Genomic DNA, 127,455 nt, shown 5'->3' on the forward strand with positions numbered 1-127,455 from the left:
CCCCCTATTTTTTATTTGTTAGTTAAGAACTTATAACTCTAAGGTATATATAGAGAAAAATCACAGAAAAACCTAAAAAGTTTTCCTTCCGAAAAACCGAACAGTCCATGGGGTAGCATAGCAAAATGTTCCATGTTCGTATGTACTAAAAAGGTAGGCTAGGCATCAAGGAGAAACGAAGTTCGCGGGAGCAGCTGGTATTAAATAAAAATGTCCGTTAGCTCAGTACAACTATTTCTCCTCACAGATAATATATAACTATGTAAAATTAAAATGACATTTTACATACTTTACATAACTTTTGCCGCCAGCGTGGTCACAGTTTGTCTGTCACAGGTTATAAAGACATTAAAAATACAAGTGGAGAGTATGGAATTCGTTGATAACTTTTTTCGTTTAGTGTTGCCAACGTATAGAATTTTATTAAATAATGTATAGTATGACTTCACTTTCATAGTAGATTTTAGAGATTCAACTGCGTCATTACTAGTATTACCCGAAGCTACAAGATTCAGTTCTTGGTTTGCTAGGCATAACACTTAACGTTTTAATAATAAACAATATATTTTAATACAAATGACATAATTTCACAAATAGTTTGTTGCCTTTGACTTTATCTTGTATTTAGTCGTTATAACAATTAACCTCGTTGAAGTCAGATTCATTCAGGAATATTCAGGTTCATTAACACTATACTGCAAAGAAAGTATCAATCGCTCTATTACGCGCATGGCGTCGTTGACAGTCTTGAAGAAAATTGCTGGATGTGACGATTATTTGTTGGATTGACAGATGTTTATTTAAAATATGTTAATGTTTCAGAAGAAGGCTGCGGACTGTAAATTGGCAAAGTGCATGAATTTCCCGCTTAATTGATGTTAGAAATTCATCAAAATAGGCACTTCCTCTTTTACTTTAGTGTTACTTATTGATCGGTCATATAAAATTAAGACTCGAAGTTTAATTAGTACATATCTGCTTGTTTTTTTTTTGTAATATGTTCCCGGTTAATTTATAGGTCATCTAAGAAAGTTATTAAGTATCCAAGATGCATCGTAATTAATGCATGGAAATAGAGCGTGAAATGAGGCGTACAGACTCAAAAGAAGTTGGTATATAGTGCGCGAACGATATTGCCGTTTGTCAGTCGTATTTGGCGCACTGTAGGAGTAGTCGTATGCTAGCCGACGGCGTTTACTCGTAAACTATCGATAAAAAGACGTATTGTGATGTTACCTAGTATGTAAAAAGTGTTTATATAAACGCGTGATATTATTGTGTTAAATCATGTCCCTTCCGGGTTCATTTTTATTTTCATACTATGTGGAGAGCTTTTTGGTAAGTTTTTAATTAAGCTTTTAAATCTCAGAACATTAAAATTTATTATTTTGTTTTACTATAATTGTGTATTATACGAAAATATAGCATTGCATATTGCATTAAGTCTCATAAGCTCATCGTACCGGCGTGTAAAAACTAAACAACAAGTGGAAACTATAAATTATTCAGACATTTTTCTTGTAAATTATGTCTGTTGATTACATTTTACACTACTATCGCGTGTTTTGGGTTTCTTTATTGCGATTTTTAATTAAAATAGAGATAAAAGCGAAACAAAATATACGAGATAATGTTTCTTGTTAACCCGTTATTAACCAGTTTGTTAGAATGTGGCTGTTATGAAATCTAAATTAGGTAATGAAGGCATAGGGTAACTATTACATACGAAGACAACTTATCAAACAAATCATCCGTAACCCTATTCACGGTTCAGGTGTAGCTTAAAGTTCAGTATTTCCGGTCAACAAATGTTTATTCACGTAAATTGTGTCAAAGTGAAATCTATCGTTTTTTAATGATAAATGCTCAAATATATACATGCTTAAATGTACTAAACATATAGCTGATGTAAAATTAACTTGAAATTTGAGTCAAAAATTTGATTTAACAATATAGTTTTTAGATGTTTCTATGTTCCCATATCAAAAATGTCTGCATTATTGAGTTACTAAAGTCAAGATATTCTTAAGATAAATTAAACGGACATGTTCCACTTCCGTTGGGTCAAAGTTTACCTCATGTCTAGTTTTTTTTATAAAATATCAACAATGTTATCGAGGCAAAACAGGCGAAAATATTTTTGTTATATTGAGTTTATTTATAGATAGTAGCTGTTCGTATAAATTATTTTATAGTGTAGTATTCATTTTATATACATATATAATTATGGTATAGTGTTAGTGGTTTTTTTTTCAATTTTAAAAGTATTATATTTTTCGAGAATGTGGCATTAAAACTTACCTAGAACATAGTACTTAAATTGTATAAAATAGAACTCTACAATAATCATCAAAAATGTATTAAAATTCCAAGTTATTTCTTATGTAGTATAGTTATAGTTATATTATGTTATATATTAGTATCTTATATAGGGCTTTACTACAGCCCGAATTTAGCAACCTGCATCGAGTGAAACACGAAATTTCGAGTTTTATTCGTATTTAATTGCTAGCAAACATTTTACAAACAATTTTATACAGATTCTTCATTAAATGCCAATAAAATAAAACCAATGGCACTACAACCTATTAGGTTAGGCTTCAGATTCGTGTAGTCTTTTTCTAATAGGTAGGTAAGTAATCGACCTTCCGTGCCTAATATACTTTTTGGGTCCAAGGCATGCCGGTTACCTCACGATGTTTTCCTTCACAGTATGAGCGAGTGTTACTTAGACAAGAAGTCCATTGGTGCACAGACTTGGGATGAGAGTCGCACGCTGTAACCACTAGGCTAGCACTGCTCGTTGCCTATAAATGTGAACATTATTTTTTACTGTTAGTTTAGAGGTCGTGTACTAATTACATAAAGCGCGGATGATTATAAAATATGCATCCATAATTAGTGAAGTATTGCATAGTGCGTGCATCTAGCTGTCCGTAACGTTCAATATGCATGTTGGCAATATTAATAATACGAGCCGATTGTTGCGGCTTCGTTTGCGTCAATTTCTTATACATCCCACTCTTAAGTTTTTTTCTAATTTTGTAAGTAAATAAAGCCTACTACTTCTATTACTTAGGGATCGTATGATATCGTTGCAGTTGTTTTTGAGTTTATACGTTAGTAAATATATACTTAATTTGGACTCTTTATAATAGAAGTATAGTCAATTTAACAAATTATAGTCAATAATTCCTTAAACTGAAACATTCTGACGCAATTTCCTCACGACTTTTTGAAGGCATCTTATATGGTTTATTTTTATTTATTGCTAATCTCTCCGACTAATTGGTAACTTCTTGATAGCAGCGCTCGAGTTAATAATAAATATATTCAATGTTTGCGATGATATATTATAGGGTAGATAGGATTCATCGTCATTAGTAGATCAGAAAATGCACTGGATTTTGAACATAGTTCCCGCTAAGTCTCTGATTCTCTCACTTAAAGTAAATTATGGTCAGTATTTCTTAGGCGATTTTTGAAGTTATACTTCTTTAGACGCGTTATGAAAAATTGATGAGAGTGAAATTTTACGATGCGCGCGCACCGTGACACAAAATTATCAGTATGAAGTTGCCCACGGAAGATGCTACGGCATTGTACATAATTTAAAAACAACATTCGAATAATAATAGAATTTATGTTACAATTAATGTAAGAGAATAATAATAAATATTTATTTATTTAATTTTTCAAATGTAAACTGAGCTTTATTGACTATAATGACTCCTTTTCCAGTCTTTGATTATTACATTGTAATTAATTATTTGCATGCAATCAAAAACTATTTTTATTAATGCCAAAGAAGTATAAGCTACGCACTCTTTTTTTAATATGAATAGCTTTTTTAATGTATCGTTTACAAATGAAATAATCCGATTCTTAAGATATTATCATTGATCTCGACGATATTACCTGCTAGAGACATGTTGATCTATTAATTATCTATGATACAGTATAAAAATCTGTCTGCAAGGTGTAAATTTTAACAACATTATTTAATATTTTATAAATCTGCCACAAATATATTGTACTACTTTTTATAGTATATATAAAACGGTCATTTACTCTAATCCAAGGTTGATTTTTTATTCGAATAATTAACAATTTTATGGTGAACCCTGCTAATGGAAGTCGGTCAGACTAATTTTTAATCGTTTTGCTTTATTTCCGTATATTAATAACATTTATTTTAATTATTTTTCAATTTCATGTTAAATTCGGTTCGATTTCCGGAAATACTATTTGTATTTCCGTTTTATGCACACACATGGTCCTTCTGTGTTTCTTACCTGGTCATCGACAGACTCTCGCTTTAGTTAAGATATACGTTAATCTTCTTTTTACAACCCAAAGGCTCATCAAGGCTTATAATTCCAACAGAACTTACTTTAGATAAGTAATTTAGTTCCGTTAACTAATGCTAATTGCAAATAGTATATGCGTAAACATTCTTTCACCAAGCAAAATCTGGCTATCTCACTTCTTAAATGGCCTCCAATAAAGAAAGCGTTTGGAGTTTTGGCCCAAGTGCGAGTTGTACATGTCGATTTTAGTTCAAATCCCGTTTTCATTACGATGTTTTCCTACGTTGTATAGCAGGTGTTAATTGCGCACATAGAAAAATCCATTGATGCTCAGCCGGTTTGAACGGCTATGGCTGAAAATTTTACGCAGTTGTCACTGGGCAATGTATATGTAGACGAGGGTGTAAAGACGTTGGAATTTAAACTAGTAATAATGTCACTTTGACTCAAATAATTTCGTTTCATACAAAATCTAATAAATACAGGCGTCTGGGGTGCTTCATTCATTTAAATTGTAAAAAAATGTATCAACTAAAAATTAATTACCCATAACAACCTTAATAATTTGCTACAATATTTTTAATTACATATAATATAAATGTAAATTCAGAGTACTAATTAATAAAACAGAAGAACGTTTAATACAACAAAGTAGCCTGATTATATTATAAATTATTGTTATGTTACTTGCGGTGTCTTGGCACCGAAAGGTGCGGTTAATTTTTATAAACAATAATTGGACAGTGAATTGTTTATTCGTGTAAAGACAAAACAACACGCGCAAAAAATAAAATTGTTTAAATCTACTAGGGTTGACAATAAGGAAATACAATGATCTTCAATGACAAAGTGCGTGCATATAATTAAACAAATATTTTTGTATATAAATCCACTTTCAATTAATTATTGAAAAAATTTGAAATCTCCTTTCACAAATTGACTGTTGTGAAAGGAGATTGTTCTTGTCGTTGAGTTCTTGACATACGTTATTTTTTTAATTGAATAATGTATTGCTGAATAGTATTAAGCCACATAATCCACCAATGGGCTATAGTTGAACAGTAGAGAAATATATAAAATTCAGTTATAATCTACTATATAAAAATAAGTCGGGTTTTCCTTCCTGACGCTATAACTCCAGAACGCACGAACCGATTTCCACGGTTTTGCATTCGTTGGAATGGTCTCGGGCTCCGTGAGGGTTATAGCAAAGAAAATTCAGGAAAAATTTCAACAGAAAAGCGGGATCACCAAACGAAATGTTACATAAAACGAAGCCATCTGGTGGCGAAACGGAGTTCGCCGAGTTTGCTAGTATTATCTAAATAAAGCTACATTAATTTAAGAAATTTTGCTAACGCTTTATCTGTAGGTGTAGAATAATTAAAAGTAACAACCCTACCAGAACTTTATATTCGCCACAAGGATTTTAACGTCGTTAAAAAATAGTTATTACCGTATCAGATAATGCATTTACTTGTATCAAGTCATAACAATTATACATGCTTGCTGGTTGTTTACAAAAGAGTTTAAAAATTATTGGACTTTATTGGAGTTTACTCCTTAAGAAACGATTTGAGTTATAAGGCCCGGTACGGAAATTTTATGAGGAGTAAAATCAAGTGTAACACGAAAAGTTGAGGCGTTATGTGTAACACGAAAAGTTGAGGCGTTATGTAGAAAGAGACAAATGGATTGAACGTGTAAAAGAATAAGATGGAATACATTACACAGACTTTTCTATTTTAAATTCACGTTTTGACAGCCACGTTACAACATTGTCAGTGTTGACAGGTGTAAAAAATAAAAGTAGATTGTCTAGCGTGCCATAGAGTTTTGTCAATAGTAATGGTCAGTGAAATTAAAACTAAAAAGATTGTTCCTTCTTATTCTTCTCTTACTATAAAGATAACTTTGGTCACAGAAAGAAAATCCTATTTGGGCATAGATGATGTAGGTACGTTTTATTACTACTACAAACATTTATATTATAAAAACATATATTCTTACCACCTTTAGTATGAAAATATGGTCGACAGCCACAGAACATTATCGCCATTTTATCGTTCGTAAGGAGTAAACTCCAATCGTGCGTCGTAGCTGACACACACACACTTTTTTTTTTCTTGCCACCCATTCATGCGTATATTCATTATTCATATTATAGTAAATAGGTTGCAAAAAGGCGCTCTACCGCATTCTTGTAAAAATAGGACGTTCTAGGAATAATCCCGATAGAAAGAAGTTGCGGTCATCATTTAGTGTAACATATTTGTAACATGAGGTGATATTGAATAAACAAGTTTTGTATATCAAATAACACCTATTATCATATTTTATTGCATTCATACAACTTATTGCCGGTTAATGAATAAGCGTACTCATCAACTATGTAAAAATACATTTCGTTTTAACGAGACTCATTTGATACATAATATTCACAAAGTTTTTAGCTAAATACGCAATTGAATCAAGAAAAAGGTCAAAATAGGAAATTAAATTAAACATACATCAATACGTATACGTGAAACAAGCTTTAAAGGAAAAATTATCTTTTAAAAAAATATTGCACGAGTTCTTTAGTGCATAATTGATTCATTTAAGATCTTCATTTTCGTTAATGTTGTAGGACACTTATTATAATAATATCGTCAGGTTGAATAAACATTTCAAATGCCAGCTGTAAATAACAATATATAAAATGCATTATTTAATATGTGAAGTAATGTCTAATTCAAAATGTCAATGCAGATTAGTTTAGCGATAATATAGATGCTGCCGATTAACTTAGTCATATCACAGACTATACATTGTGTACAGCAAAAACAAGTGATTGACGCAGTGCGGGTTTCAGGGGACAAGATAACATTTTTGGTTGGGACTTTAGGGTAGCCGACACGATTTTATAAGCATTATCGTTCATTACAAATGTTAAAGCTTTTATCAGCGTCATAGATCGCTTTAATACCTAATTTTATCTTTACAACAAAAGACTATCTAGGGGAGTGGGTGGAGTTATTGTTACCTCAAACACTTTCTTTGCATTTTTTTGTGTGTCTTATCCTATCGTAGTACGTTCTGCGTCTAGGACAAAAGTATATCTTCGGGCTAATCTTTGTAAATAGGTAATTACGCGTTAATTAAACGCACGACAGTGGTAATATGTAAATATTATCTTCGTAAACATGATATTGTTTACAATAGGTGCACAATGCATCTCAAGTTCAATGATAAATATAGTCGGAAACTAGAGTATTATTTCCTAAGATTGTCATAACAGTGGCGCTACAAATTACATCCCTTTATAAGATGGCTTCGGATTTCCCCATCTGTTTCTTTGATAATGTTTTTTTATAGGAAAGAAGGAGATAATTCTACAAGTTAATAGCATACATATAAAGAAAATTCCCTCGTGCACAACCAGGATGCGAACACATGATCTCAAAGTGGAGAATCGCACGTTTAAGTAGCTAGTACTGCTCTTATTTCAAACTTAGATTGATTACGTAACATGCAACCTTTGTCTAATTAAAGGATACAGTTCTGTAAGGCATTGATTGCGGACGGAATTTACAATTAGTTACATAAACCAAGGTTTAGAATTAGTGGCGATTCGAGCGAGAGATTTTACGATCATGATGTACGATGCTTTAGTTCTCTATCAGTCGCTTTATTATGTGCATATGTATGTATATATAATATAAACGGTACGTATACCATAGAATAGATAATATCGGATAAATGTGGCACCACAAGTATCACTAGCGTGATTAAATCATCAATGATTTTACATATATGTGTTTGAAATAAATAGAAAGGTCAGGACACTGGTTCTATAGAATTCGATTAAAGGCTCTTTCGACTATTTCGTGATTACACTCAACATTTAATGAAATAGATACTAATTAATTATCGCTAAATTTACATAAATGATCTTTTAATTGAAATATTGACGGAAATAAATACAACTTCAGTTCTCTTTTTCCGTGTTATATGTTATTTTATTAGTCAAATAAAAATAAAAAGATTAAGAGTAATTTCGAAATGCTCTTTAGGTAGCCGCGGCATATCAAAATACAACTTGCAACAAGGTTAAGACCGCAACCGTTTATTACATTACCACGTTATTATAAAAAAACAATTTTCATACAAAATTCTGCATCTAGGATCGAAATTCCAGATTTGATTTTAAGTTTTTTTTATTTATTTTATTCCATATCATTATTCTATCTTTACACTTATTATTAATTCGATAAAACGACACAATATTTATACCCACACCGATTAACCTAGATAAAAAAGGATTGTGTGGTTTTATTAAACCACGGTAAAAGTGAAACTTTTCTTCAAATTATAGACATTTATTATAGACATTTAACTAAATAATTTTGGAATAATATTCCATTAAGGATATAAAAATCGCTTTATCAATCCTAATTCCTAATTTTATACTTGGAAAATTGGAATTTATCATTGGGAAATAATAAAAGTCTCCAACTAATATTTTTATTGAACTCTGTGTCTTAGAGAGTACGACATACATAATACTTAACAATTATTTAGATTATATACACATTTAATAACAATTATTTAGATTATATACGCATATTAATAACAATTATTTAGATTATATACACATATTAAATAATAGTCTGTACACTACACGGTCAGCTCACTCATATAGGAACTTGATATAGATCGAAAGTAGACTTCTTTCGAGTCAGTAGGAAAAGCGGAGAACTATACTGTAACATTCGTTTCAGTTTATTATTCTTGTATAGTTTATATTTCACACAATGTCATAGTAGAACTAACCTGGCCCACGATTTTGAAACATCAAAACTTTCCCAGAACTTACTGTTTTTACAATATAAATTAATACACGGATCGCTGAACATAATTAGTGTCTCGAAGTTAGGTTCGACAGGATAATCTCGTATAAGACGAAGGTAGGATTAGAGTCGACATTTGGTCACGGCATATACTTAATTGACCCAAAAGCATATTATAATAATGCATATAGTATATGGAGACTATTATATTTGGGTTTATTTATATATTCAAACGAGAATTGAACGTATGGAATTATTTGAATGACACGTTAGACGTTTATATTATATGCATTGTAAAAATATTTTCAATACTTACGTCATTATTTCTTTTAAATTAGGGGGTTGCCTAAATATACCATTACCATGTTAATTAAAAAAAAAAACAGTTGCGCTACAACCTCTTTAGGTCTTGGTCTCAGATTTCTGAATCTGTTTCATGATCATTTTTAAATCTAATAGGCAAGTAGGTGTTCAGCCTGCAGTGCCTGACACACGCCGTCGACTTTTTGGGTCTAAGACATGTCGGTTTCCTTACGATGTTTTCCTTCACCGTTCGAGCAAATTTTAAATGCGCACATAGAAAGAAAGTTCCATTGGTGCACAGCCGGGGATCGAACCTACGACCTCAGGTATGACAGTCGCACGCTGAAGCCACTTTTTAATTTCCGATCGACTAACATAAGATACGCGACCACAAATTACACCTTTTCATTAAAGCGCTTAATAACTTTATACGATATATGAATTATGGCAATTTCCTTAATGTTAACAATGAATGATTTTGCAGACGTACGATTTAACAAACTGTCAAATTGACCACCCATTCGATCGTCACAAATTTGCCAGGTGCGATGAAGGTTTACAAGGTTCTCAGAATTAGCTAATTTTATGCATTTTTAACGGAATTTTAACATCTGCCTTATATCGGATCAAATCACATAACGTTGTTATTCAAAATTCACTTTTCGAATATTTGATTATCTCGGGGTGACCTTATTTTTATCGAAGCAATAAGGCTTTCAATATATTATAATTTCAATTCCTTTTCTGAGAAAGACTACAATAATTTTGTACATAGCTGTAGAATAGCTTTATTAGCAGACCGCCTAGGGTGTTGAGAATAAATGTTTTTGGAACCTTATTATTGGTAAATTTGATGTAATTGTAACGTGATATAACATGTGATAACTTATGTTGGCCTAGTAATTTCACCGTTAGGGCCTCATAGCCTAGCGGTCTTAGTATGTGGCAGCTAGGTGAGGGGTATCGGGTTCGATTCCCGGTTAGAGTGCAAGTTTTTATTTAATTTAAATTGGTTCTCGGCCTTTGGGTTGTGCGGTACCGGGCGAGTGCTTAAACCGTACATGGAGGCCACGGTCGAATTTCTAAGGCAAGCAGTGAATATACTATCTAAGAAGTGTAGGTTTAGAATGTATGTATCTATGCGTTCTAGGCCGAGGATGGAATTACAAATGGTCAGTAATTCAACATTCCTTTTTCCCTTGGGTAGAATGGCGGACACCGAGGGCGTGTGAAGGGTTGAGGTATTTTTAGTGTGTGGGGTCTCGCAACCCCTTTGAATAGCAGAGGGATTTGAGTGTAGACCCACAGTCCCCGCGTCAAGCTCGAAATCCTTGGCGCGGGCCTGCGTAAGCGCATTTTCACCTCTCATTTAAAAAAAGTAATTTCACCGTGCGACTCTCATCCTTGAGGCCGTAGGTTTGATCTCGACTGTGCACCAATGGGCTTTCTGTCTAAGCGCATCTAACACTCGCTCGTACGGTCAAGGAAAACATCGTGAGTAAACCGGCAGTCATAAATCTAAAACTTGACGACATGTGTCAGACAGAAGGCTGATCACCTACTTGTTTATGAAATAAAAATGATCAAGGAAACGGATGCAATCTGAGGGCAAGACCTTTATAGGGCTGTAGCCACTGGTTTATTATTATTAATATGTGGTATTTTGAATCATCATATTAACAAATAGAATATAATTAACTTTTTATAATGGGTCTATTTTTACCGTCTCCGCTTAGAAAACAGATGCAGCTAAAACGAAACAATTGTGTACAAACAAAAGTGAGTATCACTTAGAAAGAAACATTCAAATCAATATATTAAACATTATAATTTCGCACAAAGAAAAAATGGTAATACAATACCGTACAATTGCACAGATTTGTAAGTGTAGTCAAAACAATGTTGGTTCATTAACGACAGTACTAGTATCGAGCATTTAAGTTAGTTATTCGATAACATTCTTAAATTGCTTAGCATGGAGCTTAGAATGGTTGCGTCTAGTAAGGGTCAGTACGATAATGTCAATTTTTGACAGCGCAATCGCAATTTCCATACAATTTATGTAGTTTACTACGTGCTTCCGGTTAGCTGGCGAACAATTGCGTTATCGAGCTGTCGATACCAAGCAAAATCATGCCACGTTCAGCACATTTTTTGTAATATCAGGGAAAATGTATTGGAATAATTAAAAAAAATATTACTTACTATGCTCAGTGTTTTTGATGAAATGCTGCTTTTTCTATTCAGGGGTAAAACAGAACTAAAATCTTGAAAGCGTCAATATTTTTTTCCTAATTTATGACCAGGCAGACCTTTTATAAACAAACGTTAAAAGGGTCCATAAATATGTGTGTGTTTAATTGCGTCATGTTTTTTTTTCTATACACGTGGGCTTAGAGTTACTGTGGTAGAGTTAAAACAACCCCATTTGTATGATAATTGATTGCCGAACCGGTCGTAAGCCTTCATAATATAGAATTTTGTAGCGTCTACGCCGTATTTACCTTGAACCTACGTCAAGGACACAACTTTGTTATTCGTTGGCGTATTGATACATTAGTGTGTATTAACATAATTGTGCTGTCTGCTCATCAAGGTTTGAAGGCGACTCATGAATATTTAAGTCAACTCAAATGTAACAGCTAATTTAAATTACAGGTCACTATTAAAGCTTTTGTTAAGACATATTTCATGTAGCGTTTCAATAATTTGAAATTTCTGATTAAAAAGGCTTTTATGATTTTCATATGATAACTAGCTGACCTGGCGAACGTCGTTTTGCCATGTATATCATTTAAAATAAAAAATAGGGGTTTATCGTAGATGGGTGAAAATTAGGGGTTGTATGTATTTTTTAATGCTGTATTATAAAAAAAAATCTTAAAATTAAAAAAAAAATTGGGGTGGACTACCCTTAACATTTAGGGGGATGAAAAATAGATGTTATCCGATTCTCAGAGATACCCAATATGCACACAAAATTTATGAGAATCGGTCAAGCCGTTTCGGAGGAGTTTAACTACAAACACCGCGACACGAGAATATTCAATATTAGATTATAATATTTTGCGAATTTTCAATTCCACTAGATTTTAGGACAGTTAACTAAAAATACTTTACGTGGTTTATTTTTAAATAGATTTATGTTGTTGCCCTAATTAAAATGATATTGGTAAAATTTGATGATTACTATATACGTATATTGTGGAGCTTGCACAGTGCTTACAAACTTTAAGGAAGAAACTACTTTTAGCAAGCTTTTGCTCTGTCTATCATTTAATTTTTCTCATGTTTTGTATTTTTGTGATGTTAATATAATGTTTATTAAAACGTTACTTTCTTTCATAACATATATAATAAGACGAAATTAAGTTTTGTAGTCACTCCTACTATCTAAGGTGTTAATTAAACACATTCAATATAAACATATAATATATCTGTCCAAATAAATGTTAATTATATCTCAGACTAACATTCTAGAAAACCTTTTAAGTGAACACAAATTAACCAACAAACCTAGGAGTTCAGGCACCTCTTGTTCGAATTCTTCGCGATTTTAACGGATTGAACACAGCTTATCCGGAGCTGGATATATTCGGTAGTGGGCTGATCGGTTTTAGAGAAAGCATTGTGGGGTGCCTTTCTCGAAAGTAAATTCGCTGTTTTGCTGATGATTTTTCTTTTTTTTCTGCTTTAGGTGCCAACACATTTCTATATTTTTTATTTTATTGTATTGTGTGCTTGTATTATCTTGTATATTATGTTTTAAATGTATTTTTAATTTATATTTATATTTTTTTTTGCTGCGATAATATTTTAATGAAATATTTAATCATATAGACACATAAAACTAATAATAAAATAATATACATTGAAATAAATAACTAAACTTAACATAAACTAAAATATATCATTAAAAGAAGTCCCTTTAGGCAAGGTTCCGAAGATACTGGCAGCGTTCCTCCTTTGAATTGCTAGACTAATTCTTTGTCCGAGGTAGCTGCCAGATCTTCGGTCTCCTGTGATGTCGATTAACCTTTTTGAAATTTCTTAAAAAAAAAAAAAAAAAATAATTTAATTTATTAAATTTCTATTTTTTTTGTGAAACTTATGATTACTTTAATTGTCACACATTTTAGATGTAAGATTTTGTAAAATAATTAGTAGATTTAGTACTGTGTGTGATGTCGTAAGCTTAATAACTAAATAAATAAACAAATTACGTTAAAATCAAACGCAAATCGGCATATCCGTAAATAAAACACCGCCATATAAATTGGAGCATCATTTTATTTGAATTGGCGCGTCTGAAGGTTAACCGAACGTATAGTGTTATAGTGACACATATCTGTGGCCGACCGGGCGGCCTTCGGGCTCCAGGACGCAGGGCGTAAGGACCGTCTGAAGCAAAAAGTCGCCCCATGACTCGAGACATGTCCACGACGCGCGGATGCTTTTTTATTTTCAATGGGAAATTGTGATTTCAAGGCAGACTTCGAATACTTTTTAAAGTATTGCGGCTAATTTGGACAGTAAGGCTTATAAATGTCACCGTTTTTAATATTATAATAATGATGATGTAAGAAAAACGTCTAAAAATATATAGGAGAATGTTATAAAGAAACATTGCTAAGTAGACATAGTTACTATATAGTAGGTACGGTAAAAGTACTCAGGTACAGAAATACCGATTTTTTTCTGGTTTTGGGCAGTTTACTAATTTCTAGGTCTCTTGTATAATTGATTAAAATAAACAGTATGATAATATATATGTATATTATTTATACCCAAAATGTGTTGTTCTAAATTGATAGACAATAATAATAAAGAAATAAAAACTAAATTGACCAACGTGCAATGGCCTATTTGCAATGTCAGTGCTAACTCGATAGTCCGAATGTATTGCAATCAATCATATCGATGAACTTCATGAACCGACCTCGTTAGGGCGGAAGATCTTTACCTTACTGTCATTAGACATTATCAAAATGGTTTACGGAAATGATAATATGCTAATGGCAGACAGAACCGAAAACAACATTTTAATAAATAAATGTATTTTTTTCTTTAAGTTGAGCTTGCTGTGTTTTCGATAACCTATCGCTAAAATAACATCGAACCCAGACAGAAGAATGCGAAAGATCCTGGCAATGTTGCCGTTAAAGTCCCGAGTTGTTTTAGCGGGTTTTGCTTTGAAAAAAGTTATATGTATCAACGCGTCTTAGCATTAAACTAAAGTTTCGGGTTGTTTTAGCGAGTTTTGCTTTGAAAAAAGTTATATGTATCAACGCGTCTTAGCATTAAACTAAAGTTTCGGGTTGTTTTAGCGAGTTTTGCTTTGAAAAAAGTTATATGTATCAACGCGTCTTAGCATTAAACTAAAGTTTCGGGTTGTTTTAGCGGGTTTTGCTTTGAAAAAAGTTATATATATCAACGCGTCTTAGCATTAAACTAAAGTTTCGGGTTGTTTTAGCGGGTTTTGCTTTGAAAAAAGTTATATATATCAACGCGTCTTAGCATTAAACTAAAGTTTCGGGTTGTTTTAGCGAGTTTTGCTTTGAAAAAAGTTATATGTATCAACGCGTCTTAGCATTAAACTAAAGTTTCGGGTTGTTTTAGCGGGTTTTGCTTTGAAACAAGTTATATGTATCAACGCGTCTTAGCATTAAACTAAAGTTTCGGGTTGTTTTAGCGGGTTTTGCTTTGAAACAAGTTATATGTATCAACGCGTCTTAGCATTAAACTAAAGTTTCGGGTTGTTTTAGCGGGTTTTGCTTTGAAAAAAGTTATATGTATCAACGCGTCTTAGCATTAAACTAAAGTTTCGGGTTGTTTTAGCGAGTTTTGCTTTGAAAAAAGTTATATGTATCAACGCGTCTTAGCATTAAACTAAAGTTTCGGGTTGTTTTAGCGAGTTTTGCTTTGAAAAAAGTTATATGTATCAACGCGTCTTAGCATTAAACTAAAGTTTCGGGTTGTTTTAGCGGGTTTTGCTTTGAAAAAAGTTATATATATCAACGCGTCTTAGCATTAAACTAAAGTTTCGGGTTGTTTTAGCGGGTTTTGCTTTGAAAAAAGTTATATATATCAACGCGTCTTAGCATTAAACTAAAGTTTCGGGTTGTTTTAGCGAGTTTTGCTTTGAAAAAAGTTATATGTATCAACGCGTCTTAGCATTAAACTAAAGTTTCGGGTTGTTTTAGCGGGTTTTGCTTTGAAACAAGTTATATGTATCAACGCGTCTTAGCATTAAACTAAAGTTTCGGGTTGTTTTAGCAGGTTTTGCTTTGAAACAAGTTATATGTATCAACGCGTCTTAGCATTAAACTAAAGTTTCGGGTTGTTTTAGCGGGTTTTGCTTTGAAAAAAGTTATACGTATCAACGCGTCTTATAAACTAAAGTTTCGGGTTGTTTACGGAAAATAATTATTATATTTTACTTTTACTTACTTTTTTAATGTTACTCGAACCGTCAAAACGTGTTCACGATTAATATTTTAAAACATGATATTAAAATATATTTGATATACTCTAATTACAGAAGGTAAACTTCATAAAATAAACACTTCAATTTATATATTTTTCGCAATTCGAAACATGTAAATAATAATGTGTACTGTAGGTGTTTAACAAACAACACACCCAATTAATGCATCGTAATCTTTTTACTGTGTATTTACGATAGAAGGAATGCGCAATTAAAGTTTTCTTTCAGAAACTGTACGAATTATAAGGTCATTTACGATGTTTTCCTTCACAGAGACTGCTAAATGCGTACATAGTCGAATCTACGACCTTTCTGACGATGTGTGTCTGAAAATTATTAATTAATGTGCAATGAAGTGTTAATAATTACATAAAAAGAGCGTGAGCGCGTTCAGCCACGCTCCTTTCACGGTAAGCTTGGTAAATAATCAAGAAGTTTCTTACGGTTACATAAAGAGCGTTTTTATTTTGATAATAAAGCATAATTACAATGATATGCGCAACTAAACGGTGTTCATTTACCTACATTCAGCTCAATTTCAATTATATCTGCAGTTTCTGTTCAAATATTCATTCATACCAATGGAGTTATTACCATTCAATAAATTTATTTGTTAATTATTTTACCACTTGAAGCTGCATGTTGAGTTTATTCAACGCAAATTGGACAAGTTTGCGACATCAGTTAGAAAGACTCATTAGAGTTCATACCTAATGGAATTGACGATACTTCAGAGAATGTCAACTATAAAATTTAAGAAAATCGGTTTTAAGTCCTTCGACTTTGACATTTTTAAGCTTAACCGGTGATGTGATTTCGGTGACTTATGAAATGATAACATATGCTAAGTCTCAGATTTATCGTACAACGTTACCACAGTTGGCAAGTCTGTTTCATTTTTAATTGAATTCTTTGCCAATGTCTGGCAAGAATCATGTGTTATCTGAAATGAATAAACTAAATTAATAGTCTGTATTAGGTTTGTAATTACTAATTAATACTGCATTTTCCACATTTATATATTTATTTTATTGGTATTTTTCTGATAGGTTTCTGTGATACAAGCCGATATTTCTGGACATGACAGTTTTTACTACCGGTAAACAGCAATGACAAGAATTAACCTATAAACATTGTATAAAAACATAAAACTTTCTAAAATAATTTTCGGCACGGCGCTCTGGAATGCAGTTCAAAATAATAAATAGCAGGAAGGACCTGTTTGGTTTCGGATTACAAACTTAGTTTTTATCTAAATAAAATAAACAGACATCATAAAATTTTACGAGTTTCTTGACCTAGACTTCATCAAACTTCCAAAAGATAAAATTTATTACAGATAATCTTGGACTTTTACCATATAAATTCAATTTGTATTTAAAATTCCATTTTAACCTTGATTCCTTTTAAATATTGTGAAAAAGTTACTTATGGATAGTTATTTTTATAGTTATCCTTTACTTTATGTGTAGTACTCTCGTAAATCAAAGATGTTTTTCTTGTTTCATAAAACCTATGGGAGCCAATTTTAAGTTAAACAGAATAAAGAATAGGAAGTAAACACCTTCACATACAATAAAATATAAGGAATATAAAAACATTTACATTATAATAACATCAGCTGTAACTTTAAATATAACCTTAACTAAATAACGCTAATGTACATCTATATACGTATAGCTCAAACGCCCTAAGGTGGGGTTCAATTTGACCTTGAGCTGAGATACTTGTTTTACGATTGCGATCTGACCTTCACAACCCCAGTTTTTGGGGATAGGGGAGACTGAAGGGAAGGCTAAAGTCCCGATTTGCTAAGTACCTATTCTCTATAATATAATGAGTTTGAAATGATAACTGGAGATCTTTAATATTTTTTTAAATTATGCAGTGGACAAAAATGATTTTGGTTTGTTGATTGTGCTATACAGTTTTTTTATTTATATTTTGAGTGACGGCAAGATAAGTATAGCGTTTTTATTTAGGCAATATATAGGCGAATAAATAATATTTAAACACAATGTTACATGATAACATTTAACTTGGAAATTTTAGCCTGATTATACTGGACCTTATATATTGATGATAGCAAATTTTTAAAGAAACTAATATTAACAGTTGAACAATAGCTTATTTTATATATATGTTACATTTTGTCCCCATATGACATTGTGTTTGAAAAAATGTTGATTTTCGATATCTAGTAATCTCGAGTCACTTCTCTTTGATAAGTGCTCGATGCTTAACTGTGTGTGCTTTTGATAAATATTCTGTTTGCTTAGAGACTTTTGAATTTAATATTTAGTCTGATTAAAATTTCCGTTGCAGAGTGATATAAAATAGCCTATTTGTTTGGCATAATTTGAGCATTGTAATAAATGTATTAACATTTATGTCAATTGTCAATAGTTGTCTATGATAGGAATAATTCTTATCGTTGTCTTAAGATTCATTATACGTTTATATAAACTATTTAATGATGTCAAAATTTCTATATAATATCCCGATAAAACAATTGACAGTCACGCGGCGTACTGTTGATAATTATATTTTCCTGAGCTCCGGGTTATCGTTATTTAATTGTATTTATTTTTAACACGCGGAATCTTGAACGCGATTTTCAAGGGCAAGGACTAAAATATCTATATGCGTACATGCGTGTCTTATCTGTCGATAATATTTATTGATAAATTTATAAATTAGTTTTTCTTTTTAATATTTGAAATTCTTTTGAATTGTGTTAGTATATTTTGTAGTTAGGACATTATTCACGTATGTTGTAGTAGTAATCATCAGAACATCATACTAATGTATACCATTTACCTATGTCGTTTATTATTAAATTTCCTTTAGGAGTGAAATAGCATAGTACCCTATATACAATTCCTTCCTAGGTACACATACATCAACTTATACTTCCCGATAGTAACATTATAAAAGAACAAAGTTATACGTATACTAAATACATAGCTGAAGTCGTATTAATAAGTAGTATATAATTACTATAATAAACAAGCGGTAGAATTTAAAAACAAGATAGTCTGTAAAAAGCAATAAAAGAAATTCCGCAAGAGATTGTTAAGATTCAGGGTCAGTTTAAAGAAATCGATTTTATAAATTATATCCAAATCGAATTGCAGACGACTAAAAAAACAAGCGAGTTATGGCTAGACTCTTGTAGATTGAATAGAAGCGCATAATATGAACTTTTCAACGGTGGTCTGATATTGCATTCAGCGATTGCGATAAAAAGTTGTGAATCAAGCTTCTTGAGTGTACTTTAGCTTTTATAACTTGAGGGAAAGAAAGACTTGTTCAATTGTTGTATTTATACGGCGTTGAAATCGTTTTATTGTTAGTCAAAGCAACTAGGACTTTGTATTTCATATGTTCAATACAATAATGCGTTTAGGATGCTCTTGGGACTGCCTCGTTTCTGCAGTGCTTCGGAGATGATCGCCCAAGCCCGTACAAATGATGTCTGGGCTATCATTTGAATTAAAACAAGATCTCTGTTGAGCCGGGTACGAGGCTGTCGGAACAGCATCTTGAAGACTGTGGCAGATAACCTGTCTTCGCCTATCATGAAGCATTTTGTGCGTACACTTGTCGGTTCAGATCGACTAGTGTAGGTATGCATAGAATGTTTCATGGGTTTTTATGTTTTTATGTTTAGCTTTTTAATAATAATATACTAGCACTAGTCCGTAAGTTTATACTAACATAATGATGGTTATCTGAACAAATAAATAAATAATAATAATAGATGCAATTCAGTAAATTAGAAACATAGGTTTGCTACTGGTTACTTCCATATGTTTAACAGATAACATATACAATACAAATGTGTTCCTTGTTTCTAGTTAGTTTTAAACATAGGTTAATCCGCGTTTACCTAGCATACTTTGAAATGTAAATACGAAGATTATGAAAATAACCAAATTATTTTCTTAAACGGAAATCTAAATGCCCTCAAGAGATGATCTCATTTTAAAACATTTTTTATTTGTTGTTTTACATATTTAAGCGTTATCTAGATTTTAGAAATGAAACAAAACCGGTTTTCTCAAATAAGCTACATGTCGTGAGAATAAAAACGGAAAAAAATTATACCTTTTAGAGGATAAAACAAACAATTTCATTGATCAATAAAAATTACCGGTTTTTTGAATCTGTAGGAAATTTCGTTCCCGTTAATATCGATTGAATGTTGTACTGAAAATCAATTGTTGGTCCCGTAAGGCAATAAAGCTCCAGCCGATAGCTTGTTATGTATTTAGTGTTGCCATTTTAACAGTAAAAAAACGTAATGGCGATAAAAAATACTCTTATAAAACAAAAACATGCGATTTTTTCATATTTATTTTATCCACTTTTCTCCTGTTGCTTTGTAATATGTGTAGATTTAAATAATATAATGTGCTGTAGCGTAGCGTTTAAGTTTTCAGGAAAATTTGACAAAAAATGTTTTTAATATTTTCCATAAAATTAATTCGATTTTAGATTCAAAAATCATTAATATGATTATGAACAAAAAAACCCTCCGTTATTGATGCATTAGTTCTGCTCTACGTTTCTAGAGTTCTCTCATCACGAATCTAAAGAAATAATTATTAGATGGAATAAAATAATAATCACATTGTATCCAAAAATATTCCATGTTATCATATATCCAATCGAGGTTCCCATTGGATTTCTTCACGTTTCGGAATGCGGGTCTTAGATGCATGCTACTGAGAGTAGGAACTGCAAGCGTCATATTACGTAACTCAGTTACGAAAGTCAAGATCGCTGCGTCAACTTAGCGTCAGGTCGTCGACACTATTCGGCTTTGCGACCGTGAGCAATAAATTCTTGAACTTGTTCGGTGCATGGTTCATTCATAAAACAAATGCACCAACAGTTACCATGTTTTGTTTTTAAAAAAAACATCGATACATGCGAAAAGGTACATCGAATAAGCTTTTATACTACTAAAGATCCGTAATATGCTGTATATGTCACCGTAAAATTGTAAATACCGTTAGATTGTAATCTATCTCGCGAGATTATAAACTGTCGAAAGATTGTGAACCTCAACGAACTGCTTACAATTTAACGTATTATTATTCAGTAGTTATATGAAATTGTTGGAAAGTAAAATTAATCTGTAATTGACCAAAGAAGTTTGAATGATAACTAAGTTAGTGTAGTACAATCTACCGAATAATAAAACGTTAAATTGTAAGCAGTAAGCTGAGGTTCACAATCTTTCGACAGTTTATAATCTCGCGAGATAGATTACAATCTAACGGTGTTTACAATTTTACGTCAACATATATATCCAGAACTTTATCCGTCTCTGAGTTGGTATGGGTATGGGTTAAACATTGTTTAGGATTGGAAGGAAACACAAGGATCACTTATTAAACAGAAAAGAAATCTTTCCCTATATTAAAGAAGAGAACTGGCAGTAAATGTAAAATTAGAAGCATTTAATATATATTTCATTTGTGTCGTTCAAAGTGTACATTGTGTTACCTATATGAATATATATAATAGATAGTAAACTCCAGTGGGGCCCACACATAGAGACTCTTTCGAATAGGCTGAGCTCTGCAGCATATGCAGTAAAGAATATCCGACAATTTACTGATAAAGACACGGCTACTTTTACAGCGTTATGTCGTACGGTATTCTACTGTGGGGTGCTGCTGCAGAGGTTCAATCCATATTTGTGCTGCAGAAGCGGGCTGTTCGGGGTATTTGCTGTGTTTCGCGTATTATATATAATAATATATGTATATATAATACGCGAAAAAGAACTAATTTGAATGTACGACCAACCAGGCTCCAGAAGATAAACCACTCCTTATATGGAAATTGTAATTCGTTTTTACAACAAACTCCAAAGCGAAATTAGACAATAATCACTATACTTAAATGTTCCTAATATTTGGGATTGATTTGCTCCATTTCAAACAATTTGTATGACTCAATACTTGGCGATTAAAAAGAGTGGCGGAAAGTTTCTTGCCAGTTCTTGTAACCCGCTCTACGCCCTTGACTTTCGAACTGGTAGTAAATGTAAATTTACAATTAATTTAACTTTTTTTGACGTTCACAAGTGTACTTGTTTACCTAAATTAATAAAGATATTTTGAGTTTGAGTTTGAATAAATAACTTTGGCTTGATTTGATTTAAGTGTCCTCATTAAGGGGTGCACTCGGCCATAAACACTCATAAATTCTTGCTACACTAAAAACACTATAAAAAATCGAATAAGTTTTGTAGCACAAACTCTTTCTTCTTTGCGAAGTCAAGTTATTTTTTTTTACTCTGTTGTTTATAGAAATTTTGTGTCCTTTTTTCTTAATAGCAATTTTGTACAGGGCTCTCCACGACCGCTGGTGGATTGGTCAGGGGTGCCAACCATCATCCTGGTGGTCTTGGCACTCGTGATGGCAGCTACAGCAATGATGGTACGTCCAGGGGATGCCAAGAGGCCCATTCGGCTTCCAGGGCCACCAGCTCTACCGATTATTGGGACCAGGTGGCTGTTCTGGAGTCGGTATAAGTTAAACAAACTCCACGAGGCATACGAAGGTGAATAAAGATGGAATTTTAATAAAGTTTTTGACTAATTTAGTAGTATAGTGGACTGGTTTGGATTATTATTAAAAACGTTTCTATGTGATACGGATAGATACTAGTACAACTTGTTTTTTATAGTCAAAATAAGCTGTAATCTAACATAATTTATCTACTAAATACTAATGCATAACGCATAAGAATTAATAAGATAATTTAGCAGTAATTCGATTCACGATTCATCTACTTACACTTCAAACTACACTCAGAATTCATGCTGCGTCTTGAGTGTAAAACCATAAACAACTTTCGCATTATCTAGGCTTGATCTAGATAGTTCGATTGCCAAAAATGTAGCTAAAAGAACATAATAGAAAGTAATGTAACGTACATTACATACTTGCGTTATGTATCCCATGCCCCAAGTAGAGGTAACGGGATCACTTTAGGATTTAATAAGGGTCACAACGCACCCTAGCCGCATTCAGAGATTTGCACACAGATATGTTCAGGCGATACGGGCTGGTGTTCGTGGAGATCACGCCAGGGGGCGCCCCTATAGTGTCAATAGCGGAACGGGGTGCCTTGGAGGCAGTATTGAGGACACCGTCTAAGAGACCTTATCGACCTCCCACGGAAATTGTCCAGGTGTACCGCCGCAGCCGTCCCGACAGATACGCGTCAACCGGACTTGTCAATGAGTGAGTATACATGCTTCCGATCACATATTACTGAAGGCTGATAGTTGTTTAAATAACATGCGGCTCATGTTATTCAATGTTCACGCCGAATGCCTTTAGATGGCCTTCGCTGTTATCCGGTATAGTTATTTTTATTTTAACAAAATAAGTTTACCATTACGGGTCAACCCAATGCGGCAACTATTTATATTATATATGTTAACGTAAAATTGTAAACACCGTTAGATTGTAATCTATCTCGCGAGATTGTAAACTGTCGAAGGATTGTGAACCTCAACGAATTGCTTACAATTTAGCGTATTATTATTCGGTAGTTATATGAAATTGTTGGGAAGTAAAATTAATCTGTAATTGACCAAAGAAGTTTGAATGATAACTAAGTTAGTGTAGTACAATCTACCGAATAATAATACGTTAAATTGTCAGCAGTTCGTTGAGGTTCACAATCTTTCGACAGTTTACAATCTCGCGAGATAGATTACAATCTAACGATGTTTACAATTTTACGTTAACATATACAAGAAAATAACACAACATTTACCAGTAAAATATTTACAAAATGCCTAATTATTTCTAACTGTAAAACAGAAGCCCATTAGGGCCATTTTACAATACAGTCAGTAAGTCAAAAATACAAACTCCGCAATAGCTTTGTAACAGTTAAGTGAGAGTTTCACATACCAACTTGATAAGGTTATATCATATTGAAAAAGCCAACGAAATTACCCCAAACGAAGATAATAGCAACAACTACGTAATACTATATAATATTTGACGACTCATTGGTCTAGTGGTTAGTACCCCTGACTGCGAATCCATGGGTCCTGGGTTCGATCCCCGGCTGAGACGAACATCGATGTGATGAGCATTTGGTGTTGTGCTTAGGTCTTGGGTGTTTAAATATGTATTTATATGTCTATCTATAATATGTATGTATATCCGTTGCCTAGTACCCATAATACAAGCTTCACCAGCTAAGCATGGGACTAGGTCAATTGGTGTGAATTGTCTTTTAAAAAAAAAAAACTATATTAAGGCAATTCTTTAAAGTTATTTAACTCTGTATTTTAACACTTTTATAAGAATTTAATAAAAGGAACTTTCCATCTAATGTTTCTTAAAAGCTATTCATTAACACTATATCACCTTTCCACCACCTCAGAAACATATTCGTAACTATTTACCGTATAAGTGTAAAGTGTAGAAAAACCTGGATGCTGTCCGTCGCTTTACTTTGTAAATGTAATTGTATTATTACATTCGTAAATATATTTATATAAAGAGTCATGTTGTGAATGTCCAAAATTTTATTGGGAATCAAGTCTTCGCCCTCCAGCCTTGCGTTTTGTAACTCGCTTTTCGAACTCACACAGCGGTTTTCGAGTGACCGACACATTTGAGAGTGACCGCCGATGCGAAAATCGCTGTGTGAGTTCGAAAAGTGAGTTACAGAATCGCAGAGCTGCCCTGCGATTCTGTTACTCACTTCACGAACTCACACAGCGGTTTTTGCATCGGCGGTCGCTCTCAAATCAGTCGTAGGCAGTCATTTTATGATTTGGCATTCTGATAAACAATAAACTACAAACTCCCACCTTTTCAGAATGCCAAATCATAAAATGACTGCTTCACGACTGATTTGAGAGCGACCGCCGATGCGAAAACCGCTGTGTGAGTTCGTGAAGTGAGTTACAGAATCGCAGGGCTGGTTATGAAATAATTGACAGTCACCTATTTTCCTATAAGTCTTACATGTTACAAATAATCTGACTTTATTTGCTAAAACTAAACATTAAAACATATTTTATAAATTCACAAACGGCTTACTAAATTTAAAAATATATATTTCAAAGAAGACAGTGAATTGCGTTTAATTTTTGCGTAACAAGGGAAGGAAAAATTCATGCATTCCGGTCACGTACTAATGATGGTTCTGACCACTTTTTTTGACAGACCAAACACTTCCTGTCGTTGCACGTTATGGCTTTATTCGTACTTTGAAGGTCATATGTTTATTTGTATAAATAAGAATCCGCATTGGAGCTTTTAAAAATATTAAAGTAAAAGATTTAAATATGAGCTTAAGTGTCTGTTTCACAATGTACGGATAGGTTCTACATAAGTTCCAAATAAGCTATTTATTACTTATTGGTAGAATAAACACTATTGTTGCGTTTCACGACTGTCAGATAGCGCTATTCGTCACATAAAGTCAATCATAAGTTATGAGTCCGATGAATGTCAAATAGCACAATTTATCTCCCAAATAATTTATGTGTTGCATAGCTGTTTGGTACTTTATCCATACATTGTGAAACAGATTCTAAATCTCTTTGATTTGACCTCATACTTCGAAAGACAGCTTCGCTTTTATATCAGTTTAAAGAGTTTTAATTCAATGTTTATAAAGGAGTTCCCAATTTGTTCTTTAAATGCCAATGTAAATATTCTATTTTTTATTAATTTTAACATTTAATAAATGGTATTCTTAATTCGGTTTTTGAATGACTGCGCCAATTTCTAAATTCTTATATATGTCAAGTACCTACTGCACTTATTTATTATATTTCTACAAATATATCAGTGAAATTTAATTAGATTTAGAGGTGATCACACACGTTAAAATGTATGTTATTGTTACTTACATAAGCACGTTAAAAATAACGATAATTTTACTAAAATTTGTTAAAATTGTAGCCCATGTTATAGTTATGAATTCACGTCGAGGTATTGTAATGCTTATGGCGATTAATGTGCTTTACAAAAACGATATTATACACGCAGGAAAACGAAAGAAAAATCTTGATTCATTTGTTCCGAGTACACACTAACAGCAACTTACACTTACTTACAACATTTGTACAAGAATATCAAAAGATTCATCAATATTTTGGTTTAACGGGCGAATCTCAGTTACTACTTTCGAATCGAAGATTATGAAACCGCGGAGATGTTAGTTTTTTTATATCAATATTTGTTTGTTTGGTTTAACGGGCGAATCTCAGTACTTTCGAATCGAAGATTATGCTACGAATGAAACCGCGGAGATGTTAGTTTTTTTATGTTTCCACGTGTATAGTTACGAAGTTCGATAATAGTATGTAAATATTTATTGCTAACAATTTAAATACTTGTCTTGAATAATTTATTTTTTATACTCGCAATTATCGACGATTGATTTAGGATTGATTTGACAGGATGTTACAACAATCTAATACGATCAATTTGTATCTGTACTAATTAAACTAACATTCTGATTTGGAATTTAAATACGATTTGAGACATTTCAAGCATAGCTGTTTCGCTGATCAAGTGTTCCTCGCTGCTTGGGTACATTTTTTAAAGTAGACTACGAATTAAAGTAGACTTTTGTGTGACAAACTAAGCATTAGAGACATACGCTTACCGTACGCAAAAAGCTTTGAATTTTATCATAACATGTCTTACTTGCACCGGTGTGTGAATAAAGTAGGTACACGGCCCTACAATTCTCTAGCCAAGGGTCCCTAATGCAATAAGTAACTAATTCACAGGCAAGGGGACAAATGGCATCACTTACGGCGACATCTGACATCGGATCTGACCAGTCCACAAACCATGCAAAACTTCATTCCACAGTTGAACAATATTTGTGATGACTTCCTAATTCTCTTGAAGAACTGCAGGCGACCTGATGGTACCGTCCTTGGCTTCGATCATCTTACGAATAGAATGGGCTTGGAATGTGAGTAATATAACTATTAGAATTTATTCGTATGTGTGATTTTTACCCTAATTCGATGTTTAACGTTCTAAAAGATTTCGGACATTGGAGTTCGAAATTCAAACAGGTCGAACGAAGTAAACGAATAGAACAGATCAGATTAGATCAGATCTTGTTAATTGGTAAATTAGATATATGTATAACGTGATATAATATGTAATGCAGTATTAGTCTCATCCCTGAGGTTCGAAGGTTCGATCCCCGGCTGTGCACCAATTGGCCTTCTGTCTAAGTGCATTTAACAATCGAGAGTGAACTAGCATATGTTAGACCCAAAAAGTCGATTGCGTGTATCAGGCATACAAGGCTGATCACCTACTTGCTTATAAGAACAATCAAATGAGCACGAGACATACAGAAATCTGAGGCCTAGACCTAAAATATTAATAGCTTATTCTTACAGTCGATATTAAGAAAATTTTTAATAAAAAGAGATTACCGGAAGCAGCATGTTTCTATTCAAATACTGCCTGGATGTAGCTACCCGGGACTTGAACTCGAGACCTCATAATCTGCAGTCGAACCGCCACTAGACCAATGGCTTAGCTTGGTTAACTATCGTAAAGATATATTTTATTTTATCTATATCGTATTGCTAAGTAGATGACGACATGAGTATCAGCTAGTAATATGAATATTTGAAGAAGACAATTTTTGTTTTTGCTTAGTTAAAATATGCAAGAGTGTTTTGAATAAGTAATAAAGTTAATTGCGATGAAATCAGAGAATATATTTTTTCCTGTAGAATCTGAATAGTGTTTATCTATGGATTATTACGAGCAATCTAGTAATTTAGGTCAACCGTACTGGCTTATTACTTACAACTTAATTGACAAGTAGAAACAGGAAGAAATTAATTTATGATTAGACTTGAAGGTATGCTTGATTCATGATCTATCTACTAATTTAAATTATTTTGTGACTGGATAGTATAAATGTAGTACATTTTTGAATAGTAATTCCTTCCTTTAAAAATATTGTTGATCTAAAACAAATTGGCCAAATATTTTCTTTCTTTACGGTACCAATAAGGTATGAGAAATTTTTTAAAACGTGATATCATTAAAGTTCTAGTAAAATACCTATATTGCACGCGCTTATAACAAAGTATTAATAGTGTTAATCAGGTTTTATCAATCACAATAATAACGAATGATGTCATCGAGCATTTTCGCGGGAAAAATATTTTTTTACAATTATTTGGAGTTTCAAACGTCACATTAAAACGAAACTGGATCGAAATACACCATCTGAATTTATGATATTTTATTGTTTATTTCAGCAGTAATGTGATAGTTATAATCTGCTTACGTAATTTGTTAGCCATTTACGGATGTTTTCTTAACATGGAACAAATATTAATATATATAAAACATTAATAATATGCATGCAATGCACTTTTATTTGGTTTAGTATTAGAATTTTAATTAGGCTTTGTGTTAATCTAAAAAAAATGCTTTTAATACATTATTTACTATAAATAATACTAATGGGTTACTTTTTTCAAATAAATATTACCGTAAAAAAGAAATATTTAGTAGCCTTTACTAGAAACGCAAACTTCTACAGACGAGGGAATTAAACTTTGACAGCACCTACTAGATGGCGCTAAGTACTCGCTAAAACGCGATATCACTTTGACGTAGAATTTATACATATAACATTCGAATCAATGGTCTTTCTTTCCAAAACGATTGTTTTTCTTCCTATTTTTGGAAGCCAAGTTTTTGCGAATAGCATTGACTTGGCTTAAAATTTGTATGACTATTAAAAGTGAAATATAAAATAAAATATATTTATTAATTAAATTTAAATAACTTAAAAATTCTAAAATACGAGTTACGAGTTACGACCCACTTTTTAGACTTTATGGCCGATTTACATTATCTTAGTGTTTACTGTTTAGGAGAGTGCTTTAGTACAACTTGAAAGACAAGTTCTTTAGCGTAGCGTTTACATGTTTCAACTAAAGTACTATCCTAAACACTAAGATAATGTAAATCGGCCTTTAGAGTAAAGACTAAAGAGTTAAAGACGTGTGGTATAGTATGAAACTATGATGATGTCTGATTAATGATTGGCATTGGCTGAAGATGGCTCGTAGCCCTACAATTTACATTGTACAATGTACGTTCTAAAAAGGTTGAAGAATACGTAGTATGTTAAGAGTAATATATTATTTATTCCTAGTCCTACTCCCTAATTCATTAACGTTTTACTTTCCTCATGTCTAGTATACTTTTAATAATAACAACTACATACATGCAAAAAAACATTATTTAATAATTTAGGTTTATATCACGTAGCTTATGAAATAAGGGGTACGTGGCTCTATCAATAGACAAAATATATTCCGGCGCGCTGTAAACATTTGTGGAGACTTATTCTACGTCAGCGATTAAGACTCTGTCTAAGAAATGGATTGGCCAAGAAATATGGATTCTCTATTATAATCAATAGAAGAAAGTGTCTGAAGCAAATAACCCCTGATAAATATTGTATATCATGGCCACGACGCTCATCAATTGATTTGACGTTTGAACTTCCGCGGCAAATCTCAAATGCAACTCTGCTATTTTGTACTTATCTATGTGTCATTAAATTATTGTTCAATTTATCTATGAGCCCTACTAAGTAGGAGATTACAGTATGATTGAGTGTTGCGTTGAGTAGGTTAAATTATGTAATATTTGATATAGTTACTAAATATTGCTAATTCAGGATCCTTAAGCTTCTCAAATGTTCCATAGTCAACCGTCATTTTAGCGTTTCGTTATTCAGGTCGAGTTTGACACTTTGAAATGGCGACGATATGTTAGGATGTAACTAGACATAATTTTAATATTTTAAACGGTCGATTTTATTATAATGTGTGATTTTAGAACTGTCACTTTATAATTCTTTATATTCTACGAAAACATATCTATATATATAAAAATGAAACCCGTTTTCCGTTGTCACGACATAACATGAAAACGGCTTGACCGATTTGTCTGATTTTTTTTTTATAATATTCCTTGAAGTACGAGGATGGTTCTTACGGAGAGAAAACTTAAAAAAAATTGAGTGAAAAAGTCTAAAAACCACACTTTTCTATATTCCCATACAAAATATTCGTAATAATACTTAAAAGTCAATTTGAACTTTAATACCATATCATAAAGTTCAAATGTTAGTGAAGGGGTTCCGGGATGGTAAATTTTTATTTTTTGACATAATGTATTTGTTGTCTTATCAACTTTCTTTTTTTTATCTTACTTACTAGACCGGTGTCCCGAATAGCAGAATAAGTATTTTAAAAAAATAAAGAATCGACTGTTAGGCGATGTTCGCCAGGCCAGCTATTTATAAATAAAATTGGATGCGGTATTGTTATTTAATGCTAACTTGAACTATCATTACCGTCACTTTAGTAAAATCTTTTTGTGAAAAGTGAAATGTATAACTTTCAATTCGTTCTTAACCTTAACACCGGACCGTCTGAGACTATGTCCGTCATTCATAAAAACCTAAGTCAGGCATTTAATTTAATTTACTCGTCGTCCCTTTCTGACAAAGTGTGTTTACATTGTGATGAAGAGAGAGATCTGTGCTATAAATAAAACTATATTAGACAGATTTGGGTGTTTTGTAGGGGTTTGACGTTTAAAAAATTACACGTCGGTAAAAACCTGGGACGGGTGAAAGATAAACTATCACGTAAACGGATGTACGCTTCATGATAAGGTCAAGTAAACATTAACAAAACATCCCTAATTTTTTCGTTGAACGATAAACTATTTATCTTAATAGTCTAACTAAATAAGTTTACTGCTCCCGAGATAACGCTTTATGGTTTTCTTTTATATGTATGGCATATCGTTGAAATTTAAAGTTTTACGTAATGACTGCATTATCTATGGTATATTTCGGCATCATAAATTCTTATTAGGTACTAGAAAATATGATAAAAAGTCACGTAATAGTAAAATAAATCTGTTGGGAATATGCTGCGGTTGCCTTTATTAAAATTAATATATTAAAGTACTGTCAAGAAAATAGTGCATAAAACGTAGGGGAAGTTGTCTTCCGGTAATAATGCGATCAATATACGGCTAATAGAGGTCTGGAAGCCAAGACAGCCTTGGCAAGCTTTTCTTTTGCGTCGTTAAATTGCACTTAAGCCGCTATTATTGTCTACGGATCATAGTAAAATAACTATAAATGTGTATGACAAGGAACCTTCGTCGAATAGGAATTCTGAAGTAACGAAATGTAAAAAATTATCTAAAATTTTCCTAAAGAGAATTGATATGACAATTAATCTTCCTAAATTCCTTCAAGTCATAATCAGTTTTCAATGTAGCTTCATATTTTGTAGATAACTATTATGAGTTAGTAGTATTATAATATTAAAAAATAACATCGTACTAAGATTCAGAGTCAAGAATTAGCGTTAAGTCTCGACTCTGAATCCTATCCTTAGCTCCATAGGTTATGTGCAAAACCAAGTCTTTTGATACAAATGTTTTATTTTATAAAGAAACAGTATGTTTAAAGTTGCTACATTAGGAGTGCTATATTAACATTTCATTAGGAAGATTTTATTTACGGGCAACGAAACCCTATTATATCCATGACTAACATTATTGTAATATCAAGGCTAGATTGAAAGATACTGGCGTAATAGATTATATATTTTTGAAACTTTTTGTTCTAGTATGATGATGACTAATGAAAAACCTTCAAAAAGTTCAATGGTACAATTATGATAGAGAATTTTTTGCGGAAAATTCGTGACAACTGACAATGGGTGCGTGAAATATTACGTCGCACTTGCTTTTCAAGCTATAGCTTTAGTACATAGTATATTTTCGACGATGAACATATATTGTTCTCGAACGACTTATGTCAAGGTATTACTAAAGCATTTAACATGAAGTATACAAAATGATTCAAAAAAAAGCAAATGTATAACAAATAGGAAAGCGTTACTTTATTGAAGTGAAAAAAAGGGTTGGAAAAAAATTTAGTGCAACATTTTTTCGTTACGCGTCACATTTTTCCGTTACGCGCCAACTTTTGAAGTGAAACTTCTTTATCGACGTATGGGAGAAATTTTGTAGCAGGTTACGCGCCATGTTGCTTTTTGAAGTCAAACTTCTTTATCGGCGTTGGAAAAAAATTTACACACATTTGTCACATTTTTCGGATACGCGCCATCTTTTTCTTGTCCCTACCACGGTTGATCCGAAGAGATTCGAAGCCATTAGTAACAAAAATATATAATAACGATAACAATGATAGTAATACTAATAATTCTATTACAATTAATGAAATTCTGTAATAATCTTAGTACTACATAGTAGTACAGTAATAAGTTAAAATGAAATAATTGTATTTGTATTCATGTCTATGATAATAAAAGCCTTTTGTTAAACTTTATCTAATTTAACTTTATTTAACCAATTTCTGTTAAGTTGAATATAGTAGATCATTTTTCGAAAAATAAGGTCATAAAGAAGTTTCACTTCTTACGTGTGTACACCTAGTACACGCACACATTTTTTTGTTATTTCAAAGGTCTTATTAATTTAATTTATATATTTTAATATAAGATGCACAAAAAATTCAATTATAGCACAGACTATATTAAAATTTTAATTAGCCGAACAAAACCCATCGGGCGTTGACATAAATAAATTATGTCCACAGACCACCCATTAAAATTGACAACATAATATGCACCGAGATGCCAATAAATTATAACAAATAAAATAAATTTAAAATGCATATGTTTTCGGTAATTCCAACTCGTTTGCATCAGCACTTGTCTTTATTTACGTCATTTGTTAGATAGAATGCCATATTGAATGAAATATTAGTTTAATGATAGTGAATGTAGGTCAGGATTGTGGAGAATAATTGATTGAGTGCCCGCATGTGTAATATTTTGTGCAAGATAAGGTTTACTGGTTTCCTTGATTTCTATTGACAAAGAATTATTGTTATCTTAAGTTTCTATGACAGTTTTTCCTGTACGTGTTATTGTATGTATTAGCTTATTTTGTATCTGTACTTATAAATATAGATAATTTATACATTTCACGATAAAGTCTTGGTTTAATGCATTTTCGGGCTGCATTGAATAAATCGAAAGCTTTTCAAACAAACATAGATTTATCATATCTTTACTCTGGGTTTTAAACAATTTTAAATTATGATCGCTATGGCGGCGAACGTTAAATAATATTACGTTTTGGCAATAATATAAGAGATGTTTCATGCTTGACAGTTTATACTTTTTCGTCATTATTAAGGCCCTATTCCAGCACGAATTGCTGTGTCAGTGTCTCGGGGTGGACTGCGGGGTGCAGTGGAGAGCTGGAGCACTCAATCGCGCCGATATAACAATTAATTATGTAAAACATTAAATTAATATCATTTTATAAAAAAACAATTAAATGGATTTCAATATACATTTTCGTTATAAAATGAATTCAAAGTGTCAATAATTGGCTATGTTTGGATTTTAGATTTATTCCATCTTTCAAAATGAATACGCTCTACTTCAAGAAACGATGACGAAAAATGGAAAGAATCAATGTATTTTTTGGAGATTCGCGACTAGATCGGTCCTTAATTGCGAATCCATTGCGATTGAGTCAAAATTGTATCTAGTAGCTTAAAAAGGAAAATTAAGACGTGAAATATTTGAGAGCAGACAATATTTTAATCGTTTCTTATATGAATTTGCAAAAAAGCTCCAAACTTTTTGTAACGTCCTCGTATAAATTAGACGGCAAGTCTTATTTTAATGAGACATAATAACTGCAACTGATTTATGGGTTTCAAGTAAATATTTTATCTGTAATCTTGAGATTTTAATGGATTTTGTTTTCGCACTTAAAGTGGTCGAACTACTGGATATATACAAAAAAACAATTTTTACACGGCAAAAAGTTATTTCTAATCTGTATTTCTGTTCTGTTTATATGCTATTAAAGTCATTGTATTATATATAAGTAACAAATAGGAAACAAAATCCAAAGCTTAATATATTTTTTAGAGATAATCAAAATTATGTGAAAACATGAATAAGATGGAATCGTATCTTAAATAGGAACACGTTGAATGATAAAAAGCCAATATAGTATTTTGATAACCTCCGTGAACTACCGCCATTCAATAATTTCAACAAGGCTAACTCATTAGTTTTTTCTACAAATAAGAATTTTGTATAGAAAATCCGTGGCTTCTTAGTAACAGATTGAACAGAAATATATGGACTATATATTTCTAATCATACTTTTACACGCAAATTATTGGAGTTCCTACTTCCTACACGGGAGTTTGGTAATCGTTTGCAATGATAAATATATATAATATGTACATTTATCAGATATACTCTGATGACTTAAAATGCTAGAATGTTTTACATTAATACAAAGAAAATTCCTTAATAGACAGAATGTGACAGATTAAATGTTGTGTGATCATAAAACGAACTTGGGTATTTCGAACAAATGAACGCGATGTTTGCGAAACATCTGAGACAAGTTTATAGCCCTTGTAGGTCTTATAGAAATAGGTAAGTAGGTTAAGTTCGAGAATAGTCGATCCTGATAAGACGCAAGGTTCGACTCTATCGAATTAGGGCACTCGATTAGGTCTAGCCTCTAAATTATATCATTAGTGAAATCATATACATTGTTTATGTATATATATGTTATTAATTACACGGCTTTATACATTAAATGTTTGTTGTATATGTTATTAATTACACGACTTTATACATTGTATAAGAGAATTTGTATAAAATACATAGTTTAGATAATGTAGTGAATATTATTATAAAAGCTATTGAAAATGAAATAAACCTATAGCGGACTTTTAGTGTAAATTAAAATTATTTTAGACATTTCGCCTGTTTATCGTACTGCAAGGATTGACCATACAAAAAAAAAGCCAATCAAATCATGTGAGCTGTTAGACTTACCTTTAAATTACATGTCATAAATTCGATTTCAATTAAGATATTGTATTGGGTTTATAAATTACAGTTATAGTAAACCCATGAGGAAGCAACTTGAAACTAGTTCTAGGTAACAGTTAGTTAGACCTTCTGTCCTAGATATTCAGGAAGCAAGGCCTGGGATGTAGTCTTCACCGCTAATATAATTCATAGAATTTTAGTTTATATTTTAACAAATATCAAAGAATACATTTCAATCTACATAGGTAAGTATTTTTAGACTGCAACGGAGTACAAATTAACATTAAACATCGTGGATTAAATACATAAGCTTAGATCGGTATTTGATAAAGAATCAGTTTCAATCAATAAACATATTTGATTAAAAAAACTAGAATAATCTAAAATAAAAATGTGTGCGTGTACTAGGTGTACACACGTAAGATGTGAAACTTCTTTATGACCTTATTTTTCGAAAAATTATCTACTATATGCAACTTTACAGAAATTGGTTAAATAAAGTTAAATTAGATAGAGTTTAACAAAAGGCTTTTATTATCATAGACATGAATACAAATACAATTATTTCATTTTAACTTATTACTGTACTACTATGTAGTACTAAGATTATTACAGAATTTCACTAATTGTAATAGAATTATTAGTATTACTATCATTGTTATCGTTATTATATATTTTTGTTACTATTATTGTATATTATTGTAATGGCTTCGAATCTCTTCGGATCAACCGTGGAAGGGACAAGAAAAAGATGGCGCGTTACCGAAAAATGTGACAAATGTGTGTAATTTTTTTTCCAACGCCGATAAAGAAGTTTGACTTCAAAAAGCAACATGGCGCGTAACCTGCTATAAAATTTCTCCCATACGTCGATAAAGAAGTTTCACTTCAAAAGATGGCGCGTAACGGAAAAATGTGACGCGTAACGAAAAATTTTTACACTAATTTTTTTTCCAACCCCGATAAAGAAGTTTCACTTCAAAAATTTGAAGTATAACGGATTTTTTTTTAATGTAATCAATTTGTCACAGCCGTTTGTGGATTAATGCTGGGTGCAAGATTGGGTTTTCTGGAGCGGTGTATGTCTGGCCGTGCTGCTACTTTGGCGACTGCTGTTAAAGCCCATTTTAGGGCTCAAAGGGATTCGTACTATGGCGCCCCATTATGGAAGTTCGCACCCACTACGTTATACAAGTCATTTGTGAAAAGTGAGGATACTATTCATACGTGAGTACAAATTGTTTTAGATTACTTAAGATATTATTAGGCTTATTAAGAATTAAAATAGAAGTACGTACATAACTGTATGTGTAACTGCATTAATTATTTAATCATTCATAACAGAATAGACCAGTGCAGATAGCCTTTAAAATAAATAAAAAGTGAAAAAAAAATACAGTAGGATGAAACCCATTAGAAAAGCAGGGGAATATGATTAAAATGAAAGGAAAAATAAATTACGGTCGATCTAAGGTCGGGAAGGGTTAGGGGGGTTAGTTTTAAGGGTAAAAAACGGTTTATCTCGATTTCCGGCAAAACTACAAGACCTATCGAAGAAAGTTAAATGGCAAAGTTGTAGGTAATAAAAAGATCTAAAACTTTTGTATTCACACACATTTTTCACATAACCTCAAAATTTATGTGAAAAATTCAAAAAACCAAGTTTTTGGTTTTTAATTTTTATCATTTACAAAAATATTTTTTTTTTAACGAAATTTGGTGAAAACTTACCTTTCTATGTCCTAAATACGCTGTAATTTATTTGATTACAAATATTTATTTGTTCACCTTATTTTGAATTAATATCGAAAAAACACCACCAAAACAAGTTTTGCCGGAAATCGAGATAAACCGTTTTTTACCCTTAAAACTCCCCCCCTACCCCTTCCCGACCTCAGATCGACCGTAATTTATTTTTCCTTTCATTTTGATCATATTCCCCTGCTTTTCTAATGGGTTTCATCCTACTGTAATTTTTTTAAGTTTCAAAAATTATCGGCACTGGTCTAGAACATTTAGTAGGTTTCGATGTTTTGTCGTGGTCATTGAAGCACAGATCAAACACATATCAGCATCTATTTTATCAACATTTTTGTCACAAGTCATTGTATGGCCGCCATGTTACACTCCGCGGGTATTACTTAGTTATAGTCTTATCTAGTTTATATTTAATGTATTATAAAAACTTTATCGTAGCAAGTTATTAATAAGACGCTAAATTAAATGCGTAAACTATAACGCAATTAACGTCCTGATTTTCAAATACATTTTTAACTTCTTAAGGTAAGTATAAGAATACCTACTTAAACCTAAAAAGCAACGCATGTTTAGGGAGCGTTCAAGTATTACGTAACTTATTTTTCCTTTTGTAAAACGTTACTTACATTTGGGTATACTTGGGTACTGAAAAACGTTACGAGTTACATGGGGGGGAGGGGGGGGGTCATTAATCTCCAAAAATTGCGTTACGTAATACTTGAACGCTCCCTTAGACAAAAAATTGGCTTTTAGTATGATGCGAAATGATAAGCTATACTTCGTGCTTTCCTTGGTTATGATAGGATAGTATCAGATCTAATGGAGGAAGCGAAATCACGGTCCCGCGGCGCGGCGCAAGACGACGGCATGCAAGAGATCTTCCTCAAGATATTGGCTAACCCTGAACTAGACATGAGGGACAAAAAAGCCGCAGTCATCGATTTTATCACGGCTGGCATTGAGACAGTGAGTGCAATTGTTACTAGTTTCGTCTAGTCTATGGAGGTCGCGTTTTTACGTAAAAAGGAACAAAGCCTTGTCGTGATCTGAGCTAGGCCAAAATATTGAGGTCAATTTGATTTTTTTTTGCTATATTGTAATAATTGTAATTGATGTTTACTTCCTTTTTATTAATTGAATCTTTTATTATTAAAAATAAAAAGGCAAAAAGTAAATTGAACTTTAAGATTTTAAATCTTGTTTTCAGTTGGCAAACAGTTTAGTATTCCTCCTATATTTATTAAGTGGAAGACCAGACTGGCAACAAAAAATTAGATCCGAGTTGCCATCTTGCGGAGACCTCCGTATCGAACAATTGTCATCAGCGCCATCTATCAAAGCAGCAACAAACGAAGCATTTCGCGTCCTGCCCACTGTACCATTTTTGGCTCGCCTTCTAGAACAACCAATGAATATTGCTGGCCACAATTTTCCCGCTGGTGTAAGTAGCTAACTAAAAAGGGTGCGTGTACTTATGTACGCGCGTAAGTAGTAATTAAATACTATTAAATAATCAAACACTGGAAAAGGAGTCATTATAGTCAATAAAGTTCAGTTTACATTTGAAAATTTTTAATAAATAAATATTTATTATTATTCTCTTACATTAAGGGTCTGTTTCACAATGTACGGAAAAGTTCTACATAAGTTCCAAATTAGCTATTTTATACTTTTGGTAGGATAACACTATTGTTGCATTTCACGACTGTCAGATAGCGCTATTCGTCACATAAAGCCCATCATAAGTTATGAGTCCGATGAATGTCAAATAGCACAGTTTATCTTCCAAATAATTTATGTATTCTATAGTTATTTGGTACTGTATCCATACATTGTGAAACAGACCCTAAGTGTGACATAAATTATCTTATTATTCGAATGTTGTTTTAAAATTATGGCCAATGCCGTATCATCTTCGTGGGCAACTTCATTCTGTTAATTTTGTGTCACGGTGCGTGCGCATCGTAAAATTTCACTCTCATCAATTTTTCATAACGCGCCTAAAGAAGTATAACTTCAAAAATACAGTGTCAACTCCATGTGTCCCGATTTATCGGCAGCGTCGAACTTGGTCGACGTCGGCTTTGGTTGGTTTAGCTTGTCTTCCATAAAATGATGCACTCTACATAGCATTACACCCACCCTCAACAATTAAATACGAAAAAGTACTTTTTATTTTGTCGAAATTAGTTAAAACTGCGGAGCTGTGAACATTGTTTTGTCGCTTTATTGTCCTAGCGAGAAATAAACTCGACTGTCGCTACGCGTCATAGGTACGTAACCGAAATTTCCATGAAATCAGTTCCTTTTTTATCAAATTGCGCACGCTTGCTTGCATTATCACGAAGATGCCTCAGTATCGCAAGATATGAATTAAATAAGTAAAGAAATACAACCTAACTACTGGTACAGTACAAAAATAACAGACAACGCAATAGCGTTTGAATTCTTTTTATGTAATTACTAACACTAGTCTGAAATAAATTTTCTTTTTCTAATACAGATTTTTCTTTCCATTTTACCGCAACTAATTGTAACGTCAAAATAGGCGCAGTCCCTTGAGTGTAGTTATATTATATAGTTTAGTACCAGAAACCACCATTTATAGTAGATAGATACATCGCATCGTACTAAAGTTTTTTATTAAACTAAGCTTCTTAACATCGTTCGTTTTTATTGCGTCAGTATTTATACTTATTTACATTATACTATCTTCACTTCCAGACTTTTGTCTTGGCGCACACGGTGACAGCCTGCAAACGTGAAGAGAACTTCTGGCGTGCCAGTGAGTATCTGCCAGAACGTTGGATAGACGTTCGAGAACCCCATGCTGCATCACTTGTCGCGCCGTTTGGTCGTGGCAAGCGCATGTGTCCGGGAAAGCGATTTGTTGAAATGGAGCTGCATCTTTTGGTTGCCAAGGTACGATTGTTTTCATACAGGCTATTGTTAAAAACGACTAAGTATTTATAAAAGTAGATATCTGATATTGAGTCTTTTTAGTAGAAATATGTTGGACGTGGTAAAAATAATCGCGATATGTTGAAGTAAAGGTATGTTAGGGTTGCCTGGAAGAGATCGCTTACTAGCGATAAGGTCGCCCTTTGAACATTATTTTAAGCTTATTGTGAATGAAAACACTTTTTTACCGGATTGAAGTTATGTATTGTTATAAATTTACAATTATTTTACATAATTTAAATGTGTAAAAGTTATGTTAATAAAAGACAATACTTATTGTTAATATTATTATTTAATTCTTGGGCAAAAAGTGTAAATAAATAAAGAAATGTTGAATGTGAAAGTTTTCGTAATATGGGAGACGCGTCTTATTTGTAATAATTTGTACATTTGTATTTCACAGATAATACAGCAATGGCGTGTGGAATTCGACGGCGAACTTGATGTCCAATTCGATTTTCTTTTATCACCAAAGTCCCCCGTATCCTTACGATTAGTCGAATGGTAGAACATTCCACCACAACTTTACGCTTAAGCTTGAACTGATAGCTTTAAGGATTCCGAATACTAACATGTTAATTAAGGAGTTCCTTTGTTATTTGTGTTGTTGAAAAGGACAGAAAATTTTGCATAACGTTTGAGTAAGGCTGATAGATTTATAAGTATTTTTAATAGCTCATTATCTCCAAACTTAGGTAACTTGGACCAAACGCGATATAATCGAATAAGTTTTGAAACACTTGAAACGCTGACAAACTTTGAAACTATATTAGTTACATAATTAATAGGCTGAAACAGAAACTATATAATTAAGAAAAACTGCTAATAGCTATTGAAGAAATGTTAGCGATATACTCGCATAGTTAGTAAGCATGTTCGCATTAGAACCCTATTAAAATATAACATTACAACATTTAAACATGGGGGCTTAGTCAAGATAACAGTATTTAGAAAGTCGAAAACTAAATTTGTATGAAAATTACAGTTTAATCGTTACTTGACTCTTTGTTTGGCGACAGAGAATCAAGTTCACGATAAGATTTTTGTTCAGGTCACTCGGTGTCGCGTCTCGCTTGCTTGCAAAGTATTAGCTACCTAATTAACACCATAAAATTGCCTAAGTTTGGTAAAGAGCATTTTTGTATTTCTATAATGATAGGTTGTGTAACCGTTATGAAATTTGTATTTTCTGGTCTGTATATTGAGACATGTTACATAGTTCTAACATTCCGATATTAATACCGAACCTGTTTTAAGAATCCTAACAATTGTGAAATTCTGCTTTACCCTATAAATAGATTGAGTAACAGACAATTTGTATATGAGCCAAATATGTATAAGGGCCTAGTAGAAACTGGCGTGCCATCAAAGGTTGCCATGACTAAACTCGAAATAATAGCTAAGCATTATGATTAAAGTAATATTACAGGGTATTGGCACAGTCTGCTCAAATTGTATACTTTTTTATGACTATTCATAATTATTAAATAGTTTAAGAACACATAGGAGTGCTAAACTACATAGCCGCTCTGACTAGCTAACATATAACTAACTATTGAAAGATGGTTCCAACAAAATTTTCGTAATTCGGAAATGTTTTTTAAAATGAGACGCTTAAGGTGATATTCAGAAATCACTTATACCGAGTTCAAACTCAAACTCAAAATATCTTTATTCAAGTGGGTAACCAAGTACACTTTTGAATCGTCAAGTTAAATTAATCGTAAATTTACATTTCCTACCAGTTCGCAAGTCAAGGGCGTAGAGCGGGTAAGAAGAACTGGCAATAAACTTTCCGCCACTCTTTTTAATCGCCAAATATTGTCATACAAATTGTTTGAACTGGAGCAATTCAATCCCAAGGATTAGGATCATTTAAGTAGTCCTCAAATTTATAAAAAGCTTTGTTGATTAATTTTCGTTAAACGCAAGATTCACATCAAATATTTTAAAATTACCTTAAACTCAAATGAAATGGATTGTCAAGTGTTTCGCCTTTGATGGTATAGAAGGCTGATCATCTGCCTTGAAAATGGTAAATGAATGAACCTCTGATACAGTTCAGTCATCCTTAAAGAGTTACGAGACTAGAGACACACGTCCGCATAGATAAACGCATTTCACAGTGGCTATGAAGTATAGCAATACCTGGCTTTGAGACAATAACCATTCAGCGTTTATATGAAAAATAATTTGTAGAGAAAGTCCCGTGGTAAGAGTATTTGTACTATTATTTTGGCGATGTCAGCGAAAGCTTTTTGTCTCAAGGCTCTTCCCTGCACTTAGTATAAGTTCATAACTACACAACGTAGTAAGATATGGCTGTGTTAATATCAAAAATCATATTTATATAGTTAACCATGAATACCTCCGTAGTGAAAACTATATCAACTGCAAAGTTAATGCATTTATTGTAGGAGTTCTATGATTTTAGAACAAACTAAAATTCTAGGGTAGTTATAGTACTCTTGTGGTCTCGAACCGCATTAATATGTTTACTCTACCTACTCAGATTACATTTATGCAGTGTTTCAAATATTAAATTAATGTTAATTTTAATTATTTTTTCTATGAATTTTCAATTTCTTTCTGATCATGTTTTCATTGTTAAATTTGCCATTTTAGACTAAATTGTTTCTTCAGATATGTTGTAATATTCGGCCATAAATACACGACACATTCTTGGTCTAGTGCTATCTAACAAATAACTTCCAAGTTTCCCTCCCCAAAAGTGAAAGAAAGAGTCACATCTACCCAGTTACAATTGTGATAAAATTCACATTTAGTGCTTTGTGTATATTTTTGAATTTTTTTCACAAAAACCCGCCGCACCGTACAGTATATGATTGTTTAATTAATCTTGTATTCTGCAGTTATAGGTATAAGTTATGTTTAAGTTTTGTGCAGCTTTTATGTTAACCACACATTAAAGTGGCCATTTCAATTATTATGTTAATTTTTTTATTGATTTTTACCTCGTGAAAGCTAAGCCTGTTTTATAAACCTATAAGTCTCAATTTGATAATGTATGAAACCTTTATTTTCGAAATGTCAGGAGAGTAATACACTCAAAAGGTTCTTCGGCCTTAGTTTATAAATGGGGTTATTTTTTGTGATTTTGGTTATTTGCATTTTTATAATGTATTGTATGGATTATGAAATAAAAATGTAAGCTTTGTATTGTGTTTCGTTCCTTTCCTCATTATGTATATGTGGAAGAGAAAATAATTAATACCCATAACGTAAGCAATAGATTTTATATAATGATATTCAAAAGTATTATACCTCAATAATATTTGTCTACTGTAGCACAGCTAGTTTTATATTTGAAATTTTAGAAACAATCTTAAGAAAACTATCTATAAATTATAGCAATATTTCAAAATTTATCTATTTGAAAAGAAAATCTTAAATTGATTTTTATATTTTTTCCTAGTGGGAGTGCCATGCTGTTGCCTTCGGGCTTCAGCCAAATGGGCAGGCACGACTGGGGCAGTACCACTGTCTCTCAGAAAACCGGCGTGAAGTGATGCAATAGGTTCGCCCTATTGTACTCGCGTTTCGTGCGGTGAGAGAGACTCCCGGAGCCCATCCCCCCCCCTCTACAAGAAATATGAAGGTGCAGAAAAAAAAAAAAAAAAAAATATTTAGTTTTTGTTTCAAAGCTATTCACAGATTTTTACATCTGTTTTATTACATTACTACGATTACCTAACCGAAACAATTTCACCGGGAATCAAACTACAGTTACTCAGTCATCTTCGTTAAAGAAGGTTTGTTAGCAGTAAGCCATGGCGATAACATTTGTATAGCTTCGTCTTATTTTGGGGATAATAATTATATTTTTTTATTTTCCTGAAATGTCAGTTCGAGCTGTGACAGTTCGCTACAGGGCTGCCAGATGTATGATTTAAATCGTACTTCTACGATTTTTTGTCATTTTTGCTCATGTAAGATCGCTAGACCAAGATCGTACAAAAAATGTACGATTTTTCCGGCAAGTATTATGTTCGGGGAATTTCCCAACAACCTTACGCCTATATCTTTTACTTGAATGAAGACACTTTTTTCATTTAAAGTCTGTATTTGTGTGCATTGTTATAAAACTTATAATTTTTCTCTTGTAAAGACTTCCCACTTTTATGTTGTACGATCTTTTCATTTCAAAATTTACTTGGAATACGATTTGTAGTTGATGTACGATCATACTTTTTTTTCATATGGCAGGCGGCAGCCCTGGTTCGCTATCAGCTGCGGAGTGCGGTTTGTACACAATCATAACCTCTTGTTTATTTAGTAAATCACAGTAGCTGTTATGGTTAGATAACAACTGATAACATTATCAATCACATTTATATAAATGGACGGTTGTAAAATTAAGCTTTTAATTGCCGAATTATTAAAATGAAGTTCTGTGCCAATCTTTCTTTTATGTTTACGGAGGGTTCTACAATAATAGAAAGATATGGTCTGGCGAAGGAAGCTGGTTTTAGGGCTGTTGAAACTGGTTTTCCATTGGGATTTACAATAGAAGAGGTAAAAAGAGCTCAAGAAAACGCAAATATCGAACAAGTTCTCATTAACATTAAGACAGGTTTGTTTATAGATGTTGTGAGTATATTTATAAATAAAAAAAGTTTCATAAGTTAGCCGTTTTATTATAGAATAATAATATGCTATTAAAAACTGATTGATTATTTATTGCTTTATCTTATAGGTATACTTGACTATTCTATACCATCTTTTCTGTGTGTAACCCAAAATTAACGAATAACGAAAATGCGCGACAAAGTAAGCTAAGCTAGGAGATAGATTACAGTACTTACTTTTTTCCGATTATTCTAAAAAAATATTCCAAAGCTCAAATTAACCATGTAAGCAACCCTAAATTATTTTTAAATTGTAAAATAAAGTATCTAACATTCTTACAGGAGATGTAAGCAAAGGTGAACTTGGCGTAACAGCTATTCCAGGAAAAGAAAAGCAATTTAAAGAAAACCTAAAAGAAACAATTAACTATGCTACTGCACTTGGTGCTTCAAAAATACACATAATGGCTGGAAAGTTAAATACTGTAACTGAGGTTAATTGGGTAGTATATGAGAACAATTTAAGGTATGCTGCAGAAGAACTGAGGGAATGCAACAAGCTAGGGGTGATTGAGCCAATCAATCAGCACTCTGTACCTTATTATTTCCTTAGTGACTTTAAACGAGGTATTTATAAGATGAATATAACATAAACATATATGTTACATAAGTATTGTTGTGTGCTATGCTTTATGCCATAAATTACTTCAGAACTATCGGAAACTATTTGGATTTTTTATTTAATTAGGTAACCAACAGCAAACATAAATATATAATCAGAAAGAAATGCCATGGCCTACCCTTTCAGCTTTGTATTATATAGATAGCATTTGGAATATTGTAGAATTATTTTCAATTTATTATAATTAAGCTTATAAAATAGAAAAGTAGTGCAACCTAATTTGTTAAATTTTTATTTACAGCTGTTGATATCATAAAAAGGATTGGAAGTGAGCATTTGAAATTGCAGTTGGATATATTCCATTTGCAACACATTTGTGGTGATTTGTCATATAATATAAAGAATCTCATGCCATATGTTGGACATGTGCAGGTAAATATGATCAGTAGTCTCTGAGTAGGCTGATTTCTTCTGATAAGTATAAAAGTAAGTAAGTTGATGCTATATTTATGTAACATACTTAACTAATATTTTTATAGATAGCACAAGTGCCAAGTCGAAATGAACCAGATACACCAGGAGAAATCAACTATGAGTACATTTTAAAGACTTTGGAGAGTAATGGCTACACTGATTGGATTGGTTTAGAATACAAGCCAGCTGGTAACACAAACGAGGGTTTAAAATGGATAAACAAATATGGTTATAGCCTATAGTGTTATATTTTGTACTGTTGAATAAAATCATTTGTTATTATTGTTGATTATTTTATTATTATTGTTAAGCTGAATGTTTTAATTATTTAAATTAAATTAAAATACGCCCTAGCAGTTTTTCGTACTTACGATCATTGTATCTTTCATCCTCAGGAAAAACAATGGCAATATATTTTATAATAATATTATTGTTGCAATGTTAACCTAGTGGTTATGTATGTGATTGTTATGCATAGCATTAAATTCAATTGTGTTATTTTAAGCTTGCTTGTTCACTACTCACTATCAGTAAAAAGTAACATTAGGTTAATTCCTTTAATAAATACATCCAGATTAATACAATTCAATAACTAAAGAAAATTTATGAATTATGTAAAAAGTAACATTAGGTTAATTCCTTTAATAAATACATCCAGATTAATACAATTCAATAACTAAATAAAATTTATGCATTATGTTTAACCTTCAGAAATTGTTTTACCCAATAATGGCTCTTCACTCCCTCTAGTGATAACCGCTCATCACTTGAGTTTCGTAAAAGCTGAAATAATGTTATGGTCAAGTTAGGATTGGCTCATTGCTTTAATTTTATACAAACTTTAAAAAACTGAAAAAAATAAAGAATGCATTTGAGTTCTCATTAAAAAGGCATTTATAATCTTGTTACATAAATGAGTTTTGATATAGTATAATACATTAAAAACCGTTTACGACGACATCGTTTAGAACAACATACCGGTTATATTGATCAAAATCAAAGGTCCCGGCTGAATTCTATTGTATTAGGTTCTTAATAACAACGTTATCGGCTGTTACGACTATCGCTTTTATGACTAAAAATGAGTAGTCCCTTCTATGTGGTTATTACAGATTTTGACTGTATAATGTATATATAATCATAACTTTTCATTATTTGAATAATAATGATTGTAGAATATATTTGTCTAAACTACAAATGGATAAACTAGCTAAAGTTTAGAAATTTTTCTGTTGGTGAAATAGAAGATGCCTTCTTGCCCTGTTATGTTAAAAAATATTAATACAAATAAATTCACCATGATACTTTTGTGAAGTTTGTACGTTTGACTAGAAGGCACGAAATTCCACCCGTATCACCTCGACGTCCGCCGTTCCACAACTGAGCGTTTTAAGGCAGTTTTTGCCGCGCACAACCACTATGTGGAACCAGCTGCCCACTGAAGTATTTCCGAACCAATTCGACTTAGGGTCCTTCAAGAAAAGAGCGTACCTATTCTTAAAAGGCCGGCAACGCACTCGCGAGCCCTCTGGCATTGAGAGTGTCCATGGGCGGCGGTATCACTTAACATCAGGTGAGCCTCCTGCCCGTTTGCCCCCCGTTCTATAAAAAAAAAAAAAAAAGGCCTTTTTATTTAACTGAACAGGTTTTTCTATAGTGAAATGTAATTAAAATTGATTTATGAAGGTGACAAAGCTAAGAAGTATAGTAATAAATATAATTACCTTACAGATAAGATCCCTTGCACCATCGGGTACATGAGATGGGAACTTTATATCAACAGCCAAAATTTTTGCATATGTCTGATTCTCTTCCTCACTTTCAAATGGTGGTTTCCCAACAAGGAATTCATACAACAGCACTCCAATACACCAATGGTCAACAGATACATTATACACTTGCCGATTGATCATTTCAGGAGGCAAATAATCAAGAGTTCCACACATTGTTTTTCTCCTGTAATTTTTATTAACTGCTTAAGAAAACTCAATGTTATAATGACAAATTTTTAATACATTATTTAACAAAAATATATTTTATTCCAAATAAAATTGAATGGACATCCTCAAATTGATAGATCTGTTTCCTTGAGTGTTAAGTTGGTCATCAGCATGTTATGCCTGAGCTGCACCATTGATCAGGTCAGACATGACAGTCTCTTCAATATTTTACTTAATATAATATGAGCACCTAAAGTAAAACCAAAATCTACTCTAACAATACACTACATAAAAAAACAAAGAAAAAAATTACTTCTCAGATGGAGCGTGGACAGACCAACCAAAGTCTGCTAATTTAAGGTCTCCGCTGTAAGTCACTAATATGTTTTCTGGTTTAATATCTCTGTGAATTACATGGTGTCTGTGACAATAATCGACTGCATCAGCAACCTTAAATACGTTTTTGGGATTCAGTAGTCAGCTAATGTATAAATTTGGACTAGAAAAGCAAGTCTAGTACTTTACACACAATGAAACAATTTAGGCTTTCATGGTAAAAAATTGCAAGTAAATTTCAATTTATCATAAGTTTTATAATAAAGTACTGATAATTTCTTGATTGCAATGTATACCTGATATATATATCGAGCTGCTTTATGTTCTGGGAAACGTCCATTTGGGGCATTTGTAAGGTGTCTGTATAGTTCTCCTCCAGAGGCATATTCAACCACTAGATAAATCCTCCTTTCGTCATGAAACCAAGTCAATAATCGCAGAATATTGGGGTGTCTGAAAAATGTAAAGTGCAGCATCAACAAGCTGTATGATTTAATCAATTTAAATTCACACAGAATGCTATTCTGTATTCTACATTTGATTGTCTTAACAATTTTAACTTGATGCTGTAAAAACTAAAAACCTTAACAATTTTTTATTTTATTTCTTAAAAAAATAATTAATAATTGTGTTATTATGAAATATAAACTTACTTTAAATGGGATTGAATCTCAATTTCTCTTAAAACTTGTTGTTCACATCTTGAGTGCATAATCTGAGATTTGAATAATGTTTTTATTGCAACAAGTAAGCCAGTTTCTTTTTCTCGTGCTGCATATACATGGCCAAATTTACCTTGACCGAGTGCTGATCCTAGTTCAAAATCTTTAGCAGACCATTTGTAGCTAAAAGAATGATAAAAATAACTGTAAATAACACACTTGTAAGTTGTCAAAGAGAAGCAAAAAATACGTTGGAATGAAAACTACTTATAATATAACGTCATCATTCTGGGTGTTTTCGTTATGGATCATGGTCATTAACAGTGTTACGAATGTTTATGAGTTTCTTACGCTTTTCCATAGGCTTTATGGTTTTTAATCCTTGTTTCAAGCTCCTCAACTTCTTTCCTAACGTCTGTCATCCTTTTGATTATTAAGACTGTACCTAATTATAGTTTATGTTTAACAAGATTACCAGTAACTCCAAATAGCAACATGAAAACCGTTGCGACTTTAAAATTTCAAACTTGACAAATTTACAAAGGCGAAACGTCCAGTGTTACCGTCATTCAAAATTAAATGATGTCAAATATAACTTGCGTTCAAGACAGGGCTGCGAGTTGATAAAAGCTCATTATCGTACACCAACTACAAAAAATCGTATGTCAAGGAAATTTTAAAATATAACATAAAAGTGGAAAGTTTTCTTTAAAAATACTGGCTGCCTTTGCCTTGAAGAGTGTAACTTTAAAACTCCACATTCTGAAACCATTTCGACGTCACAAACAGTGCACCTGGCTTTAAATTGGTTTTTACCGGGCCCTAACCAGTCGTTAAATAAATCAAATTTTTCCCAATCGGGACGATACCTCTGTGGTCTGTGTTTCTTCCTCTCTGTTGCAGAAAGCTCTTCTCTTTTGGCTAATTTCTTTTTTGGTGTACCTGGCGTAGGTCGCTCTTCTTCATTTTCACTACGCATTCTTGCTTAAGCGTATTGAAGTAACACAAAATACACTAAAGACATTATGAAGATCAAAAGAGGATATAATCACTTGGAGCTCGAGACTGATGAGAAAAACACGTTTTTGACTATTAAAATACAAGTCTTTACAAGAATATATATAATAAGTTTTGTAATAATGCACTCAAATACAGACTTTTTAATGAAAAAAAGGTCTTTAGGCCTAAAGGGTCTTCATTCAAGTAAAAGATCTAGGCATACGTTAGGTTGTTGGTGAATTCCCCGAACATAATACTTGCCGGTGGAGTACATTCGTTTCTTTACGAAATGTTGCCAGGTACAGAAAAATCGTACATTTTCTGTACGATCTTGGTCTAGCGATCGTACTTGAGTAAAAATTACAAAAAGTCGTAGTCCGAGTACGATTTAAATCGTACAACTGGCAGCCCTGGTTCAAGTAGCGAACTCTATGTACTCAGTGCTGCCACTTTTAAAAAATAACACTATTTTCTATGGTCTACAGTAAATAGCATTGTACTTATGTACAATTACTTTTTTTTATTTTATATTATGGCAATAGTTTTAACTTTATGCCAGTTTCAAGTAAAAGTTTTTAGGGGCCTCATAGCCTAGCGGTCTTATTAAGTGGCAGCTAGGTGAGGGGTACCGGGTTTGATTCCCGGTGCGAGGGCAAGTTTTAATTTAATTTAAATTTGTTCTCGGCCTTTGGGAGGGTTGTGCGGTACCGGGCGAGTGCCTAAACCGTACATGGTCGAATTTCTAAGGCAAAAAGCACGAATTATAAAAATCTTATACTTGACGCTGGCTAATGCACAAACCGTGCCAGAGCCATTAAAAAAAAAAGTAAAAGGTTTGGAAACTACACGCGAGAAAAAAAACAAAGACATGAAAAGGAAATAAAAGGATAAGCTGGTTAAAAACAAAATATGTACACAAAAATAACATTACATCTTAATATTATTATTGATTATGAAAGAAGATAATACATTATAATACAATAAAGGATAAAGAAGCGTATGAAGGCTTAACAGAAGGAAAATATTTACTGGCTTCGACATAAGACATGCAGCTCTGTGCCATTTTAACTTTGATTTCTGTCTGTCTCACAAATTCTGGACATGATTTATCTATCGCTGAATGGGACCCTTCGACTTCACACATTACACAGTACAGAAGATCTTCATCTGACCTGTCACATGATACACCTGCATGTTGACCTCCACAGTTATAACATATTGGAGTCTTAGAACGACATTGAACTTTGGTATGACCATAACGGCAGCATTTATAGCATTGTATCGTAGGATAAATATATATCTCTACTGGAAGAGCATTATAGCACATGAAAATCCTTTTTGGTAAAACTTGCCCATCAAATGTTATTACAACTGTTTCAGAGGGTTTCCAAAAAACCGAGTCATTAATTTTCACCTTGCGATACAAACGTCTTATTTTAAGTATGTTGCCGCAGCCTATAGGTACGGATGCATTTTGTTGAACTTCCTCTACACTACAATCTACAGGGGCCCCGCGAACTAGAACCATTCTTGTTACGCTGAAAGTGGGTATGAAGGCTTTTAACTTTTTCGTTTCCAAAAGATTGCAGTTAAGAAAATTATTGGCGTCTTTATAATCGGAAAAGCTAACTATGCCCCTGTTTCTTTCTATACGCTTTACACTTCCGGGAATAATATTATTAAATTTGTTCTGCTTTAAAAAATTGCCAAATGTTATAGGATGAAGAATGGTCCCGTCGTCAGATGAACTTTGTATACGTTGAACATTTATTAAATAAGGGGAAACATCAGTAGCAACATATTCAGTACGGCCAATCGAACGGGGGCCTGTATTGGTTACTGAAGCTGTGGTGTTGTTTGAATTTTCCATGTAAGATGTTGATGGTTGAGAGGATGTGTTATGTGAATTATTGAAGTTATACTTCTTTAGGCGCGTTATGAAAAATTTGTGAGAGTGAAATTTTACGATGCGCGCGCACCGTGACACAAAATTATCAGTATGCAGTTTTTAAACCAACCGGGCGCCGAGCGTGCGCGAGCGAGATGGGAATAAGACAATCTTTAAGTAAAAAGAAATAGAATATGCGTGAAGTTAGCAGCTATGCCAAGAATTTTGAATGACCATAATGACGGAGGAGGATAAGGAGTTTTAATTATATTTTCAAAGAAATTTAGCTATGCTTTTTCATAAAGACCTATTGTTACTTAGTTAAAAGGTTACATTCATTTTATAACATACGTAGTTATAAAATTGAATGAATAATATAATAAAATAATAAATGATAATTATTATTAATATTAATTAATAATTGAATAATATACTAAATATTAAATATTATTAAATTATTAACGTTAAATATTAATCATTAATTATTTAATATTTTAAAAAAATAAAGAAAGGTAGATGGCGTGAGACAATAATGTCAACCACAGTTGATGTTAATTTTATATTAAATTCTAAATTTGTTACTAGGTGGCGTTTTTATACATTAATCTCATATATTAATAATTATGTTCGATTTAAAGCTCACCAAGAGCCCAGATAACTAGTGAAGTAGTGATTCGACTTTATAGAATCCCTCAATCTGATTTCAAATAAATATAAGTGATCAATCGTTTTGACTGTATTTGACATTGAATAATTTCCAAGTTGTATTGGATATCTAAATAGTTACAATAATCGTGAATGCTTTGATGGATTATTCAGTTCAAAAAGAGAACAGCAGTGCCTGTTTACATAAGTTACAATAGACGTGTTTAATAAACGAATTCATAATCTATCGTCACAACCTTGAAACTGTCTAGTTGTTAAGTCTAGTAACACGCAACTCACACCCTTCCTTATTGGGGTGGGTTATGGTACATCGTAAAGTTTAACATCGATTTTACCGAGTACATAAATAATAAAATACTTTATTATCTTCAATGTTCATTAACACATTCAGCAGTACATAATAGTAGATTAGTTAAAATTTAAGAGCTAACAGACGTACACAGAATAGTTAATGACGATTTAACATTTATTTAATCCAGGTATAGACTATAGACGCATCAGTTCCCAATCTATAAATCTCAGCTAACATGTCACTATGCTTTCAATCTGTCTTTAACTAATCTACTATCAGATCATTTTTGAGTGGGAATAACGTTAACGACATAATCTAAAGCAATGAACATATTTTTAATGACAGCGGAAACCTGTTTAGATTTTTTTTTAATTTCAGAAGTCAAAACCTTAATCAGGAAAAATAAAATGTAGCTCTAGTCCGGATTCACCCTTTGCTCGGTCGAGTGTTGACGAAAGACAACCCTAGACCGCGGTGAGGGCCCTTTTAATTTACACAAAGTACTTGCGTTCTTTTAAAGGGTAGGTGTTAATGCCTACGAGATCTAAAGCAGACGTTTGTAAAGGTAATTAAGGGGAAAATATATGAGATACTTAAATGAAGTGATAGGGGCGTGAGATAGATTTTTTATGTCGGTACGTGGTTAATTGTTTTAATTATAGCCTTTTCCAGTCATTTATGTATATATACTAGGCATGTAGTTAGATCATTTTTGTTTAGTTAGTCAAGATATCATGTCAGGTTTTCGTTTGAACTTCGTTTGGCCTTAATAAGATTTTTTTTCCTTTTTAGTAGTACACAACATATGGAACATTTTCCTATGCTGCGCCATAGAAACTGTTCGCTTTTTCAGAATAAAAGATTAAGTACCTACTAAAAAATTATATATTTTTTAAAATAATTCTCATAAAAACCTAAGAGTTCAAGGAATACATAAAAATACTACTCGGTTTGGCCCGTCTTTGATTTTGCTTAGCAACATAAATATTTATTTATATAGAATTTAGATGATTCGCTTAGGTAGGTATATGTTTTTATATTCCTAAACACAACGTACGTATCGCGATAGCCTTTTGAAATGTAGTAGACATTTCTACATGAAACGAACGATAGAAAATGCTACAATTTTAAGAAAAACGAAAAGTCTATAAACTAGCGCCACTCCCAGTGGATCTCTTTCATGTACAAGGCGCTACGTGTTCAGCGCAACATATTTCCAACCCCCGAAGGCGGGAAATGATGGAAAACGCGCGCACCCGGCTTTCATTCCGTCATAGACCGCGCGGCCGCGCGCCGCTTAATCGATACCACGCTTATTCCATTTTCAAATAATCACATTCTTTCATTATCTATCATTCAAGCGTTTTAAGTGTTGTGTATAGACTATAGACTGAATTTAGTATAAGCTATATGCATATTTGTGACGTAAAATCGCTAAGGCATTAGGTAAGTTGTTAATAACACTATGTATAGGTAATTATCGGCACGTTATGACCCAGTTATTGTTGCCATTCCTTGGTTATGATTGTTTTATGGTTTAGTTAACTATATTAATATTATAGTACAAGTAAAACGATTAAATTTTGAAAATATCGTTAGCGTAAATTATATTTTTTTATTTTATAACTAACACATTGGAGACGTTTTAGCAATTATAAGTTTTGTAAATATATATTACGAGCTTTCTAGAAATTTTAGAACTGATACAGTAAGATACGGCACCCTATGAGACCCCTCTGGTTACCAAATTCACCCTAATGTTATTTTCTGCGCGTAATATAATTCCGGGTCCACGGGAAGATGCTGAGACGTTCATCGATTACATTTTGAAACCTAATAAAGCTGCGTAGTATGTTTAAAATACGACATATGCCCAAACAAGTAAAGTAGTGTATACCTACGCAATTAAGAAGAAGATAGAAAAGGAACTCATTTTCCTAGATAGGTAATCTCTATCAATTCGCCTATATATTTTTATGTATGTTTTCTGATCTAATGTGGAAAATGGTTGTCTTCATTTGATAACATATTTTCTAGATGGTCCCATGATGAATTTGATAATGGATATATGGACAAATGTGGAGTATTTTCAATTACAATACAATGAAATTTCGCTTTTGGAAAGCACAATTTGGGGGGGAAACTATGATTATCTACGCAGTAACGTAGCAAAACTATTTTATACACAAGTTAAAGTTTAAAGCAAGCATATGAACAATCATAACAGACTAGACTAGATTTTATTATTTAATCTGGAATTGCAGTATTTATATATTTTAGTCTATGTAATACAGAAAATTGTCTAATCTCTTATTAAACATATTATAGAGAAACACACGAGTCTAAATTTATATTAAGGCAAAAAACTACGTTCTGGTTAGTTCCATTTTTAAACGTGTGATTTGAATTTTTTAATTAAGGACATTTTTGTTGCTTGAAAATAAGAGCTTAAAGAAAGCGTCTTTGACATAGAAATCTTACTTGTAACAACTATCTTAATAATTATTGGACTTTCTTAACGATTATTTCTATACTGGAAAGTGAGTAGTCTATGCCTAAGTAGGACTCTTATACTTTCTTTATTCTTACTTCGAACGGATGAAGTGCAAAGTGCGCTGTTTTTTTGTTGGAAATTGCAGATGTTATAGGATTATTGACCCTTTATTTTAATATATTACTTATACAAGTAGCATCACAGTCTATTACATTTTAAAATTCATAAAACGAACTAAATCCCATAAGTAATGTTGATATGCAAGTAGAAATCTACACAAACATTTTTCGCCGATTTTATCATTGAGTAGAATATAATAAACACTTCTGATTAACGGAGTCATAGAGATATTTTGTCATAGCTTAGAAGCAAAAACGGTTTTTATGTTTTATTAAGAACGAAAACAGACGAAATTCAAGTATTATCTGTAATAGTTGAATATTAAGCTTTATATATCGCTTACGCTATACTTTCATGATTTCGTCATCACATGTTCGTAAAGTCATGCATAACTGCTGCGGGAAAAGTGGATATGAAAACTTGTGTGAGTTAATTTGTGAGATGAAAGCTGTTTACCAACATTACTCATAGTGAAGTAATATGCCGTCGGTTTCGGTTTCATATTCATTACAGCAAACACAAATAACAAATGTTACGAATTAAAATTGTGTTTTTTTTGTTCTTTAAAATATATTATGTCGTGTGGAGATAATGCTCCAGAGTACAAATACAGATTCTTGTGAGTTCTTCTCGTGCATTTAGCCCTGATATGACAACTGCTTGTAAATGTAAATTTGGTACTTTTCGTTTTTTTATTGACATTCATAAGTACACATTATATTATCTATATGAATATCGATATCGATATTTCTAATCATAAAAACTTGAACGTACCTACTTGAAGTTGATATATAAAGTAAGGATGTTTAATAAGGGTCATGCATTTATTTTGTTTACTTAGTTAATAAAAGTCTGATTGCATATCGATAAAATCTTAAGAGTAGATTATGGCTTCAAAGATATTTGTGATATTCGTGTTATTGTATATATAGTACCTACTAGCTGGCCTGGCGAACATCGTACCGCCTAACAGTCGATTCTTTATTTTTTTTAAATACTTATTCTGCTATTCGGGACACCGGTCTAGCTAGTAAGATAAAAAAAAGAAAGTTGATAATACAACAAATACATTATGTCAAAAAATAAAAATTTTTCTTCCCGGAACCCCTCCACTAATACTTGAACTTTATGATATGGTATTAAAGTTCAAATTGCCTTTAAATATTATTACGAATATTTTGTATGGGATATAGAAAAGTGTTGTTTTTAGACTTTTTCACTCAATTTTTTAATTTTTCTCTCCGTAAGAACCATCTTCGTACTTCAAGGAATATTATAAAAAAAGAATCAGACAAATCGTTCAAGCCGATTTCATGTTATGTCGTGACAACGGAAAACGGGTTTCATTTTTATATATATAGAAGATTATATAGACAGTTATTTATTTTAATTATGATATAATGACACAGTCTTGATTTAATTTGTCACGATGAGTTCGAATTAGGGCTGTGCTCCAATGGATTATTAGTATTTGTTTGTGCGCATCTAGCACTCTCTCGTACGATTAAGAACATCGTGAGGAAACCGGATTGCCTTAGACTTAAAAATTAACAGTGTGTGTCAGGCACAGACAGCTGATTAGATGATTAATATTGTATGATTGTGTGTGATATTGCCAGTAAAAATTATCACGATACCATGCAGAGTCAGATTTAGAAGTTGTAGCGACACTCTTCTTTGGTTAACTATATGACAAAGGAAATTTGTAAAAAGCTTGTACCTATTTGTAAAAACGGTACTATGTAACATAAACGAGAGAAAGTCCAGGAACTATTTCATAGGTTAAAAAGCTTTTATTTTTATCTCTACGAAAAAAGACTCATTAAATTAGCATTACAACGGATTTGTCTACGAATACATAAAAAACTTCGAAAACCATGAATCATAGTCACCATTAAGGCATAAATACAGTTATGGTAGAGACACTTTCACCGTAGGCTCCATAGATCACGCCTCGCGATCATCTGATACCTCTCACAATAAGTACCAATAATAAATAATTGGTAGTAATTGCCGCGAGCGTTTTTTGTTTTAAAATTCTGAAGCAGAATTGAAAGTCATTGTAAAATATTTATATAACCTTTTGTGTTTGTTTTTTTACCAATGTCTCAGTGTGCCAAGCGTTGGCAAGCTTTTTCTCAATAAAAAAAAAAATATATATATATAACCTTTTCGGGATTATGAAATATAAATTTAAAGTAAGAAGAATTTTTGAATGATTTCACAATAAAATATAACTTTTATATGAGTTTGAACGGACGAGTTGTAGTATGTTGCTCTCAAACACTACCAAGAGATAAAAAGGCAATTATATTTATTAAAAAAGGGGGCGTGAACTTATGTACGCGCGTAAGAAGTTATACTTCTTTGGCATTATTAAAAATAGTTTTTGATTGCATGCAAATAATTAATTACAATTAAATAATCAAAGACTGGAAAAGGAGTCATTATAGTCAATAAAGTTCAGTTTACATTTGAAAAATTAAATAAATAAATGTTTATTATTATTCTCTTACATTAAGTGTAACATAAATTCTATTATTATTCGAATGTTGTTTTTAAATTATGTCCAATGCCGTTGCATCTTCCGTGGGCAACTTCATTCTGTTAATTTTGTGTCTCGGTGCGCGCGCATCGTAAAATTTTACTCTCATAAATTTTTCATAACGCGCTTAAAGAAGTATAACTTCAAAAAGTGTTATTACAAATAATTTAATTTAATTAGCAGAAAACAATCTCTAAACAGAAATAAAAGTATTACAAAGCTTTTCCACATCAGCTTTGTTCTTTAATTTTGTCATCTTAATACATATATATAAATTACGTGTCACGTTGTTTGTCCGCTATGGACTCCTAAACTACCGAACCGATATCAATCACATTTGCACACCGTGTAGTTTGATCTAACTTAAAAGATAGGATAGCTTACATCTCAATTTATACCCGCAATATTATTTTATTGCAAATATTTCTTTATTATTTGATACAATTCTAACAGATGGCACTGTGTTAAAAGTACCAACGTTTCACATAAGCTATCTACCTTTCACATAAGTTCTCCTACATTTTCCCTTGAATAGTTTACTACTATGTAATATAACAAAAACCTTAGCCACAGCAACGCTTGGCCGGTCTGCTAGTATGTAATATAGATATCATTGAGTAAAAAGCCTCGGAAGGCATTTACTTATCGGCTGAAACGTTTAGATAACTAGGTCGAAGGGATGAAGGCCAGACAAGCCGCCTATGAAGGTCTTTAAAATCGATAAAGTTCTATAGTATCATTGTGTTTCATTCAACACAGTTACAATTTGATATAGTATGTAGATTTAGAAGTACGAAATTATCGATCATTCTGGTATAAATTTAATCTTAATCTATGAAAGTAAACGATATGCGTATGTCAAAATGTCATTGCTCACTTCGCATATTCCGATAATAAATTAAACCAGCTGACAGAAAACTATCAAAGCTTTTCTGAGATATTTGAGAAAATGTTAAGATCCAACCCCTATCCCCTCTATTAAGAACTCAGGACTAAAGAACCATTTGAAAACTTTAATAGCAATATGAATCTGAATAAGAATTTTGAGACATTTAAAAACCCCTTTTGGGTGCCTTAGGCAGTTGTCCCACCGCCGACGATGAACGTGAAGCGATCTAGAATTACAATCGACTTGGCGAGCAGCGGAAAGCGAGTGTGTATAGTCGAATTTTTAATTAGACAAAGTCAACTGACGTTTACGGTGTTGTCAGTTTTTAATGAAATAAAAATAGTGTTGTGACAAAGTAAAAACCCGTGAATTAATGATCGGTGATGGCACTAGTCGCCGCGCCGCGCTTTGTAATAAGACGTCAAAAAACTGATTGTAGTTACATAGTACTAGTACCTAACGTATATCAGAGCACTTTTATACAATTTTGAAATAGAAATAATATTCTTTTATTGTTTGAAATGATTGACTATTCATACTCATTGTTCATTCATCTGATTGAACAAGAACTAAACGCATCACTATTACTTTAAATATGGCAACATTATTTTACAAAGTGACATTAGCTACTGTCAGTTGGCTTCGTCTTATTAAAAATACGACTATAGTTCCGATTGTTTTGTCGCTGGGCTATAAGCGAGTGTACGAGTGACGGGCGATTACTCGCGCTAGTCGCTACTGCCACTACATTAATGCTATCATTAAATACATCATCAGCGTCGTCTGAACTTGACAACAAAGATAATTTAAATGATTGTTTGATGTTCAAAACAAATAAAAATACGCACTGTAGAGAAATGGCTGCTACCGCTGGTTGTCTCGGCGTGAGTTCTGATCGCTAAAGAGTACCGACAGTTTTTTACGCCGGCTTTTTCTCTCGGCCTACACCCTCTGTCTTCTTCGCCGATGAGTAGGGATGCCTACCTATTCAAATTTAATGACGTGGAATAAGTGATACCTGTATCTTATATTCCATAATAAATATATTTTATTCTTTTTTTTAAAGCGCGAATTATCTTTGATAGCTCTTGGCGCCCAGCGACTACTACTACTAGTGGAGCGAGTCCTCGCCGGCAGTATGAACAGTTATCGATCAACTATAGTCGAATTTTTAATTAGACGATATCAAATGACGTTTACGGTGTTGTCAGTTTTTAATGAAATAAAAATAGTGTTGTGACAAAGTAAAAACCCCTGAATTAATGATCGGTGATGGCACTAGTTGCCGCGCCGCGCTTTGTAATAAGACGTCAAAAAACTGATTGTAGTTACATAGTACTAGTACCTAACTTATATCAGAGCACTTTTATACAATTTTGAAATAGAAATAATATTCTTTTATTGTTTGAAATGATTGACTATTCACACTCATTGTTCATTCATCTGATTGAACAAGAACTGAACGCATCACTATTACTTTAAATATGGCAACATTATTTTACAAAGTGACATTAGCTACTGTCAGTTGGCTTCGTCTAATTAAAAATACGACTATAATTATATATGCATCTCTTTCGTTTACACGGAATGTATACCTATTGTACGTTTCTTGAGCGAGAAAATAGCCGAAAATTTGTCGTTTCCTCGGCGTTGGTGGGACAACTGCCTTAGGCTTCAACGGTGACACGAACTAAAACTCCCGTATATTTTCGATGCACTGTAGCGCAAAATATTAACTGCATATTACCCTTATGAATATGGACTTCTTAAGCCGTCTCCATTTTCAGGAACTCGCTTATAGGTCTGCCTTAAGCTCTATGCAGAAAGCTCTGTCTGAGTATAGGAGAATAATAAGGATGATCCGTTTATGTGCGAACAAATGAAGCCGCAGACTAGAAAGGTCAGATATCCATATATTTATTCAGCATAGTTTCCCGTGGGATCTTTAATAGGGTTGCCATTACTATAAAGAGTGACAGTTAGTTTAGCTTATACTTTTTACTAAGTAAGTAAGTAAGTAACTATTAAAGGTACACTGCCACAAGAACCAAATATTTTTAATTTGTTTTATCCGTTTTAATTATTATTATTATTTATTACTTTGTGAGTTAAGAATAGTTCAAACGAAGAATTTCTGTTTATCATTTTGGCTAGAATTAGTGTTGTTACTTAGCGCTATACAGTTTTAAGCCTGCTGATATTTTATGAATTACCTGTCAAACACAAATTAAATACGTGTATAAGTCTAAGTCTAATCTTCATACGAAAATTTGCTAATATGCATAAAGGGCAGAATTTTTACTGTAACTATATTTTTTTTAATAACAACCATATTGTTTAACTACCTGATTTTAACTTCAAATTTAAATAAAGGATTGAACCAGTATGTCTGACAAATGACATCTTTCAATTTGACAACCCTAGTGTCAGCTCCACTGAAAGAATACATTAATATTGAATACACAATTTTGTCACGTTCATTCGGAAGCCTTCAAGATTTCATGAAATAAGACAGACGATTGTTCTACATTTTACATTTATAACTTGCGATTTTTTAGGGAATTTTGAGGTTTAAGGGCTCTTGCTTGGATAAAGATCTATCGGTGAGCAAATTCAAATGTGGATTTCTTAAAATGGTGATGGGATTTCATTTTATCATTAAGTTTTCTAAGGTCTTAGCTGAATACTTGTTATTTAGTTAATAAGAATATTTCTTTTCAATTTTAATGACACAAATTCCATAATATACCTACTGACGGACTCATAAACTGCATCAAACTTCAGGATTACTTTGAAATGATTTTTTTAATAAACGTATGCAAACTTTTTAGATTAAATTATATAAATATGGAGAGACTGGCCCTTACTCTTAATAAAAAGTAATATTTAAAAATAGAACTGCAGTAAAACAAATGAATACCTATAGCCGGGAAAAGAAACTTTACTCGTATTATCAGATTTGCGTGTTTTTTAAAATTGATTCTTATTATTATTTTTTTCTTTTGACAATTGAATTATTGTTACCAGCAGAATTGTTAGGTTAGCATTTTAACTCATCGAGAGTTTCTGAACCATAATATGGATACTTCGTCCGAACAAGCTGCTCAAATTGTAGCATTGGTGCAGGAGGGCTTGGATCAACGAACGATTGGTAGAAATTTAAATTTAAACCAGTCTACGGTATCTAGAGTATACAGAAGGTTTGTGAGGAGACAGGTTCTTACAAAAGGAGACGTGGTACAGGCAGCACTCAAGCAACCACCGGTCGTGATGACCGATTTGTTGTTACAACTTCCCTGCGCAATTGTTTCCTCACGTCAGTTAACATCGAAACAGAGCTTATTGAAGTGTGTGGACTGTGGAGTAAACGTTAGTGCACGAACAATAAGAAAAAGGTTAAAGTAAGCGGATATCACCCCTTTTAGACCAGCAAATGGTCCAAAGTTGTCTGTAGCTCACAGACAAGGTTGCTTAAGATTTGCGCGTGATCACCTAAATTGGACAGATGAGCAATGGGCCTCCGTATTATTCATAGACGAGTATAGTCCATGTTTATATGGTGCAGGTGGTCGCAGAATAGTCTATCGTCGACGTGGGGAGCTATATACTCAAAGTTGCATTGAGGAGCGTGTTACTTTTGGAGGCGGATCCATAAAGAGTGTCAAATGGACAATTTTGGTTTATCTTCCAGCAAATCCAATGGTTCAATAATTTTATTTAGGTATTCTTTTCTTGGTCTTAAAAGCGCCGTGTCCATCAAAATTGTTGTAATTAAAGCAATTCGCCATCACTCTTTTATGCTATAAAGTTTATTTGGTGGATATTAAATAATGAATTAATTATACTAAAATAAGAGCATCTTTTTGACTGCACAATACTCATGTTCAATTCTCTCACAAATCGACTAAGAAATTACATCCGAGTAAATCTAAAATTAATTTTCTTATAGTAGAGCGCGCAAATGAGGCATGCCTAGTAAATCAATACTGGTCATTTGCTCTAGTTCTAGTAGGTCATGCTTTACAAACAATTAATTTAATATGTAGATATTGATAATTGAATATCCGCAGTATTATGAAAACATTGACTAACTTTAGTTTGGAAATACAACAAGTGCTCTCGGGCTGCGAACAATGAACGTTCTATATAAGATATATATAGTTTAAACATACAGAGTTTTTGTTTTTTTATAAGTCTTTATCTTGCAATCAGTCAGCTAGACTATGAGCAGATGTGTTGAGAGCTGTTAGACGTTGAGAGCAAAATCTCCATCGAGACTGCTCCTCTCTGTCAACCGTGTCTATCAAGACTTAGGATTTGTCGCCTTTTATGCCTATTTATTAAGTCGGGTATGGTTAGTTGCGTGGCAAGCTTATTAGCATTTCTGTATTTTTCTGTATTTCTTACTCCATATCTTGATCTCCTCTTTGACAGTCCTGATTTTGAGGTGCTCATGAATCTCCGATGTTTTATAAACCACGGACAGTTGGAGAAACATACAAGTTTAATCCAAAGTTTTTATTATAGTTATATTACCACATGAAGGCTAAAAAATGAGACTGAATTTCACTTTAAAGTAATATTTATGTTTACGGACAATTATTCATGAATCAAAAACTATACACGTAATTATTATTTGCTCATGCATAACATTTTTATAAATAAATAACTTTCACTTTTAAGTCGTTTACCATTCAAAACAAATTAAAGACTTCTGTTATCTGTATAATGTGAATCAACTATTAAAAATTATTATATGCAACATAACGTAACGTCTAATATTTTCAATTTGAATTTTTGTAAATGTTAATTTTATTTGCAAAGAATTTTGAACACTGATCTAATCCAAAAACAATTAAGTTAATTAATAGTCTTTGTATAATCAGTTAATATCCTAAAACAATTATTCTTATTTTTTATTTACTATATACTTTTACACACAAATCTTCCAAGACTTCTTTACTTACACTGTTAATTTTTATTATTATTACTTTGTCTACTATTATTATTAGTGCATTCTTTTTCTTTTTTAGCGTCTGAGGCGCAAACTAACTGTTGTGTTCACTGGCAGAATCATCAGCGTTGTGTAACACGTCTGCTACACAGCATAATGCTTTGCCAGGGCCAGTTACAACCACAAACCACACACATTACACACTTAAGATGTACCTATTGCTGTATTCGTTATGGTTATGGTTATGTTTAGAGCAGTGTTATTACTTATCCCTGAGGTCGTAGGTTCGATCCCCGGCTGTTCACCAATGGACTTTCTTTCTATGTGCGTAATTAACATTCGCTCGAATGGTGAAGGAAAACATCGTGAGGAAACCGGCTTGTCTTAGACCCAAAAAGTCAACGGCGTGCGTCGAGCATTGAAGGCTGATCACCTACTTGCCTTTTAGATTACCAAATGATCATGAAACAGATACATAAATCTGAGGTCCACACCTAAAAAGGTTGCAGTGCCATTGATTTTTTTATGGTTATGGTTATTATTATTATTTTGTGTGTTTCTGTGTTTCGTTAGTAGTAAATGTTAGTTTGTGTCCAAAGAAGAAAGATTTTTACTAGTAGACATCTATCTACATTATCCCTGTGTATAAAAGGGTATATTTTTTTCCACAATATTAAAAAAAACAATTAAGCAGTCCTTTTGCGTTTTATATTTTGTTGGTCATGCTTTGGTCATACTAAAGCAGAAAGTACATTCTGAAAATGTGGAACTAAACCCTCGCTAACATAGTACTATTATAGGAGTTCATAGAACATTTTAATCTTTACCCTATTTTTCACTTGGTTACAGGTGTCCTTTGTATGGCGTAACGTGTCTGCAAACAGAAAAAACATAGATAAGATGGCGGCGGCACCGGCTTCCTGTATGAACACTGAAAATGGTTGCGTCATGTTTGACTGTCTCGTGCACTTGTGGGAATGGTAAGTAAATTGGGACATAAATTACATATTTAAATCCAAAAATAATCATTTAGACATATTTTACTTCCATATACCGAAATTCTTTTGCTTGTACGATTCATTCATCTTATTGAGCGAGGTTTCTATGTACATACTCGTATCGTCTTATATTTTTATTAAGGCAGTGTACGTCTAGTGGTGGTAGCACATGGTGGTAGCAATCCCTAACTTTCAACTTATTTAGATTTTTGGCGGTCATTTATTAAATATTTTATCGCTATTTATTATATTAAAGTGCGCTAGTATATGTGCCCAAAAGGCGAGATATAGATAATGCGTAATTAATTAGTCTTTACATTTAATGTATTATTTTAATTAGTACTTCAAACTTAGGGGAATTCTTTTTTTTGTTGTCTAGTCTCTAAATAAAAACAAGATTTACAGATACGAAACGAATAAAATGTGCAGATGTTTTACGACAAGCGACTAAATTAGTTTTATTTTTGTTTCTTGAACTAGTAACATTCGTATAACGCTTTAATATAAATGGAATAAACTTCAATCCCCTTTTTATGGGTCAGGGGGCAAACGACCTGGCGTGTCACTTAAGAGGTGCTTACATTAAGAAGTGCCCATGGACAACTACAACGCCAAGAGGCTTACAAGTTGCTGGAGTATCAGAGAATGGTACACTATCTTCTTGAAGGCCTCTAATAATTATTTTGTTAATTAGCATTCAAAGACATTGATACAACTTATACACACTTATTTATATCAAATAATTTGTAAATAATCCAAGTAATAGTGTACCTATACAAAAAGCTGTTAACATTTTTATTTGGAGTTATTCATTTGTTTCCCTTATAGTCTAGTCGACAAGTTGAAAATTGTACAAAATAGAGTTGAATGAAAAAAATAGCATTTCGTTTTTTGCCAATATTTAATGAACTATTAATATTTAAGAAATTTCAAAAAAGATTCTGAAAGAGGAGGAAATTTCCAATAAAAAACTTCGCCACGCGCGCATCCTAAAAATGTCACCCGCAGACCTATTTTCGGCGTTAAATTAAAATTATAAATAATGGAGATAGAGTTCCGGGAGTTAGGACTTGCCATTGACGAAATGCCATTTTTTTTCATCTTTAATTGTTTATTATAACTTTTGCAATTTTTTATGTGCTAATGAAATAAAACACGCTTCTGGCACATTTTTCTAGACGTCATTCCGGATCCAATGAGCTATCGCACATAATTTTAAGAGCAGTATCTCTATTTTGTACCATTTTCAACTTGTCGATTAGATATTAGGGTTTATAATATTGAAATCCTCTAGAAAATGTTGTAAGTACATTAGAAAACCTAGTAAAGCAATAGCTCTATTTATCAACTGGATCAGATATTCAGGCTACGTGAAGCAAGCTGTGGTTATTGTGGTTACAAACTCAAAGCGAAGTAGGCACATTGTAATTCCTGGCTCTTGTTACTGCAGCATTAAGGATGCAGATACTCAACGACGCTTTCAATCAAACAGCTATGCTTTGTTCGACAGGGTTGCTAGATGTAAAGTTGGAAATTCATACAATACTTTTTTTATCATTCAAAACTCTATTCAAACTTTACTAAGAGAACTTCAAGATAAGTTTTAGTCTGTAGTTTCGATTGAGCTGATATTTCAATACATAAATTAATTCAGGACTACTGAAAGACTTAACTAATGTTTCGTTTCATTCAGTATAATATATATGTATAAGTGTTTCGTTACACACACACGCTGTTGCTTTGTCATTTATTATATATTTTGTTCTTATCTATGAATACATTTTGATTTAATTAATAATAATAATTTACTTGCAAGAATATGCTAGTGTAATGTTATGGTGTAACCCTAAAACTCTGAAGTTATATGTCTTAAAAGGTACAATAGAAGTTACAGTTACATTATGGGCCATATCATTATAGCCATTATTACATCATCAAATTAAAATTAACTATAACGTTTCAAGCAAATAATCATTAATATAATAAATAATACATTGAATACATTTGAATCACTTTCAACTTAAATGTACATTCTGTTAACTTTTTATATTTCTATCTCGGTTACTTATTTGAATAGATCAACTAATTAGTACGTAACTATTTTTTTTTAATGATTTATCAGTTTCATTAATTTCTCAAGAGGAAGGGATAAATTTACAACTGTTTTTACAAAACATCCCTAGAATTCGACATACAACTTACCGATGGCAACCCTACTCCCAACTCCCAAGTGAGGTAACATTGCATCGGCGGGAACGATCGCCTACAAAGGGGTATCCAACGTGCGCTGTCTAGTATCATTTAATTTGACACCTGTTCGCTCATCAAAAGAATGAACAAAGTCGTGGGAACTGGGCCTCCGGGTGTCGTTATTTTTATTACGTTAGTTTAATTTACAGAGCACAAGTTTTGTATAATCCAAATTATGTCATGTATACAGCTTACTTTAAATCACCTAATATTTATGACCTAATCGTTCATTTTATACTCAAGTTCGATTAATACTTTTGCTAATCAAACGTCTTTGCAATTTCCAATCTTGCAATACCGTCTTTGCTCGATGTTGCTCGTGCCGATGACAATACATTCTCGTTCACGGATCAGAAAAGTAATTGCTAAATACAGTGCATGACACTTGAGTCTATATTGGTTTTCCAGTGTTTTGGGCTGTAATTCACATATCCTACATTTTATTTCTTGCCCTATCTCTCTTAACCACTAGTTTTTGCCGAACTCTGATCTACTAGTGATCAGCCTCCTGTACCTTACACACGCCGTCGACTTTTTGCGCGCGAATTATGGTGAAATTAAAAAACGAGACTTGCGCGAACTATGATTGCAATAAGTCAAAATCTAATTTTGACTTGGCAAGAATTTGAATGGTTGGATAAATTTCGTGCACGTAGTTTTAGCATAGTGTAAAATAAGTAACCAGTGCTTTTCGATGTGTAGAAGTCGGTTTAAGGTTATTTCTGCGTGTCGAGAATTAGGGTGAAATTTACCTTATATCAAAATCCAATTATGACGTACTGGAGCTAGCGCTAAGTCTGTTAACCTTAAGGCTAAGTGTCAACTATTTTAAATACGTATAAGATTTGACATACGTAAGCTATACTTAGCTCTGCTCTTAATTGTACACTTATAGCAAAGACTTAAAACGATTTTAGAGGACTTTTATGCCGAGAACATTACCATAGAGAAGACGATGGTCTAATTTGATTACATTGGTAAACGTGTAAATACTAAACGAATGAACCACAATAGGTTAAAGCTATATTGGATTACACAAATTTCGTTCTATGGGTTGGATAGTTAACACCTTTTGAGTTTTGACCAAATGCAATTAGAGTGAAACAGTTTATACTTTATAGTAACAACAATATTTTCATAGGTGTCTAAGAAACTTTTTTTGCAAGAAATATGTTCGAGTCGCATTCAATTTTAATAAAATATCGCTATGTCGATACACTGTACCCTTTGCCCCACCTAGAGGATGTAAGACAATAAGTCAAATAAGTCATGTTTGATTCTTGGTAAAAAAATTGTTTATAAATAAAAAATATTGAATCTGACCCAAAAATTACTACTAATTGAAAATTTAAACAGACGTAAAATTATGACCCCCCCCCACCAGCTTTTATAGATCCGGGATTTCAATAGCTAAGTATTATTAATTAATAGGTAGATATAGATTAAGGATTCGCTATCATTTTTTCGCTATTATACAAGAACATGTTGTTACTATGTTACTACTTACTAAGTACAATGTACCTACCCATTCTTATAACAAGACGCAGGCTGCAGGCATTTCCCTCTCTCAACAAAGCATTGTACCTACCTACTTTAAGTTAAACGAGAGATTCCTTGCGTTATCTCAGGGTTATGGCGTATTTTCTCTGCCAAGGAATTCTGAACTATGTATGTAACAACTATGAAGGACTTTGTAAGGAATTGTATACGTTTCTACTTCCTCCTTCACAATTTAATATATAACTGTAAAAAGAGTAAATTCGGATTTCTGAATACTTGGCTTAAATACAATTTATGTCGATATTCATACATGTCTTTGACTGAATAGGCATGTTCCAATTTTAAACATATATAAATTTTAATAGAGATCTAAAAAAAGAATTTATATTGAGTTTTGTGCGTCAAGATTTGGAATCGCATCAACTCGTTTGGTATTTAGGTGACATCATTGTGGTTCAAATAATGTGTTAAGAATTGTAGGCGATATTAGGGCTAAATAAATTCAGTCGAGTTATCAGTTTTAAAGCTTTGTCGTATAATACCGTTATGTTTTGATTAAGCTGGATAGATTTAGAAATTTTTGACACAAACAAATGTTATAATATATGCGTATCAAACGTAGCAACACATTAATGGAACATGGCGGAGATATAACACAGATGTTACTCCAAATTATTATTATTAAATTGTCAACACACTTTAAAACATTTTCTATAGACGAGATAGAATTCCAGCAAAACCGAGATACTTTACGCAAGGCTTTTGAATTTTAGTAAATTCCAGCTCCTGGGATTCAGTTTTAAGTAAAGCCAGACTGGCTCCAAGACAATGGTCGCAATGAGTTTTATTAAAATTCGATGGGAATATTAATACTAACTTCGCGGCAATAGATGGCGTTAATGACAACATTTCAATAGACAAATTATAATATCAAATAGCCTAGCGGTCTTATTAAGTGGCAGCTAGGTGAGGGGTACCGGGTTCGATTCCCGGTTCGAGGGCAAGTTTTAATTTAATTTAAATTTGTTCTCGGCCTTAGGGTTGTGCGGTACCGGGCGAGTGCCTAAACCGTACATGGAGGACATGATCGAATTTCTAAGGCAAAAAGCACGAATGATAAAAATCTCATACTTGACGCTGGCTAATGCACAAACCGTGCCAGAGCCAAAAAAAAAATCAAATATGTATATAGTTATCTGTCAAGTGTCAACTGTCAACTATTGCCGCCAAGCTACTACTGAAAGCACTTTGATTATATCCGTGAAATTTCTTAAGTTTATTGCCCTTCCGAAGTATCTATACGTATGCTTTCGAATATAACGCTATTAGAACGTATGGCCAACGGATGACGAATCGCTCGTGATTGTTTTCTAAGTCATGTCCTACTGATGACAGCTATGGTCATTATTATTCAACGTAGCACGAAGTAAAGAGGTCAACCGTCTTCGATTTCCAGCTCAAACAATTCAGAGCATGCGGTAACATATACTTATTGTTAACGTTCATTATATGTATTTACCTATGTACTGCAGTTTAACGTGTAACGTTAGTTTAATGTAAATAAGAGCAAAGGCAATTAAAGTTGGTAGTATCAAAGATTTATTTAAGGTTTCTTTATTCGTTTTTGGTAAAACTTTGGTGGATATAAGCATAATTGAACATATTGTTTATTTCAAGACAGCAGTGGAATTGTTTAATAAAATACATAACATGATTAGTTCGCGTTAAAGAAATTATTATTTTAAAGTTAAGTTAAAAGTATAGGGGTTTACGCAGACACTTCGTTCGTGTGGTCTCCATATAAGTCTAAACATTAAGAACTTAAAAAAAAAAAAATTACAGATATTTTTTTTTAAATAAACGTATAAAGTATGAATAATAGTTTATTTCATGTAACTTTCGGATTGTTCGTTATGGTCACTGTTTACTTTATCGATTTAGTTAAAAATAATGTACATATGAAACATTAGTATTGTATTCACGGCATTACAATCGTTGTATTCTAGACTGTAATAAGTATGTCGAAAGGAAAACAGCAAATTTTCACTTATTTTGGGAAACAAAGCGTGGTCTGTTGAACGTGATACGCCTAGCTAATTGGTAAAAGTACTTGTGAAACAATGAAAAACAAATAACAAATAGAAATTCACTAAATGACCGATTTAGAACAGAACGATTGTTGTTTTTGTTACCGTCATCTATCCTCTTAATATTATGTAACTAGAAAGTTTTTATATTTTTACTATCGACATATCTGTAAATCTATAGGTAGGTAAGTGTAATCAATAGGATATTATATATCTCTATTTATAAGGAGGATATCAATAAGCAATGATATATTAAAAATATAACTAATAATTATGATAAATAGATGACAAACAATAAATTTTTATTTTATAACATTTTTGAGAGAGCCTCGTCACCATTATTCGTGTGATATAGTTATACCAAAACCTCTCAAAAACTCTTTTTCGTTTGATTAAAGTAAAACAATAAATTATCACGAATAAAAACTTTTTAATAAACGAAAATATCAAGTTATTGAATATATTATTGACTTGTATAGACCTCATGAATCTTTATGAATCATTGATTACAAGTTTTTTAAAGACGATGACCTACGGAAACCGTTAAAAGCCGTCATATTCAAATTAAATTTAAACGTTTTTATTGTAGCCCTTCAAGCACCTATATCTACGTAGAACCTCCGCCTTGAGGCTCTATCTTTTTCACTCCTCAGGAATTCAAATTACCTTTATCGGAACGTATATATACAGGTAAAACCAGTATTATAGTGAAAAGGTGCGGAGCTGTTGTGTGTCTTACATATTTATTGAAAGAGAAGACACTTTCAATTAGCTGCATTATAGACTTACCTCGTGTACTGGTGATGACGTATTTGCTATCTCATCTTAACGTAAATGGTAGTGTATAATGCTATCACTTTTTCTCCTCCCACACTGGTGTCCTACATAGCTGTGTGCGTGTAGCACGTTGGTACGCCACTACTACATCAGTATTCAGTCGACAACGAACGGTCGTTTGCGTTCATGAAGCAATATTTAATTCTGTAAATAATTCTATATTCTAATTTGTCTGTAATTTAATTAAAATCATAACACTCAAAATAATTATAAACGTTAATTAATAAAATTTTATAATAATAATAATTATTGATATTAAATAAAAAAAGTAACAAAAGGTTCGTGTTTTGTGTAAAGTGTATTGTGATTCGGAGGTGTTGCAGGATTACATTGAGGCGATCTAACAGAGGATTTGATGCCAGTGAATAAAGGTACGAGAAACCGGATATTATACTAGAGCTAGACACGACTAGTTTTACACTTAACTATAAGTATACATTTATCATAAAACTCAGAACTTTGGATAATAATAATCATCTATAATTATTCTAAGCTTACGGTTATTATATTTGAGATAATGGAGGCGGTAGATTACCTTAATTTTGCATGCAACACGCAGGGTTGATTGACTTTGGGTGGTAAAATGTTTGGGGGCACGCCACTATGTCGAATAAAGATCAACAGGTGTTTTAAAAACTTGTAGGTGTTTGAGGTGTACATCTGTATTTTCTTAACTAATTAGCATGACTATTAAGATGCAATTGTAAGATTGTATACTGGGTAATACAACCGAAACCCACGCTGTCCCATGTCCAAACGCTGCCGACAGAATCTTGCAAAGACAAACAGGACAAAGTTATATTTATTTTTGTAAATAATGGCTATTTTCCCATAGTTTTATGTAATTCTTGTAAAATACTTGAATAGGAAGGGAAACTAAACACAACTTCATGTTCAATAATTAAAAAAAATCCATAATAATGACTAAATTTTTAAGAATGTTCAACAAGTTATTAGAACACAATTAAAAAGCAATTGGAAATCGTCATTACCGTTGTGACTTTATAGATAATGTTTCCGATGTAGTAATTTTTATAGCGGTCTCTAAATGCGTCGTAATACCTACCCTGAAGTTTCTCAGCTGTATAAGTACAATAAATGTCAATAATCAGGAAAAATATAAGGATTAAATATGGCAAATACACTTTTGACGTCGGTTAAAAGTTTCTTAGATCTTTAGCCTATATAACGGTAAAAGCAAATTTTTTATGCTTCAACAATATTGCTTGATACCTACATAACGCATACTTTTATCCTCTCAGAAGTCTAAGTCAGTACCTTTGATGAAAAAGTCTACCTACAAATCAATAAAATTGTATTATATAATACCAATACGTGAGTCATTAGACTAGCTAAAGATTTAGATCCTGATTTCTCAGTTCCTATACAATGTGTCATCGACATTGCGGAATTTTGTACTCGAAAAACAGGTAGTCGAACTTCGAACCTTTTTGTATGGAATTTTTTGTCTGTGGTGGACGATGAATGACGAAAGCCGCCTCAGGCACTTGTTGCATTGTACCCATGTCTTTTGTTTCCTATTCAGACTTTAATCTTCCTGGAAAGTTTTGTCTATGATTCTAGAGCGGGCAGCTTAGCTTGAGAGACAAGAGATAGATAACACATAAGTAACATGTTTCAAGAGGTAAAGAGGAAATAGGGAACTGGTTTTGTATGAAACCGTTGGATTGGTGTTATAAAGATTATATTACCCTTTGTTTATGTACATACCTGTACGTTTGCTTTGTTAGCAAGTTCTACTTATTTTGTAATCCTATTATTTAAGTTTTTTCGTCGTACAAGTTACAAAATTCGAAATAAGTTTACGTTTGCCTGCGGGTCAAATTAGCATTACGTTTAATCTTTTCAGTAGAAGCAGAATTTACTCAGTTCTTTTTAGACTAATGTACTAAGACTAAGCTACAATCTTTGCAATATTACCTACGATCCAAGACCACGTTCCGTACCATGTAATGTTCGCAATAATAATTGTGCAGTCTTTATGAGTCTCTCGTGTTTATGTCGGTACGGTATAGAAACTAATACTTAATCCTCGTATATTGTTTAGTATATTGTTACTATGTTGGGCTTCATCTAGCCGTAACTGATAAAACCTATAAATACTCCTTAACCCCTTCGGACCTACATTAAATATTGACGATATAAAAATTATTTTTTATGTTTTATTGGCTCATTAGAGAATAAAGAACATATTTTGTTAAAAAAATATAATTTTCCTATTATAGTTTTTTAGAAAATTTTATGTCCACTGAAATGGACGTCAGGTTCTTAGTGTTGTTTCTTAATGATGTGTACCCGGATTTATAGTACTAAATTAATATTAAATTTAGTACAGAACGTTACTAATGTTGTCTTTTACGTGTATTAAATATAATCATTTAAATTAGTTTATAAATAAAGCGTCAGCATAAATAATTTAAACGTGTTTCAAACCGTTATCAAGTTTTTTATTTAGAATGTTACTCTTTTATCTCAATGGATAGGTTATTGAATAAAAAAAAACTATGTATCAAGGAATTTTTTTTGTTACTAACACACTTAACATAAATTTAATCAAGATTTTTGGTGAAAAATACGGAAACAATTTCAGTCACTAGTGAAGCAGAGATGTATCCGCATTTGAGGCAATAAACATGTGTTTTGCCCTTGCATTCTTTTTTACATCTAGTAGCTTCCTTTTTGTATCGTATTCCCATTTTGGCCCCATTTCAACTTTACGTCGTCAAGTTTGTGTAGATGTTGGAATGCTTGTGGGGCTGCTTCTTCCTAAAGATGGACGACCTCTTTTTCTGTTGTTTAGTGGCTGTCCCATTTTTAACAGCGAATCTGCTGCACTGCCGAGTAAATCCAGAATATCTTTCTCAGGTATCTTACAGATGGAACCGTCTGCCTGATATTCCAACCAACTGTTAGATAGTGATAAATCGATGGCATAGAATATCATACGAAGCGTCCATTTTTTCGATCGAATAAAGATACAGTACAGACTTATTAGATGATCTGTTTTATCTACTCCTCTCATGAATTATTATATAATTTTACTAGCTCAGGGCGTGGTACTGGTATATACTACTATAATAATAAAATATCCAAGGACTTTATTCCATCTTCGAGCATCGTCTTGCTCTCCAACACCAACCAAATTGGATGCTAAGATGACACTTTTATTATCCATCCACTTCAGGACCACCACATCTTTCGAACTATTAGTTACCTGGTAAGAAAATCCTAGGTGCTTTTTTGCTCCTTCTTTATCTGGTATAACAGGGGGTTTTCCAAACCTGTTAATCTGATTGTCCCTCCAGCATAAATGTGTCTTTCTCTAAAGTCTTGCAACAAATTGGAAAAGTAATTGTCATAGAATTAATAACTTCCAGGGCTAATTATTCGCTTTGCCAGTGCATTAACATATGAAGCAGAAGCTTGATGCTGATTTCTTCTTCATCTCACAAAGGTTCGTTGGGGAGGACGATATTACTACCTTCACGAGGCGGCCATTTTGAAGTATTCTGTAAAATTTCATCATCACTTTCTTCGTCGATATCAGATAAAGTCCCATTTTCAAGTATGTTGAGCAAATTGTCAACGTCTCCTTGTCGGGATAAGTCAAAACCTGAAAAATAATAACAAAGTAGGTAAAAATAGTATGTTTTATTCAAACTTATCTCAATAAAGGTTTATGCTCAAATTTATCGATCGGAACCTGTTGTCCATTACAATGGACATGGCAATAAGTACAGATTTTACATAGTAAGACACAAAGATTCATAATTATTATCATGTCTGCATGTAAAATAAACACTATTCATTGAGAAAAAAAATAATTCAACTTTATACATAGCAGCTATGTTCAATAAAATTAAACCAAAAATATACTTACGTGCTGGTCGGCTGTCTATGGGTGAGATCTATAGTGCGCACTTGGACTTTGCTCAGACTTTACTTACGAAAAACACTAAGGTTAAACTATGATTTAGTATATTTATAGACATTTTAACGGTGAGATTTAGCTAAGCTCAAGCTAAGACAGAAATTGATGTTTCATTTCATGCAATACCTTCTTTATTATCCTTTAAAAAAGTAAAGAATGGTTTTAGTTAAGTCTGAGCAAAGTCTAAGTGCGCTCTATAGATCTCACCCTATGACTGTTCACTACACTTGATTAGTTATTTCCACTTAACCACATCACATTTCTTAAACGTTGTTTATAATATTAGATTCTAAGTACTTCTCGGATTTCTAGCATTAATTTATAATCGACCTTTGATAAGACCCAACAATACAACGAGTGTTTTATGAGCATGTCCACTCACATGGACGCCAGGACCGAAGGGGTTAATATAATTAAAAGTATACAATGTGTTGATGTAATATAAGCTATAAAGGTCGATTACAGATATACCTACATGTTATGATATTAGTTATAATCCTTTTATGTGTTTCTATTTATGATATTTCTTAAGCGATAAAAAAACCTTTTACATACCTATCCCTAACTAAATCTAATTAAATACACTAATATTAATCTCATTATTTAACAGTATTATTATAGAAATAAATTAATTTTACGATTCAAAATATAGCGAAAACAACTGCCTTCTTTCGTCATTTTCGCCAGCAGTGGCCCCACCACTGACCGTGGTGACCCTTTCCCTATATATAATATTAAATATTTAAATACGACATTTGCGCATCTAATGAAAGTACCCACAAATTTGGCGGGAATTGTAACTCCTTATAAACCGCCTGAGAGAGGTATCCTCTCTTGCTCTTTACATATATTTTAATTCCAATACTCACTATCTAACTTTAATTAAATATGAATAAAGGTATATAACATTGCAACAAATAAATGTTACCACAAGTAATTACAATACTAGTAAACAAAAATGTAACCAAATGTAGGCTCGTTAAGTAGCACACTCACCTGTCGGTTTTTCATCACAAACAGGTTTTTGTACTACGAAATTGTGTTCCACGTACTAGTGATGCAAAGGCAATGTGTTTGACATTTTACTAAAACGTGAAAGGATTTATGGAATGCGAGATCGCTCAGGTATATCTTCTAATAAAATTCTTATTAATGTTCGTTATACTCCTCCGAAACGGCTCGACCGATTCTTATGAAATTTTTATGCATGTTCAGTAAGTCTGAGAATCGGTTACTAGATTAGATAATAGAAAATTTTACAGAAAAACCTAAAAAGTTTTCATTCATAGCAAAATAGGTAGCATAGCAAAATGTTCCATGTTGGTATGTAGCTGGTAGGCTAAGTAAAATCACATTAAGGAGAAACGAAGTACGAAGGGGCAGCAAGTCATATCTAAACATGGAAATATTTCAATGTATTTTATATATATACAGTATTTAGAACATCATTAACCTAAATAGTTATAGTAATAATATTTTTTTTTACTGTAATTAGCGCCTGGGCACTTGAAACCCAAGCCCAAGTGTTTCTACGTTGTGTTGGAAATAAATATAAATTATATGTTTACTATATATGTAGTTCCTATAGACAATCAGTAATCATACTATACTACTACTACTACATCATACATCCATCTTCTCCTAGATAATGTTGAATTAATGGGGACGTACTAAATTCACTTTGAAAAAATGATATCTCATTCATTAGCTGTGCTTGCGATTTACACCCGCGTTGATTCGGTCGCAGTGATATTAGACTTTCTTATTTAATGAACTATTCAAGCGAAAAATACTTTTGGAGATCGAACCCGTTGTGTCTGAGACTAGTGCATAATAAAAGGCTTTTAATTACGAAACGAAATTATTGGTAAGTATTGCCGTATCTGTCATATTCTTAATACTATATTTTACTTTGGGAAATGTGTTGTGCTGTGTTTGTTAACGTAAAATTGTAAAAACCGTTAGATTGTAATTTATCGGTTATCGGTATTCGGTAGATTGTACTACACTAACTTAGTTATCATTCAAACTTCTTTGGTCAATTACAGATTAATTTTACTTCCCAACAATTTCATATAACTACCGAATAATAATACGTTAATTTGTAAGCAGTTCGTTGAGGTTCACAATCTTTCGACAGTTTACAATCTCGCGAGATAGATTACAATCTAACGGTTTTTACAATTTTACGGTGACATGTTTATTGGGATCGGCACACCTGTTCTAGAATTTAGAGCCTATCCTATCTCTAAAGTACAGTTACTCTGTTTACCCTCACAGGTTTGTTTGAAGACAAACATGGGCGTGTTTGTTAAAGTGTGGAACTTTGAGGTCGTCAAAGTAAATTAAATGTTCTATTTTTGAATTAAAATTTTCCCTTTTAGAAGCGGAAAATAGTAAGGGTCTGTTTCACAATGTAAGAATAAGTTCTAAATAAGTTCCAAATTAGCTATTTATTACTTATTGGTAGGATAAACACTATAGTTGCATTTCACGACTGTCAGATAGCGCTATTCGTCACATAAAGTCCATCATAAGTTGAGTCCGATGAAGTGTCCAATAGCACAATTTATCTTCCAAATAATTTATGTGTTGCATAGCTATTTGGTACTTTATCCATACATTGTGAAACAGACCCTAAGACTAGTTTGGAGTACTTAGTAATACTTGACAGATCAAACTATGTACATATACAACCTGGTTTGTTGATTACGTTTGGTAACGTTACAAGTTGTCACGAAAAGTGTAAAAGCGACGTATGTAGTAATTAATTCATAAACATTGCGTACTTATATTTTACCATAATACATTAAGGGTCTGTTTCACAATGTATGGATAAATTACCAATATGCAACACATAGATTATTTGGAAGATAAATTGTGCTATTTGACACTTCATCGGACTCATAACTCAAGATGGATTTTATGTGAGGAATAGCGCTATCTGACAGTCGTGAAACGCAACAATAGTGTTTATCCTACCAATAAGTAATAAATATCTAATTTGGAACTTATGTAGAACTTATCCGTACATTGTGAAACAAACCCTAATTCTAGTATTTTCTCTAGTAAATTTGGCAATAGTAAAAATGATCAAGACTACAAAATGACTGTTTACTTTCATGGCAGTTAAACGGTGGCACAGTGAAAAAAACCTCATTGTTGGAGGAAAAATGTTTTTAAATCATTCACATAGTTAAGGCTTAATAAAGCTGTTGACGTGAAGGATCGTAATTTTGTTGGAGAGATTAAAAATTCCTGTGTAAACGGCGAATTAATGTCTAGCGGAAATTTCTCTATAGGAGAATGAACCCTTAGATAAGAGAATAAAGGTAAAATTTGCATGTACAAAATGCTTCAGAATTTTCGCGCTAATTAAAAATCTTAGTACTGAAAACTGATGTTTTTATAGTAGTCCAATATTGAAATTACAGTTCGAAACTTTTGAATGCTAATCACTTGTAGGATTTTACACTTAAATCATTTTATATTTTTCATACTCTGATGAAATTGGTCTATGCCTATCAGACGCCGGTGATTTTTGTTTTGTCCCAGTTCAAACGATTTTATCTTTTTATCATTTTCATAAACATGAAAAAAACAGGCGCTATAACGCTTTCTAGTCTATGCTTGTCTTTGTTAGTCTGTGGTTGACAGATGCCATCTATGTCCAAGACATGTCAGTTAAAGAGAGTGGGTGTTTAAAGCACATAGAAAGTCCATTGGTGCATAGCCAAGAACGACATCAGAGTATTATAACAGATATAATCTTCTGTATTCCCGTGATCCACTAAGCGTTGTGTCAAGGACGCAATTGCAAGCATCATATAACCTGCAATGCGCCGATTTCTTGGCAACCCAATCCTTGTTTAAAATGTGCGCATTCCGTTGATTACGTAAATGTTGGTCAATTGGATAAATTGATTTGCTAACTAGCTCAATGCGATTAAGATAACCTAAAAAGGTATCTCATTTAATCTAGGTTAAGCATTTTTACGCGTTTATTTGTTATTTCACACTATTATAGCAATTCATAAATTCGACATAGGTTTGGCGGCATATTTAATTAAAGGTTTTTAAGAAGACCCAATTCCCACAATTTTTGTATTAAGTATTTAGGCTCATTAAACAGTCCCAAGGTTCCTCCGTTTTGTATCACAAGTATTTATTTATATGACTCATAAACATTACTAAACTATTAACTATACATCCATAATTTGAATAAAGTAAATAATACGTTTAGATAAAATATTAAACGTCAGTGTAAAGTTTAATTTTACATTTAATATTTTCTGGAACATTTAATAATTAAAGTATATATTAAACAATTTAATTTTTAATTAAAGTTATATAAATTCAAATCTTTTGGCTTCTAACATATCTTAACGTAGGACAAGGGGAAAACGGTCGGTCTCATCTGATGTTAGGTGAATAAACGTGACAAAACAATCTTTAATAATAAAAAAAAAAATGTATGTAGGTAATATCCGAAGTACGGATCTAGGCTAGTTAACTGTGTATTTTGTTAAATTACTTGTGCTTTTGTAAAACAGCTTTTGTTTTTTCTTTAGCGAAGTTCAAAGCCACAATAAAATTCATTTAAGTTTCACTTTCGCACCTATGTCTAAATAATGGAAGAGTATATTATTACTTACACTTACGTACATTGCCGTATGCGTACTTAGCAAAATTCTTTATTATACCCGAAAGAAGCAATGAAGATATGTATATCATCTTTGTTACTGTCGTTCTATACGCTGGACAGTAATGATATTAATTACCATAATTACAGTAGTTTTAGGTGCAAATTATTATATCGTGGGAATGGAAAGTCATTGTAGTATGAAGACTATATTATGTTGCATGCTAATTTAGGAAATGGCATAATAGTATAATTCTTTAGGTTAGTTATTGTGTCAAAAGAATATTTACTTAGCTGACGTAAAGACCAAAATTTAGCGTAGTATGGATTTCCTATTAGACCAGTGCAGATAGCCTTTAAAATAAATAAAAAGTGAAAAAAATTACAGTAGGATGAAACCCATTAGAAAAGGAGGGGAATATGATCAAAATGAAAGGAAAAATAAATTACGGTCGATCTGAGGTCGGGAAGGGTAGGGGGGGGAGTTTTAAGGGTAAAAAACGGTTTATCTCGATTTCCGGCATAACTAAAAGTCCTATCGAAGAAAGTTAAATAGCAAAGTTGTAGGTAATAAAAAGATCTAAAACTTTTGTATTCACACATTTTTCACATAACCTCAAAACTTATGTGAAAAATTCAAAAAACCATGTTTTTGGTTTTTAATTTTTATCTTTAACAAAAATAAATTTTTTTTAACGAAATTTGGTGAAAACTTACCTTTCTATGTCCCAAATACGCTGTAATTTATTTGATTAAAAATATTTATTTGTTCACCTTATTTTGAATTAATATCGAAAAAACACCCTAATTTTCAATCGAAAATTCTGACGTCAAAATTTCAGCTTTTTTCAAAAAGTTGGTGTGCTTTCAGTTCATTGAAATCTCTACTTTCCTATGGTAAAAAAAAATATATATATTACCATAGTAAATCTTCTCAGAAAACGCAAAAAATCGTATGCAGTAACGCCCAGACCCGTCATCCCCTTCCCTACTTCTCTATGAAATACGAAAATTTTAGCCCATCTAAAGGCTAAATTTTTTTTTAGGTCACTCAGGTATATATAAGTTATCTTAAAATAGTAATAAATAGGCATCTGATTATAATTTAAAGAAGATTCATAGAGAAGTAGGGAAGGGGATGACAGGTCTGGGCGTTACTGCATACGATTTTTTGCGTTTTCTGAGAAGATTTACTATGGTAATATATATACATTTTTTTACCATAGGAAAGAAGAGATTTCAATGAACTGAAAGCACACCAACTTTTTGAAAAAAACTGAAATTTTGACGTCAGAATTTTCGATTGAAAATTAGGGTGTTTTTTCGATATTAATTCAAAATAAGGTGAACAAATAAATATTTTTAATCAAATAAATTACAGCGTATTTGGGACATAGAAAGGTAAGTTTTCACCAAATTTCGTTAAAAAAAAATTATTTTTGTTAAAGATAAAAATTAAAAACCAAAAACTTGTTTTTTTGAATTTTTCACATAAATTTTGAGGTTATGTGAAAAATGTGTGAATACAAAAGTTTTAGATCTTTTTATTACCTACAACTTTGCCATTTAACTTTCTTCGATAGGACTTTTAGTTTTGCCGGAAATCGAGATAAACCGTTTTTTACCCTTAAAACTCCCCCCCCTACCCCTTCCCGACCTCAGATCGACCGTAATTTATTTTTCCTTTCATTTTGATCATATTCCCCTCCTTTTCTAATGGGTTTTATCCTACTGTAATTTTTTTTGGTTTCAAAAATTATCGGCACTGGTCTATATGGTGAAATCTTGTAAATAAAAATCTTAATATATATAAATTACGTGTCACGTTGTTTGTCCGCTATGGACTCCTAAACTAACCGATATCAATCAAATTTGCACACCGTGTGTAGTTTGATCCAACTTAAAAGATAGGATAGCTTACATCTCAATTTGGGTATAAATTTTTATTTAAATATTATTTTATTGCAAAATATTTGTTTATTATTAGATTTCTAACAGATGACGCTGTGTTGAAAGTAACAACGTTTCACATAGGCTACAATTTAATGGCATAACCACCGAAAAAGCATGATGGTCCCCATGACTGGTGTTCTCCTACCGTTTCCCTTGAATAGTTTGCTTCTATGTAATAATATAACAATAACCTTAGCCAGAGCAACGCTTGGCCGGTCTGCTAGTAATAATATATGTAATAATAAAAAGCCCGTTTGTTTCCAATCTTTACTAATGTTGATTATACAGTTTAGATTTGTTTTAAACATTATTTTTCTGTTGTAACGATATCCTCACTTCCTACAGTAGGTACCATTGATCGGAACACACTTACTTACGGGTAAAGCCTCCAGCGTTTTCCAAATATCTCTTTCTTAGGGCGCCCTCTTCTCCTTCTTCCCCTTCGTCCCCTTCGTCCTTTCCATTTAGTTTCCACATTTTATCTGTGCATCTTGCTATAATCCCCGTCCATTGCCTAGGGGGTATATATATAGGTATATAGGTATGTAGTTATATAAAAATACTATTTGCAAGTCTTTAAGTCCTTAATCATAAACGATCGGTTTACTTGGTCTTATATCTTATATATATCTTAAATATCTTAAATATCTTATATATCTTATATATCTTATATATCTTATATATCTTATATATATCTTATATATCTTATATATCTTATATATCTTATATATCTTATATATCTTATATATCTTATATATCTTATATATCTTATATATCTTATATATCTTATATATCTTATATATCTTATATATCTTATATATCTTGCATATCTTAAGCAACACTGAGATGTTTTAAAATGACGAATCTATTCATCATTAACTCTTACCATTAAAAAATATGTTAAACAATTCAAAGATACTTCGTCAATATAATTTTATTTTTATATATCTTGCATGTGTGTCATGTTTCAATAAATAAATAAATCATGTATTTTGCACGTAGGCACGAATTCAAATCTGAGAAGATGTAGCAAAAACATCCCTACCCTTTGTGGTAAACGGGATTTTCATTTCCCTAGCTATTGCAACAAGAAAAAACAGCATTCTCGACGGCTTAGTTCCAACATTGAAATTGCGCTTCTCGGAATTGAAGGATGTAATTTCTTTCATTAATTTTTCAATTTGTGAAAAGCAAAACATTGTTTTACCTTTACTGCGGGAACTATTTGGCACCTGCATTGTGCCAAGGCTATTTTTATCGAGTTTACACTTTCAAATATAAGTTTAATCTTTATGACATAAATCTTGGTTTTTGACAGATAATTAAAGGCAGATATTTCGAAAGTGTTTTAAATAGAATGCATGACGCATTCTATATATATTTATACGCAATGGACATAAATAAAAACTGCATTCATACTACTCTCGTAAAACCGTTAATAAGACTTGTTCTATTATAATTTATTATCATTTGTTATAAAGCAAAATCCAAAGACAATTCATAAGCTTTATGCAATACATACCAGTGTGTTCGAGCTCACCACACACATCCTGACTCAAGATAATTTTATCGTCAGTGTAAACTTGCAATCAAATTATCTTTTTAAACAACAAAAACAAAATGTGCCGACTCAAGGTTGTTGGCATGTGTCACAAGTAAAATAAACTTCTTAAATTGCTCCTTTGTTTTAATTTATTCACATTTTATTGCACAATATGATCAGTGTTGCCTTAGTAATTTCAGCGTGCGACTATTATCCCAGGCTGTGCACCAATTTACTGTCTATACGCATTTATCACTCGCTTACGGTTAAGGATACATCATGTAAAGAAACCGGGATGCCTTAGACCCTAAAGGTGCCATCCATAAAGTACGTCACACGAATTTTAGGACTTTTGAACCCCTCCCCCCGTCCTTGTCACAGGTTGTCACATTTTTATAAACCCCCCCCCCCTCTTGATGTAACGTCACACATTGTTTAAATTTATGTATGTATTTAAAAATAATCGTTGTAATAACAACTTTAAACAATTCGCATAAGGTTGATTTTGCAATAATAAATGCTTGTAACTTATAGAAAGAGACAGAAATAGTGTTTCGGGACACTTTCGAGTGTTACTTTTATTCGAGACTGTGCATCTTGGGTTTTTTGTATATCAATGGTTTTAGTATTTAAAATTTTAACATGTGACGTCACAAAAGTATTGACCCCCCCATGCCCCTTGTCACACGATGTCACACTTCGGTGATACCCTCTCTCCCCATTAAAGTGTGACGTACTTTATGGATGGCCCCAAAAGTCAATCGTGTGTCACAGGCTAATCACTTATTTGCCTATTAGAATCTGATCACGTAATACAGAAATCTGAAGCTCCAGGTTAGGTTAGGTTTAAACTGAAAAGATTCTAGATAGATTTTATTGTACAACTAGCAGACCGGCCAAGCGTTGCTGTGGCTAAGGTTTTAGTTATATTACATAGTAGCAAACTATTCAAGGGTAGGAGAACACCAGTCATGGGGACCACCATGTTTTTTGGGTCATGCCATTAAATTGTAGCTTATGTGAAACGTTGGTACTTTCAACACAGCGCCATCTGTTAGAATTGTGACTATCAAATAATAAACAAATATTTTGCAATAAAATAATATTGCGGGTATAAATTGAGATGTAAGCTATCCTATCTTTTAAGTTGGATCAAACAGCACACGGTGTGCAAATTTGATTAAAATCGGTTCGGTAGTTTAGGAGACCATAGCGGACAAACAACGTGACACGTAATTTATATTATATTAAGATATGAAAACGATAAATGTGAAATGTCAGTAGTAATTTTCGTTTGTAGTAGTTTGTAATTACTTAGGCCATGTAGTAATGTTCACTCAGTGCAGTCGGTGAGAGCTGTACGTTGACAATTAGTTTCAGTGGAGCACGCGTGTCGTGAAATTATGATCTAGGCTCTGATACACAGAAAGCCGATTCGTGCCATGCTCGTGGACAATCGGTTCACCGCTTAGCTTATCGTGCGGATTTATCTACGGAGGTCGGAGAATGTCATCGACTTTAATTTCTCACACATACTTTCGTCTTTGTAAATGTGTATTCAGAAACACATTTCTTCGTCTACTGTTTTGACGGAATATAGAGTCAAGTAACTAAATTTAACAGAAGCTTAAAGATTTTAAACTATCTATTAACTAATTTAGTTGATACCAACTCCGGGGAAACAAATACAGATAATACAACTTTTTCTACAGCTGTGATACTTTTTGACATTCAACACCTTTTGTATTCAGTCACCGTGACCACGCACGCTGTAAAGCAAGCGAAACGTCGGTTAAATTTAAAATTATGAAAAATAATTGTAAATACATAACTTCAATCCGGTAAAAAATTGTTTTATTATCAAATGTGTGAAAGTTATGTCAATAAAAGACAATACTATACGTAACATATAATTTATACTTTTTCCTCTTTGAAATGTATCTTCAGAAACACATTCTACTGTTTTGACGGACTTCACAGCGAAGTAAATGTAAAATTCAACATGTTTGTGTTAGCGTACGAAATGTTTGGAGTAGTAGAAAAAAATACCTAGACAAAATAAGTAAATTTAATAATAATATAATTTATCGGAATTAAAATAGATGAACATAAATATCTTCCGCCCGCATCCAGCTTTCTGAAACTACTTTCCGGCCTAATAAATTATTTCATTAGTTCCGATCTTTGCCGACAAATATATCCAAACCAATTGCGGTTGCCGTTAGGGATTTCTAAATATACATAAACCTTCCAATAGATATCAACGATTAACATAGGCTGTTTTATACTTAAAAAACTACAGCCTACTATTATTTTTAAATACAAGATAAACTAAATATGTATATTTAAGTAATGGTGCCACTCGGCAATGAAATTTAATGCAAAATTAGTAACTACTGATAAAGATATTGGGTGGTTACATTCAGCCTTACCTCTGATTGGAAGTATGGTGAATATAATTTTAATGCTTAAGTTAGTTAATTTACTCTAAACGCACCAATTTAAGTTTGGCTTGTTGTACATTAGAATATTCCAAAATGCAAAGAGTTAAAGAATCGTTAATTAACGTGCTAGCGTGCAAAGAACAATCACACATGCGTGAGATTAGGTATCTTGTATAACATTTATTGTTTAAATTATGCAATCAACACAAATTATATGACAACTGACTATTTAAAAGGATTTATTGTTTCACTATTTAAATGAACCACCAGTTTAACTATCACAATTTCAAAAATTCTTAGTTTGATTTGAACTTTTTGTGGCTTTTACATATTTACACACGCATGGATTGAATGTTAAATGTCAAATTTAATATAATATAGTGATATATCGCAAAATAAGCTCACGGTCGGGGCAGGTAGTTCAATATAGCATTGTAAAGAAAACGTTTCAAGAAAAATAATAACTATTTCTTATCGCTACTATTGTGATCATCATTGCATTTAATTGTCAATTAAATTTCAATTCTTATTAGTAACGCGAAACTGAACACAATATAGTGTATAGCGAACACGTCTAAATTACGTGCTTAATCATAATTCTTGCATATCATATTATTACTGAACACTTTATATAATAAATAGGAATGGAAAAAAAACTTTATTTTACGATGATAGACTATTTTTTTTAATTTTAAATTTTAGTTTTGTAATTGTAGAAGTCTACATTGTCATGTTTTTTTTTGTTAATTTACTTTAGCCTTAGTATTTATTTTTCTTTACTAGTTGCCCAGAAGAGATCGCTTGTTAGCGATAAGGCCTCCCGTTGTTTCCTTATAAAAAATAAGTATAAAGTTACATAAAGCGTTTCCAGGGTTATTTTCAGTGGCGCATGCGCCTCTCTGTGAATTCTTAGGTGTTCAGACTAGGAGTCTTTAACCGTTGCAACGTCAACAAAACATAATTACATAAGCCTTGATGATAAAAAAAAGCATTAATATATTGACAATATTATTGAAACACTTGGAAATCTTTATATTATAACTAGTAGACTCGGTCAAGCGTTGCTGTGGCTAAGGTTTTTGTTACAGATGTTAAATAGTATCTTATGTGAAACGTTGGTACTTTCAACACAGCGCGGCGCCATCTGTTAGAATTGTGATTTGTGACTGTCAAATAATAACAGACAAATAATTAGCAATAAATTAAAATTGCGACTATAATTTGAGATTTAAACTATCCTATCTCTCAAGTTGGATCCAACTGCACATGGTGTGCAAATTTGATTGATATCGGTTCGGTAGTTTAGGAGTCCATTGAGGACAAACAATGTGACACGAGATTTATATATATTAAGATATAGATGATGTCATAAACATGTTGAAAATATGCATAAACCTACGCATTGCTCAATATTGAATATTTTATTGTGACTATAAAAAATTATTACTCATAGTATATAATATATGTTACATGTAAATTACAAAGCAGCTTTACATATCTGAAAAGGAATACATTATTCATACTGTTTTTTAAATCCTAAAATTTATGTTAAATGCTTTCGGTGTCCATGTAGAGGCAAAAAAAGGGTGCGTGTACTTATGTACGCGCGTAAGAAGTTATAATTCTTTGGCATTATTAAAAATAGTTTTTGATTGCATGCAAATAATTAATTACAATTAAATAATCAAAGACTGGAAAACGAGTCATTATAGTCAATAAAGTTCAGTTTACATTTGAAACATTTAATAAATAAATATGTATTATTATTCGAATGTGGGCAACTTCATTCTGTTAATTTTGTGTCACGGTGCGCGCGCATCGTAAGTCGTAACTTTTTCATACTTCTTCATCAATTTTTCATAACGCGCCTAAAGAAGTATAACTTCAAAAATAAATTTTACACTGTAAACTTCATCATATAATTATACAAATTTCATTAATACTCCCATTCTCATTATACCAATATGTAAGATATTTCAGATATTACTGAAATTAATACATGGTATGTAGGCTTCGGTAATGAAAGCTATTGTTCACTTTTAATCAGTGTATCCATGCATATTTGCATACCAGGTGCTCGGTATTAATTCAGACTATACATTTTAATGAGTCTACTTCCATTTAATGCAAATTTTACTTATCTTCACGGTACAGTGTACGTTAAGACTCCAACCTCCTTATAAATACTGAAACTATCTACGAAATTATTCTAGACTTTCATCACATAAATATAAGCGCTTTAAAACGGTTTGGTTGTGTCTAGTGTCCTGGCTTTAATTCTGCTTTTAGTTGACAATATCAATATGAAATTGGTAGCAACGTTTAAGTCGGCCATGCTTATGGCTCAAAGGGTTAGAATAAAACGAAACACGTTAGAATGGCGTGTTTCGTTTGACTGTGATTGGTCAGCGATAGAGATTTAAAACTCAAACTCAAACTCAAAATATCTTTATTCATGTAGGTAAAAAAGTACACTTATGAATTGTTAGTAAAAGTTAAATTAATTGTAAATTTACATTTACTACCAGTTCGCAAGTCAAGGGCCGACAATTTAGCACCGACAACCCTCGAATCACATGCGCGATTCGATCATTCTACCGTTTGACAATTGACAATAGTTCCGATTTAAATTCCCGCTTAGGTCTTAGCTATTGTATTGAGCTGTAGTATATTGTTGTTACTATTTCCGCGAGACATATTTCATCAAAAATGTGTATTTTTTTATCCGCTATTACAGTTACTCCGATGTTCTGATGAATCAGTCATTACGGGATTACGGTTTAAGTTTTTTCTTTTTCATAAATCATGAATTTTCTATTTATTGTGTCTGGCCCTATCTGCAAATGAATAAAAACAGATTAAGTTTTTTTATTTTTAAGCAAGGGTGAATATATATATTATATCAATAATGTACTATGACCGTATACTAGTGTTTATGCTTTATAAAATGTACTTGTCAAATCACCGTTATCATACAGAATAATGATATTATTCAATGAAGCGAAAAATGTTAATGTAAACCGAGTACGGTCAAAGAAAATAAAATTTGAAAAGCTTTGAAATTGTTTTAATTGCTATTTTAGTTTCGTTGGTGTTGGTTGCGTGCAAAGTTTAAAAAACGTTGGTATTTTAGAAATATTTTCCTCCTGGCACTATTGTATTATCAGACTGAAAAACATTCAGTTACCAAAATAATGTATACGTATGTATATTATAACAAAATAAATGTCTTTTTTGCTATTTTCCAACATTTTATTGGTTTTGGTATTTCTCAACACTCCGAAAATATTCGATATCAAAGGAAGATAAAATATACTTACATATACTACTAACTAATACTGCAATAGTTGGTGTAAAAACAAAACGCGGCAAATTTTTCCTCTCTCTCACGATTAGTAACGGATATAAAAACCCACAAAACGTTGCATTTTGTCAAGTGCCATGGTCTACTGATTATGTACAGACAGTACTATTACATGGCGAAATCCCTGCACCTTTTATTTATTTATATTTCACACAACTTGTAACTTTAGATTTTATAATTTTTGACATATCATTTAACACTAAGTTTTTAACAATAGATAAAATGATTTAAATGACTATAGTTGACACTGGCAATAGTTTTTGGAATTACCGCATAAGCATCAATTAACGCATATATCATAATTTTACAATCAATTGTTTTGATTAAACAACCAAATAAATAATAATACATTGGTGAAGGTAAACAAACGTCAGCTGTCACTTTAATAACACCTATCAACCTGTGATTACAATTGTTTAAATAATTCTTCTTAAAAAATAAAATAATGAATTTGTTACATTATCTAAAGGTGGGAACTGACCAAAGTTACGAGGTGTAATGTAACACGTTACACAGCGAGCATTCGTGCAGTCAGTACGTCGTGTTACGGGGAAACCAGCAGAAAAAGCGAGCAACGAGCCACTCGTTGCTCGCTTTGAGTGCTCCACCCGCCGGTCGGTTTTTCAGCGAATCCTTTGACTGTTACGCGGTTCAGTCAGTACGCGTCGCACGTCGTGAGTGATCATGATTATGATTTTATATAAATTGTGTCTTTTTTAAGTACTTTTGGTCCAATTAAATTCAACAGTTCTTCAAAATCGAGACATGCATACAAAGGTCTTTAATATTAACCGAAAGATTACTGTCCAGTAATGATTCGGTTTTTTAATATTGCAATCAATAACAAACCACCTCATACGCCTGTGTTTTTAAATAAGTTTGATGTCCAGTAACATTTTTTCTTCTTCTTCTTCTTAATTTGGATGAAACAATAATTAAATAGAATGAAAGATATCAACACGTCCTCGCTGTTGGCCATCTCGTGAACACTGGCGGCGAAAGCGGAGCACAGAGTTTTGACGAGAATGTTACGCCGATTTTAGAACACAGCGTAACCTGCTCGATGCGTAAAGCTGCGTACAAATTAAGCGCGGCAAACCATCGAACATTGGCGCGCGCGGCGGCCGCGCTCTATGTAGACGGGATCGCCGCGCGCGGCGACTCGAAACTTGCCGCGCTCGAACGTGCCGCGGGTCGATCCGCTCGATGTCGGTTTTTGAGACCGCATCAAAGGAGCTTCAGTCGTTGGCTCGCGCGCAGTTGGGACGGTTATAGTTTTGGTGATTTGGCTCGCGCGGCGAATACGTAAAAAAGGGTGCGTACATATACAGTTGTACATATATAAAGTTGGATTTAAATATTGATGACAAAGCTATAACTTATAAAGTAACTAATATAACAATTATATATTAATTACATACAAAAAAATGGGTGCGTGTACTTATGTACGCGCGTAAGAAGTTATACTTCTCTGGCATTATTAAAAATAGTTTTTGATTGCATGCAAATAACTAATTACATACAATTAAATAATCAAAGACTGGAAAAGGAGTCATTATAGTCAATAAAGTTCAGTTTACATTTGAAAAATTAAATAAATAAATATTTATTTTTTTTACAAATAAGATGGTGAATCACAATGAAAGCGGCAGCCGCCCGACCACGCGCGTCCATACTCGCAGGTTTACAAGAGTGAACTGGTCTGACTATCCGCCGCGGTCTGTTCGTGATGGATCGCCTGCCGCGCGCGGCAGTCACGTCCAACTAACTTTATATCTACATATTGGTTCGCGCGGCAAATGAAGGTCAACTCTGGTCGAACATTGGCTCGCGCGGCTGCCGCGCTTAATTTATACGCAACTTAACACGCTCGATGTGAATGCTACATTACACCTCGTAACTTTGGTCAGTTCCCACCTTAACTCGAATACTTTACATCAATCATGGTCAGGCAGAGACTGTCACAGTTAACAGATAATATGTATTTGATATTATGATTAAAGTTTAATTGAAATGTTGCTAAATTAACGCCATCTATTGCATGAAATTTGCACTATTCTGCACAATTTAAAAAAAAAAATGACACGTTGTGTCCCTTTCTTTAATATTGGTGTATCTTATGTAGGATATGTGTTGTACTTGTGTACAAAAATACAATATACATGTTGTTACGCAAAATATTGATATTTGCTGATAGTACTTAAATTCTTATCAGATCGATGCTATTGAAAGGGTGAAAGGTATTGTTTTTCTATAGACAACTTTATTATAGACAATTCGTTTCGCAATATCGGCCACAGAGAAACTATGGTTTCTTTTAAGTTTAATTAAGTTGTGATCACCTTGGTGAAATTGGATTAAGTTTGGATTTTTTTCAATTATTGCGTGTGCTGTTCTAAAGTACAGAAGTTAAATAAACTTAGTTCTAATTAAAAAAATGAGATCAACTCAGTTTGTATTTTTATTCTATATTAACGAGATAAACCGATAAGTATATTTGGCACATTTTCCTGGTTAATTAGCTAAATATAATTAATTAATAAATGTGTGAAATGTAGAGAATCGTATGAACTACAATATAAGTTACAAAATGGCTGGGCACGGTTCGAATTTGTTCGAAGTTTTTTATTTAGACTCCCAGTAACTCAAGAGTTACATATATATATCTATATATATAAAAGAAAGTCGTGTTTGTTACAACACTTATAACTCGAGAACGGCTGGACCGATTGCCATGGTTTTTGATTTGTTGGATTTGTTTCCGTCCCGAATAACAGAATAAGCAATAAAATATCGGATAAGTTATCGAATAACAATAAATTAATTAATTAATTTGACGAATGCAAAAACCATATGGTGCCATCTGTTGACAAAACTACGCATCATTTTACGTCGAATTCGTGTCAGTTCAAGAAATTCCGATCTTGAGGTGAATGAGGAGATGCATAACCATGCTTTGATCCTGATCAAAAGATGTTGGATATCAGAAAGTGTTTAACATGCAGTATCGCCATATTGACGCTAGAGAGAAGATGCCTAATGTGTAAAACTGCCATTCTTCTTTCGCAATGGCAAGCAATAAAACATTTCTGTATTTGCAAAAAAGTTGTATTAATGTGATACTTAACATTAATGAAATCCTAAAATAAGTTAAATTAAAGTAACAACGATATTATAAGGTTGTAGGGCGGAATGAAGTTAGCCAGGTCAGCTAGTATATATATATAATAACATTCCTGTCTGGAATGTTATTTACATATTTTTTTTCTAATTCGACTGGGCATCGAGTTAACAGCTATCTCTTTGTCTGCCCGGTAGGTATCCTAACACTGCCCTCTGGCAACATTAATGATAAAATTAATTTCAATAACAATTTGTTCAAGTCAAAATAACCGGATACGCTAAGTGTCATTGCTCTCAATTCTAAATATTTCTTAATGTTCCAAGTTTTTTACCTATGTTCAATATGATTTGACCCAAATGTTTTTTTCATATCTTGAATAAAATTCTACCGTCGTAATTTTTACAGTATGACGCTTAAAAAAAACTATTAAATATAAGTAAGTACACATCACAAATATTACTTAAAATTTGTGCATATAATTTTTTTTTAAATAACACGAACCTTTTATCGTTCTAGTATTCTCTATTGATAAAACTTAATTCAGTCTTAGTTCATGAATATTCTAATTTTTAACGATAGTATGAAGTGTTTTAGATTTTAGATCATTGAAGCTATTAATAAGCAAAGGAGCTATGAAAATATCTCCATGTCTGAAAGTCAATTATTTTAAAAAGTATAACATTAATATAACCTTGTTTTATACGAAAAGAACATCTGGTTTTTCGGTAATTCTTTTTATAGAAAAATTCACGAGTTTTTGCGTATGACAACTAAATACATAGGTCAATTTCAATGATCGAATACCGCGTTCTTCTATTTTTTTAGTAGGTAGTCAACGTGTGTAGCAAGTGGGAAACGATAGTTACGTATCCCGTTTGGGAATTTCTTATGTACTGTAGAAAGGAGCACAGCGCAAGGACGACAGCGTATACGCAGGTTGTTAACCTCGAAGTAAGAATGCGCGGGAGCCTGGCTGATCGCGGTATGAGAGGCATGACCGCTCGACATTCGACCTCCACATATCTTAAAATGGCAAAAATACCACACTAATTTCCCCTAAATGCTTTTAAAATCGCCACAGAAAACAAAGGCTCCCATAAACTTTTTTAAAACATACCTCACAAAACAAGATAACCTACAATTAAAGTGAAAAATGATGTAGTTTTATTTATTACGTATTTTTACAGCTTACTTAACAAAAAAAACAGTTAAGCTTAAAATATAGCCAGCAAGAATACACAATATATAGAAAAAGATTTTAAATATTTGAGAAACTGACAAAAACACAAGAATTGATATAATTAATTGCCGTTCAATATGGATGCATTTCTCGTGATTACTTGGAATGAGCTCGTTGCAAGTATGCTTTTGGTTGATTCCTTTAAAGCTAATCCAGGAAGATCTTAAGAAATTGCGGTTTCACATTAATATGCACATATAAAAACTGTTTAGTTGGGACCCACTTCATCTATCGATTCCCAAGCCTTAAAAACCAGTTACTGAACGCGTTTGACAGCTTATACAAATGAAATAGTAATGCGTTTTTATAAGGACACTTGATATACGCCGTAAGCAAATACTGGCTACATGCCTACATAGTACCTGAGTTTTTACATTACTGGTACATCAAGGATGGCCTTCTTAGAATTACTACGATTTACCGTAACCTATAAAGGTTAGTAAAATACAATCGCTAGTTGCAGTTGTGTTTATTTTGGGACTAGCTAATTTAATATCTGGATTTAACAGAAACGTAGGTATATATACATTACGTAAAGGTATCGGTTATGACAAAAACAAATGCCTGCAGCCTTTTTTTTTGTATTAATAATACCTATTCCTTCAATTGTCCAGGGACTTTTTCTATCTCTAAACTTCCCATCACACGTCTCGCGAAATACGCCCCGGCTACATCGGTAATATTTTTGTTTACAATATTCATGGGCGAGCCTGCCTTTACTGCTATAGGCTACATATTTTCTGTATTAATAATAATAAATTAATTGTCAATTATTTTACTAAAAAATTGCGCTCCAAAGATAAATACATTTTTGCAGAGCAATGTAAAACATTCTTAGCCGTATTTTCAACATTTGAGCGAGAAAAACAAATAATTTTTTTTAAGAAAAGGTATATTTTTAAACCCTAACGAATTATATTTTTCGTATACGTTAAAAGAGGTTCTAATTAAGAATAGTAATTGATTCACACTATTAATTGATCGTTTATTAACAATGCTAACAATATAGTACCGTAGAATTGTTTCCCGCGGCACGTCTTTTTTGCGTTTTCATAATGAATCATTGTCGTATTGATTGGCTCATACATGCTTTTTGTTGCATTGGAATTTACAAAGCTTTGATTTCCATTGAATTCGTTAAGCAATATGATAAAGCTTACTTTAAAACTTACATTTAGTATCTCTATGGTGATTTAATGCCACTGTTGTATTTATACTTATTTTATTAACATAATATTATTTACTAAAGTCCTCTAATGTTTCTGTCAAATTTTATTTACACTGTGATGAAAAGAGACAGAGTAGAACTTAATTAAAACGGGGTAATTAGACTGATTTAGTTTTTATTTAAGGTGCGTCGGTCATCCTAATATAGACCAAAAGACAAACAATTATTGTCAATTATTAAACAAAAAAACATTAACATCTAATTATCAAGTCAAATTATATAAATTTCTTATAAGCCGTTTATTTATAATTAGTTATACACATAGACGTTGAATTTTAGATATTATAAGCGATATTTCTACTGCAATACATATGAAAAACCTTTTAACAAATAAATAGTAATTTTTATACACGGCCTAACAAACATTTGAAACTTTATTAGTGACACAAGATTGTAGTTGCATTCATCAATGATATTTTGATTTAGGCAACAATTCTACAATACACTGATTGGATCTCTGTGGAACAATGTTTCTTTAAATAGAACTAGGTTGTTAAATGTGAAGGCTACACTTAAAATACAATGCAATAAACTGCGATGAACGCATGCGATTATTGTAAAATGCATTAAGCAAGAGTGCATTTTAACGTGTTAAAACTTTCATCTATTGTTGTTGATTCCCTAGATGTTTCAAAGTAACCTCTATTATTAGATTACTCTAGAGATAAGTGTATGAAACAGCACACTTCGAAATAGGATCTAAAACAGGTCAATACCTCGATTGACATTGGGATTCATCAGGTATGGTGTCGCGATCTAAATGTGAAAGTTGCTTTGGCATCTCTCCAAGTAGACCGCTACATTATATATGAGCCAGACTAAACAAATTATGAAGTAAAGAAGGAATTGTGTTTACTGATTTTTATACGCGAACATAATTTATACTGTGCCCTTCAACACCAATTAAATATACTAAAGCGGACGCTATAAAATATATTGCTTATACTGTGTACCTAAGAATATAAGTCTATTAAAAGGGAAAGAAGCCTTATTATGCCTGTGCGTAATGCACACGTCGCAATATTCTCTAATGATGTTTCTAATAACTTGCACTAAATGAAGACGTCGTTAGACGTTTCCGTATTTGTCATTATCGTATAGTGGTAGGGGAGCCCACGATGCTAAATGGGGATTTACTCGAGCGTCGTAGAGACCTATTGGGATGCAAAGCTTAGATAAAAAGAAGAAAAAAATGTTATATGATAAATTCCTTTTCATCGGTGGGGGAAGCGGCTATAGATAGTTAAATATGTAAAAAAAACTGTTGCATGGACATCCTCGAGCGCGTCAGATATTGATAGCATCTATGCCCTACGTATTTTTAATAATGTACGTATGTTAATCTGATCGTTTGCATGATGCGGGTGGTTGTATTTAAGGGTTGAAAATTAAAAAAAAAAAAAAATTTATCGAGCGCGTCAGATTTTCTAAGGGAGTGTTAAGTGCACCAAAAAAAAGCTCTCATTCACAAATCTGACGATTTCGATGGGACGCAAACCCACAGCCATTTTCTTAATTAGCAAAAAAAAATCGCAATTTTGAAATACTCAAGCGCGTCAGATTAAGATATATGTGGTTCATCTTTATGTTCTAAACGTACTGTCTCATAATCTGACGATTATCTAGAGGGATTCGCCTGATCTGCCAAAAAAAAAATAGAAAAACGGTTCACCTAAAGGGCCATCCCTGCAACTTCCCGCTAATTCCATTCCTGGGCGCTTAAAATTGATATTTTGAGCTCGCTGAGTTCAAAGAAATAACATTTCTATGCATTTGAGCTCTCCCAGCTCGAAAGTCTGATAGAAGTTTCATAGAACACTATTTTTGGAATTTTCAAACCGCAATAACTTTTGAATGGATCAAGCAATTTTCACGCGGTTGGCGGCATTCGACGCAGTTTTATCATCCTCATAAATAGTTTTGCAATTTTAATTGATCGAACCACAAATTTTGGAGTAATCCCGAAAAAACACTTTTTCGGGTTTCTTTCGTGTACGATATCTCTCGAACGAATCAACCGCTTTTGACCAGCTTGGTGGCGATCGACGTGGTTTTTCAAGCTCAAAGGCGGATTAGTTTTTGAAGTTGATCGATAAAGAAACCACTTTAAAAAAAATATTTCTTATTTTTTTAAGATTTTTCAAAATTTCTCAAAATCTATCGGTCCGAATCGGTTCAAATTCACAGGAAATGTAATTTTGAGGGAAATATTTAGAACGCCGTTTAGTAGATTCCGATCGGTTTAAGGAAATGTAGGCATCACGCAGCTGCACGCATTTAACTTTATCGACGAATTTTTGTTATTTCGGCTTGCGGTAATCGTCAGATTATATATTTTTCATTATTCTTGAATTATTTCCTTCAAAATAAAAAAAAAATTAGCTACGCTCGAGAATGTCGAGATGACGTTTTTTTTTTACAACTTTGTTGCCCTCCCCTTTTTTTCCGTCACTCTCAAATTGTCAGATTAGTGGAATATACACTTTTTAGGATGTAATTAACTCACCCTACCTTAATCTGACGCGCTCGGGAATTTCTGATGGTCAATTTTTTTTTACTAAACTGATCCTGTCTCCTTCACGTGCGGCTTTATATATGGGCCTCATATTTTGTGGAGGTACTTAACCGGGTACAAGGTATCCCCCTATATATTAATCTGCCGCGCTTTAGTAAATCCCGAAATCCCCTCTTGGGCTCCCCTACCATAGGAAATTGTTGAGTGACGGAGTGTTGGTAACACTTCCTGCCATTAGGAAATAATGAAGACGTCTTAGTTATTTCTATATTTTAGAAGTAAAAGATGCACTGATGAAGGTATTACTTTCATTGTTTCAGGATTGATCCTCCTCTCCAACAGACGCAGTTTCAAATGGACGCCAAGAAAACTATACCAGCTCAGCAACCGCTGACTCACCAACACATAATGGCCCACCATGTTCATCCTGACCAAATATACACCCAGCAGCAAATGTCCAATCACGTAACATCCAACCCACCTATACAAAATCAGCCAAATGGCGTTACACATCAGCAGCAGCAACTCATACAGAATCAATATCATGCAACAATGACCGCGAGATCACCCCTTTTAGAAAACAGACATGAAATATATGGAACCAGTCATAATCACGAATACGCAAGACATTATGGCGCAAATGACAACTACAACTATCAGCAACAGCAATCTCCAACCACTGAAAGAACAGAGCAAATTATTCATACAGATCATAATGTTAATCACGATATTGTACATAACATCCCGAAGGGGTACAACGCCGAAGTTTATCAAGACTATTTGAAACGTAACCCACCGAAAGACAGTAACCAAATATATCAAAATCATCAACCTATGTATAGACCTAATATGAATCAGTATGGTTCAAAACCTTATTTGCCATATTCGAATAGAATAGGACCTCAAAGTAATACAGAGCTTTTGAGGAGACAGTACAATGAAATCCAACAGCTAAAAATGCAACAGCAACTCCACTATCAGAATCAGGCACAAATGCATCAACAACAAAAATTCGCTGAAAGACAACTCCTATTGCAACAAATACATGGAGTGCAGCCTCCACCTAACTTACAAAACAGCATTTACTCTGACAGTTCCTATAGGGATTTGGATAGGTACGGTAGTAGAAATGATTTCAAAGAGTATACAGGAGATATTCAGAAAGATGTAGATAAGTATGCTAAAAATAATGAATATAGAGAGATAGAGAGGCAAAATAAACAGTTCCAAGAAGCGCAATGGCAACAAAATCAAGAAGGATTTAAGGAGATTGAACGGTATAGAAGTCCGCCAGAGGATGAGAAGACAAAGCATAGATCCCCACCAACCGATTTTAATAACCAATTAAAAAGGAACACGGGCACGATGTCTCCGATGAAGTCCAGTGAATCCAGTTCGCCTAGCGTAAAGTCCCCATCAACTGAAAGTCGCAGGAGTAGCAGTGGCCAAGCTTTACGGTCACCAACAGCGCAAAGAATTCCATCTGCCCCTGTTACTATATCCGGAATGCTTTATAAACAAGGATCCGATGGCCTCAAAGTGTGGCGGAAGAGGTGGTTCGTGCTATCTGAATACTGTTTATTCTACTATAAAAGTAAGTACATATTTTTATATTAGGGAGCGTTCAAGTATTCCTTTTGTGACGTTACGATGCGGGGCGGGGATTGAGTTACGCGTTATTGTTAATATTATTTTCGACTTTCCAGTACTTATCACCACATAATGGTAACTTTTAGGTATAAAGAGTCACTAGGTGATAACGAAATGTTTTACTATACTTGGGTACAGAAAAACGATACGGCGATTGTCAATAATGGCCAAAAATTGCGTGACGTTATACTTGAACGCTCCATAACTAATAAAATCTTCGTAATGTTACACAAAATATTTCTACTTTTATCTTTATAGGTCAAGACGAAGAAAAACTGTTGGGGTCCGTTCTTTTACCATCATATAAGGTATCAGCTTGTACTAGTGAAGATAAGGTAATGAGGAAGTACGCGTTTAAATTAGAACACGCAAATATGCGGACGTACGTATTAGCAGCGATGGATCAAGAATCTATGATGAAATGGGTTAAGGGACTAACTATGGCTGCGCTTATGCAAAACTACAGGTATATATTTTTGCGTAGTCCTATAATCACAAAGGTATTACCCGCAACCATGTTGTTACTGTTATTGCATTTTGTTCATAGTTTGCTTTAAGCTACACCTGAAGTATAGGTTAAAGTAAAATACGTATAAATAGAAGCGATTTTTCAAATATTTATTTCCAACACACAAATATACAGTATTTACAATATTATAATCTACATAGTAATAAAAATAATGAAACATTTATTAATGGAAAATTAAAACAAATGTAAAAAGTTTGTAAGTATACCTTTAATGCTGGCAGCATTTCCTCGCTGTATTGCCAACTTATTCCTTGAGCGAGGAAAGCACCAGCTATGGGGTCACCGTTACTAACAGGCGCCAACTTAAATCTTTAATTAGCGTTTGTGTACTTGAATATAAAAAAACAGGGTGCATGTACTACTTATGTACGCGCGTAAGATGTTATACTTCTTTGGCATTATTAAAAATAGTTTTTGATTGCATGCAAATAATTAATTACAATTAAATAATAAAAGACTGGAATCTCTTACATTAAGTGTAACATAAATTCTATTATTATTCGAATGTTGTTTTTAAATTATGTCCAATGCCGTAGCATCTTCCGTGGGCAACTTCATTCTGTTAATTTTGTGTCACGGTGCGCGCGCATCGTAAAATTTCACTCTCATCAATTTTTCGTAACGTGCCTAAAGAAGTGTAACTTCAAAAATACAGACAAAAAGAAGTATAAATTAGTTTGATTGCGCTGTTCGTTATACGTCTGTTCGGAATTTATTAAACTCTTTTTTTTTCCAGCGAACACCAACGGAAACAAATTGAGCGAACTGCAAAACCAGAGGTACGTATTATCGTGTGCATAACGTGAATCGATGCAAGTCCTCAATCAATCCGCTAGAGCATAACCAAGGACAGTCACCGGTTTATGGGCATAACTGTAAATGTTGATCGGTGCCAATACTAACCGCTCTAGTTTTTCTTCTTTTAAGTAATAGATAGACATATTATGTACTTACAAATTTTTTTATTTTTATATTTTATATGATTGGACAATTTAGACCAATTGACCTAGTCCCATGCTAAGCTGGTGAAGCTTGTATTGTGGGTACTAGGCAACGGATATACATACATATTAAAGATAGATAGACATATAAATACATAATTAAACACCCAAGACCTAAGCACAACACCAAATGCTCATCACATCGATGTTTGTCTCAGCTGGGGATCGAACCCGGGATCCATGGATTCGCAGTCAGGGGTACTAACCACAAGACCAATGAGCCGTCTAAACTCTAATTGATATCATGAAAGAATTGATTATATGTGCACAATTTATAAAATTTATTTTAATTTATATTAAATTAAGTAAAAGGTTTTTATTTCCTCTGTGGTTGAGAGTCGTAATTTAATGATGACAAAACAAAAAACAGTTTGTTCAATAAAATGCGGTAAAATAAAGACGTGGGATCAAAATTTTATATAAGTGGGTTTGAAGTTATATATATTAAGTTGTTTCTTTGTAACAATGAATCATACAGCTAATTTTATAAGCAAACATTTTACATATTAGTTTATTGGTAGTTGAGTTCACAAAGGTATTTTTAAAATATTTTCAGGATGACGATATTCCTGGACCTACATACGCAAATGCACCTCCCAAGCCACGACGCTCAAATGATGGATACAATTCACCAGGCTCAGACATGTTAGTATAAAGATATACGCTGTTGTAGTGGACCAAAGTTATAGTTACATATTCAATACCTATTACTATTTCAGATACGACCCAAATTACGATCTTTTGATCAAACCAGAGTCTCAATATAATCAAAGCACTTCGAAGCAATATCAAGATCAATATGGAAGTAAAGCGAATCAAGAATCTTACGCCAGAACCCCACAGTCGCCTCCCCAACCACCTCTCTATCAAACAAAAAGATCTAACGATTTACACAATTCTGGATCGAACCACGAAAGACCTCAAGAACTGTATAAATTCCCACAATCGCCCCCTTTTGAAACAAGACGTCTTCCCGATGAAAACATGTACCAAACACAAAATAATCCCTTCTTACAAAATTATTCAGGCCAGGAAACTCGTATTCCTCTTGAAACACAAAACACTGATCAAAAATCCATAAAAAGTTATGGAGACAATTATCCAGAAACGAAAACTCGTAATGATAATGCACACGCTAGAGATGTGTATGGTGAATTAAAGGATCTAAAGCCGGTTCCAACGAACAGTGTAAATGATCGAATTATGGAGAGACGAACGCCCGATGCATACGGGCGATCCACTACGATGTCGAGTTATAAAAACAAACTTGGTGATTATGAAGATGTATACTCTCCATATTCAAGTGAAAATCCTGCGAAGTCACCTAATTTATCACTTCATCGAGATAATATTAGTTTGTCAAGTCAAAAACAGCAACAAAAGCCCAATCAGGTAGGTTTCAATTGTTTTTAGTTTTTGTAGTATTACAGTAAAATGTTTTATTGTTATATTAGTATAGGGATTGAGTTCTGCAAGAGATAGGATTCAAAGCAATACCATAGCTTTTGCCAAGATTCAGTATAACTTAAATATGACTAGGTATTCATATACAAAAAATGTAATATTTACTTATTTTACTACGTATATCATGAACTCTTTGCAGACTCAAGAGAAAGTGTTTAGCGGGCCATCAGTTCTTCGAAGGAAGAAAATGCAAGCAAGTGGCATACAACCTCCCATGCCCAGGCCACATAGCGCAGACTTTCTAGAGTACGAAGCTAGAAACGAATCATTGAATAAGACAATGCCAACAAGAAACAATTTAGATCCTCATAAAAATCCACAGCGGCCTAAGTCTAGCCTTGACATTAACTCATATTACGACCCCAGTTCAGAAACATATTACTCCGAAGAGAGCTATGCAGAAAAAATGAGACAGTCAGCTCAATATTTGCAGCAACAAGGTCTTGCGCCTCGTAACATACAGATACCTCTCGCAAAATATGCAAGTGGCTTAGCTGAAAAACAATTGCAGTCCCCCTACGCTCATACACCAAACAACAATTATGAAACGGAATTTGGCGCAAAACAACGCGATAATATCAGCTACACCTCAAAATACAGTGATCTAGAAGGATTAAACTCTAATTGGATGCTAAAAGAGAAAGATTTAGAACAACAAAAGGATTACTTGAACCGAAGTGGGAGTGTAATGAGTGATGGATCAAATGGAAGTTACCTGAAAGAAGCAAGTAAACTGGAGCCTAATTCTGATGGTTTTATAAGATCTGCGAGTGCACGATTACCTACTACAGAACGTGATGGTGAAAAGAAAGTTCAGCAGGTATAAATGATTCTTATTTTATTTTACTCCAGCCCTGCGATTCTGTAACTCACTTTTCGAACTCACACAGCGGTTTTCGCATCGGGGGCGCTCTCAAATCAGTCGTGAAGCAGTCATTTTATGATTTGGCATTCTGAAAAGGTGGGAGCTTGTAGTTTATTAGAATGCAATCATAAATGACTGCTTCACGACTGATTTGAGAGCGACCCCCTAATGCGAAAACCGCTGTGTGAGTTCGAAAAGTGAGTTAGAAGGCCTACATTAATTGTTCAATACAATATCTCAACTTATTGGTGTTTGTTACAGCGCGAGGAATCAATGAAACGCCTATTGGAATGGAAACAAAGAATGTTGCAGTCTCCTTTGACTAGAAAAAGCACTCCTGCAACTATTTCCTTAGCAAGATCTCTAAATCAGAGTCGACAATCATTAAGATCAGATCAGTACAAACCTAAAACATACTCAAATAATTCATATAACAGCTACTCATCTGACGATGAAGGTTAGTGCCATAGCTTTAATCAATTAATTAGACCAAAGAGCATGTATATTTTTCTCTAAACCAATTTTAAAGCATGTAAAAATTAAGTTTAGTTTGGTCGTACGCATGATAATTCGTGTTCAGTGTATTTGTAGTAAAATATAAACTAGTCATTAAAGACCTCGGCTATTTTAAGTAGAGCTAATAATATATAGTTAAATTTATTTTTACATGTACTTCATTTACTTTATGAATATAAAAATGCCATTACATTACTTGTTTATAATTATTATATTTTATTGTATTCAACTATAAACAAGCAGCCTTTGGTGACTTCGCTTTGCGGAACCTTCCTGCCTGCTGGGGGATATGTCACTAACTATCGCATTTAATTGGTGTTGGGTCAGTAAACCTATATAATTACTGTAGATTATATATGGAAGCCGTAGATCGTATTTACATAACTTTATTTGGAAAAGGTGCAATAATTACTAACAATCAAGCATTATCAAATACAATAATATTATTATTTGGAAAGTAAGAAATTAAAATTTGGTTTCGCTTTTGCACCTCAGAGGAAACACCTGGGACTGATCTGCAAAACTCAAGTCCTATGCAGGCAGGAAGGTCTTACATACAGGGAATAGAGAGTCCCTCAATAACAAAACCAAAATCCCCTCACGAGCCTTGTTCTGTCCTATTGCCCGATGAAAAATTCGAAATAACAAGTGTTAGTAAAAACAATAGCAGTCTCCAAAACGCATACGAAAATATTAATGTAGAAGAATCCATAGCCGAGAATGTTAAAAGTAACGCCCAGGAAGAACACATATACGAAGATCATATTCCTCAGCTTATTGATATGCCTGAAGAGACTGAGCAGACATCAGCAGTTACTTGTGATGGATATGAAACTCATGAAAGTGAATCAGAATCAGAAGCTCAGCTCGAATATACAGATAATGATTTAGATGAAGTACTTCTTGAATCGGATACTGAAACGTCTAAGCAAGATAATAACGAACTTGTAAGTAATCAATCAGAAACCCCGCCAATTCTATCATTAAATGAAGATCATTACTTACCGATGAGCCCTAGAAAATTATTGCCAATAGAACCAGCACATAAAATGATTTTAGAAAACTTAAGCGTTTTCGATCAATCGATGCCAATAACTTATGAAGATAATCCATATGTAGAAATGAATTTGGGAGGGGAGGAGGATGACATGCAGACATACGAAATTGTTTGTGTAAACAATGGTAAGATGGTTGAACCAGTGTACATGGAATTGAATAATCTTACGGCAGCTGATCAAGAAATAGAAAATACGAATTCAAAAGATTGCCACTCAGATACAGCCTCTAATTTTGCAGACACCAAAGATCCAACATTGAGGAGAGTGTCAAAAACCGAGAAAAATAAAGAAAAGGCGGAAGGTTCTGACGCTGATGATGAATGCTCTAAAGACCTATCGATAGATGCCCCTTTTAGTAGATTAAGTATTTCAGATACATTCCGCCCTGCTTCGTATTATCTCAGTTGTAGTTCTATGATATTGGATAGGCAGGATAGTTCTGATAGTGATATCTTACCACCTCCACCCATTCCAAGTTCATCTCCACCATGCGAAGAATTAAATGATGAAGCCTTGTCCAGGTATATTTTAGACAAATTAGATAAATCCGATATATCTCAAGATAATTCTATTTTAAAAATGTTAACAAACGAAAATCAAAATATGAATAAAATGAAAAGAAAAGCGACCTCGTTAATGATATACGGTAGCCGAACTTCAATTCACGATACTCTTACTAGGGGTGAAAAAATTCGACATAATAGAGCGAGCTTAACAAACGATAGGAGTAAATTATTTGAAGAAAAAGAAACCGTCAACCTATTAAATAGATCTTTATTCGATTTGAAAAACAATTCTTCAGATTGTATTGACTCTGATTCGTTCAGAAGTTGTATTGTTGACAGAGATTCATCGAGATTGTCCTTAGATTCAGATGTAAGTAGTAAATTTGAAATTACTCCATCCAATCTATCTTCAGAACTTACAAGCTTAGCTGATGGTGACTCTATATATGATTTACGTAATTCAAGTGACTGCGCTGATGCTAATTTGTTACGGAAAAACCAATTTGTTTCAGAAACTTATTTGTTAAGTCAAATTGAACGCAGCGATTTGATACAACTTAACAGAACGTCAAACGAAAAAGATACGTCTTGTAGTCCAGAAGAAACGAAAATGAATAAAACACAAACTTTAACCAAAAGTGAAAATTTGAATATTGTTTGTTCCCACACACGTTCATCTAGCACCCCTGTTAGTTGTAAAAGCAATATTATTCGTGATAGATCAAACAGTCATGCTTTAGAATCGAAGCGTATAGACACACAGTACAAAAATATTGCGGATCATACTTCGGGATACATTGGTTCACAGAGTTCTTGTAGCTCACTCGGTGTTTCTCATTCTCCTATATCATTTTACACTAAGTATTCAAAAGGAGAAACGTTACTGAGAAAAAATTTGAATAAAACTACAGATAAAGTAAAGGAAATCAAGAAGATCAATATTAAAGAAAAGTATAACGCTTCATCGACAACCACTGGTTTTCATAGTAGAGAAAGTTCTGCCGAGCACAGTGCCCCCTACTACTATTCGGATCTTTCATCACAGGAGCATATTGATATTTTACCAACTTCTCATTATATGAAAAATACTAACATACACAGAAAATTAAATAATCAACGACGGAAAGGCCTCTTGCATAAACGGAATGACATAACACATATACATAACCCGATCCACAGTAACAATGTTTTTGTATCCGATAATTCTTTTGAATTGGCAGCAGCTAGAAGTGTATCCGTTGAATTTCTAAGTGCAACAGAAAAAGATCCAGAAATAGATATTAAAAATTTATATGAATCGTCGAGTAGTAAACGCTCAAAAATACCAGAATCGATTGGTTTATTGGGTAGTCTAGGCTGTAAAAGAAATACAAGTAATTCGAAGTTTTCATCAGAAGAAAAGACGGTATCCGACCATTCAGAATTACAACAACGAAATTTGTTAAAAGCTAGGGTTTCAACTGGAAGTATGTCCTCACACTGCAGTGAAAACTCTTCAAATACTGTATATTATGACGCTGAAACTGAAGCAACTACATATGAGAATATTTTTGTTGGAGAAAAACATTGGGATGAAGATCAACTATGGAGAGATAATTTAAGAAGAGTCTCTCATAGACATGCTCGTTCAATGGATGACTTAGATGCTTTGCCTGAATCTATAAGTTCTAATAATACACCCGATTTTAATAGCATTAAGCGCGTTAAGAAAGTTGTGTCAAACAATAAGGTGAGTAGAAACGTTACTTACGTAAATTGCGATATACAAGCAGAGATTTTAAGAAAGGATAAAAAAGTGGGCCATGCTATTCCTGATGAGAATGATGTTTATGTTAGTCTTGCAAATGATGTTAACATAACCTCAGATAACACTATTGTTGATGAAGGCGTCTATGAACAATTGTCAATCGATACAACTGAAATATCGTCAAATGACATATGTAACAGTAAAGAGAAACAGTCGAAAATCAACAGAAAACAGTTTGAAATAGATAGAGAAACATTAAGGCAGTGGGATTTGATGTCGAGTGGATTAATGAAAGATGGTTCAAGGCTAGTGCGGGGTGCGGTTATTGGTGGTAAAGTAAACGAAGCTGCATGCACGGACAACACAACTGAAAATGCAAGCAAGGGAAGTATCCACTAAGTTTCTGTGGTCCAGTTAGTAACTATGTAAGTTAAACTTATATTCATTTAAACGCAAAGCAAAGTCACTTTTGGCATTTTTATGTATATTAAAGAAGATAAGATGTACATAAGTACGCAAGCATGTTTTGATGTTAACACTGTATATAGCACTGAACTTGTAAATACATGATACACATTTTATCATGTTGAAACTAGTCTATGCTATTCGTAAAGATTATAAATCGTTAATTCATTTCTTGCAGCATCCTTAACAATATCAGGCACTAACATAGAATCTAACGCAAACAATAACCAAATTCAACAAACATTATCAAAGAAATCATTTGTCGGAAGTAATACATCTATTGGACGTAGTAATAGAGATGGGAATATACCAGTAAGAGCAGTCAGCCCAAGAGTAAGATGGGTTGAAGATAAAGCAAATGAGCATTACACGTCACAACAGATTAGTGCGTCGCAGCATAATGTAAGTTATATGTAATCTGTACTATTTATACTCTGCGGTGACTATGCCTAAAATATAGAGAAATATCATTAATGCATGCATTATATAATTTTAATTATTAATAAATTAAATGTGTTAAGCATTTTTTTGAAAACACTATTCACTATATTACACAAATATTTGACATACCAAAAATATTATGTATACAATTTTATACTTTTCTTATGCATTTATTAGAAAGGTTTATTTGCCTTTTGCCTACTTGTTAGAAAAAGTGTAAGAGAAATAGACGTCTTATTTCTCAACTACGAGGTTCTGAAACTTATCTGATATTACATAATATTACAGCTTAATATATTACCGGGCACAGAAGAATCTTGGGCCACAATTAGGTCCCCTTCTCGGATGTCCCAACAGCCCGTAAGCGCTGTCAGTCCTAGAGTTAGGAGGAACACTGAAACTGACGAAATGGTATATAGATTGTCTTTTATTTATTATCCTTACATACCAGTATTACCCATATTATTTGAGTTCTGTCAATGTTGTTTATTTTACTTGGGGGTACATACCATAAGATCGTTATTAATGCAAGATCAATTACGGTTTATAAAGTCTTTTAATCTGGGATTTAAATTGTTACAAAATAATGGGCTCAAAATAATAATCACTATCTCTCAAACGTTGAAAATATGCTTGTCGCCGAGTGTTATTATTTTAAATTTTTGTCAATTGTAGAAAAAAAAAACAAATGAAAATTTGGCTTTATTATGTAATATGTACTATAATAACTTTCAAATTAATAACGTTCTTTAAAAAGTTATATGATTTTGTTTTGCTTTTTTTGTGTTTTGTACATTTTGTTGCATTATTTGTTGGGTATAGCAAAAGGTGCCTCGAGAATTGGTAGACATACCGACAGCTGGTGAACTCCTGGGACGTAGTCATGAAGAATTAGTTCTCCTTCTGATACAATTACGTCGACGGCATGCTGCAATACATCGATCCATAGAGCAATGCTGCCACCAAATTAATAGTATAGAGGTGCTTTGCTTTTTATGTTTTACGTTTCTTTTCTTTTTACAATTTTATATATAATATACTAGCATACCGGCCAAGCGTTGCTGTGGCTAAGGTTTCTGTTATATTACATAGTAGTAAACTATTCAAGGGAAACGGTAGGAGAACACCAGTCATGGGGACCACCATGCTTTTTTGGTGGTTATGCCATTCAATTGTAGCTTATGTGAAACGTTGGTACTTTCAACACAGCGCCATCTGTTAGAATTGTATCAAATAATAAACAAATATTTGCAATAAAATAATATTGCGGGTATAAATTGAGATGTGAGCTATCCTATCTTTTAAGTTGGATCAAACTACACACGGTGTGCAAATTTCATTGATCGGTTCGGTAGTTTAGGAGTCCATAGCGGACAAACAACGTGACACGTAATTTATATATATTAAGATTATACAAGGCAATTAAATAAGTGTTTATACTTTTGAAACCTACACTTACATGAACTCCATAAAATTAATTGCTATAATATAATATGTGGACTAATAATAGAAATTTATTTATTACTAACAAAGTTTATCTCTTCCAGGAATGTCTTAGTTCTTTAAAAGCTTTAGAACGGGAGGAGAGTCTACGAAGGCTCGAACAATTGAAGATGCAATTAATGGAGCTAGAACAACAGTATGCAAAAAGCAAACCCCTTGTTCAATTAGTGGATAATATGGTGAAACTTGGGTCATTGTACAATAAACCTGGATCAACAATTGAACGTCTTGAGAGAAATCAGAGGCTAAGGCATAAGGTTCTAGCAGAGCATGCAGTTGAGCAACAACGGTGTGTACTTTAAAATATCTTGAAATGTATATATGTTACACCACATTCTATATTTACATACATACAAATCAATACATTGACTGCTCATTGGTTTAGTGGTTAGTACCCCTGACTGCCAATCCATGGGTCCCGGGTTCGTACCCCGGCTGAGAGAAACATCAATGTGATGAGCATTTGGTGTTTAAATATGTATTTATATGTGTATCTATCTATAATATGTATGTATATCCGTTGCCTAGTACCCATAACACAAGCTTCACCAGCTTACCATGGTGTGAATTGTCCAATCATATAAAATAAAATAAAAATAAAAAAATTCCCAAGAATGTGCAAAAATTACAGTGAACACAATAATGCCCAAAAACGTAAAATAATAACTATAATGGTGACAATACTAATTTGCTAATCTCTGTCTGTTCATAGGTATTTTAAAGTTAAGTTTGTAGTCATTGAAGTCAAAATAATACAGGTCAACAATTTTGGTTTAGACCATTTTAATTGTTAATTCTTCAGGCTCTTTTTTTAATTAATTACAAATAATTTTAACTGTCACTACGTATTGACATTATCTAGTAACTACATATGTACATTTTTAGGTGGTTGGAAAGTGCTGCAGCTGGCAAACCCTTGGAAACAGAAGCAGCAAGAGCAAGAGTGGCGGAACTTTGGGCTTTGGAACAGGAGTTAGCTGATGAGGCGTCCATATTGCAAGGACTCAAAACCGATAAAGATGCAATAGAATCATTGCTTTCAGGTTTGTTGCTGGCAGATTTTTCACAACATTTTAAAACATATTCTTAAAAGTTAATTTGTGCCAGTACTATTGTTTAATTTTTATACAGTAAACTTTTTTATATGTATTTATACCAACATAAAAAAAAGAACTATGAAATATAATATATAAAAAATAAACGATACAAATTACTATTTGACGGGTATATAGGAATATTTTATTATTTGACGGGTATATTTTTTATAATTAAATGTATTTTTCTTATAAATGTAATTAATATTTGTCATGTATATTAGTTTAGTTTGTTTTTTATTCCTGTTTAGTTTTTTTATTTCTTAATAACTATATGTAATATGTATTTTTGCACTTCTTGCCTACCTTATCTAATTTAATAAATTTTTTGTCTTTTCTCACAGTGGTTGCCTGGAAGAGATCGCTCGAAAGCGATAAGGCCGTCAATAGCCCTCCTTTACATTTAATTATGTTACATTTTTATATTGTAATGCAACGAAGTGTTAATAAATAAAAAATAAATAAATATACATACCACCTTAAACTACTAACAAACTGCATTAATATTTAAAAATTAAAAACCTCTTACATTCGTCTCTTACTCTTCTAAAACCTGTCGCAATTATATCCAGGTTTGGTGTAGAACTGAGTAAACGGTTAGCGAAATCATATGTAGAATTAGTGACTACTGGCGGAGGACAGCTTCACTTAGTGGGCATACCGGGATCTGAAGTACTTTTCAGGCACACCACACACACACACACACACACACACACACACACAGAGCTTAAGCAATTGCGGAAGCAGGCCGAACAGAACTGACAGAACTGAACAGTTTAGTGCAAAGTAGATTGCCGAATAATAATTGAAAAATCTGTGTACTCAGATAGATTACTGATTACTACTAATTTATTGTGTATTTCCAAATTTTGAATGTTAATTAATGTTTAAAGAACTTTATTTCTCATTACAAAAAATATTTATTTACATGAGAAATTTAATATTAAGTATATACGAACGAGATACACGTCGCTATCAGCTAGCCCAATTTTATTCTAATGGGCTCATTCTGATTTATTTATTTGAATTAATTTCATTAAACCTATTTGCTTAGACTACTGCTAGCTTCACTTCGCATAAAGTTTAAGAAACACATTTTCTCAAGAATCAAATTGTGATTTATCATAAAGAGATAGGGTATTTTATGGTAAGCATCATTAATGTGGTACAACGTTTTATTTATAGGTGTTCGTAGTAAGCTGGATACAGTGAATTTAGAAGATCCACTTCATGGGGGAGGTCTTGAGGTGGAATTGGCCAGAGTTCACGCGATGCTGGCGCACAATTCTAAGGTTTATAAGGTTTTCATCTATACAATGCACTTATTATTTTATTACATACCTAGTCACCTATTGCTATATTTTTTTGTTATTTGGAATTTCAAATTTTTATTAAATTATAATAGTTTAAAAATACACGTCTATAAATGTCTTTTAATTGGCTGAAAACTATGATATTTGTCTCTTTCTGTAAAGTTATGTTTAATCTGTGTTGAAAAGAGATATAATACTGAATAGTTATAATAAATTAGTTATTTGGTCCCGCTTTTGTCCATTTTCCGACAATTTAAAAAAAATATATTAATTTGAAATAAATGCAACCATTTTCTGATGAATTACAGAAACTGGAGCAGACGGTAGCTGAAAACGCCCGATTAGAGCGCGAATTACAACAATTGCGTAGGGCGTTACGGGCAAGGAGGGCTGCTCCACAGCCCACACATTCACATCCCACGCAGCCTGCACAGCCCACTCATCCTACCGCCATGTTAGAAGATGGTTAGTAGATCAAATCTATAGATAAGCTATTTTTCATTTTTCTGTTCAATATTTTTCACACATGTATACTAAAACATATAATATCACTAGCAGACCGGCCAAGCGTTGCTGTGGCTAAGGTTTTTGTTTTATTACATAGTATCCCTGTAAACTATTCAAGGGAAACAGAAGGAGAACACCAGTCATGGAGATCACCATGCTTTTTTGGTGGTTATGCCATTAAATTGTAGCTTATTTGAAACGTTGGTACTTTCAACACAGCGCCCATCTGTTAGAATTGTGACTATCAAATCATAAACAAATATTTTGCAAGAAATAATATTGCGGGTTTTAATTGAGATGTAAGCTATCCTATCTTTTAAGTTAGACCAAACTGCACACGGTGTGCAAATTTGATTGAAATCGGTTCGGTAGTTTAGGAGTCTATAGCGGACAAACAACGTGACGAGTAATATATATATATATTAAGATATTCACAAAAAAAAATATACACGGCGCCTACTGTCATTTTTTACAGAGGGTAATAGTAACACTTCTGTAAGAAGCACTTACACTTTTGTTACTAAACAAGCAAGAACACATAGTTCAAATATAATAAACAAATTTTATAGAAAGTCACCATTAAGCTCACATACACTAACTTATTGTAAAGTTCGTTCTAACATTAGATACAACCATTCTATTTTAGCGGATATTCACTTTTAAATTTGAAGATTTAATAGTTTTCATAGAAACTTTAAAGTCAAAGTATTATATTCATCTTTATATTATATAAAACTTATGTGCGTGAACGTAATTAAACTCCTATATTCGATTCGAGAATGATTTAGATTTCATTTGTTTTTTAATTTTTGTATTTAAGACTTGTTACGTCTGTCGGTCTAGTGTAATTAATATATTAGGCGTATTTATAATCTGCTATTTTCTGTAATTGATTTACAAAAAAATCTTGACCTAACAGGTGTCCCTAAATCAACAAGATCCGATAAAAAATTCGAACACATTTATAAAACCAAAAAAAAAAAAACTTATTATTATAGACACTAACAAATAGAAGAACTTTTATCATTTCACTCAACGGACAATCAAAAAGGTCCCTTAATCTACGTTATTCATTGATTAATGTAACACGGTAAAATAATACGTGTGTTTTAGCTTAGTCCTTAGCTGTGGATTGTCGTTGTAATGATTACCTTCAATATGATGAAGTGATTAATTGAAACGCATTCTCTAGCCGTACAGTATTGTCACTTCAGTAGAAGTAAAAGTTTCTAAGAGCAATATTATTACATTATTGGATTGTGTTGCAGAAGTTACAAGAGTCCAGCAGTTGGTCACAGCTCTGCAAAGACAGCGTCAAGAGTTAAGTCGCGCCGTGAGGCACTTGACCCAGCAGTCCCAGGTCTTACAGACGACACAAGATTCTATGCCAGGTACAGTAAAATTTCTGAACACAATCGGTATTATTATATTTTATTTATTTATTTATAACAACACACCTGCCCTAACAGGCGACCCCAAATTGACAAGAGTGAACAAAAGCTTACAAAACAAAAAAAAAATCAAACATACAAAATCAATCAAGAAAAACAAAATTACATAATAAAAAATTAACTAACGACTAGGTATAGGCACTAACAAATAATAAAAGTTTTGCCAGTTCACTCAACGGAGAATGAAAAAGGTCCGTTAACCTATGCAGTTCATTAACTAAACCAATACACCGAATCATATGTGCCCTTTTCAGAAGGTTAGTCCTAGCCGTGGGCACATGGAGGTTATTATATGTGAGGTTAAATATACCGTTTTTATCACCATGGTTACTGGTGTAATTTCCATCTAAGGAGTGGTAACCATGGTAACGTTTATTGAAGTTAGTATGTAATTTGTTTCCATTGTTATTATTTAATTCTATTTATATGGAAATAACACCGAACCAAGATAACAAACACGGTACTTAGAACAGTCCACGTTATAATTCACAGAAGTTGAATTATATTTTTCATATACACTTAATTGAATACGCCGAATTTCGTAAGACAGCCTATATTTAAAAAAAAACTTAGATATCAAACTAAAGACGAAACGACGTGTTCTGTTCGATAGTGGGTCATGTCACGTCCATTTGACCAAAAACCCGTTTCGAGTATGCGTTGACGGAACTTGTCAATCCTTGTGTCATATTTTTTTCCCACCCAATACATTTTGCCATATATTTTCTTTCAGGGCAACATCGGCCATTATCATACTGGCAAGAAACGAATCTAGATACTGGTCATACAATTGACCACGGCCAGGATTATGAGTACGAAAGCCATCCAATCCACTACGGACAGACGGAACCATTATATGTTGATACTAGACCTGGCGATATCACCTCTCCCATGACCAGTGAGGACATGCAGCATTCGGCATTTGGTACGTATTAGTTTTTAAATTTTTATGACAACAACGTCAATGTCAAAATTTAATTTTGACACAAGGGAGTCCTTTAATTTTGACACAAGGGAGTCCTACTTCGAGCAATTGTCGTCTCTGTTTTTTTTTTTTTTATGATTGGACAATTCACACCAATTGACCTAGTCCCATGCTAAGCTGGTGAAGCTTGTGTTATGGGTACAAGGCAACGGATATACATACATATTATACATAGATAGACCTAACACAAATAAATACATATTTAAACACCCAAGACCTAAGCACAACACCAAATGCTCATCACATCGATGTTTGTCTCAGCCGGGGATCGAACCCGGGACCCATGGATTCGCAGTCAGGGTTACTAACCACTAGACCAATGAGCCGCCGTTAACCTTGAAGTGCATCGTGTATTCGAATCGCGGCTGTGTCAAGAGATTTTTTTAGGCACGCATTTAACACTTGCTCAGACGCATATGGCTTTATATAAGTCTGAAGCCTAAGGGAGCGTTCAAGTATTACGTAACAAATTGGGGGGGGGTCCTTTTGTAAAACGTTACGATACGGGACGGGGTGAAGACTTTCCATTACTTTACCCCACATAATGGTAACTTTTAGGTATAAAGAGACACAAGGTGGTCACGAAACGTTTTACTATTGGGTATAGAAAAACGTTACGGCGCGTTACATGGGGGGGGGGGGGCAATAATCTCTAAAAATTGCGTGACGTAATACTTGAACGCTCCCTAAATAAGAATCGGACTACTACTATCTGAGCTTAAGATCCATTGATAGATAATACTAATCCATGCTAACCTATTTGCCTCAGATTGCAGCCTATCAGCCTTTTTTCTGACACATGTCATCGATTTTTAGATTATGAACAAGCCGGTGGCCTCACAATGTTTCCTTCATCGTATGAGTGAATGAGTCAGCTGAAGCCACTTTATTAGAGCTATTATTATTATTGCTATGTTTTAATAGACAGTAATTCGATGAAATTTGTAATAGTTTATGTAAATTTCTGCAAAACCTCATAATCTGCTTATATAGGCACCATAGCGTTTACTAAACCCAAAATACATTACAGGTCATCTATCCAACGTCGAAAAGCAAGAAATCAAAACAGTCCGTATAGTGAAACGCGAGAGTGAGAGACGTCAAAGAGACAGAGAGCGCTCCCTCCAGCCAATGTCCGATTGGTCCACCAACATCACGACCAACATCGACCAGTTCCTCGAGGAAGAGTTGGTCCAACCCATCAACAACTATCGCGCGTCCTCCGTCCCAAGAACGGATTACTCCAAATTCGAGGAATACTACGCGAAACAAAATAAAGAGACACCGTATTTGAAATTCGAGAGGAACATGGAACTCAGCCCTAAATACCCATCGAGCCCGTCTCTATCTAACTACGACTACTCCCGAGATTACAAATACAGTTACGACAGACTAACTCTATCTAACCAGTACCTGAACAGCCCGACGGAAAGTTCCAGAACTTTAACCAATGACATTTCGAAGACCAGCAGTGTCATGAGCCTGACGAGATCCAACATGGAGTTGTCGCCGATATTCAAAAGTGAGGCTGCGAAGGAGATAATCACAGAAATGTCGGACACGCATAAGAATGGATCCTTGCATAGGAGACAGGTTCCGAAAGAGAAGAGAAGACATTATACTGCGCCGCATCATTTGAGCGCGAAGACATTGAATGAATTACCGAAGAATGGCTATAAACAAGATGTAAGTTTTTTTTAATTGATTTCAAAAATGGAGGCAATTTCACCCATATGTGTTGTTAGATATGATTTTTTAGGCTTCCAGTGTGTGTGCTTAATGACGTAAGTGTTTGTTTGTCCATAAAAGTCGACGGCGTGTGTTTGGCACAGAAGTCTTCCCAAGTAGGTAACCCTAATAGAAAAACAAATGGTTACGAAACAGATACAGAAACTTGAGTCCTAGACCTAACAAGGTTTTGAGGTTTAAATGCGCCACTGGTTTTTTATATCAACTATTTGATATTCCATTTTTTCCTTTTAGTTTAGTGTAGGATTTTACTCCTAAGTTCTTTTCATGTATGTAGTACAATTAAGGATTACATTATAGTTTTATAATGCAGAAATATTTGAATATTAATCCTGTTATTTGAAAATCGGAAACGTCGGAGATTTTACATATTTTACGCAACGTCAGCTACTTTTTTTTGTGACGTCTAATTAAATAAAAATATAATTGATTGTTTGTTTTTTTTTCAATAAAAATTCACGTTATAACTAAACAAATATTGTATAGGCAATGGCTCGTTCCGTGGACGACGCCGACATGGAGCGTGCATTACGCGGCGCCGCGCCTGACGTTGTGAGGTCTGCTCTCCCCGCTACCAAGATACGCGACTCCATCGACCAGTTGCTGGCTGCGCCTCAGAAAATCGTGATTCCCGAGCGATACATTCCTGAGAAGGTGAGTACGTAGTACGGGGGTGATCTAATTTTTAGCCGTTGGTTATTTCGAATAAAAAAGAATTGGTCGAAAGAAAATAATTGTATTATTTTAATCAGGATATAATAATGAAAAAATATATTATTTTCTTGTCATATTGTAAATAAAAATGATGCAAAGTAAATATGACGTAATATTCTAAAAACTGCTGTTATTTCCAAAAACAGGTGGACAAGCTCACAGATATTAATTTTTTTCTTCAGATATGTTGACCATATATTAAATTAAATTCTATAATGCGTAAAGTAATTTGTGGTTCTTTATCGTCTTTCAAACGTCTAATTTAATTATATGGGACTACATTATTCCAACGTTAGAATGAAATTATAAGAATTTGTTTTCGATTTCAGCCCCCAGAACTATCCCCAGAAGAACAACAGAAGAGACAAGAGAAAGTAGAGTCGATCAAAAAGATGCTGTCCAGCTCTTCGGGTGACCAAACTAGCACCAAGGTAACAGATAGTCATACTCATAATACATAATTTAAATCAAGAATAAAAAAGCGTATTCACCAAAATTCTAATAAACCGTTTTATTAATACTAAGAGCTCTTTGCTATTATATATATTATTAAAAAGAGAGAAATCTTAGCTATTATATTGTCTTTAAATAGATAATAGAAAATATTGCATATATAAAATTAATCTATGAGTTATTATGGGTTCTTTTGATACAAAGGAATACACGTAAACGTTGAACATCTAGAAAAAAAGTTCATCGTCATTCTAATGAATCATTTTTCTTATCATTAATGTAGTCTTTTGCATCGTGTCTTATAGTCTGCTTTGTAATTTTTATGCATGTTTCATTATCATAAACTCATAAACAAATTATATAGATTGGCCATTGTTTGCAGATGAATTTGTAGTTAGTTTCATTCTTATATTTTGAAGGACTACATCTATCAAAATCAGACCACCCTGCATTTTGTTTTACTAAAATTTCCCTTTTTTTTCAATCTTTAGATAATAAAGATCTTGTTCATTTTGTCTATACAATATTTATGTAAATTTTAACTTCATACTTACATTACCTCAATAATTTCCCACATATTGATTTTCCATAAAATTTATTTATATTAAATATACTAATCTCATACAACCATAGTTGCATTTCTAACCCAATGACATACCATTACCATAATGCTTTACCATTGTAGTACTATTAAAATTATATACTAATTAAACTGTAGACAAATTCACACATCATCTTCAATCTCTAGAATTCCTTATTACTAAATCAATGACTAGACTGTCCTATTAGGCTATTGGGTGCGAAAATTGCATTACTTAGAATTCTCCACAATTTTGGAAAATTATAAAAAATCCCGCCTATATATTAGTTGTATATCTGCAAACACTGGCAAGCTTTTGGCTGTATATAAGCATATCTATGTGCTTGTTAGAGCCCGGATGGAGAAAAACGACAGCGGGAACACTTACTACAAATGAACCAGATACTCGCCAAGCAGGTCACGGAGATGAGCAAAATTATAGCTGGTAAGTGTTTGGATGTTTGCTCTACTTGGCGTAGTAAAGCATTCTTTTGTGACTACTGAATTTCTGCTTGTCTTTTTTTTATGAAAACCGTAATAAATAACATTTCAAAATTTTTTGACGTGACAACGTCTTATAATTCGATGGAGCGGGCTGCACGCACGATAAAACATTCATGCGGCGTTACCTCGCTCTGAGGCGTTCCATTTAAGGCTTGAAGTGCAAGCGAGAGCGCGAAGCGACAGAGAGGCACAATCGGACTCCGCGCTCTTCAGCGTTCGTCATCTGTCTTCTCCTACTTGAGTGAGCGATTCGTGACGTTGTCACGTTCAACTATCGTCAGTAAACCGACTTTACAGACAACCGATTTTTTTAACTCGTTAAATATAAACTATGAAATACGTTGTATATATAACTAACAGAAAACTATATGGATAAAAGTATAAATAATTTTAAAAATATATGCATTATTTAGATAGGAGTAAAAAAAATTCAAGGAAAATTCTGGTTATATGTCTTTCGTCCTATTATATCACTTTTTTATATTATACCTAGAAAAATGAATTACGATAAAAGACACAAGAAGACAAAACTTGCAATAGTTAGTGCTTGAATATGTATTTTGGAACGAAACCAATTTTTAGTTCCTAATTTTGTCACCAGAGCCCTTATAGCTTCTACTACTTTTGCACAAAATGTTGTACTTGGCAATACATTAAACTTGTGTACTTTACTAATAATTCTATCATAACTGTACTGCAATAAAGTTTTTTAGTCTGTGTTACGCCATCTTTGTTTCAATACTTACCTTCTTACACCGGTGAGCAGAATTCATTACTTATTTACTGTATTACAAGAGTAAAATTCTAGAATTCTTAGGTTCTGTCTACAGTCAGAGATTCACTAAGTCACGCGCGTAAAATGTATAATGATTCTTACTACGCCAAGTAAATTTAAAATACCTTGATTTGGATGTATTAAATACAATGAACTTTGTGAAACTAAAAATGTCATAATTGATATCTAGAATGAAACAATTGAGCCTTAATACATCCATAACTCCCAAAGTTGCTAAGTAACTTCACGAGCAGCATTTTGAATGTAACTTTTTTGTCCAGTTTTGATTTTGCACTTTTTATTTGTGTTGTGAGAATTATCTGGTGCATGATTGCATGTTGCATTTTTCATGCAACCTCTTTGGTTTATTATGTTTTATGTAGTCGATGTTTTGAATAAAAGCAATGAGAATTATTTGGAATTAAATTCATTACAAAACAATATTTGTATGTATTTCTAGAACTGTCAAGACTGCGCGTTTGCTTGAAGTTTTATACCTTTAAAAATGACGCAATGGTCGCAACTATTAAAAATCGTGTTTAAACCTTCACTTTGGCACTGCTCTTGCAGTGAAAACGTTATAATTTTGATACAATTATATACTGAGATGTTCTTAAAGGTAGTAAGGAATCCTGTAGTCTAGTATACTGACGTCTGGGATGACATCATTACCTATACACCTTGCTTGCGTAGCGAATCACCCAAAGTGAACAAGTCTGCGGAAGTAGAGAACGTCACCTACATTTCGGTTTATCATATTACTGGCCTGGCGAACATCGTACCGCCTAACAGTCGATTCTTTATTTTTTTTTAATACTTATTCTGCTATTCGGGACACCGGTCTAGCTAGTAAGATAAAAAAAAAGAAAGTTGATAAGACAACATATACATTATGTCAAAAAATAAAAATGTACCTTCCCGGAACCCCTCCACTAACAATTGAACTTTATGTTATGGTATTAAAGTTCAAATTGACTATAAGTATTATTACGAATATTTTGTATGGGAATATAGAAAAGTGTTGTTTTTAGACTTTTTCATTCAATTTTTTTTAATTTTTTTTTCCGTAAGAACCATCCTCGTACTTCAAGGAATATTTTAAACAAAATCAGACAAATCGGTCAAGCCGTTTTCATGTTATGTCGTGACAACGGAAAACGGGTTTCATTTTTATATATATATATTAAAATACCTAGATCATGCACCACGAAAATTCTCATCTACTAACGTCACGTGTGTCCACGCATGTAACAATAATGCTTGATGTCGTTTGTCCCACCCAGGAACCAATGACGGACCGTCGAATTGATCCATTTATCATATCCTTAGCTATTACCTAATTGGCCTCCGGATCATCGTGCCGCATGGTTTTTATGCATTTTGTTGTGAGTAGCTTTTGTTTTTTTTTCGACCGACTTCAAATGGGCGTTCTTTTGTTTCTATTGATTTTGATTTGAAGTCGGTTTTCAGTAGTAATTGCGACTTACTAATCCATTTTTGTTTTAACAGTGAAAGCCTTGGAAGAACTGCCTCTAACAAACAACGCTGATGATTCGGATCGCTCACCAGATGTGGAATTGCCAATATATCAGCAGAGGGACAATTTCTTCACCTAACCTGGAAAATTAAGACATTTTAAGTGAAGCTACGATAGCGAATTGCGTCACTTGTCTAAGTTATTTGTGGCATTCGGTCTTTTAGCTTTGGCATGGTGTACAATGCCTAAATGTATGAACCAAATATCTGATAAAAACCTCGTATAATCAGAAGGTTTTGATGCAGATACTTAAGGAAAATTGGCTTATTTACTAGGATGTTGTACTAGAGACACGAATCTGTAACGTCAGCAGTTAGCAGAAAGAGTGAGACATAATGTTGTCTCACTCTTGTATATGACGATAGAAGAACTCAAATTTAAAGGCTTCATCATATCGTAAATTATGTTCAATGTTTAGGAACATATCATGTAATGCCATATCTTTGTTATGCTAAGAAAAATGTTTAATTGTTGCTTAGCATTCTGCATTAAAGAAGTACAAGTTATATGTAAAATCTTGTTAGTAGACGAAAAAAATCAAATAATAGTTAGTGATTTCAAATTTGCCTGTAATCAAATTGTAAGTATTTGAAAGCGTATTTCATTATTAAGCCATACTTAGAAATGCTTGAAGAAAGATGTCACAAGACTCGAGGCATTTTATAAGTAAGGCATACATCTGAATTGTGTATGAAGACTCGGTTTATTATTTCTATCGACTATGTACATACTATAGATATATGAAGATATTTAAAACTATTATTTAGCAATACCAAAATGTTCTTAATAGTTATATAATAGATCTGATGTTCGTAACAGAATGGCCTGAAAATTATTTCTTATTTTAGTATATTCACGCTCCTATTCTAAAACATACATCATAGTCTTGTTTTGAGCGCTGTCAAAAATCTAAGACAAAAAATTACAGATGTTAGCGATTACTTTTAACGTGATGATCTATAAAATCAGTTTGGGTATGTTCCGATATACACTGCGAGTACTGTATAGTGCTCCCACTGTTCAAAAATTTGTTCCGCTATGGACTGCAGTATACAGCCGCAGCGTCCTAGGAAATATATGACGTCACAAATCCCCGCTATACTTCTACTGCGAGCACTGGCGTTTTCGAGGTAAGGTACTCGCAGTGCTTTGATCACGTGATCAATCAAAACCACTTGAATGCCTAACGGCTGATATAACTTACAGTTTAATAACAAACATTTAAAATTCTAACTTACTTTCTTTGTAGTATTAATTCAATTGACAGTTAATATTAATATAGATTTTTTTAATGCGATAATACTCCAATAATAGTTTTTCTTGTTGAATTGAAAAACTTTGATGCACTCATTTGAAAACTGTGTCGAAAAACGAAGCTGACTAGTATACTGGACTGCGTTCCGTTTTAAATTGTAACCAGTATAGCTGGCTATAGAGAAACGGTTTCACAGTATACTAAATTGACGGTACTCTGTACAGTGGTCGCAGTGTATATCGGAACATACCCTTTATTTATAATATTTGCACGAACTTTACGTCAAGTATTCACAAACGTCAATGTCAGTTTTTGACAGTTCGAACGTGTCTATTTTTCCTACAATTTGAATCCCTGAATGTTGCCTACACCCGTTTAGTTTGAAATACGGCCACGGACTACGAAGTGCTTTATTGCTCCATACAAAAATCCATTGACTAAGTGTCAAACTCAAACTCAAAATACACTTCTATTCTATTTTACGCATTGTTCGTGCTATGGCCTTAAAGATGTATATAAAGTATTTAGTATTTAAGATACACAACTGGACGATGCCATGTTAGTTAATTTAGGTTTCCTTTAGTTTTAATGTATGCCATTGTTTATCATTTAATTTTTTAAGTGTTATTTAATTTTATTATACTGTAGATTTTTGCATTGATACCATTTTGTATAATATCGATTTATTTTCATTTAATAAAACTTAATTTAAGTATAAAATTTGTTGTAAATAATTTTTTACTTTGCTAATAATACGGATACCGTACGATTAATTTTTATCCTTTCCGGTATTCATAATATAGTTTTTTTTCATCCCTGCAATTATAAATATTTTGGATTTTGATACTTACTGAGTGTTCTTGTAGATCCTTTAAAGTTAGTCAACTGTTTAAAGTCCCACAACCCCATGGGGCGTGGGACGGTTATATTTTTATATCTCTATGGATATTATTTCTAAGTCAGAAAGCAGAGTAAGATTTTGAGACAGCGCTAAATATGCCCTTCGTATGTCAAGTCAATACATTTCTGACGTTCCTGTTACTTGGCGCCATAGAACTTTATAGAACATATTTGACAGCTGTCAGCTAGCTTCATACAACGTACACTGACGTAACATTCTTACGACGTTTAGTTCAATCTATAAAGGTGGGAACTGACCAAAGTTACGAGGTGTAATGTAATGTTACACAGCGAGCATTCGTGCAGTCAGTACGTCGTGTGATTACTCGCTACGCGCGTGCGCTCGGGACGACTTTTGACAAAGAGCGTACTGACCGAACCGCGTAACAGTCAAAGGATTCGCCAAAAAACCGACAGCCGGGTGGAGCACTCAAAGCGAGCAACGAGCGACTCGTTGCTCGCTGGTTTCCCCGTAACACGACGTACTGACTGCACGAATGCTCGCTGTGTAAAATTACATTACATGTTACATTACACCTCGTAACGTTGGTCAGTTCCCACCTTAACAGAAATTGTTTAATATGTTTAGAATGTGTATTTAAAAGTAAATCGTAAAATTTTCATTATTACATAAATCTGTAATCAAAATTAAAAAAAGTTTTAATCTAAAAAATATGCTCGTCGTTACAAGGTTACGTTCTTGAATTTTGATGAAATGTCAAATGGAACCTATTAAATTGGCTCTGTTTTAAGTACCTTACCATGTTTTCTCCTTAATAAATTGCGTGTTGAAATAAAAATCTATTGGTATACGGGCTTCTGACAACGTTAGGGCTGAAAGTCGCTTAGCCTCTATATTTGAAATATACCTTTTATTCTAAAGCTAATGAATGCCGATATACAGTACTTTCAAACAATTATTCGTACTGAAGCCGTATTATTAGTTGCCTTTGCACATAGATCGTCAATTGTAGTTAATATGCTTCTGAATCGCTTCAAGTAGAAGCAACGAATTGGTAATCTTTGTGATAAACATATACTTACTTCATATACACATATATTAATTGTAGTAATGTAGGCCCCTATAAATAGCCTATTAAAGCTTTAAAATACTTATGACTATTGTATTATAAATTGTCTTATCGACGCAAAACGTAATCATTAAAATGTATTTAAATGGACCTTTAAACGTTTCTCTTGTATTACGATAATTCTAGGACAATATTATTTTGATGTACAAAACTAGACTTAAAATATTCAAGTTCAAGAGCTAAATGAATAAACACACTATTTAATTAATATTAAAAAACCTTTTCGTGATAAGCAAATTTAAGTATTGCGCCATCTACATGAAATTATTGTCAACTCTAATGAAACGCGTTACTCAAGCGAATAAACCGATGTAATATTTATTTTTGATATTAGTTGAAATTCTCCAACCACTAGGGACGATCCCCGACAAGCCTAACCACTGACTGGCCCGTAGCCCCCCTGGCGAGAAGTTGTATACAAGCGGTCTGATTAATTCCGTTAGCGTGTTTCAGAGTATGACGTCATGGCAGTAATTGTGTAATGTAGATGTCGCTACAAAGATACATTTATTTAATCTATTTTCAATAGTCTAGTTTGAGTACATCAGCAATGTCTGTACTATATTATAACTAATCATAACTACATATTAACGCGTAATTAGCGTATTATTACTTATTTAAATCCTTATAATTTTTCGTTAACTATATTTAAATGATTTTCATTTATCATACATATTTATCTATATATCAAACTAAGTATTAATTTAATTCTAAGCAAATGGTAGTTCTATGTTTATATTGCTTCAGTTTCATAAATATTAGCTCTACGCGTAAAACACTTGAGTACAAGTAACAGTTCTATTTAGTGGAAGAATGTTCTTAATTCTATTTCAAATGTCAACTCTCCTGCTAAAATAATATAAGTGGGTGTGTTCTCTCATAATCGATGTACCGATTTAGATTTCAGATTTCATTATTCACATAACGTATGATTGTAAAATTATGTATCTTATATATTTACATTGCCTACATTCGTTTCTATTCTTATTTATCTCTTCTGTGCGAAATCAACTACTAAATTTAATTCAGACTTCGCGGATATCAGGTAGTAGAAAATTTTATGAACTTATAGACTGATGTGTTAGTACCACTCTATCGACTGTCCTATTTGGATTATTTATACATAGTCAATTATGTACTTAACCTATCCTTGTTATGAAAAGATTGTTTTATAATGTAAATGTATTGGAAATAAAATATATCAAATAATTGTGTTTTCTCTAGACCAATGTTTAAACGTAGTTTAATTATTATCATTTGTACCAAAAGTACAATTAGAAAAAGTTATTATCTATATAAAAAATCATGAAAATCGATGGACGTTTCAGATATAAGGAAGCTCTTATTATAAAGAGTAGATATATACTATGGAAGATCAAGATGATTTAATAGGAAACCTTATTAGAAGTATCACAAAGGCGAGATGTGATATAAAGCAAGCCTATTGTTGTAAAGTGAATAGGTACTTAGTGTAATTCTAATGACAGTGCAAAAATGAATTTAACCAATGGAAAAGTATACGTTGGTGATCTTAAAAGATTCGGATGATTAAGTAATTTAAAATTGCTACCTTGAACTTAGTTTTTTTTTATTTGTTTAGGTCTATTTCTGTATCTGTATCATGACCATCTGTCAATCTAATAGGCAAGTATGAGCCTCTTGTGCCTGATACACGCCGTCAGTTTGGGTCTAAGGCAAGCCCATCCCTCACTTTGTTTTCCATGACCGTTCGAGCGAATGTTATATCCGCAGAGACAGATAGTCCATTGGTATACATCCGGGGAACGAACCCACGACCGCTGAGAGTCGCACGCTGAAGCCTCTAGGTCAACTCCCCTATCAGGTCAAAAAAGGTCTTATAAGTGGGTAAATTTGTGACTAGAATGCATTATTTGACTATGAAATATTTTAATAATTAAGTTAGCTCTTGAGCTATATAAGCCAAAATTAATAGCACACGATATCATGACAATAACACTTTGAACCTAGCTAAAATTCTAATGCCTTGACTTTTGTTGTAAGCTACACGTCGACGCTGACATTATGTCCGTTTAATGAATCGTAACATTTTACTATATCCTTAACTCGGGAAGAATTTACAAAGCATTGTAACATTTTGTGATTATTATATTACAATTTTATAGCTACTCGAGAATATCTTCTATATCTTAGACTATTAGACTTCTTATTTATTTGCAATCTTATAGATTTCAAAGGGATTTTTGATAAGATGCTTATGAAGATCGTTGCTCCTGCATTCGTGTTTTGGTAAAAAATCCATTATTGAAAGTATGTACCTATAATTATCCAGTATATTGTGAGCTATACTTATATATTAGTTTTAAGAAGTTCAGTGGTCAATAACTACACAAATTAAACGTAAATCAAACAAGTCCTGTGCTAATACAAGAACAACGGGAAAAACTAATTATGTAAAAAAATATTTTCTCAACTTACACAATATTTCTTAGTAATCATAACAATCAAATATACAGTACCTATTTACAATTTTCTTAACCTTAATAGTAATAGAAATTATTAAAAAGAAAATTATAACAAAATCTTTAACGCTGGCAGCATTTCCTCGCTGTATTGGGATACTTATTCGTTGAGCCAGGAAAGCACCAGCTCTAGGGTCACCGGTACTATCTTCCAGGCGCCAACTTTAATCTTTAATGCTGTGCGCTTGAATCTCACGGCCCAAGAGACTACTCCAAAGAGTAGTAACATCGAAGTTGGAGGAAAGACTCTTATATTAAAACTACTAAACTTTATTAATTTTCAAAACAAGTGATAATTAAAACCTACTGGAATTATGCGTATACAAGTTTATCTATAATATTAGTTTCATTCAGTACGTTGACTATGTGTTTCTACCCGTAATTATTGAAATTTCGCATTTTTACTGCTCTTACTGCCTTGCTCAATTAAAAAAACAGTTCATTTTTCACAAACTTTTTATATTTTTTTTACATTTCATCATAATGATTAGTGTCGAACTATAACAATGTGTCATTCACTACTGCTGCGATCTCAAATCCGCACAGACTCTAGAAAAAAATATCGGTGTCTAACTATGCTATTGCTAAATATAGCTATTAAGCTATGAACAATTAAACTTTCTCAATCAGAAACGGAGGAAAATTATAACTTCTCCTACAATAAAAATAAATAAACATAATTGTCACAATATTAGTTAGTTCAATCTCTTTGGATAATAAAGTAGTTCATAAATCTAAAGATTTAAAATTCAATCATAGGAACTCTTAGTGTCGCTCAAATATTGCATAGTTCGCATTGATTAAAGTCATAATATATACCAATAAAATGTAATGTGTACACAATAATCTTACTCTTATATATGATCATCTCACATTATGACCCTATATGTATGTAACATCGTTAAAAATGTGTTTAACAATATAATTAATATATCACTATGATTGTAATCATAAATACTTACATCTTAATAACGAAGCAAAAAGAATGTTATCTAAACACGCTTAAGGAAAAATGACTCTTTTAAAACTACATTTAATCTTAATTAATGAAGAACTGTAAGATGATGCAAAAACCTTTAACACTAAAATGTCACAGACTCATTTCTACGACTGTTTAATTTTCTACTTAGGCAAGTAGTCCTTCTACCTGACACATCTTCAATTTTTTGATCTAATGGACCTTGCGATATTTCTTCTTCAAGTTAATATTATGCAAAAAAAGAAAACTCAGTTGTTGCAATTTCAGAATTGATAACTGTACCAGTTTTAAATAATATTTAAGTATTTATTTATTTCGTAATCCTACAGCTAACATAAATTATATATAATAACAGTTACACTGAAAATATAGCCAGAGATGTAATACATAGTACATTTAACTACAAAAAGGTTCAAAAATTTACAAAAGGAAACAAACAAATAAAAATTATTCAATACATTATTTAACTAAGTGGTTGGTTGTGTGATGGTGTAAAGGTGAGTTGTGTATAAAACGT

The 127,455-nt window shown here is 32.9% G+C and overlaps 4 protein-coding genes across 14 annotated transcripts; 3 read left to right on the forward strand and 1 right to left on the reverse strand.

Moving 5' to 3' along the window:
- Positions 1–1,126: 1,126 nt before the first annotated feature.
- LOC125053705 (ecdysone 20-monooxygenase) lies at positions 1,127–40,747 on the forward strand. 4 transcript variants are annotated; one of them, XM_047655202.1, is made up of 9 exons: positions 1,127–1,338; positions 22,302–22,515; positions 23,003–23,201; positions 26,735–26,925; positions 35,971–36,166; positions 37,501–37,663; positions 37,905–38,138; positions 39,422–39,619; positions 40,062–40,747. In XM_047655202.1, the coding sequence occupies exons 1-9, from the start codon at positions 1,288–1,290 to the stop codon at positions 40,164–40,166; spliced, it is 1,551 nt and encodes a 516-aa protein (XP_047511158.1). In that variant the 5' UTR covers positions 1,127–1,287; the 3' UTR covers positions 40,167–40,747. The 4 variants fall into 4 exon arrangements, with proteins under 4 accessions (XP_047511158.1, XP_047511159.1, XP_047511160.1 ...); XM_047655203.1 differs by lacking the exon at positions 37,905–38,138; XM_047655204.1 differs by lacking the exon at positions 1,127–1,338 and having other exon boundaries at positions 22,402–22,515; positions 22,989–23,201.
- A 3,150-nt stretch (positions 40,748–43,897) lies between these two features.
- LOC125053710 (putative hydroxypyruvate isomerase) lies at positions 43,898–45,625 on the forward strand. Its single transcript, XM_047655213.1, has 4 exons — positions 43,898–44,252; positions 44,590–44,874; positions 45,171–45,301; positions 45,409–45,625. Exons 1-4 carry the CDS (start codon positions 44,063–44,065, stop codon positions 45,583–45,585), a joined length of 783 nt encoding a protein of 260 aa, XP_047511169.1. The 5' UTR covers positions 43,898–44,062; the 3' UTR covers positions 45,586–45,625.
- Positions 45,626–45,970: 345 nt separating this feature from the next.
- Positions 45,971–48,814, reverse strand: LOC125053708 (aurora kinase B-like). 2 transcript variants are annotated; one of them, XM_047655207.1, is made up of 6 exons: positions 48,633–48,814; positions 48,273–48,464; positions 47,916–48,072; positions 47,597–47,733; positions 47,068–47,299; positions 45,971–46,126 (listed from the first exon to the last, which is right to left on the reverse strand). In XM_047655207.1, the coding sequence occupies exons 1-6, from the start codon at positions 48,701–48,703 to the stop codon at positions 46,031–46,033; spliced, it is 885 nt and encodes a 294-aa protein (XP_047511163.1). In that variant the 5' UTR covers positions 48,704–48,814; the 3' UTR covers positions 45,971–46,030. The 2 variants fall into 2 exon arrangements, with proteins under 2 accessions (XP_047511163.1, XP_047511165.1); XM_047655209.1 differs by having other exon boundaries at positions 48,549–48,689.
- Positions 48,815–53,392: 4,578 nt separating this feature from the next.
- LOC125053654 lies at positions 53,393–121,181 on the forward strand. Of its 7 annotated transcripts, XR_007117601.1 has the most exons (24): positions 53,406–53,572; positions 63,978–64,108; positions 97,126–98,399; positions 98,714–98,921; positions 99,721–99,763; positions 100,542–100,630; positions 100,705–101,377; positions 101,589–102,269; positions 102,576–102,771; positions 106,785–107,008; positions 107,336–107,458; positions 107,870–108,028; positions 108,595–108,839; positions 109,436–109,593; positions 110,830–110,945; positions 111,266–111,422; positions 112,733–112,855; positions 113,649–113,840; positions 114,931–115,586; positions 116,136–116,303; positions 116,693–116,794; positions 117,748–117,841; positions 119,959–120,060; positions 120,185–120,321. XR_007117601.1 is itself a non-coding variant. In XM_047655125.1 (23 exons), exons 2-23 carry the CDS (start codon positions 64,029–64,031, stop codon positions 120,289–120,291), a joined length of 5,868 nt encoding a protein of 1,955 aa, XP_047511081.1. In that variant the 5' UTR covers positions 53,406–53,572; positions 63,978–64,028; the 3' UTR covers positions 120,292–121,181. The 7 variants fall into 7 exon arrangements, 6 of the variants coding, with proteins under 6 accessions (XP_047511079.1, XP_047511083.1, XP_047511081.1 ...); XM_047655125.1 differs by lacking the exon at positions 119,959–120,060 and having other exon boundaries at positions 120,185–121,181; XM_047655126.1 differs by lacking the exon at positions 119,959–120,060 and having other exon boundaries at positions 53,407–53,572; positions 110,830–110,936; positions 120,185–121,181.
- The last annotated feature ends 6,274 nt before the right edge of the window (positions 121,182–127,455 follow it).

The sequence above is a fragment of the Pieris napi genome, chromosome 11, assembly GCF_905475465.1.
Source record: "Pieris napi chromosome 11, ilPieNapi1.2, whole genome shotgun sequence".
Lineage (NCBI taxonomy): Eukaryota > Metazoa > Arthropoda > Insecta > Lepidoptera > Pieridae > Pieris > Pieris napi.

What these genes read in the sequence shown, in the direction of transcription:
- LOC125053708 (XM_047655207.1), bottom strand. Translation starts at nt 48,703, where the DNA reads ATGACAGACGTTAGGAAAGAAGTTGAGGAGCTTGAAACAAGGATTAAA. An exon ending in GAGATTCAATCCCATTTAAA is followed by an intron (nt 48,073 to 48,272) that starts GTAAGTTTATAT and finishes TACATTTTTCAG; the next exon opens with ACACCCCAATATTCTGCGAT. An exon ending in CAAGGGATCTTATCTGTAAG is followed by an intron (nt 46,127 to 47,067) that starts GTAATTATATTT and finishes ACATTATTTCAG; the next exon opens with CTTTTACGAAACTCAAGTGA.
- LOC125053710 (XM_047655213.1), top strand. Translation starts at nt 44,063, where the DNA reads ATGAAGTTCTGTGCCAATCTTTCTTTTATGTTTACGGAGGGTTCTACA. An exon ending in CCTTAGTGACTTTAAACGAG is followed by an intron (nt 44,875 to 45,170) that starts GTATTTATAAGA and finishes TTTTATTTACAG; the next exon opens with CTGTTGATATCATAAAAAGG. An exon ending in CATATGTTGGACATGTGCAG is followed by an intron (nt 45,302 to 45,408) that starts GTAAATATGATC and finishes ATATTTTTATAG; the next exon opens with ATAGCACAAGTGCCAAGTCG.
- LOC125053654 (XM_047655123.1), top strand. Translation starts at nt 64,029, where the DNA reads ATGGCGGCGGCACCGGCTTCCTGTATGAACACTGAAAATGGTTGCGTC. An exon ending in CTCGTGCACTTGTGGGAATG is followed by an intron (nt 64,109 to 97,125) that starts GTAAGTAAATTG and finishes TCATTGTTTCAG; the next exon opens with GATTGATCCTCCTCTCCAAC. An exon ending in CTGTTTATTCTACTATAAAA is followed by an intron (nt 98,400 to 98,713) that starts GTAAGTACATAT and finishes TTATCTTTATAG; the next exon opens with GTCAAGACGAAGAAAAACTG.
- LOC125053705 (XM_047655202.1), top strand. Translation starts at nt 1,288, where the DNA reads ATGTCCCTTCCGGGTTCATTTTTATTTTCATACTATGTGGAGAGCTTT. An exon ending in ACTCCACGAGGCATACGAAG is followed by an intron (nt 22,516 to 23,002) that starts GTGAATAAAGAT and finishes ATTTGCACACAG; the next exon opens with ATATGTTCAGGCGATACGGG. An exon ending in TCACGGCTGGCATTGAGACA is followed by an intron (nt 37,664 to 37,904) that starts GTGAGTGCAATT and finishes TCTTGTTTTCAG; the next exon opens with TTGGCAAACAGTTTAGTATT.